Raw genomic sequence first — 144179 nt, forward strand, 5'->3', positions numbered from 1 at the left:
ATTTGAGTAGAAGAAAATGTCTTTTTTAAATTTCTTATGTGTAAAAAAATGAAGATCTCTTGTAAAAAAGTCATAAAACTAAAAAATATTTATAAAGGGCCAAAAATCCATTTCTCCCAGATTTTTTTTTTTTTTTTTTTTTTTAAGTGTTTTGGAATTACCTAGTCATATTGACATCTAGGGCTACAGAACACACTAAATCTAATCTACGTCCTTTGCTCCAAAATATAGCTCAATTGAATTAGTGAAGTCGTTGGAAGATCGAATCATGTATAGGAGGAGTTATATATGCAACTTGTGGAGCCGTTTCAGCTAGGGCTAGGCACAATTCGGTTCAAACTGAAAAAATCGACCGAACTGATTTTTTTTTTTTTTTTAATTCGGTTTCAATTTTTCGGTTTATTCGGTCGATTTCGATTTTAATTTTCAAAAATTCAATTATTCGTTTCGGTTTACGATTTTTGAATAATTTAATTCGGTTAACTGAAAAACCAAATTTATTAAGAAGTTCATTTTTCCCCGAAACATAATACATTGAGTTTGGGTTCTGCCAAATATCTAATCCCGCAGCCCACAAATACCTAAATAGGCCCAAAATAAAATAACCAAAATAATTACACCATTACGATGGACACAAGTCCACAACTCCCTACTCCAAAAATGATTACACCAGTCGCCTGCCAAATCTCTCTAGAAACTAGGGTTCTTCTTCAACATACACACTCTGCTTATGCTCTTTATCCTCATCTTCATTAATTCAAAGGCAGAGTGCAGTGATTCATGCTCATTAGAAGTGCTGGTTTCTTATAAAGAACCATCAGTGCTACTTTGTTTGAGTTTGAAATCTTAAATACACATGTTATGTCCAAGAGACAATGGAGCAGACTCTTCACTTCCCTATTTCTTTACTGGTGGTGGAGTGGATGGGCAGATTTGGCACTATGCTCATTCAAGTAGTTACAAACTTACAATATTTAAGAATTTAACATTGAGTGAAATAAGGTATTAAAGAATTTAATATTAAAGAATTTAACCAAACCAAAATAAGTCAAACCAAAATTGCAAAAATCGAACTGAACCGAATTTAATTCAGTTCAGTTTCGGTTACCATTATTACCAAACAGAAAAACCGAACCGAATGCCCAGCCCTTATATATCAGTACTTGTTCTTTCAATTGGCGTTCAATGAATTACGGTTTTCGATGTTGTATCCATGTTAAACATAAATGTATGTGCATTGATTTATGGAAAACATAATCCAGTCCAAATAGGAGGAACCTTGTACAGAGAATTTTAAGGGTAACTTTTTTGAGTTTTATGTTTTATGATATAAATAGAATATTTATACTGTCAAGTTTAAGTTGAACTACAACAACATACTCTTATATTAAGCATGATAAGACGACTTGCAAAGTAGTATTCTAAGGATATAGAGTTAAGAGTTTCCATTTGCTTCGTGAAATAGTTAAAATTGAATTAATTCGATGTTCCTTTATCCTTATAACTCTAATCACATTATACTAAATGTATGTCCATTGATTTATGGAAAACATAATCCAGTCCAGATAGGAGGAACCTTGAACAGAGAATTTTAAGGGTAATTTTAAGAGTTTTATGTTTTATGATATAAATAGAACATTTATACTATCAAGTTTAAGTTGAAACTCTTATATTAAGCATGATAAGACGACTTGTAAAGTAGTATAAGAGGACAACAAGGATATAGAGCTGCTGAAGCAAAGGCTTTTCCATTTGCATTTCATGAAATAGTTAAAAGTTTTATGATTAAGTTTAAAAAATATTGAATACTAGGATAAAATGATATACAAGCTCTTTCTGTTTTGTTTCAATGTTCAAGTAATCACACTTATTTATTCTATTCTCACATGAATAATCTTCTTTCTCTGATTTACTTTCTCATAATTTTTACTTTTCTTCTTCTTCTTCCTACTAAGCTATCTATTGTCTCAAAGAGTTTAAGTTTTTATACTAAATATTTTTTACCATAAAGACATCCAAAAGAATAGCTATAGATAAACCTGCTTAAAATATAGCAAATTGAAGTTACAAAAGTTTATTTTTATAAAAAGAAAAGGTAGCTTTTTTTTTTTTTTTTTTAATGAATGTTGTCTTTTAAATACTCCATAAGTGTATTCTTTTTTATTACATGCTAAAATTCGAATATAGCAACTAGAAAATACGAATCAAGTCACTCAAAACTCAAAAAAGAAGGATGCAAAAACTGAAATTTTTACAATCTCAAAAAGGAAAAATTCTCAAAAAGATTAAATGAATCGGTGATATTTTTAATTAGAAAAGAACTATTAGAGGAAACAGATTATTCAATATTATAATCGTTTTTCAAAAAAGTTAATTTAAGAAATGTCAACAAAAATCCATATATATCTAATATGGCTTTTAATAAGCCGCCCCTGAACAAGAATCCATATATATCTAATATGAAATTAATCATAAGTTACCCTGAATAGTAATTGTATCAGATGTCAAGGACTATGATAGACATTAAATTATTTTCTCATAAAACTTAGAAATACTCAAGCATAAGATCTTCTGCCTCTAGTTCTTTAGAAATTACTAAGTAGGAATGACTAACTCGCTCAAATAATACTATACAAAATAGTGTGATCAACTATCCTTTTAGCTCAACTTGACATTTATCATTAGAAAATAGAACTTGAAAATTGGATCACTTTGCAGCTAACAACCTTGTCAAAGTTTCTTCTTGGGGCTTGATATCTCCTTAAATGCCGATGGACAGAGTTCACTTACGGTGCATTTTGCACAGCGAGGTCTCAGGGGAGTACATATGGTCTGTCCAAAGCCTACCTGTAAAGGCCATAGCCACAAAACTGAAGCAAGAAATAACCAGAGGGGAGAGAAAATTCATCTTCAGTTGAGCTAAACTTACTTTGAGTAGTCCAATTTTGGAGTCAAAGTTAGTTTTGAAAATTTGTGGTAAAAGTAAGTCAAATGTACCTTTTTGATAAATGAATATTTGGAGAAACATTGAAGACGAGTAAAAATAGTTTCTATTCTGGAGAGTGGATATGATGATCAACTATGCTTCAGAGAAAGAATGATGGGAAAACATACCAAAAGCAAATTAATGGAAACCCATTCTTCTTTAGGAAGCCATTGCTGCAAGGAGACCCTAGTCTCTTCGGGGAATCTTGTTCCCTGACAGAGTAAAACAAGTAGGAACGGAGTGCTGTGAGTATTTTTTATAAGAAAATTATTGGTTTCAATCTAAACATATCGTTGTTATGCATTTCTCACATCTGACTAAGTGGGAACGGTGACATTTGAAATCAGAAGGAGCTGTTAAATGCTCCTTCTTTTTTTGTTATGAAGGGAATAATATTAACGAAGAGGAAACCGTACACCAAAATATTATCTTCTACAAAAGATACCCAATCTTCTATACAAATAGGGACATCATCAGTACACCAAAAGGCAAAATAGTCACAAAAGGCTATTTTTCAGCTTTACAAAGTGATAGTCAACCCCTTCAAATAGAATTAACATACCTGCTTTGTTCCAGGCCGTGAGACCCAACCAAGCCGATTGCTAACACGATGCACGTGGGTGTCTACACAAATCCCTTCAACTTTGTTCCATGCCATAATCATAACCTAAAGGAAGATGCTATTTTGAATAACTTAGAAATGTGCAGTGAAAGGAAAATGACAGAAGCATACTCCCTACCAAGTGAGCTATCTTCGGACCAACACCTGGAAGTAGAAGCAACTCATCCACTGAACTAGGAATGTCTCCATCATATTTAGAGATACATATCTTTGCAACTTGTTTTAGGTGCTTAGCCTTCCTTGTGTAAAATCCAACCTGACAATAAAAGTTGTTAAGTCATTCGGTGTGAGGGCAAATGACAAATCTTTTTGGGACTAAAGTGAATAAAGTAATATCATTAAACTGACATCATTGAGCACATACCGGGTATATCAAGCTCTTTATGGTGTCTTCATCAGCTTTATCCATTGCGCCAGCACTCAGCAAACCATTTTCGAGGAGCCGTTGAGTCGCTTCTGCAGATTCAGAGGACATCATTACATACCAATAGGAAGTCATAGAAGAATATCACAGCCTCAAAAAATTGCGGAACACTTTCAATGGAACAGATTAATGTCTGACTTCAAGTAATCATCTCCTCAAAAGATGGATGTGAGAGAGCTTCTTGAAATCATCTTTTTCTGCTAATCATATATTGGTATCCTCCTAGTCATCCCATTTTGATAAACTTGTTTTTTATGACAAGTTATTCTATGAGGATGCGGGCATAACGGAGTGGACAAGATTGGAGTGCCTCCGTAGTGGACAAGACAGGGAAGCGAGACTGAGATAGTTTGTGCATGTGAAGAGGCGAAGCATAGATGCCCCAGTGAGGAGGTGCAAGAGGTTGGCAGTGATAGGTCTACGGAGAGGTAGAGGTAGACCGAGGAGGAGCTGGGAAAGGTGATTAGACAAGACATGACACATCTTCCACTCACCCATCCTAACTAGGAAAGGATGGAGGTCAAGGATTAGGGTAGAAGCTTAGTAGGTAGTTGAGCAATTTCTCTCTTTTGGAAATCATGGTTCTAGCTTAGAGTAACTTATCTGCCGCCTCTTCTTCTTACCAATATTATTGGTATTATTATTTTATCATTATCTTATTCTTCAAATTTATTATTACTGTTGTTTCTTCTACTTTGGCTATCTTTACTATTTTTGTTGTCAATACTATCTTCTCTTTGATATTTTTATCATAGCTTTTTACCCTTATATTTCTCAAACTTCCTTTGAACAATGCTTTTCCTGAGGCGAGGGTCTATCAGAAACAACCTCTCTACCCTGTAAAGGTAGGGATAAGGTTGGGGTACAACCCACCCTCCCCAGACCCCACTTGTGGGATCACAGCGGGACGATGATGAGGGCGTAGCGGAACTGGGTGTATCAGACAGAAGTCGCTAGCAACAAAAGCAAGGAGTTTGCTATACTCGGTAAAAAGATCTCGGATGATGTATAAGATCAAGATGATTTTGATGACAAAAATAAATAGAATTTAGGTAGTAAGATGACAGAGATATCAGAGTAATCTCTAACATAGGAAGAGGAAAACATATCTGGATAGGTTACTAACAAGTTCCAAAGACACAACCTATCACAAAAAGAACATGAATGTAGTCCTATAAAGAGATAATCACATTATTAACAAGCATCATATAGCTGAAACTTCCAACACTAGTAATCTCAACACTTGCCATGTGTAACATGACCCTTGGTCTGGCTTGATAACAATGACCCAACCAGTTCAGCAAATCTTCTTTCCTGATGAGATTGTGAACAGAAAAAGTGAAGAAGAAAATAGTAATCAACATCAGCATCCACATCCTTGCAGCAACTACAAAATAACTAAGTTGTAAAGATAAAAAATGTATAACATCCTATCAGAAGTGTTAAATTATTATACGAGCTTACTCGTAAAAAAAGTAAAAGGACACTTTCGTTCTCAACTTATTTTTATATATGAGCACTCAGTTCTAGATTACATTTTAGATAAAAAAGGACACTTTCGTTCTCAACTTATTTTTGTATATGAGCACTCAGTTCTAGATTACATTTTAGATAACTTGCATCATTTAATTTTCAATTCCTCTCATTGGATGTTACATCTCATCTTTCCCTTATTTAGATGTTAAAAATGTCCTTCCCACAAGACCATAAGCCTAAGAGCAATAAGCTGAATTTGTTGCCAAAGAGGACTCCAGTGTCTTTAGATGCTAGAAAATCACCTCCTTGCTTGATAACTAGGGGTCGGTTGGTTGCTGGTTAGAGTTATGCAGGGTTTAATTATGCATGTATTAGTTACTCCATCTTCTATCATGCATAAAATAATACATAGATTTCCTTATAACTTATACATGTATTAGTTATGCGGGATTCTAAATCTCCAACCAAACACCGTATTTGGCGTGTTGAATTTTATACATAGCAAAAGAATGCTACCAAACATGGTACAAGTTATGCAGGTTTTCAATACATGTATAAATCAACCCCTAACCAGCAACCAAACGACCCCTAAATGTAGTTAACACCTTTTAGAGAAAACACAACACAGTCAAAGAAGACAACCACTAACCAAACGTCAAGTCTGCAAAGATGTATGCACCTTAGGTTGAAGAGAAGTCATCCCTTCATCCGTGTCAATGGAGTCCACAGGCGCATGTTCTGATGATCTCATTTTGCGTATCCCTTCAATGACCCTTTCCCAGTTGGCAGGAGGTTGAACTGCATCAAATTTGCCATATTTTAGTCTTACTATCCATAAAGTTTGTTAAACATGAGAACTATCCTCAATGATTAACAAAAAAAAAAAAAAGGCAGTTGCAAACAAATAAGAGAGCTAAGTCCTTTTTCTTTCAACAGCAGAATCTACATGGAGATATAGCTAACAAATAAATGTGCAACGTTCAATATCAATATGAAAACTAGAACAGCAGAAATATAAAAGATAAGGAAACAGAAATAGTCTTGGTACTCACTTGACCGAGAATAAATATTGTCACTTTTATTTGCAAAATCTTCAATGTCTGGATGCCTGAGAAACTGCAATAAGTTGAAAAAACACATGATTTGTTTTTACTCTTGCAACCTCAAGAACCAAGGATAGGATCTATAGTAACCGATATTTGAAATAGACTGTGAAGTACATAGACCACAGAAAAAAATTCTCTTTTGCGAAATGGTCTTTCCCGGTTTCTCTTTTTGAGAATACAACAAAATAATCTTAAAGTCAAACCTTGTAATAATTACTTCAATTTTAATAATGTGCTTGATCACTCTCATAGGTCATTCCAATCTTTCGGAAGCAAAGTTGGACAATCAAATTGGATCGAGTGTACAATTAAATGGTGCGAAGAAATGGAGCAAAAATTCATAATCCAGGAGCTCTTAAGAGCACCCCATGTTACATGGATTTGATAGAGTATTAGAACGGACATGCATAAGATACAGATAGGTTCACATTTTTTTCGTTTTTAATGTATCATGTAGGATCCATATAAAGTTCCCGTACCTACTTCAAAACCCTTTTTTTTTTTTTTTGTTTTTGAGAAAGGAGAAAAAAAAAAAAAAAAAAACCCCTAATAAACCCTTTCAACAGCCACATTTAATATGAATGTAAAGCTAGAATGATGAGATACCGGTATGTCAAGGAAAGATGAAGAGACCACATAATAAACCCTTTACTAGTTATCAGTAATGCTCGTTTTCTGTCTCTAACAACTTTTCGAATCGACCTATTTTTATCTTTATAGCATGCTGCTTTAATGTTTTAATCTATTCAGCGGGAAGTCCAGATGGATTGAGGTCACAAGGTGCTGCTAGTTCCGCTGAATAGTCAAAAGGAATATAACATTCTAAACTGACATAGGAAGCAATATGCAAACTTCTATAGCTACTTCCATCTAAACTCTTCCCTTTTTTTGCAAAGACAAAATAACATTTCACATATCGTTTTACATAGTTTAGATTCGGAAAATCCATATCCTTATTATTTGGCCTTCCATATCATCTTATGCAAGATCATTTTCTTAGTCGATCTTGAAAAACCTGAAGATTTCTGAAAAATCCATCAGTATTGACTACTGTCTAAACCACTACCATAAGCTTCTAATATACTGATAGTAGGACCGTATAGCAGAAACAAGATTTCAAGATGACAAAGGAGAGAATTGTCAGTCCTCCAGGAAAGTTACTTGGAGATATCATAACTTCTTTAGTTCTATAGTATACAGTGAATTCTATCACCGGAGATTATCATTAGAGTAATTAATCTTAAATAACCGCCCACCAAAAAGAATAGGTAGCAGATGTATAATAGTATGTATACAAGTGTGTAACCATGTATAATATGTGTATATCGGCTAGCGGCTATAAATATTTTTGCCCAAGTGGCCAAATGTGTAACTTTTCCTTACCGACATTCCCAGAATATTCTACAGTTACATTACACACTCAAAAGGTTTCCCCTCAAATTCACAACCCTTTTGAGGGAATGAAAATCTAGTCTTTCTATAATCCAACAAACTAATGCTCAATCAAGCCAGTAAGCCCCTCAGGTGAAAAATCAACTAAATTGTACTCATTTCAAGAATTCCCAAGGAGAGGGCCACTGTATGGTTAACTCACTTGATCCCAAGACAACATAATGCACTCACAGGAGTTGGTAGATGCAGAGGCGGATTTAATAGATAAGTTATGAGTTCATCCAAATCCAATATTTTGGCTCAAACCACGTATACGTGCAAAAATATTCGTACAAATAATAGATTTCGGACCAAGAAAGTCGAATGAATTGTGGTAAATTTGAGAAGTCGAATCAGTAATGTTCAGGTTTTGGATCCAACCTCTGTATGCATATTAGCTTGTCTATGTAACAACATTCTAACAAATATCGTTGATCTACTTCAGGGTGGCTCCCAATCAAGCTAAATTTTCTTTCACACAAATTTCATCAGAAACATGATAAGACCAAGCAGCATTACGAAATCAAACCTTTGCAAGATAAAAGAATGATCATAATCAAAAACAAATGGAATCTCCATTTTTTAGGAGAAGAAAGTACCATACTTTTTCATCCGGAGATTCTGTCTTAACCTCTTTGGCTATAATTTCCACTCTCCTTTTTCTCACTCTCTTCTTAGGAACAACGCCAACAACTTCAGAACCTAAAATTAACGATTTTTTTGATGACTACATAAACCCTTCATTCCAATAAGACATACCACAAAAGAAAAAAACAAAACTCTTCTTTACAAGGCAAAAAGAAACACATTCAAGCTGAAATTCTTCAAGGTTCAATACCAGAAACTAGTTATACTTTGACAATTAGCAAGAAAATGTCCACATTCAGGAAAAAGATTACACCTTTAAGCTGAATTTTAAGGACCCTTTTTTTTTGGGATAATTTTTCACTTTATTTTAAAATTAGTATTTGACCAAGAAAATTACAAATTCAACTTGAAGTTGGATTCCAAATTTGAAAACAACTTATAGCTTGTTTTCCAACTCTATCTTCATCGTTCCAAATAAAATGCTCTATTCTCTCCTTTGCAAAAAGTATAACCAAACACAACTCTGTTCGTCTTCAACTCCAACTTCAAAAATTTCAAATAAAGTGAAAAATATTTTCAAGGACCCGTTTGCCATGAGAATTATTCACTTTTATCTGGAATTCTTTTTCACTTTATTTGAAAATCAGCGTTTGGCCATGAAAATTCAAAATACATACCTGTTTTCAATTTTTCACTTTCGGTACATTTAAAGAACCAAATATATTTTTGCCAAAACTATAACCAAACAACTTCAAAAATTCTAAATAAAGTGAAAAATATTTGGTTTCTATGACTAAACGCCTACTTAATATTTAGCTTGAAAAAAACATCGACATTCAGGGAAAAAGATTGTTTAAGGTGAATTTTAAGGTTAAAACTTGAAATTAGATGTTAAAAGTTCAAGATATAAATAACAAAAAATAAAGGAGCATTACACAGACAAAACAACACATTCTTGCAAGAATTTTAAAAGCTATTTTTCATTTTTGGGCACCTGGGTTTTGAAGTACAGGATTTTGTCGTGCTTTTGGCATTGCTGTAAAGGAAATGAATCGAATTGGCAATGGAAATGAAGAGAGATATGCAGTGTGTCTAAGAAAAGAGAGTGACATTTTTGGAGGGACTGGCCTGAGTTTAAGCCACGTCTCTTATATTGAAAAGTTAGAAATTGCATTTCTTAATTCTGTTGGGACAGTTAGGCTCTACCTTGTTGGCATCATTTAAGTCGTAGAAAAATTATAAAACTATGCCGTTATATTTTGTGTATATCATTTAAAATAATTCTATATGTATAGTATATACAACTCGAGCAGTTTTAGTTCTTTACTAGTGAATTACATTATACTAGATTTAAGAAATGATAGTTTTATAAATTTAAGGGATAAGTTTACGTGAGTCCCTCAAATTTGGATTTGTAACACTAACCTGCCTCATAGTTTACGATACGGAAAAGGGTCAAATAACCCCTGTACTATCAGAAAAGGGTCAAATACCTGTAGTTATACTTTTGATCAAAATATACACTACCATTATACTTTCGGTCCAAATAATCCCCTCCATTATACTTTGCCACAAATTTGGCCTTCATTATGACGGAGGGATACATGTCAAGCTTAGAATAAAATGATCCAACCCCAATTTAAATACCCGATTTTTTTAAAAATCCACCTATTTAACCCGACCCATTTTCTTTTCTTTTCATCTTCTTCTCTCTTCAATACCTGAAGCTTCAAACCTTGCTCTTTCATGATAGTTTTATCAATTTAAAAAGGATAATTTTAGAGAAATCCCCCTAAGTTTGGATTCCTAATACCAATCTGCCTCATAGTTTATGATATTATGCTTACCTTCCTTGTTCTGATTTTTTTTGTAACCATTCTATTAACTTATTTATCATAATAAATATAAAAAAAACAAAAGTTGACGAATTTAAACTTTACTTATATGTACTCTTTTATTTAACAAATGCTTTAAGAAAGAAAATCTAAATAGACTCCTCGATCTTCAAAAGTTTCTCTTAATAGTACTTGACATAAAAAGACACCGTTAATCACCATTAATCCCCATCTGGTTAAATTAAAAGATCTTGAAGATAATTTTTACCAAATAATGAAGATGACAATGAAAAATGGGACAGATTTACTTCAATATCATAGCGGACGGGGTTAAACCATCTTACAGTAACTTGTTTTTACAACATAAAACTCGAGATAAACCTTATACAATAACACAGCACCATGCAGTAGATCTATTGTGCAAAAGTAAAACCATAAATAAGCATAGAGTTAGATAAGACAATTCACATGTTTGGAAATTTGTAGAAGGTGAGTTAATCATCTTCTTTCTCATCCTTCACTCGAAGATTTTTAAAGTTGATCATGGAGCTGGACGGGATGGGCTTCACATGGACCCCGATACTCTCAATGCCACAATGATTCTCAGTGCCATGAAAACCACCAAAAAGACGATGATTTCCTAACTGAAAGTCGAAGTCGATTTCATCATCAGTCGAAGGTCGGGCACACCCAAATGGTCCGTAGGAACCTTTGTTGGTTCCAAATCTTATACTTCCCAGATATGTATAATCGGCATTATCTGTATACTCTGTCAATGTTTTGAAATAACCGCTTATGGAAGTAAGAAATTCTGATGAATAATCAAAGACAACTGAAAAAATGTTTCCACGGCGTTGACTACCATGCTTGTCTGACCGGACTAAGTTGCCATTTTCACAAAACAGGAACTGAAGTGCAAAAACTCTGAGTTTGTTGTAGGTAACAACTATACCAGCTACTTGGTCTCGTCCCTTGTCATCCCAAATGGTTCCACCATATCCTCCCGCTGGCCCAACCTTGGTCATATTCATATTCTCTCTTGCTTCTAAAAACTAGTTGGAAGATCTGCTTATCTATTAAAAGCACAAATTCAAAGCAAAATGTTAATCATTTTACCCTTTCAAAATAGATTTCGCATTGGACAATAATCATTTAATTATTTTCCTAATTTTTAGAACTTTAAAAAAGGACAGCCCGGTGCACAAGGCATCCCGCATTAGCTTGGGCTTCAAAAAAGTGCCATTTAAAATGTGTTAGGGTAGGGAGAGCATTGAGCCCCACTGACAACAGAGTTTCTAGAATGGGCATTTCTATCCCATCTAAATGTGTAAGACTTCCTGAAAATGAAACTGTGGAGCATCTCTTTTATAGGGGTGAACTGGCACAACAAACTTGGAAGACTCTCTGTGGACCCTTTGGCATTCTTTGCATCAATACCTCCTACAGGCAAACAATGGTTAGTTGGTGGAAGCACAGAGGCCATAACCCTATCACTGCTTTCATTTCTAAATGTGTGACTATTATCACTTCTTGAGAATTATGGAGATCAAGATGTGGTACCAAGTATGGTAGTGAGAACAAACTTGAAAGAACTATATCCCTCATCTCTTCTACTATCTCCCTTTTGGTAAGAAATGAATTCAAGAATATCAAGGTGGGCACTAGCTAGAGGAGCATTACTCATATCCTGGATAGCTATTCTTTTCAAAAGGACTAGTTTATGAATTGGATAAAGCCACCAATGAATGTTTGAAGCTTAATTCAGATGGTAGCTGCAAACAGGATATTTGTGGTGGTGGTGGTGGTACGGTCAGGGACAACGTAGGTTGCTTCATTTTGCTTATAGCCTAGTCTTAGGGAAAGGGACTAGCAAGTGGGCTGAATCAGCAACCCTACTTTTTGGCATTCAATGGTGCTTAGATAATGGTTTGCATAATATAGAAGCTGAAAGTGATTCTAAGCTTCTAGTAGATTGTGTTAATGGCGACAACTCTACTTCTTGGAGACTGTGTGTTGAAGTGGAGGAGCTCAGGAAGAGAGGTGCAGTCAGGTTTCATTCTTAGTCATTGCTACAGAAAATGCAACAAGCTTGCAGACAGTCTGGCTTACGTGAGTCACTCACAGCCTGAGCCCTGAGACCAAATTGTATCATAATTTGTTGGATCTACCATCTTGTATCAAAGGTCTAGTGATTTGTGGGACTCGCATTATCAACATGAAAAAGTCAGAATTGGTGTTTGAGCCTCCATGATCAATGCAGACCAAGCTTCAGCATTATAGTTGTAGATTTGGTAGAAACTTTTGAAGGTACCCCACCTCTAGTATAGGTATCTCTTCATTTAGACTTTGGTTAGACTATGTTATTCTACCAGTAGCATTTCCTTCATCTTCTTGTATCATGATAGCTTAGCTATCTATCAAACTAGATCAGGGAGGCTTGTACATGTACAGCACCCTCAAATCTCATGTATTATCCTTTTGCGAGATGAATAAAATGCGCAGTTGGTAAAAAGAAATGCTTACAATTTATCTACTCGTTTTTAGTTGGTCTCTTGGTACAAATATTCACTCCTGATCACACGTGAGTTCTTCTCTGTATGTTTATGTACACACATTCATATGCCACATTGAATAGAATCATTATTCCTTTAAAAAATACCTAAAGACTTCACATAATGAACACGTAATTAATTTAGGATGTCATACACATTTTCAACAAAAAAATTCAATTAAGCTTGAAGAGTTAAGTTTAGAACATCAACAACAAGCACAAGCAAATATTAAAAACAAAAAGCTTATTTTGACTATGAAAGATCGTATCTAGCACATATTTGCACAAATATAATCATATCAGAGATTCAAGAGAACAATCTTCACAATAACAAAAGATTTAAAAAAGGGGAAAATTTTAATAATGTACAATCTAGCATACAAAATCACATTTGCTTAGCCATATTTCTTAATTACACCCGCATAGCCACTTTGTCAGGGTATACAACATTATACAACTTTATGCACTTGGAGTAGACAATGCATCAACCTTGTATAAAAGTGTATAATAACGTATAAGAGGTGTTTATCCACACTTTTACACTGGGTATACAAGATTATACAAATTTATACAAGTGCACTTTTACACTAGTATACAATATTATACAAATTTATACAAGAGGTGTTTATACACAAGAGGGATTTACACATAATGTATAAGAGGTGTCTATACACACTTCTACACAGCATAAAAGTGTATAATAATATATAAGACGTGTTTATACACATTTTATCGTTTTTTTTTTTTTTAGCAACCGCTAAGAAACTTAGTGGGATATTTATTAATAATAAACAAAAGCAAAAAACATAAGTTCAAAACAAATAAAGGAACAAAAAAGTCCAACAGTGCCGACACAACAAAAAAAACAGGTGAAAGCCTAAATTATGAAAGTAAAGACACTAGTGCTCGTCGGCTAAATTACGGCTAAGGCGCGTAAAAAATAAAAAGTGGGCTAAACCGGGTAATTATTTTATTCTAATTGTCATACAGTGTTATTTTCCCTAAAAAAGGGGAGAAAAATCAAATTTGAATTGAATAAAGGAAAATAATGGAGAATTTAAAAGGGGTACTATAATAAGACTATAATATACCTGCAGAAAACTTTGATCTTAAGAGAAACCCAAATACCAAAATGTGAAAAAAAAAAAAAAAAAAAAAAGCGAAAGTAATAGCAGCAGAAAATAAATAAGAGAGACTTACAGTTAAAAAAGGACTGAAGGTGAAATGTTGGCGATCGGAGGGTTTGGGGAAAAGAAAGGAACTTTGTTATTTAAAGTGGTCAAGCCAGAATCAATAATTGAATGTGGAAAAAACAAAAAAGTGAATCAACAAAGATAAAAGGTTAAAAGAATTGATAAAGAAACACAAAGAAAAGAAGAAGAGGAGAATATGTGAACTGTTTCGCTTTTTGAGAGTTAAAGTTCTTCTTAAAACATACGAACATTAAATTTTTAAAATTTATGAAATAAAATTTATATATTTAAAAACTATATAAAAAGTTTTATAAATCACTATAATTACTAATTTAAAAAATTTAAAAAACATAATAAAATTACGATCAAAGAACAACTAGTTTGACTTTTGAAAAAAAAAGTGTCAATCTTTTTGGAACGGAGAAAATAATATAATTATGATGTTTTTTCATGAGAGTCACAAACTATGTTTTCAAACAAAAAAATCATAAAACTTTTTTCTACCAACACAAAAGTCATTTTACTCTACATTATATTTTAGCCTTTTGTTTTATTTTGAGTGTTAAAAATAGAGACCCGATTAATGGAAGACTAACCTGATCCGATGGACTTAATTTTTGAAAAATATAGTGTATATATATTGGAAAGCGTTATACTTTCGAACTTTGTGGAGTATAGTTACTACAAGTAGTTAGTAATGCATCAGAAGGTTATTAATTTGTGAAGTAATAATTTTGTCGTAAATTCTTTCCAATTTATTGACTCCTTTAGTTGTTTTGATGGAGAAGTTGTTTTCTTGGACTATTTTCATGATACTCTGAGGAAATATATATATATATATATATATATATATATATATATATATATATATATATATATATATATATATATGGATAAGAAGATAGATACTCAGAATCAGAAAGCTTTGGAGACAATAATCACTATTAGTTTGGATGAAAATATTGAAATATGAATACAAGGAGAGAATTTGGACGGTGATTTTCAAAAGATGTGTAGGATAAGCCATTTATACATTTTGAGTTAGTAAGAAAATATTGATGGATTATCACTCATCGGAAGGATTAAAAATTGGATCGGGTCGGTCCTCTTGTAATTGATTCTATATTTATAAGATTAAATTTAAAAAAAGAGTTAAAATGCAGAGCAAAAATTTTTTACTCATCAAAAGGTGGAGTTCTCAGGCAATTGTAACTTTTTGGTTAGTTGGTGATAAAAGTTTTATGATTTTCTATTAGAAAACATTATTATGTGACTTTGATAAGAAAAAAACACAGTTACGTGATTCTTAATAAAATGTAAAAAACCATAGGGGTTTGAATTTCAAAATATATAGTTAAACAAATTTATCTAAACTTATTTTTCGCACATAAAAATAGACATCGACCCAAAACATCGAACTCTTCACAAGTGCAAATCAATCGTTAGATCCGCCACTATAAGCAACAGGAGACACACTAGCTATACTTAGGAAATTTTTATTTTGTGCCACACGTAACTGACAGGGACGGTGGAAGTAGCACTGAAAGTGGAGAGCGGGGAGGCTTTCTCTTTTATGGGAGGAGAGTATTTTGAGGAAAGGTTCAAAATACTGCCTTAAATATGCATTATATAATTTTGGGCCTTTATGTTTGTCAAAAGTTAACACTTTTATTCTTTGTTAAATATTTATGAACTTTGTTTTTTAGATTTAACGGGACTATACAAAATAATACTAATAGTGTGAACCACATTTAGAGGTACAATTTTGGTTGTTTATGTTATTATATATTTATTTTTAGAGTGTGATGCAGCTTTTTGGGCATAATTCATGGAGTATTTTTTTACGGAAAAGGGTAAAAAATGCCCTTTAAGTATCAAAAATGCTGAGAAGGCTTTGAAATGGTAAGAAGGCCAGGTTGATGGGTTATTGAAGAAGGAATGCTTTGGGTGGGGCTTGGTATCTCACATGCAACTCATGTGAATTACTTCATTCTGTTATTTTTGTGGCTTTTACTAACGAAATAATGGAACTTGTTAATTTTGAGAAATACACAAGAATGTATATTATTCACAATGATACTACAAGGATGTAGCTAAAGTTGTAGCTATCATCAAGGGATGTTTTTGGTTAATAACTCGAGTATTATTGTACCAATTCTTATGTGATCGGTCGATATTTTTCTGTATTGTTTATTGACGCAATAGAAGCTCTTTTATTTACACTAAGCCCCGGACAATATTTCTAAGGCAATGACGAGTATGCCAAACTCTCTTGGTCTGTACAGCTTTGCATTTGTTCTTTGTTTGTTCTGGTGATTAATCGTAAAGTTTATCATTCACCCAAAAAGGAAAAAAAAAAAAAAAAAAAACCTTGACGACTAAAGTGTACGCTGGCTAAAAAAACAGCGAGAGCTGACATTAGATTTAAATTATTTTAATCTTCTTAATAAAACACAAAATAATATGGCTTATGAGACACCAAACTGTTCTGTTCAAAAAAAAAAAAAAAAAAAAAAAACGCACGCACACAGAAGAAACTGTTGATCGCGGAATATACTGTAAAAGTTCGTTAGTAAATTAATATGGTCCAGCTTATATTGTTCGAAACATGAAGATGACATTTGCAATCAACAGTACATGTGACGTAACTTTGTTTTAATAAAAACTTGAAAGATAAATATCCTTACATAATTAATAACCAAACATCAATGAGTAGATCTATCATTCAAACGTAAAACCAAACATTCATATCTAGTAGACGAACTAGTATTTTGAGTTAATCTTCATCCTTAATTTGAAGATCTTTGAAATTGGTCATGGAGCTGAATGGGATGGAAAGCTTTACATAGATCCCAATACTCTCAATCGCATCGGGATTCGATATTACATAAAAAAAAAAAAACCAAATAAATTGTTTCTTCCTATGTGAAAGTTAAAAGTCTTGGCTATTAGCTGAAGTAGCAGTAGTACTCCCAAATGGCCCATAGGAACGCTTGTTGGTGCCAAAAAAATTAGGGGCGTACAAAGCAAATTGATAAATCGCACCAAATTGATTACTCAAATCAAATTGAGGAAAAAATTCGATTAATAGTTTGGTTTGACTTGATTTAATATTGAAAAAAATTCGACCATACTTGATTTAGTTTGATTTTAGCTTAAAAAAAGTCGAATCGAACTAAACCGATTCTACATTAGTGTATCATGAAAGTTAACATAAAATATGTCGTGTCACTAACAAAAGGGTGGCTCCACCACAACTGATTAGTTACTTTATAAAGTTTTCCATTGCTCTTTTGGCCATATTTTCTACTTGACAATAAATGATGTTGCAATTTTCTTTTCGTCTTACAAAGAATACGTATTAAAAAAATCGCTAATTCATGAGTGCTTTTTATAGTTTATCATAGTGTTTCAAATAGCATTGCGTTAACTAAGTTTGTTCACCATATGATGCAGGAATTATGTGTGTGCGCTATTAATCAACTATCTATAATGTCGTAGTCTATCATGAAAGTTAACATAAAATATGTCCTGTCACTGACAAAAGGGTGGCTCCACCACAACTGATTAATTACTTTATAAGGTTTTCCACTGCTTTTGTTTGCCTATATTTTCTACTTGACCAATAAATGATGTTGCACTTTTCTTCTCGTCTCGCGGACCATGTACGAAATGTATTGAGAACACATGTTAATATTATTTTAGGCCAACATCTTATCAGCTGGAAAAGTTAGTTAAGGAGTCACGGATGCTTTTTGAAACTTTGGTATGTCGATATCTTTATTTCTGTTCTTTTTCTCATAAAAAGGAGAGAAAATTTGGGTCCCTCTTTTACCGCTAGTGCAAAAGTAATTTAAATTACTTACTTTATTGTTGGAGGTTCTCAAATGTAATCATATGAGTGATTCAACACAACAATCTTCATCCTAATAAAAATAAGGAAAAATTTCATAAATATACAATTTACTCACTTACATTGCAAAAAAATAGCTCAAAACTTACATTGCAAAGCTTTAACCCACACCTATATACATATACACGTATATACACCCATATACAATATTATAACATATCTCCATATACACCCATATACAATATTATAACATATATCCATATACACCATATACAATCCTACACAATGTTATACAATATTATACACCCATAATATTATACAATATTATGCACCCATATACAATATTGTATGCCCATATAAAATATTATACATCCATATAAAACAACCACAACGTCGCCGCCCTTTGCTCCATCTCCAGCCAAACAACCTAGACCAAACACAACGTCGGCGGAATAGATCTAGGGTTTCGGTAGCGATAGGAGGCGGGGAGAGAGAGAGGCGAACTAGATCTAGGGTTTCGCGAGCATTTTTTGCCACCGCGCGAACTAGATCTAGGGTTTTTGGGAGGAGAGAGAGCGAGAGAGAAGGATTTCCATGGCGGCGGCTGCGATGTGTAGTGGCTACAGCCGCGAGATAGATTTAGGGTTTAGGGAGGAGAGAGAGCGAGAGAGAAGGACTTCTTCGGCGCCGCCGCCGACGGCGATGTGCAGTGGTGGGTGGTAGCACCGGAGGTAGAGAGAGGGGAGAAGAGAGAGAAGGCCGGGTCATTTTTTGACAAATAATTTTTGTTTAAACTGAAGATGGGCTACTGAGGGTAAGAAACTCAAATATGGGCTAAATTTGGTAGCATTGGTACCCTAATTGATACTGAGTGTAATTATCTCTAAAAATAAAGCATTAACTGTAAGAGATAGACTTACAAATACAGTGAAGGACTAAAGGTGAACTGTGGTGGAAGTAAGCTTGAAAGTGGAGCGCGTGCGCGGCGAGGCTTTCTCTTTTATGGGGGGAGAGACTATTTTGAGGAAAGGTTCAAAATACTCCCTTAAATATATGTATGCATTGAATAATTTTGGGCCTTTATGTTTGTCAAGAGTTAACACTTTTATTCCTTCTTAAATATTTATCGAACTTTGCTTGTTAGATTTGACGGGACTATATAAAAAATAATAATAGTGGAAATCTATATTTAGAAGTACAATTTTTGTAGTTTCTGCTATTTTATATTTATTTATCAATTGTGATCCAGCTTTTTGAGATGCAATTTTTGCTATTTCTTTTACGAAAAAGGACCAAAAATGTCCTTAACGCATTAGAAATGGTTAAAAAATATCCTTCTTCCACCTATTAGATCAGAATTCCCTTCCTTTCACCTATTAGGCTAAAAAAATACCCTCAACGTTAAATTTAATCCTAAAATTGCCCTTCCTTCCACCTATTTGGATAAAAAAATGCACCTGAACATTAAATTTAAGCCTAAAATTGCCTTCATTCCACCTATTTGGATAAAAAATGCACTCAACGTTAAAATCTAAGCCTAAAATTGCCCTTCCTTTTAACAAAAGCTATGTGGAATATATGAATTTTTTAATTAAATACGTAGCAATATTTTTATTGGTCCACATGTAATTAGACCCAAATTCATTCACAATTCAACCCATCAACCCAAACTTCATTTTTAAAAGACCCAACACTTCTTCCTCTTTCATTCAACATATGACCTACTTACTCAAACATCGGAAGAAACAAATGAAGAATTGACCTGCTTTCTTGTTTCAGCTATTATGGTCTATGATATCATTGTAATCTACGGATTGAAAACTTTTATACTGTGGTAGGGAAAATACATAAATATGTTTATATAATCGCCGGAGTAAAGCCCCATAAATTTTCATAAGAATAAAACGAGCTTAAGAGCCACATATTTAGAAATAATTTTTGGTTAATGAGTTGGATTGTGAATGAATTTGGGTATAACTGTATGTGGACCAATAAAAATAATGCCACATATTTAATTTAAAAAATCATATATTGCACATCAACTTTTGTTAAAAGGAGGGACAATTTTAGGCTTAAATTTAGACTTTAAGGGCATTTTTTATCCAAATAGGTGGAAGGAAGGACAAATTTATCCAATAGGTAGAAAGAGGACAATTTTAAACCATTTCTAATACATTAAGGGCATTTTTGACTCTTTTCCTTTTTTTATATCATTTTGGTATCTAGTGTACTTCTTTTATGTTGTATATCTTAGTATTTGATTGAACTTTCTTGATATTTATGATTAAAATCTTTTTTTCATTGTTTCTAAACTTTCTATTAAATCTAACAGAACACAAAATGGTTAAATATTTGGCAAAGACAACCCATTAACTTTTGACAAACTTAAAGGATCAAACTGTTAAAATTCCTGTAATGTGCCTCGTATATATGTGATTTCCTATTGGCTAAAATATTCCAAGTGTTGAACCAAATGTGTGGGCAAAAGAATTGAAGAGGGCTAAGTGACATCTTGTCGAGCAAACAAAAATAAACGACATGGTGAGAGTTAATTTCATTCGATTGAAAGTCAGAATTCGAGAGATTACCAGAACATTTTAAGACGAATAAGTTGCAATATATATATATATATATATGCACCCGCCCACTTACACTTTATGTGCGCATGAGTATGACGCCAAATCAAACAATGGGATTGAGTTTGTCCAACATATTACTTTCATCATATATATCTTACTTGGTTTGATTAACTTTATAACTCATATATACTTTATCATAGGAGATCATTTCTTTTTGACGTGGTGGATTAATTCTGAACATGCACAAGCTGTTAAAAGAGTTGGACCCAGTTAGCTGAGAAGGCTTTGAAATGGTAAGAAGGCCAGGTTGAGGGGTGATTGAAGAAGGAATGCTTTGGGTGAGGCTTGGTATCTCACATGCAACTCATGTGAATTACTTCATTCTGTTATTTTTGTGGCTTTTACTAACGAAAGCATGGAACTTGGTAATTTTGAGAAACAACAAAGATGTATATTATTCACAATGATAATACCTAGCTTAAGTTGTAGCTATCATCAAGGGATGTATTCTTATGTGATCGATCGATATTTTTCTGTATTGTGTTTTGACGCAATAGAAGCTCTTTTATTTACTTTAATTTCGCACCGGTCAATATTTCTAAGGCAATGAACACAAGTAAGCCAAACTCTGTTAGTTTGTACAGCTTTGCATTTGTTCTTTCTTTGTTTTGTTCTGGTGATTAATGGTAAAGCTTTTCATTCACCAAAAAAGATCTTGACGACTAAAGTGTACGCTGGCAAAAAAAAAAAAAAAAAAAAAACAGCGAGAGCTGATATATATTTAAATTAATTTATTCTTCTTAATAAAACTCAAAATAATAGAGCTTATGAGATACCAAACACCAAACTGTTCTGTTCCAAAAAAAAAAAAAAAAAGAGAGAGAGAGAAAAGAAAAGAGAAAACTGTTGATCGCAGAGTATAATGTAAAAGTTCATTAGTAAATTAATATGGTCCAGCGCATATTGTTCGAAACATGAAGTTGACATTTGCAATCAACATTACAGGTGACTTGATTTTGTTTTAATAAAAACTTGAAAGATAAATATCCTTACATAATTAATAACCAAACATCAATGAGTAGATCTATCATTCAAAAGTAAAACCAAACGGGCATATCTAGTACACGAACTAGTATTTTGAGTTAATCTTCATCCTTAATTTGAAGATCTTTGAAATTGGTGATGGAGCTGGATGGGATAGACATCTTCACATAGACCCCAATACTCTCAATGCAACTGACATTCGATGTTCCATGAAAACCCCCAAATAAATTTCTTCTTCCTATGTGAAAGTTAAAGTCTTGGTAACCAAATGAAGTAGCAATTCTCCCAAATGGCCCATAGGAACCCTTGTTGGTGCCAATTTTTATACTGCTCAAAACTGGACCTCCATGTGAACCACTTATAGAAGTAAGAAACTCTGACGGATAATCAAAGACAAGTGCAGCGATGCTTGCAGTTTCAGTTTTACTCGCGCCATATTTGTCCGACTTAACTAAGTTGCCATTCTCATAAAACAGGAACTGAAGTGCCACAACAAAGTCTCTGTTGTAGTAAACATAAATCCCAGCAACTTCTTCTCGTCCCTCTAAATCCCAAGCAGGTCCTACCACTGAGCCAACTTTGAGTAAGTCCATATTATATGCTCTCCTGATTCCTGAATTGTAGTTGGAAGATGAGTTATATATGGAAATGTCACACAAATACAACTTTTTCAAATGGTAATTAAAAAAAATTTATTAAAAAAATTACAACTACTTTAAAAAAATTACATAAATACAATTTATTCAAAATTTTAACTTTTTAATTACAAATATACAACTTTTTACATTCCTAAAATATCAATAATACTTAATTTTAGGAGTTACTACCATTAATGCATATCCATTTTTTTGTTTCTCTTTCTTTCAAAATCATCCTACCCTACCCCACCCCCAACCAAAAAAAAAACCATGAAAAGGGCATGAGTGATAATGTAATTTTCCAAATAAACAAAACATAATCAATTTCAAATCCCATGTTCCATCTACCGTTTTAATTTTTTTTTTTTTCCTTTCCTCCACTTTAAAAGTTTTTTTTTTCGTTTCCTCCTCTTTATTCTTTTTTTTTTTTTTTTTCACTTGATGACTGATGCAATTATTTTTTTGTGACTAAAAAAAATTATTTGAATATATTAATATTAATATTAAGAAAAGTACACGAAAAGATATGATATATTGCATAACAAAAGTACATTGAAATATACCTAAAAAAGTAGATGGTATATTCAAATTGGTAAATTAACTGAAAAGATGATAACAAAATATATGTGGATATAATAGTAGAAATTAGTATATTTAAATTTGTATATTATAGTATATAATATTACAATAGACTTAATATATGAATATATTACTCTACGTCCCAACCAATTGTACTCTACATTCTATAATAACATATATAGTAACAATATACGATATATAGATAGAATAATATATATATAACAAATACTACACTAATATACTTGTTGATGATTTTTTTTTTTTTTTTTTTTTGGGTTAAAATTCATGAATTAGCTTGCTAGTAGATTGTGCTGGAGCTTGTTTAGGTGAGCACTTATTGTTTTTATATGCATTTAATTATGTTATCACTAATATAGGGAATCTCCTTATTTTTAGATTTTTATTCATAGCAATAATCTCCTTATTTTTAGCTTTAAGTTGATCATATAATACTTAATAGGGGCAAATATGGAAAAATAAGGTTAATTCTTTCTTAATTTGCTAAGTTGACTCTTTTTTTGATCCAAGAAAAAAAGGTTAAGTGGATTCTTTTTTTGATCCGGAGGGAGTATTATTTTAGGCCTACATCTTATCAGCCGGAAAAGTTAGATAAGGAGTCACGAATGCTTTTTGAAACTTTGGTATGTCGATATCTTTATTTCAGTTCTTTTAAAAAATTTCTCATAAAAAGAAGAAAAAAAATTGGCTCCCTCTTTTACCCCTTGTGCAAAAGTAATTTAAATTACTTAATTTTATTGTTGGAGGTTCTCAAAACAAGATATTTCAACTATGTAGAGCAGGTGAGTCATTTTGATGATGTCGCAGCAAAAACCAAAGAAGTTTCTCAAAACAAGTGTACAATCCCCCTTTGTTTTTTTTTTTCCTGGTTATGTCCATTTATCCTTGGTGGTGAATTTATGTAATTGTTTCACTGTAGTTGCTTTATTGGAGATCAGTAATTTTCCTATGCTTAGACATATGGGTTTTATGTTGGAAAAATATGATTTGTTTGATAGAAGTTGGCATTAGATGTGTGGGTCTGTGCTTACAATTTATCTACTCTTTTTTAGACAGTCTCATCGTACAAATAGTCACTCCTTATACCCTGAACAACTTCAGTTTGCAAGTTCTTCTCTGTATGTTTATGCAAACATTTTCATGTACCACCTTGAATATATAGACTGGTTATTCATTAAAACTAGCAAAGTCTTCAAGTCAGGAACACACAATTAATATAGGATGCCATACAAATTTTCGGTAAAAATTTGAATTAAGCTTGAAGAGTTAAACCACCATCAACAATAACCACAAAGCATATACTCATTTTATTATATTTAGAAGAGTAAAGTAGGAAAGACATATTTAACTATTTCCAAAAGTAATAAGCTGATCTGAAGGAAATATCAGCCTTGAACGTTAGGAAAAATCACAACATTTGCTCACTATTCCTCAAAAATATAAGTTACTCCACATAAAATTAGTTTTGGGAAGAATTTAATAATGTTTTCCCTATTTTACCCTCTTAAATAATTAGTATAAAAAGAGATTTTTGTGGTTTGCAAGAAAATGAAGAGGTTTGGGTGTGTATTGTAAAAAAGAATAGAACCGAGTGCAAACTATAAAAGAATAATATGTTAGGCGTGCAAAATGCTAAGAACCCCAACTATAATCATATCAGTGATTCAAGAAAACAATCTTCACAGTAACACAAATAAAGCATTAATAGAAAAAAGAGAAAAAGAATCAAATATGAATTGAATAACAAGAAAATATAATAGAGAGAAACTTACAGTTACGGTGAAGGACTAAAAGTGAACTGTTGGCTATCAGTGGTGGAAGTAACAGGGGAGCCTTTCTGTGTTATGGGGAGAGAGAAGATTTTTGGGGAAGAAAGAAACTTTGTTATTTAATGGAGAAAATGACCAAAAGAGTTCCTTATATTGAGAGGAGGTTCAAAATAGTTCCTTAAGTTAAATTGAATAATTTTGATATTTTATGTTTGCTGAAAGTTAACACTTTTAGTCGTCGTCAAATATTTTCCAAACTCAGTTTGTTCGATTTGACGAGAATTATGGGGAAAAAAAAGTTAATGGGAACTCACATTTACAGGTACAATTTTTATAGTTTCTGCTACTTTATATTTATTTCCCGAGGTTGTTGCAACTTTTTAAGGCGTAATTTCTGTAAATTGTTTTTTTATATCTTTTTTGTATCTAGTGTTTTTATGTTGAATATTTTAGAATTTAATATGACTTTCTTGATATTCATTTTTCTACTGTTCCTATCAAATTTAACGAACTTAAATATTTTGCAGACTAAAAAGTATTAACTTTTGATAAAATTTTAAAAAATCTTTGTTCAATGCATACTTAGGAACTATTTTGCACCTACCTTCAAACATAAGGAATCACTTTTGTCATTTTCTCGGGAAGAATCAATAAAAGAATGTGACAAAAAAAGTATCAATAAAAGAAAACAAGTCAAAAAGAATTAATAAAGAAAAACAAAAGATTATAGTCTTGAGCTTGTCTAGTCTGGTTGCATATATGCCCATGAAATTCAACAAAATGAAGGAAAAAAAATCTGCGATATTAGAACACTTCCCCTTTCATCCTCTTATAGTTCACACAAATTTAGCCATTTTAGGAATACAAAAATCCAACAGTACAATACGGTATACGATTTGAAATTACACATTAAATAGGTGGGTTATCAACTAGATTAATTAATTTAGACCGAGGGTTTTAAAATATATACTCCCTCCGTCTCAAATTATTTGGCATGATTACTAAAAATAGTTATCTTAAATTATACTGTCGTTTTAGAAGTACAAGACACAAGTAATTATTTTTTCTCATTTTATCTTTAATAGAATTTTGTAATTAATGGAGATGACACATAAATAGAATGGACATTCAATGAAGAGAAATTATAACTTAGATATAAATAAGGATAAAGCGGACTTGTATAATAAAAAACGACAAGTAATTTGAGACGGAGAGAATATCTAACTCTATCTACACTTATTTTTATGCATAAAAATATAGAGTTTTATCAAAGGCGTCAAATAATTGTAGATCCGTCACTATTCAACAGGACATGCACTAGCTACTGATTCGACGCAGTGCATGAGAATGTTGTAAATTAAAAACAACTCAAACTAATTATAGGAAGGCTCTCCCATAGTGTTTGATCGCTAAATGGCTAAACCAGAGGGCTCACAATATAACAAAAGTCATCAAGAAATATGAATTTCTGGAATAAACTGTGACAAAATATATCGCATACTTTAGGTGTTGAGCAAATTACAAAAATATATAGAGAGAGGATCCTTACATATATGATAACCAAACACCAATCAGTTGATGTATTAGGTAAAAGTAAAACCAAATGAACAAATAATAAGAACAATAATACTATAGTTAATCTTTTTCTTCATTTTCCTTTTTAACCTTTACAGGAGAATCTTTCAACTTGATCACAGATGACCGGGATTTCCTTCACATAGACCCAATACTCACAATGCCATCAACATTTCCACCACAACTGATTAATTACTTTATAAGGTTTTCCACTGCTTTTGTTTGCCTATACTTTCTACGACAATAAATGGTGTTGCACTTTTCTTTTAGGCCAACATCTTATCAGCTGGAAAAGTTAGATGAGGAGTCATGAATGCTTTTTGAAACTTTGGTACGTCGATATCTTTATTTCTGTTCTTTGTCTCATAAAAAGGAGAGAAAAATTGGCTCCCTCTTTTACCCCTTGTGCAAAAGTAATTTAAATTAGTTACTTTATTGTTGGAGGTTCTCAAATATAATCAGATCAGTGATTCAACACAACAAGCTTCACCCTAATAAAAATAAAGCATTAACTGTTAGAGATAGACTTACAGTTACAGTGAAGGACTAAATGTGAACTGTGGTGGAAGTAAGCCTGAAAGTGGAGCGCGGCGAGGCTTTCACTTTTATGGGGTATGAGGGGAGACTGGAGAGAGTATTTTGAGGAAAGGTTCAAAATACTCCCTTAAATATGCATTGAATAATTTTGGGCCTTTATGTTTGTCAAGAGTTAACACTTTTAGGGGTCGTTTGGTTGCTAGTCGAAATAGTCGGATTATAATCAGGCAAACTAATTTATCTGCATATAATTGGGATTATTTTATACCTTATCTAAAAGATGGTATAAAATAATCGATATCTTAAAAAAAGGTATAAGGTGGTAGTGATTCAACACAACAAGATCCTAATTTTTTCAGAGATAGAGCCTCCTTACAGTTGGTAAACAAATAAATTTATTCCGGGATTATTTTATACCTTATATGAGGGGAACTGAGAGATAAAAATTAAAGGTTCGAAATACCCACCTTTATACATTGAATAAACAAACGACCACTTATTCTTTCTTAAATATTTATCGACCTTTCCTTGTTAGATTTGATGGGACTATATAAAAAATAATAATAGTGGAAATCTATATTTAGAAGTATAATTTTTATAGTTTCTGCTATTTTATATTTATTTATCGATTGTGATCCAACTTTTTGAGATGCAATTTCTATTTTTTTTTTTTAACGAAAAAGGGCCAAAAATGTCCTTAACGTATTAGAAATGGTTAAAAAAATGTCCTTTTTCCACCTATTGGATCAAAATGCTCTTCCTTCCATCTATTTGGATAAAAAAAATGCCTTCAACGTTAAATTTAAGCCCAAAATTGCTCTTTCTTCCACCTATTTGGATAAAAATTGCGCTCAACGTTAAATTTATACCTAAAATTGCCCTTCATTCCACCTATTTGGAACAAAAATGCCCTCAACGTTAAAATCTAAGCTTAAAATTGCCCTTCCTTTTAACAAAAGCGTATGTGGAATATATGAATTTTGTAATTAAATACGTAGCAATGTTTTTATTGGTCTACATGTAATTAGACCCAAATTCATTCACAATTCAACTCAAACTTCATTTTTAAAAGACCCAACACTTCTTCCTCTTTCATTCAACATATGACCTAATTACTCAAACATTGGAAGAAACAAATGAAGAACTGACCTGCTTTCTTGTTTCAGCTATTATGGTTTATGAATATCACTGTAATCTACGGATTGAAAACTTTAGTACTGTGTTAGGGAAAATACATAAATATGTTTTTATAAAGGGAAAACTACATATATATATATATATATATATATATACACACACACATGGTAAGGAGAAATATTTGAATTGTGACGATGAGTTTGGAGTATATTTACAAACCATAACGAAATATTATGAAACATGACGGATTTTAATATATTTTTCATTTTCCGTAAAATATATTATTTAAAAAAAAATTAATTTTTTTTTAAATTTGTTAATTTTTATTTTTATTTTTTGCTCAAAGGCTTAAAAAAATTACCTCAAATTTTTGTGTATGAAAAATTTTGAAAAATGTATGAAATGTGTATGTATGAGCGAAATTTTTAATATTTTTCATACACAAAATTTGAGCGAAAACTTTAAGCCTTGAATATTATATGAAAGTTGTTACAATGTTGTTGTAGTTATATTAATTTTCCGTAAACCTAATATAAACATTATATACGAAAAATGTGAATGAAATTAAAGTCTTGAAAATATACACATTTTATACCATTCTCATGTATAAAATTTTGAGTGAAATATTTAAGCCTTGATCAAGATATACACACTTCATACATTCTTCATACATAGAATTTGAGCAAACTTTTTAAGCCTTGAGTAAGATATACACATTTCATACACAAAAATTTGAGCGATTAGTTTAAGTCTTGAATGTTGTATCAAAGTTGTATACAATGGTGTTGTGGTTGTATTAATTTTCTAAACATAACATGAAGTTTATACACAAAAATGTGAGCGAAATTTTAAGACTTGGCTTTGATACAAATTTCATACTATTTTTCATACACAATTTTGAGCGGATTTTTAAAGCCTTGAATGAGATATACACATTTCATACATTTTTCATATCGTTTTCATACACTAAATTTTGAGCGAACTTTTTAAGCCTTGAGCAAGATATACACATTTCATACAACTTTCATACATAAAATTTTGAGCAAAAAAAATATATAAAAAAAATATTCAATTTTTTAAATAAAAAATAATTTTTAATTTTATTTTATTTTTAAAAAGCATGTTTTGTATAGGGTTTGTAATGTTATGTTTTGTAAATATAAAACTATCGTCACATTTCGTAAATATTTTTCCTTAAGATGTATATATACGTAGTTGTCCCTTTTATAAACGCCAGCGTAAAGCCCCACAAATTTTCATAAGAGTAAAACGAGCTTAAGGGCCACATATTTAAAAATAAATTTTGGTAAATGGGTTGGATTGTGAATGAATTTGGGTATAACTATATGTGGACCAATAAAAATAATGCCACATATTTAATTTTAAAAAATCATATATTGCACATCAACTTTTGTTAAAAGAAGGAATAATTTTAGGCTTAGATTTAGACTTTAAGGGCATTTTTTATCCAAATAGGTGGAAGGAAAGACAAAGTTATCCAATACGTATAAGAAAGGCAATTTTAAACCATTTCTAATACGTTAAGGGCATTTTTGACCTTTTTTTTATATCATTTTAGTAGCTAGTGTAATTCGTTTATGTTTTATATCTTAGAATTTGATTGGACTTTCTTGATATTTTTGATTAAAATCTTTTTTTCATCGTTTCTATCAAATCTAATAGAACAACAACAACAACAACAACAACAAAATGTTAATCTTTTTACTAACCCTTTAAAAATAGATTTCACATTGGACACATTGCCAAGACTTTTCTAATACATAAATTGTTAAATCTTTGGCAAAGACAACCTATTAACTTTTGAAACTTAAAGGATCAAACTGTTAATATTCCTGTAATGTGCCTTGTATATACGTGATTTCCTATATGCTAAAATATTCCAAGTGTTGAACCAAATGTGAGGGCAAAAGAATTGAAGAGGGCTGAGTGACATCTTGTCCAGCAAACAAAAATAAACGACATGGTGACAGTTAATTTCATTCGATTGAACAGAATTCGAGAGATTACCAGAACACTTTAAGATGAATAAGTTGCAATACATGCACCCGCCCACTTACACTTCATGTACGTATGAATATGACTCTCTAAATCAACCTTGTCCATCAGCATTTTGGTGAACATTTATCGAACAATGGGATTGAGTTTGTTCAACATATTACTTTCATCATATATAATCTTACTTGGTTTGACTAACTTTATAACTCATAAATACTTTATCATAGGAGATCATTTCTTTTTGAAGTGGTGGATTAATTCTGATCATGCACAAGTTGTTAAAAGAGTTGGACCCAGTTAGCTGAGAAGGCTTTGAAATGGTAAGAAGGCCTTGTTGAGGGGTGATTGAAGAAGGAATGTTTTGGATGAGGCTTGGTATCACATGCATGTTGCAACAAATGTGAAATTACTTCATTCTGCGGTTTTTGTGGCTATGACTAAAGGAATGATGAAACCTGTTAATTTTGAGAAATAACAATGATGTATATTGTTAGAATGATACTACAAGTTCAAGTTATATACTCCTATATATATTGATAGATAAGTTAATTTCAATTTCTGAGAAGTTTTTGAGTTATAGTATTAATTAGTAGCACTCGGACCTTTATCATTGCACATGCTGGTGTTGTTATTCTATCGATCTCGGGAATAGGAGTCTGAACTTAGTTTCTCTCTTTTAATTTAACTCTGGTGGTCATTGGACCAGTGTTTAATTTTCAGTAGCGCTGCTCATCTACATTGTCTAGGCTGACTCAAGTCCCGTGCCTCACAGTACCTCGACCTATTCCTCGACTGTCTCTGGTCACAGATGGGTATTCCTATCACTTTTTTGTTTTTTTGAGGTAATTTGGTAACCTCCCTTCAGGTTTCCTTCGTTACGCTAGCCTTTCTTGTGGTTAATAATATTATATTTATATCCTTTATTTTAATTTGGAGTAATTTTAGAAATCTCTCCGTGTTTATATTTATAACACTCACCTCTCTTGTGATTTGACTTATTACACTTACCTCCTAGGATGTCATACACATTTTAATAGAAATTTGAATTCAGCTTGAAGTGTTAAACTTAGAACACCATCAACAACAAGCATAAAGCAAATACTAAAAACAAAAAGCTTATTTTGACCATGAAAGAGCATATCTAGCACACATTTCCACAAAATATAAACACAAATAAAAAGAGTTTTTAGCATTTTTCATCCTTATGATGAAACTAGTAAACTTAAATCTTAAAGTGTCTAGATTCATATGTCTTTTAGTTATCCAAGGTGCATAATCTTTTGTATTATCTAGGTGACTTTTATGGTATCAATGTGGTTAGATTTAAGTATGTGTGTGTGACAGTATTAGGTGTTACACCCTCCGGATCAAAAAGAGCGTCCACTTAGCCTTTATTTTTTGGTTCAAAAAGAGTGTCCACTTATCAAATCAAGAAATAATTAACCTTACTTTTACGGTTTGCCCTTATTAAGTGTTAGATGACCAAAATCCAATACCTATTTAATTAGGGGCATTTTAGTCAAATTATCTATTTTTGCCTAAGAGTTAGTATTTTCTTAAGGGCTATAAAAATGACTAAGTGAACACTCTTTCTGATGCGGAGGGAGTATTCTAGAACTCTATTAGCACCTATATAAGCCTCTTTCTAAGGATATTATGTAAGAGTGGAGCTCTTAAGAATTGATATGATTGAGCTTTATGTTTATCTTCAGCTTCTATCCTCTTTGTACCCCATGATATTATCAAGGTTCTGCCTTATACATATATTCCAACAGCTTAATGGGTACAAATTTTTGTAGTTTGCAACCTATCCTTTTTATTTTTATTTTTTATTTTTTACAACATGCACCTTAATCTCTTCATTTTCTTACAAAACCATAAGTAATACATATGTTAGGGGTGCAAAATGCTAAGAACCCCAAATATAATCACATCAGTGATTCAAGAGAACAGTCTTCACACTAACACAATAAAGCATAAACAGAAAAAAGGGGAAAAGAATCAAATCTGAATTGAATAAAAGGAAAATATAAAGACTTCAGTTACAGTGAAGGACTAAAGATGAACTGGTGGCGATCGGTGGTGGAAGTAGCCTGAAAGTGGAGAGACAGGATTTTGGGGAAAGAAAGAAACTTCGTTCTTTAATGGAGAAAATGACCAAAATAGTCTCTTATATTTGGAGTTAATTCCTCAAATGTCCATCAAAGCAAAATCTCATTAAAGTAACTTATGATTTTATTTTTATAATGAGGTCATCAAACTATATATTAATTTTTAATAAAGTAATAACTAATAGAAAGTTAAAAAAATTAATGAGTGTTTACATCCAGTTTTCTAGGATCCAACTAGTTGACCCATTTTGACCTTTTTTAGCAACCGAAATAAAAATTGCCAAAACCCATTTGACTTATATAGTCTGTTCCATCAATTGGAAGAGAGACTAGCAACACATGCCCGTGTGATGTATGAGCTGAATATGTCTATTTATTTTAATTAGTCAGTCTTTAAGGTTTGTATTTTGAAAATAACTTTTAAAAATATTCTAATTGTTATTATATATACAAAATGTATTTTATGTACTATCACTTTAGTTGTAATTAAAGTCTTTGAGATGGAAAGAGTCGGACATCTTTTATCATTATCGACAATAGAAAGTTATTCATTGATGTAAAAGAAAATTAGAAAATAAATTTGTGTAGGAGAATTAAATTCAACTGCATATGTCTATTATGTTAAGAATGTAAAAAGCCAAAAGTGAACAAGTAAAAGTGCATGGAGGAAATAAATTTGTATAGAAGAATTAAAATTGAACTGCACATGTCTATACGTGAGAAGAAAATAAATATTCAGCTAGAAAATGAAAAGTTAAAAGTGAACAAGTAAAAGTGCACGGAGGAAACAAATATGCCGGAAAATTAAATTTGAAATGCATACGTCTAAACATGAGAAGAGAATAAATAGTTGGTTCTAAATTTTTTCTTTTAAATTCTTCAATATTTTATATGTATACCGACATGTTGATATCCATTTCAATTAAGTAGCTGTTCAGATCCAAACATAAGAACCATTTTGTTGTATATATTGGATTAAAATATTTTCATTAAATTAATTAAAAAATATATTAAAATTTTTTATATTCATTGTTACAAAGAAATCAAAATTAGAAAGATATATATTATATCATTAATCACCAAATTTTAATTCTAAAATGAAAATATAAAGTAATACATTTTATAAATGCAAAGAAACAACAATCAGAGACTGCAAAGGAGAGTAAATAAGTAAAGTATTGACAATGAAGGAAAACGGGGATAAATGTCACTCCCTCCCTTTACTTTTACTTGTCGACGTTAACATATCAAAGAAAAAAATCTTCTTATTATTTTACCTCTCACGTTAATTGTTCATTTTTAAATCATTTTCTGAGGCTATTGAGACTATATACCAATAAATAAGAATATTATGATAAAATATATACTTTATTTATTAATTTTCAAAGAACGCATTGAAAAAAAAGTGAACAAGTTATGTATAGGAGCATCAAAATAACTTTTGGTACAAATCTCATTGCTATTGTTCGTCCTCTCCTTCACATTTAAAGTAGATATATATTTTTAGTAATGTAGCAAGTAATAAGGACGAAGGAGTACTTCATATTTTTAGTAATGTAGCACAAGAATATGGACGAAAGAAGTATTTCATTTATTAATTCTTAAATAACGTGAAAAGTCAAAAGTCAAAAGTAAAAGTGTACGGAGAAAATAAATATGTGTTAGAGAATTAAAATAGAAGTGTACACGTGTATACATGAGAAGAGAGTAAATATTCAGTGCTATATCATATATTCACATGGGATTTATTAATTCTCAAAGACTGTGAAAAGTAAAAAATGAACAAATTAAAGTGCACGGAGGAAATAAATTTGTGCAGGAGAATTAAAATTGAACTGCATATGTCTATACATGAGAAGAGAATAAATATTCAACTAGAACACAAAAAATCTAAAGTGAATAAGTAAAAGTGCACGGAAGAAAACTATAGAGGAAGATATTCTTCGAAGGATGTTTGGAGATTTTAAAAACATTTTTATCTTTGAGGTTGATTTTAAAAACATTTTTATATTTGAGGTTAACTTTTCGGTTTATGAAAAATCTATTAGCAAAATAAAATATACAAAAAACATCTCAATTTATTCAGATAATTTACTAGATGAGATTAGCATTTGAGTTTTCTTTACTTTATACTGGCAAAGTCAAAAAAGAAATTTAAAGTGCAACATCACACAATTAAGATTTCAACAAGAACGGTATTGTCAAAGAAATCTTTGCTTAATACTCAAGGTTTTAGTGCAATCTTTCTTTGGAGGCAGAAGCAACAAGGACGGAAGCAACACTTAGATTTATTGATTTTTTGGGTTAATGTATATTAGGGTAAAAACTTATTAGTCCATTATATGTGATTAAATATATACTTCTGTTGTTTAATCATAAATAGCTAATTCATTTTATTTAATTAAATTACTTAATAATTGTAATTTAAAATAGTTTGATGTAAGCACCCTATATAATACAGATAAGTGTGTACCCCTGGGTTATAGGTGGTAAAACACTAAATATGAAAAATAAATAATATCATAGTGAGAATATGTATAAATGAATAGAAAGAATGTAGATGTGGCATGTTATAGAAAAATAGACTTATTAAAATTTGAGACAAGAAAGCTTTTTGAATTATAACGAGAAAAGACACACTATTATGAATAAGACCTCATAGTAGATGAAACCAAAAAAGAAACTTGGACGTAAAGAATTCCAGGCAACATACAAAACTTTAATTACATCTCTCATGCAGACAATTTAAATCATCAAAATTATAGCTCAAAATTTTAATTCTATTCAAAACAAAAGAGATAAAACATTTTGATTTCTTATGAAAAATATTACTCAATTACAAAAATATCGGTAGATTTTGTGATAAATAATAAATAACTTCTATGTCTTTTTTTTTTAATATCATTAATAATTTTTTAATTGAAAGATCAAAAGGATTGAATTTGAAAATATCATTAACACTAGAAACCCACGGCTGAAGAGTTCTAATTGATCTCTTACTATTGCATAAACTTATCCTTTCAAATCTTATAAAATATATTTGAATACATTTTTTCTAAAAAAAAAAAAATGAATGCATTGCCTTCTCTATTATTCTTTGATAAGGATGAAACTTGATAAGATCCAATTTTAAAATTTAAGGTTCTATTGAAGTGCTTCTATACGTGTGATTAACAAAACATACCGCTCTATAATATATTTTAAACATAAATCATGTGGTTAGCGAGTTAATAAGTGACAAAAATATTTTTAATAGGATATCAACAATACCCCCCACTAAATAGTCCCATGGGAATGATAAATGAAATTTTATCTACTAAAAGATAAAAGAGAATTCTAAAGACAAAGTTCTAAATTGAGGTATGAGTTATTTTTAACCGCTAAAGATAAAGAGGACAATAGTTTATAATGTATGAAGACGAGGACATTATAATGTAATTACGCCAAATGCTAAGCTATTAAAAGGCCACACGATAATTTTAAATGTGGGAAGGATATTATTATAGATATTAGTTTTAAATTGATAAATTTAAATTCAAAGATAAATATTTCAACTTAAAGAAAATATCATCTAAATTTGATTATGTGACCACAGAGATGAAACATTTCCATGCGATAGAGAAGGTTTACTTTAAACTCCAATTGCGAAAAATTGAATAAAAGTTAAGAATGAAAATTATTTTTGAACATTTTTCTTGATTATACTTATCTCCAAGAAGCTATTGGATATGTATGGTTCGGAAAATAAATTTGATACATTAATTACTGAAGTTAATGCTTGAAATTCAAGCAGTGGCTTTTTATCATCTTCCACGCTTTTCGTAAATTCAACACTAAATTCATCAGTTTTAGGAGAAGAAGACAAAGAAAAGGAGTTTGAAGGAAAAGTAAATTTAAAGTTTTGGGCAGGAAAAGCAAGGAATCATTATAAAAAGTAATTATACTTCCTCTCAAAGATATATGAGCAAAAAATGAGAGAACAAGTATTGAATAGTGAATATCGTAGGAGTAGAAGAAAAATTGCAGGTAATATATAAGGGAAAAATTAACACAGGGGGACAGAAATTTAATTTAAAGATGAATACATAATAACATCCATAATACTTTTCAAATTGAGTGTAGTTAAATCCTTTTTATTTAATTAAAAGATAAGAGATTCATTTTTAGTATGAAGAGGAAATAAAATAGGAGTAATAATTTGAAATATATACACACGCACATATGTTTAGGGTTTATTTTTCAAAGAATATCCCATATAAATTGGAATGAATAAATAATTGAAAATAATTTGTGAAAGAAAGATTATAAAAATTAAATTTTAAAGCTTCTTTTATTTTCCGATTTAAAATTTAACCTAAAGAATTACTTTAACAATTTTTAATTTATTTTTTGGTGTTGGTAGGATTTAAAATTGATTTACAAGGAGAAAATATATGGTCTCAGTAAAACTGACAATTTAAATGTTGAAGTAATTAGATTTCATGTCAAATTATAATTAAGATATGTGTACTAACTTGTAATTTCTTTTGATAACGACCGCGCATCGCGCGGGTATGAATACTAGTTAATAAAGAAAAACAGAGGATAATAGCATGTGCTTGTCTAGTCTGGTTCTTTTCCCATAATATTCAAAAATGGAAGAAGAAAACAATATGCGACAGTCCCTTTCATCGTTTTATAGTTCACACAAATTTTAGCCATTTTAGGAATTCAAAAATGTAACAGAACAATACGGTAAGATTTGAAATTACACATTAAGTAGGCTAGTCCTCAGCCAGTGACCAATCTAAGATTAATAACAATCTGGGTTTCAAAATATCTGACTTTATTTATGCGAGTTAATTTCTCAACTGTTCACTCACTTAACAATTTTTATGTCAAAAAGTCATTCAATATTTTCAATATATATTGCTGACGCGGAATTTCTATTAAGCCAAATTTCTAAAAAATAAAAAGTTGGTTAGTCAGCCGGTAGAGGAAAATGGAGTTTATCCTCCTCGGAGACTTAAGTCATGTAGCTTATTAAAGATATTAAGAAATGTATTAAGTTATTGTTGAGAAAATAATCATTTTAATATCTCAAAAAGAATTATTATTTCTTTAAAATATATATGTATTTACTATTTCAACGGACATTGAATTGCCTTAATGGCATCCATTATTAGAATATTTGGACCGTTTCTAATCAGTTTCTTTTCTTACAATTGAATTCTGATTTTGCTTTGCTAATGAGCATTATTGTCCTTAATGACCTTTGTTGTACTTTACTAGTCTTCAATTTTGAGACGTTCTTTTCTACTAGAACGTTAGTCTTCAGCTAATACATTTTGCCTATATGTTCTCTAAGTCCTTCCCTTTTGTTGGGATATAAGAAGAGCCAAACATTCTTCATCTTCTTATTTTCTTTTGTTGGGTTTTATAATGTTAAATAAATCTTTATTAGATTCTGACGGCTAATTTTGTACTAGAAGGGCTTGTTGAATCCTGGGGGATACACCCATACTGGGTGAAATATCTTTAAGGACAGTGTCTTAATTGACTGTCTCAAACTTTCAAGAATTTCCTGCAAGCTTCGTGATCAAGTATTTTCCGTAAAATTTCTAATAATTTTTTCAATGTATCAAAAAAATAGTGTTTTTTCACAGCTGAAGAGTTTGACTGGAAATACTGAAATCATGTACACTGAGGGGAATCTCAAAGTTAAATGCATAGAAATAGGGGAGTATCCTGATTACTTCTTGTCCTTCAATTAGGGTGTGTTTGGTATGGAGGAAAATGTTTTCCTGAAAAATGTGTTTTTGGAAAATAAGTGAATTTCTACTTATTTTTTTATGTTCGGTTGGGTAATGAAAAATAAGTGAATTTGTTACTTATTTTCTACGTGTTGATTGGTTAGTACAAATTTTTCAAAAAATACCACTCATGCCCCACCAACCCCACCCTAACCCCCACCACCCCATACCACACCTACCCTCACACCCACCCCACCACCCACGCACCCTCCACCACCCACCCTACCCACCCCCAACCAAATACCACCCCTACCCAACCACCACCCTCCAACCACTTCATCTTCACACCCCCTACCCCACACCATACCACCACTCTATCCAACCCTCCCACCCCCTCCTAAATTTTCTATTTCATATATTTTATTTAATTTTTATAAAAAATAAGAATTTTTTCTTATCCACCCCACCACCACGCACTCCACACCAAATTTAACCACGCAAACTTTCGATTTTTATAAAAGTAAAATTAAATATGAAGTAGAAAATTCGGAGGCGGTAAGGCGTAAGGGAGTGAAAAACTTTTTTTTTTTTTTTTTTAAATTACTTTTTTTGGAGGGGGTGGTGGGGGTGTTGGGTGCGTGTCGTAGAAAACCAAAATAAAACACTTTTCAAAACTTTTTCTTTTAAAAAAACTATGTTTTTTGGAGGGTGTTGGGGGTGGGGCGGCGGGGGGACGTGGGTGGGTGGGTCAGAAAACCAAAATAAAAAGGAAAAACTTTTCAATTTTTTTTAATTAAAAAAAAATGGAGGGTTTTTTTTTTTGTTTGGGGGGGGGATGGGTGATGTAGAAAACTCAAAAAAAAAAAAAATCAAAAAACTTTAAAAAAAAAATTCTTGGGGTGGGGAGGAGGGGTGGGGTGGGCGTGGTGGGTGGGGTTGTGGGAGTTGTTGGGGTTTGGTGGTTGGGGGGTGAGTTGGGTCATGGCAGGGTGGTTAGTGAAATTATTTTCAAGAACTTGGCCACTTTCCCTTTTGCACGCCCTTTAAAAAATTATAAATAAAACATGTATTTTACTAACTTATCCCTATTTCTTTCCAATAAGTACATTCTAATCAATATTAACTATTTTTAAGAAATTTAATACTAAGGGTAAAATGGAAAAAATTTAATTAATTTTATCTTGGTTTTTTAAATGAACAAATAATTTGGGACATATATTTTTAATAATATGGTCAAGTAATATGGGACGGAGAGAGTATTTAATTTTGGCGTTCTTTCAATGAATTTCAGTTTTCAATATTTAGTTTTTACTTTGATAAATCAAAATCAGCATGTACCCCCATTTGAGTTGATTGAGGAAACGAATGAACCTACATAAAATTTACGATGAGTAAATAAGAGAAATGACTTTGAAATATCCTTTGTACTATTTTCAGATTTTTTTAATTTTCGTATGTTATATGTTAAAAAAAGAAGAAGATCTCTTGTGAAAAATATAAATTAAAATAAAATTCTAAAGGCCTACAAAACAAATAAAAACATTGTCTAGTCCACTTAAAAATTATTCATTTATTATCTTTGATGGTGTAATAGTTTTTTAAAAAACTTTTATAGTGTATGTTAAGTTGATCTACAACAACACATGAATTTCCCTATTTGCGGACACAGCTAGATGTTTTGGGTGCTCAAGCAGAGTAAGACTTATCAGCGCCATGTGTTTACAAATCAAGTAAATTTACTATAGGTAAGTGATCTAATGAGGTGAGTATGTATATTAGTTAGCTATGATTAAATGCTAAGGGGTCGTTTGGTTGGAAATAAGTTATCCCAGGATAACTTATTCTGGGATTAGTTATCCAAGGATTAGTTATTTCACTCTCTTATACGGATAAAATAACACTATAATCTCGGGATAACTAATTTTGGAATTAGTTATACCACGATTTTATCCCAACTAAACATGGGATAAAGTCATCTCACATATTATCCCGGGATTATTTATCCTTATCTCTCGTACCAAACGCTCCCTAAGAGTACAAAACATATACTCCCTCCGGATCAAAAAAAGAGTCCACTTAGCCTTTTTTCTTGGATAAAAAAAAAAAAAAGTCCACTTAGCAAATCAAGAAGGTAGTTTAGTCAAATTACCTATTTTTATCTAGGAGTTAGTATTTTTTAGGGGTGTGTAAATGAAAGCAAAAAAAGCCGATTTCTTTTTTTGATCCTATGAAAAATATGCATTTATTGACTTGGTGCAAACATCAAATACAGAGTATGTTTTTTTACCTATTGTTCCCTTTTCCGAAATTTGGTACACTATGGCCATCCGGGCTAATATACGGCAAAAATATCACAACTTCCTATTATTTTGCACAGTTCATTAAAAAGTGGCAATTTTCCAAATAGCAAGTTGTAGTTAAGCGTGAGAACACCGACCGAGAACTTGAGTTCTTCGGGTCCAAAATTGGAGTATTTATTTGATTTTGGGCTCGAGTACGTACTCGTATACGAGTCATAACCAACTTTAATTTTTCATTTAATAAAAACTCAAAACAATAAACCGAGCTTAGAAGATAACCAAGCACCAACCTGTTTATACTTATTAGTATAAAACCAAATAAGCATAGAGTAAAATAATACGAACTGCTATTATATCATTAAGAAATTTGTAGATGCATATTCTTGAATCAATCTTCTTCCTTTTCAGATTTGACTCTAGGAACTTTCAAATTGATGATGGAGGATGTGTTGGTCTTCACATAGACCCCAATACTCTCAACGCCATAGCCATTTTGGGTGCCATGAAAAACACCAAAAAGATGACGATTTCCTATCCGAAAGTTGAAGTGTTTGGCATCCATTGGAAGGGTCCCAAATGGTCCATATGAACCTTTGTTGGTAACAAATTTTATAGTTTTCAGAACTACCGTAGGGTTGTTGTACTGGCTCAGTTTTCCTGAGGAACCGCTTATGCAAGTAATAAACTCCGATGGATAATCAAAGGCAATAAAACAAAAGTCCTCACATTCATTAAAACCATGTTTTTCTGACAGAAGTAACTCGCCATTCTCATAATACATGAATTGAAGTGAAAACACTACGTTTTGGCTGTAGTAAACAAGAATGCCACCTACTTGGTCTCGTCCCTTGTCATCCCAAACGGATGTAAATATACTACTTCCTCCCACTGGCCCAATTTTGATCATATCCATGTTATAATCTCGAGGAGATGAATAGAATTGTAAAGATTCTTATTGTCAGTAATAGTTAATATAATTGGGGTAAGAGAGCCTTAGATTTATAAGAGAAGAAAACCTTGTTCAGCGAGAAAAGAAGTGCTATTTTTTCGGAAAAGAAATCAAGCTACAATACAATCTCTCTCTTTCTAAGAAATTACCTTTGTTAGATTTAACCATGTAAGGAATGCGTATCCGTAGATCTGTACAATATTTATAACATTGAAGTAATTATATTGAAAGATCGAGTAATATATTTATAGAAGATAGTTTTAACTCATTAAGAAGTCTATGAGTCGTATTAAGCACTATTACTCGGAGCCTTTTCATACTATCACGAGTTTGTGTTTGTTCTTATAGCTTGAACATAGGAGTCGGGCCTTCATTCTCGCTTTCCATTTAATTCTGGATAAATTTACTATTAATGGTCACTAAACTATCTTTATTTTTATCAATGTCACATAACTTTGTTATGTCACACAAAAAACACATAACTTTCACCAATATAACAGAAAAGTCAAAATTGGTTGAATATGTAACCTTATAATGTACTGACATTTTTTTTTTGTGGGTTTAAATTGCCACATTAGCACTTCCTAATTAAAATCTTTTGCGTTATTAAATGGTATAGAAACCAATTTGGGATAAATTGAATGATTTTGAAGACAGCTTTTCGGAAACATGAAGATGACATCTTGGAATCAAGATTGTAGCAACTGATTTACCTCTCAACCTTTTCATTGTCACATGCATGCATGCTGGTATTTGTTATTCTATCGATCTCGAAAGTAGGAGTCTGGCGCTTAGTTTCTTTCCTTCAAGTAATTATAGCTTGGCGTTCAATGAATGAGTTTTAATTATTGTACTAATTACTTCTTCTAATAATTAATCGATGTGTATCCCATTGTTGATTTAGGGCCCGTTTGGAAAGTCATCCATGTAATTGGAATTGGGTGTAATTTTAGGTGTAATTACACAGTTTTAATATGTTTGTCATTGTAGTTACAAGGTTACTTCTTAATTTCTTTCATTTTTATTTTAAATTTATTTTTTACTTTTTAAATTGTTTTTATTTTTAAAAATATATTTTTCTTCGTACATTATTTATCTTTCATTTTATTTCTTATCATTTTTCAACCTTTAGTTCTTATAATTCATTTAATTGCTCGTATTTTTTATTATTTATTTGTATTTCATTATTTTTTAATTTAGTGTAACTACATTATTATTCTAGTTTTTGAAGCCACACCAACAAGAAGAAAGTTGAGGTAGCCCAAAGCCCAGCTTCATTAAGATCCCTATTTTGTAAATTGTAGTTACAAGGTTACTTCTTAATTTCTTTCATTTTTATTTCTATTTTTTTTTTTTTACTCTTTAAAGTGTTTTTCTTTTAAAAAAAATATTTTTCTTCGTACATTATTTATCTTTCATTTTATTTCTATCATTTTTCAATCTTTACTTCTTATAATTTATGTAATTGCTCGTATTTTTTATTATTTATTTATATTTCATTATTTTTTAATTTAGTGTAACTACATTATTATTCTAGTTTTTGAAGCCACACCTCTAATATTAGAAAAATTGAGTCATTAACAACTTGGCATATAACAAGTGATGACATTAAATTAGAATTTCGTTGTTAAAATGAGGTTATGGACTTATGTTTTTCTTTTCTTAAATTAAAGAAAAATAATTTGACGATGTTATATTTTCAGTTCCAATTTATTTGTTTTAATAATATTGACTTATTATTTCACATTGCACGACCTTTTTTTTTTCAATTAGAATTTATAGATAGTTTTTTTGGTCAAATATTTGAATAATGTTTTGACATTAAATTATGGGAGTTTATGTTGTGTACATTGAAATGAAAAGATTGTTTATAGTATCGAGTTAAATTGACCTCCAATAATCGATAACTCTCAACCTCACATAACACGATAATTTTGAGAATAGAGTATCGGTATATACAACTTAAAACTCTTTACCTAAAGATCAAAATCAGGAACCGGAATGTTGCTGTTACATTTGCAATTTACACTGCGTTCTATTAGTATAGTTTACGAGCAAAAGTGTTCAATTCGTATAGATTATAAGCAATTCTGGCCCTTCTCAGTTCTCTCATCCTACACTTCTCCTTTTTTTTTTTTTTTTTTTTAAAATTTCCTTTGGTTTTCCTTTCTATTTCTTCTTTGAAATCTTTTTTTTTTTTTTTTTAAGGTTATTTTAATATATTGTTTCATGCAGTAGGTGACTGACATCCTTATATTGAAGGTGAAAAGCAAAATACTAATATAAGTAACTGCCAATACAGGTTAAAGTAAGAATCTATATATATATATATAATTGTAGGACATAGACCCAGTGACGTGGCATGCCTCATTGCTCATGAACACTATCTATCTTTTTCCCTATTTTTTTTTTGCCTTTTTCCCTCATTAATTAATTCATTATTATCTACTCAATTCAACCGATTTTCTACCCGTTCCCTAACAGTCACTTCTTTTCTTTTCCCGTTCTCAACAATTGCTTGTTCTGATAATTACCCTTGCACACTTTGTTTTCCACATTTCTCTCTCTCTCTCTCTCTATTCATGGATCTGTTGGGAATAAAATAGACCCGCAAAAATAATATTCACGGTATTAGTGATAAACGCGGAACACTAACTTATGGTTAAATTAGCAAGAATAAAATGCGGCAATAATGACACAAGATTTTACGTGGAAACCCTTCGAATAAGGGAAAAACCACGACGAAGGCAATGATATCACTATAGCAAGGAATTTTACTTTGTGTAGTAACGAGTATAAATACTCCTAAGACACTACACCCTCAAAAGAAATAACACTCTTTTGATTTTCCCACCTCACTACAATATCACTCACACTCTATTTTTCTTAAGACTATTTTCTTACGACTTTATGGAATACCTCACTTTGCTCTCGCTCGGATGTATTGTCGAGATTTTGGTGTGTCTAGCAAATGATTTTGGTGTGTCTTCAAATGATAGAAGACTTCCTATTTATAGGGATGAAATGAACCTATTGATGTCATTAGTGACTCAAGCAAGCACTTGACAATTTGCCAAATACAAGGAAGATATTTTCTTCCTTAAAAACAAGAAATGTTTTCTTCCTTAAAATGAGGGAGATGTTTCCTTCCTCAAATTATGGATGGACTGACAAATCTCCTAATCCCATCTTGAAGGAATGGCTTTTAATTTGAGTGCCGACAAGTTCTTTGCACAATTCGAACTTGTCTCGGTACCACTTGGTTCGACATATCTGCAGGATTTTCATTCGTGTGAATCTTCTTGACTTGGAACAATTCGCTTTCCAATTGTTCACGAATCCAATGATATCTAACATCGATATGTTTTGTTCTCGCATGGTACATGGAGTTCTTGCTCAAGTCTATTGCACTCTGACTGTCACAATAGACAACATACTCCATTTGCTACAATCCAAGTTCTTGAAGGAATCTCTTGAGCCATATCGTCTCTTTCTTGATAGCCGCAATATACTCATAGAGTTGTGACACGCAACTTCCATTTTGCCATGATATAGCTCCCCGAAAAAGTAAACAAATATCCAGAGTGGATTTTACTAAACCTTATCAAGGTCTGCCATATCGGAATCTCTGTATAGCCCTTCAAGATTGGATTTGATCCTCCAAAACACAAGCATTCATACGGCGTCCTCTTAGATACCGAGTATCCTTGGACTCTTCCCAATGCTCCCCGGATTTTCGAGAAATCGCTAACAACATTGCGTAAAGCAATATCTCGTCGAAGTGCATACTATTGCATACATTAAACTTCCGACAATTTGAGGAATAAGGAATCTTGGCCATTCTTTCTTTTTCCTCTCGTTGTTGTAGGACACATCTTTTTTTCTCGATTTCGGATGACCGGGAAGAGGTGTGCTAACCTTCTTAGCATTCTTCATGTTGAAGCGCTCCGATTACACGTTCTATGTACTTTTACGTGACAAATAAAGCTTCTTTTCATCTCTTGAACGAGTAATATTCATGCCCAAAATGCGCTTAGCATGACCCAAGTCTTTCATGGCAAAAGACTTATTCAACTGTTTCTTCAACTCGTCAATCCTGGAAGCATTCTTGCCTACAATCAACATATCATCCACATATAGCAGAAGGATGATAAAGTCATCATCAGAAAATCTTTGTACAAACACACAGTGACAATAAGTCTTCTTGTAGCCTTGCTCCCACCAAGACTCAAACTTCTTGTAGTTGTCAGAGCTTTTGATCCATATAGACTCTTCTAAGTTTTGCGTACAAGATTTTCTTTACCTTTTGCCTTAAAGCCCTCGGTTGTTCCATATAAATCTCCTCTTCTAAGTCACCGTGAAGAAAAACGGTCTTCACATCCATTTGCTCAATCTCAAATCAAGACTAACGACGACCAAAAAGAAGCATCCGAATGGAGGACATTTTCACGACGGAGAAAATATTTCGTCAAAGTCAATACCTTTCCTTTGACCAAATCCCTTAACAACCAACCTAGCTTTGGATGCGGGCTTCCAGCTGTATTCTTCCTTTAACTTTGAACACCCATTTGTTCTTCAAAGCTCTCATGCCCTTAGACAATTTCACCAACTCATAAGTATGGTTCTCATACAGAGATTTCATCTCATCTTGCATGGCTTCGATCCGATTGATCCTTGTGCTCATCTTCCATGGCCTCCTCATAACATTCGGGTTCTCCCCATCGGTGGAGTAATACATACTCATTAGGTGAATAACGGGAAGAAGGAACATCTTGTCTAGTAGACCTTCTAAGTGGAATATATCATCCACGACTTCGAGAGTAGAAGCATCTACCTCGTCAATGGAAAGTATTATTATCATCATCAATTCTCGAACATCATTCCGGGCATCATCGTCATCGAGCCCACCGACTTCATGACATTTGTTTGAGGAACTTGATCAAGATTAACTAAGCCCAGAACTTGAAGATTTTATCTTCTCCGCTTTGTTAATATCTTGATAGGTTTGATCCTCCGTGAAGATAACATCGCGACTTCTTATGACCTTCTTCTCAATTGGATCATATAGCTTTTAACCAAACTCATCAAGGCCATAACCGATGAAGATACCTTTGCCTTGTCTTGCGATTAATTTGACCTCTCATCTTTAGGCACATGTACAAAAGCTTTGCAACCAAACACTTTAAGTGGTCATAGAAACATCCTTGCCATACCAAACTCGTTTGGAACATCTTTGCAAAGCAACCGCAGGGGATAGATTAATAACATGTGCGGCGGTCAACAATGCCTCACCAAAGGTCGACAACTTTGCTTCGGAAAGCAAACATCTAACTCTTTCCATCAAGGTCCTGTTCATCCTCTCGCTAAACCACTAAGCCGAGGAGTCTTAGGAGAGAATCTTGGTGTCCGATACCCTGTTGCTTGTGATTTCAAACGGTCCACAATATTCACCACCGTTATGTGGAATACACTTGACTTCTTTCCGAGTTTCTCTTTCAATCGAGGCACGAAGCTTAAAGACACCCAACACTTGGTCTTTAGTCTTTAAGACGTAGACCCAAAGTTTCAGCAATCATCGATAAAGGTAGCGAGTAAAATTGCACCACCCAAAGTCCTTGTCTTCATTAGACCCATAAATCAATGCACCAACTCAAGCAACTCGCTTCTGTCTTTCTTGAAGGAGGATGAGACTTGAAAGAAACTCTATTTTGTTTTCAAGCATCATAGTGCACACTTTTCTAATTTAGCACTTTCGAAATTTGACAATAATTTCTTTTTGGCTAGAACATTTAGTCCTTTCTCACTAATGTGGCTAAGCCTCTTATGCCGTAATGTTGAAGAGCTATTGCTCTCAATTGCATTCACTATATCAACACGGTAAGGTAGTCATTATAGACCACGACGCTTTTGCCGAGTCACAATCATGGAACCCTTAGTGAGCTTAAACTTTCCAAATCCTTGGTGCTTGACATATCCTCATCATCCAAAACACCAACGGAGATCAAGTGCAAACGAACATCGGTGCATGCTTTACATTGTTTAAAACTAGTTTAGTTCCAATACTAGTTTCCAAACAAATCGTTCCAACACCGACCATAGATACGGTCTCATTACCCGTACTCGAAGTTCCCAAAGTCACCGGAGTATAGGATGAGAAAAATTCCTTCCTTGATGTCACATGAGATGCGGCCCTTTTGTCTAACCCGACTTGACTCGTCACAAGCAATATTTATTAGATCCGCATCAAGGACAAGAATAAGATCTTTAAATAGACGGCAACACGATTGCCATCTTCTTTCTTTTCCTCATATCTCTATTCTCCTTTTTCAAAATCAACTTTCTTTGTGTGCCCTTTTTTATGATGATAGCTAGAAATATCTTTATGTCTACTTTGAAATATGATGTTCTCTATTTTGAGAACTACGATTCTTGCCTCTCCCTGAGTGTCGGTCCAAGACATCGATGAGGAGGAACCTTGAGATTTTCTTCTCATCTCTTCATTTTAAAAGCCCTTTCTTGGCAAGATCCGTAGAGATCACACCATTCGGATCAATTTGATAATGAAGTTCTAATAATTTCCCAAGAATCGGTAGGGAACCAGTAGAAACAAGCCTTGAATTTCTTCATCAAAGTTAATGCCCATGAAACAATCGGTTCATGATCCTCGAAAAATATTGATGATGATGTCATTGCGGAACCATCATGGTATTTTAAACCCGGCATTTGCTTTATCAAGAACATCTTGTTGTTACCAGCTTTTCCGAGCATACAAACTTTCAAGATGCTCCCGTAGGAGTCCATGTGTCTCCCCGAAATATGGTTCAACACGTTATCGTCAACCCGGCTGTCTAATAAAGCCGCAAACCTCGCCGATGCAACAAATTCCACTCTTGGTCGATTTATTATCGGCTTTTTATTTGCAAAAGGAGTTCATGAAAATTCTTGACATAGAGCAAATCTTCCATTTTGCCCTTCCAAATGGCATAATTTACGCCACTCAAAGTAATCATTCTACTAGTGTGGCTTCTTTTATCACAAATACAAATACTATTTTATTCGAAGACCAAAGTAATTCTTTTCGATGTGGAAGTCATGACCACGTCTTGCAACCGTAGCATACTCACCACCTTGGCTCGATACCACTGTTGGAATAAAATAGACCGCAAAAATAATATTCACGGTATTAGTGATAAACGCGGAACACTAACTTATGGTTAAATTAGCAAGAAACAAATGCGATAAATAATGACACCAAGATTTTACGTGGAAACCCTTCGAATAAGGGAAAAACCATTCATGAGATTTTGATATCACTATAGCAAGGAATTTTACATCTGCTTTGTGTATAACGAGTATAAATACTCTAAGACCACTACAAACCCTCAAAAGAAATAACACTCTTTTGATTTTCCCACCTCACTACAATATCACTCACACTCTATTTTTCTTGAGCAATATTTTCTTCTTAAATTTATGGAATACCTCACTTTGCTCTCACTCGTGATGTATTGTTTGAGATTTTGGTGTGTCTAGCAAATGATTTTGGTGTGTCTTCAAATGATAGAAGACTTCCCTACTTATAGGGATGAAATGAACCTATTGATGTCATTAGTGACTCAAGCAAGCACTTGACAATTTGCCAAATACAAGGAAGATATTTTCTTCCTTAAAACAAGGGAAATGTTTTCTTCCTTAAAATGAGGGAGATGTTTCCTTCCTCAAATTATGGGATGGACCCAACAGGATCAAGCACCATCACTCGACCAAAATGAATGTATTCATCTTCAATTGCCAATTTATTTAAATTCAACCTCAATTTAAAGTTCCTCTGTTCTTCACTCATAGATTTCTTTACTGTTCCTCAAAATCGAAAAAATGGCTAAGGCTACGATTCTCGCAGGAGAAGAAAGTTTCAATCAGGATTGCACCGACGATGAGACAATCGAGGCGATCCGCCATTTTTTAATCCAGAGCGATTCTAGAAAAGTTTCAATAAGGATTGCTCTGATTATGATACCTTTTCATATTACTATGAAAATCCTCTTCAAAGAGCGAAAATATACGGAGGATAAGTCCGAAGGGATTACATCGATGAGGCGTGGAGATAAGCAACGTGAAGGTATATCTTTTGTACGTTCGGTTACCTATGTGTCTCACTGCTCGTATGGATAATGTTGGAAATAATAATTCAAAATTGTAGGAAACCAAAATTGGTTAAGATTTGATATTTTAATCCATGTCCAATTAGGATTTATAGTCAAATTAGTATAAGAATAGGTTTTTCTGTTTTGAGTTAAAGTAGGTTTTATATTATTATATATAGAGTACCGCTGTTGGGGTGTACAAGCTTAGGGTTGGTTCGGATTTTTTAAACACCAAACCAAACCAATTATGTCGGGTTTTTAAATTTATACACCAAAACAAACCAATAAAATTCGGGTTTTTCAACCTCGGGTTGTCTCGGGTTATTCGGTTTTCTCGGGTTATTCGGGTTTTTTTCCGGAGTAGTCTTGATACAAAACATATAACTTTTACTTCAAATATTTCTTTAGTCATAGTAAGAACAACTATGTAATTAAGGTGTTTAATAAGAAAATAACACAAAATGTGAGAAGAGTGATGATATTGTATTAAAATATTCAACAAAAGATAATAAAATCGGTTAAAATAAATATTGCTAATTAATAAGCCATAAAGAAAATGACCATAATCTAAAACTACTAAGTCATGCTAAAATAAGTACGGCTAATTAGTATTATTTACATGACAAGAAAAAAAACTTAAGTTATGCATTTTCACTCTCTAAACCAATTATGCAAAATTAAAGAATAGATATCCAACATTATTGTCATTCCTAGTGATAAATTGAATTTCTTTTGTTAGTAGTAGTGTTGAGTTGGTTTTGATTTGGACTTTATATGAGTTGCTAACATCCATAGGATATAAAACTTATTCGCATTCAAAATTCTAAGTTCAAGCTCGAATAATATGATAATAGATTAAAAACTACGAAAAAAATTTAAGAAATATTTATAAATTACATTACAAATAAATATTTTTATGTATAAAATATTTTAAAAATTGAATACACGTAATGTCGGGTTGGTTTGGTTCGGTTTGACTTTTTTTTAACTAAAACCAAACCAAACCAAACCAATTATGATCGGTTTTTTTTTCAACACCAAACAAGTCAAACCAAACCTTTGGTCGGGTTTTTTTCTCGGTTTGACTCGGTTTATCGGTTTGGTGCGGTTTGTCGGTTTACTTTGTACACCCCTCGTCGCTATTTATTTTATATTGAGGAGATTGTAGAGAGCATTCAGAGATTCATAGAATTTATCAATAGAATATTCTCCTTCAAATTGGTATCAGAGCTTCTACGATCCTGGTAGAAAATCAAAGAGCTTCCGCTGCTGGCGGGCGGCTATGACTCATATATGCCGCCCGTCTGGCCAATGATGATGATGTTGGCAAACGTCGGGCTAATGATATGCATGAAAAGCAATCATGCTGAGAAGGACTAACAAATTGTTGCAAGTTTAAAGAGATGCAAGAAAATATGCACAAGAGGAACAAACTGTCTTCTCTAGAAGTCGGAGAAGTGGGTTTAAAAAAAATTGGGTGTTGATGAGAAAGTGCATCAAGAAGTTGAAATGTTGGAGAGAAAGTGCTCCAACGATTGTGAAAGTTGAAGAGAAAGTGCTTCAATAATTGAAGGTTGGTGAGAAAGTGCATCAACAAAATTGGAATGTTGGAGAGAAAGTGCTCCAACGATTATGAAGGTTGAAGAGAAAGTGCTTTAACAATTGAAGGTTGGTGAGAAAGTGCATTAACAAAATTGGAATGTTGAAGAGAAAGTGCTTCAACATTCAAAGGTTGGTGAGAAAGTGCATCAACAAATTGGAATGTTGGAGAGAAAGTGCTCCAACGATTATGAAGGTTGAAGAGAAAGTGCTCCAACGATTATGAAGGTTGAAGAGAAAGTGCTTCAACAATTGAAGGTTGGTGAGAAAGTGCATCAACAAATTGGAATGTTGGAGAGAAAGTGCTCCAACGATTGTGAAGGTTGAAGAGAAAGTGCTCCAACGATTGTGACGGTTGAAAAGAAAGTGCCTCAACAAATTGGAAGATAGTGAGTGACGGTTGAAGAGAAAGTGCTTCAACGATTGATGGGTTGGAAACAAGTGCCTCGGCAATTTGAAGATTGCGACAAGTGGATCAAGAATTAGATATACAATTTTGAATTACGGGAGAATGTCGGAAATAATAATTCAAAATTGTAGGAAACCAAAATTGGTTAGGATTTGATATTTTAATCCAGTGAATACTTTAATCTGCTCATTATTGATTTAACTTACATTCATCCATGAATTTAACTGATGTCTCATATTTATATTCATCCGTGATTTCAACTGATGTTTCATCGGTTTTTTCAAGTTTATTCATGATTTTTGGCCAGTCATATAGGCACAATTATCCTTGCTAACTAATGAAAAAAAAAAAAAAAAAGTCATGTGCTCTTTTCAAGGCTTTGCGTTCCGAGTTATCATTGCTTCTTGACAACATTCTTACTTTCACAAGGAATAAAGGTTTTTGCTTTTGTGCTCTACTGAGTATGCAATAAAACGAGTTTGGGGTTTATCTTTAAAATTTTTTGGCTGCTTTCACTGACAATTTAATTCATGTGTAGTGAATCATGTAATGTATTTTTAATTATCAAAAATATCTGCAAAGTTGATACAATTACATTTCATACGGGCGAACTTCTAACTAGAAGTTGGAAACGTTGACGTGGCCAATTAACTTCCTCAAATTTCTGCTCTTCTGGTCTTGATTAATTGCTTTTGTAGGTGTATTGTATTTTTGGGTATATGCTTTGGTCTTCTTGATTATTGTTGTTAATGTTTGTGTGTGACTATTATGAGAACAAATTTTTTATACTAATTAAAAGATGAGAAATGTCAGTAGCAGTGGAATTCATTTTTCTCAGCCGCCTCTACAACTGCCTATGTCTACTTGTGCTCAATATACACAATTGCTTCTTCATGTTGTTTCTAACTAACCATGTCCATTTTGTCATTTAGTTTTAAAGTTGGATTATTGGAATGAAATATGCTTGTAAGGAGGATTTAGAGAAACATCAAAGCCAATCAATCTTTTGACAAAGAAGACTAGGACTGACACCACCACTCTATTTCCTTGATATCTGGCAATAAGGTGATGAAAAACCTCATGAACAGTGCATCATTGTGGGAGTTCGATCGGTTTAACTATAGTTGTAAATACCTCTGCTTGAATTCTGGTAAGCACTGGAATTTTTTCCATTCCGGGGCAGTTGGGCCGTGAAAGATTTTTCTTACTTTCCTGTGTACTTAAATTATAATGAAGAGAGTTCAAATGATTCAAGGCTAGCTTGGTAGGAGTTTCATCTGTCATTTAATTATATCTCTCCAATATTCTACGACTTGGACACAGTAAAAGCATTAATTGCTACTTTTGTTGATTCTCATGTAATAACGAATTAGACACGTATCATTTTTGCATATATGAGGTGCCATATGCTTGATTCCTGCTATGTGTAGTTTTAATTTGCTAAAAATGTTGTTGCTATAGCTTTATTATTGATTAGATTTTGCAATAGATGTTCATTTCTGTAGTTGGTTCTTATTGAATATCGTCTGGCTGTTTGGTACTTCAAGCTGTCCAAAGTCATCTGCATTGAAAAATATTGTTTTTGATGATGGTATTAACAACCAGAACATTTATACTATGCTCAGCATGCTGTTTTCCTCTATAAACAAATGGTTTATTTCACTAATACTTGCATAAAGAGTATACTTCATATCATACTAATATAACCCATTTGCATAAACAAAAGTCTATTGGAGCAGAATCCAATTTGAAGTAAAACAAAACTCTATTGCAGCCAATTCTAGTTTGATTGTTAGTAGAAAATCTTTGACATATAAGTAACAGTTACTGGTAACCATGCTCTACATGGAAAACTTACCTTCACAATATTTATCCCGGACCATTTTTACGATAAATTTTCAGTTTGGGCACTGCGTGCATCAGGGAGATAGGGATAAAATTGATCAAGGGTCACTACTCAACAATATTAGTTTTTGCAGAATCCACCTTTTGAGTTATTTTTAATAGTTACGGTTTAGGAAAAGATCATTTGGTAAATTTAAATGAGGTATTTCAAGACCGCGCAAAGCGTGGTTATATTTACTAGTATAGGTATAAATATACACTTCTCCGATAGCAAAATACTAGTAATCAAAATGAAGATGACATTTGGGAATCAAAATGGCAGATGACTCACATCACCTCACTAGAGGAAACGGGGCTTCACCATTAACTTCATTAGGTAATGAAGAAACTCAAAAGATAATCCTCAAATTACATAATAATAACCAAGCATCAATCAGTAGATCGATTGTGCACACGTAATTAAAACCATAAATAAGCATAGAGTACTATAATACGAACTACATAATTTGAAAATGTGTAGAAAGCGAGTTAGACCTCATTTGTTTGCACTTAATGGAGGTCTGAATCTGAATGGTTCAGCTCTAAGCCCATTAAGTGCATTTGTTTTTTTACCAAATCTAACCACCGAATACGTTCTAAAACATCGACCGAATCAGATCTTGTACCGTAAGCGGAAACCATTCAGACAATTGCTCTTTTATTTTCTTTAATGTTAAATCTAATTATTATAAACTTCTTTTCTTCTCCGATAATCACCCTACAGAACCACTACATCTACTACTAATAACCTCCATCTTCATTTCACGTCTACCTCTTCATCAAATTGGTGGAAGCAATGATTTATATTAACTTCCATTAGTTACTATTTCCTCTTCCTAATCATCACACTACCATTGGCCAGAAAAATATATAAGCGAAATCCATTGACAAGAAAATCAAGCCGATGAGTCAATGTCTCAATGCTAGATTGATTATAATTACTGATCATCCGATGGAAACAATCATGAACAAGATCTAGAAAACCTTTGAACTTCTCCGGAAAACGCATTGATGATAATCGTTTCACCCAGTATTGATACCACCCACCACCACCTTGACGGTGGTGTTTCTTGTTCGATTACGATGGCAAAAATTGTGGGTTCCTAATAAAGTCAAAGGCAAGGGGTGGATTTTGAGGATTTGGAAAAATAAATGGGTTAAAAATTGGATGCGTTTTCTTTTTCTTTGAAATTTGAGTTTTGGAGCTCAAGATTGATTTCAATGGAGGTCAAAGTTCGCTATCCTGGTGGATGTACAAGACTACGGCAATGAGATCTATATGTCGTGTCCGACACTAGTTAAGAGTTGATATTTTCCCTCTTTTGATTATGTTTATTAATTTAAAAATAAAATAAAATTATATTCATTCCGATGTTAAAAAACAAACGGTCTCAATTATTTAATATTCAGATGTATGGATAACATCTTAATAATTCAGATCTGTATTCAGATTCAGACGTCTTATTTAATCTTAAACGGTCTCAATTATTTAATCTTCTTCCTTTTCATCCTTCACTTTAGGATCTTTCAAATTGATCATGGAGGATGTGATGTTCTTCATATAGACCCCAATACTCTCAATGCCAAAACCATTTGCTCTGCCGTAAAACCCGCCAAATAAACCCCTTATTCCAATGTGAAGGTTAAAGTATCCATCATCTCCTGACGGGGTCCCAAATGGTCCATAGGAACCCTTGTTTGGTACCAAATTTTATAGTGCTCATATATTGAATGTTCACAGAACCACTTACCGAAGCAACATTCTCTGACGGATAATCAAAGATAACTGCAGCGTAGCTGTAAGCAGTTTCAGAAAGACCATGCCTGTTTGACTTAACTAAGTTGCCATTTTCATAGAAAAGAAACTGAGGTGCAATAACTGTGTGGTTGTTGTAGTAAACATAAATCCCAACAGCTTGGTCTCGTCCCTTTTCATCTCAATTGTATCCACCACTTGCTACATTCTCTGCCCCAACTTTAGTCATATCCATATTATATTCTCTTGTTTATGAATAATTGGAGTGTTGGAAAATCTAGTTATATATAGAGGAGTTAATTCCAACTTCTAAACAACTTTTTTGGTCATATAGATTAGCACTCGGATCGAAGCCTGTTCACTATAACACGTCGATACGTTTCTTTTTCTATCTCGAAACTAGGAGCCACGCTTGTTTTCTCTGTTTCAATTTAATATTCGTGGTCATTAATTGAATCAGTTTTCTATACTGTGTTCCTATTACTGTTTTTCTTTTTTTGGATAAATCGAAATATATCCCTGTTGATTAAGTGAAAGCATTATGTATAGTGCAAGATAAGCTCGAGAGTTTTAAGGCTAATTTAACTTGCGACCGAAATCAAGATAGGCTCGGATGAGATGGCTCTTTACATATAGAGATCTCTCATCTTAATAAAAATTCATATTTCCTTACAAAACTGCATTTACACTTTTATAAATGGAAATTAACGGATGAGATGGCTCTTTACATCTTACTCCCTCGTCTCAAATTATATATCGTGGTTATTTAAAAATGGTTGTCTAAAATTATTTATCGTTTTAAGAGTTAAAGCAAAACTAATAACTGGTATTTTTTTCTCATTTGACCCTTAATAGAATTTTTCTTGAAAACTACAGACCCTTTTGATTATGGGGTGTTATTATTCTTATTCAAGTACAAACAGGAGGTCAGCCTTGTTAATATCATTGGCAATTGCATATACTCCACCGAATGCATTTACAAACTCCACAGATTTGCATTTACATAGTACTAATGTCAATAATGGGATGACACATAGTTTGAGTAAACATTTAGTGGCGAGAGTTAACGTAAAATCTCCTCTGTCGTAAACTCACTAAATATCACAAGCAAAAGGTGACACTGAAACAAAAATCTAATATTCTCTATCACTCGATCTGATAGTCCCTCCCATTTACGCATTCCGCAACAAAATAGTCAGTTTAACTAATTTAAGGACATAAATTAAGATTAGACTAACTCAACATTTGGAACTAAAATTAGATAACTGAAAATATGAAACGTACTAATTGCAATTCCTGTTATATCAATATGGTGAAAAAATATTAAGATATTGGTAGTATAGTTGTTTGACTGGAGTAATAATATTTAGAGTTCAGGGCACACCAGATGGAGTGAGTATACTTCTCATTTGACTGGGGCGGTTGAGGACAATTTTGTATTTTACAAGACTTTCGGTGCAAAAGTTGACAACTTTTAAAGTACAATTGCTGATGTTATAAATGGTGGCGTTCCACCTAAGACTTTAAGACTTGCGATCGTTCGTCAAATTAAGTTTGGGCCTTTTAGCCATGTATTACAGTATAGAAAAAGTGACGTTTATTATTTTGCAACAAACTAAGGAAGTTAGTGTGCAAATCATTAAATTATACCCTTCTCCGAAAGCACAATGCTAGTAAAGAAGGTGACATTTGGGAATAAAAATTGCAGATGATTTAATTACCTCACTATATATATCATAGAAGAAACGGGGCTTCACTATTAACTTCTTAATAATATAAATCTCAAAGATAATCCTTACATAATTTGGAAATTTGTAATAGGTGAGTTAATCTTCTTCTTCTTTTTCGTTTTTAACCTTCACTTAGTCATGCCGGATGTGATGTTCAGCTTCATATAGACCCCAATACTCTCAATGCCATCGCGCTTCGTGCTGCCATAAAAACCCCCGAATAAACCTCGTCCTATCGGAAAGTTGAAGTGTTTGTACTCAGTTGAAAGTGTCCCAAATGGTCCATAGGAACCCTTGTTGGTAACAAATGTTATTGAGCTCAAATCTGGCATCCAGGGGCTCACAGAACCAATTATCGAAGTAAGATACTCTGACGGATAATCAAAGATAACTGCAGCGTAGTTTTCACGTTTATCAAAAACACCATGTCTGTTTGACTTAACAACGTTGCCATTTTCATAGAACACGAACTGAAGTGCAACAACTTTTTCTTCGTTGTAGAAAACATAAATTCCAGCAACTTGGTCCCGTCCCTTTTCATCCCAACTTGTTCCACCATGTCCTCCCGCTGGGTCAACTTTCATCATATGCATATTATATCCTCTTGTTTATTAATTGGAGTAGTTGGGAAATCTAGTTATATACTATACATAGAGGAGTTAATTTCAACTTTAAAACAAGTTTCTGAGTCATATTAATTAGCAGTTGGAGCCTTTATATTGTCACACGTCGGTACGTTTCTTCTTCTATCTCGAAACTAGTAGGTGTCGAGCTTAGTTTCTCTCTTTCATTTTAATTTTGGTGGCTCATTGAATTAAAGTTTATAATACCGTATTCCTATTATTGATTTAGTTTTTCCTTTTCGTAGTGCAAGAAATGAGGAACCTTGAAGAGAGTTAAGGCTAATCGACTAAAATCAAGATCTCCAGTGGCGTTACAGATTAAAGAAATTGCACTTCAAAAAATAGGAAATGATCTCTTTAATTTTTGCCCTTCAAATGGGCTGGTTTTAACTTTTTCCCTTCAACAATCGAAATAATGCCATGAGTCATAAATTTTTTAGTCATGAGGAGCATAACTTATAGGACATTATAAGGGGCTAAAACTAAAAACCAGCACAAAGGGCCGTCATTGCCAATGACCCTTACAGATTTGCAAAATGGTATGTATCCTCAGGTCTCAAATTTTAGTCGTTTTGCCAATCCAAATTTGTTACAAATTCTTTTATTTTTTATAACAAGAGATCATTGAGTACTCTTTTTAAGTTTGCCAAACCAAATTTGTTTAATTTTTATTTTTATTTTTTATGTTTCAATTAGTATTATTTTAACTAAGTTTACCACATGATACAGGAAATACGCATTGTGTGCTATTAAGCCACTATCTATAATGCGAATTTATCATGAAAAGTTAGCGGAAATATTGGATGTCGTTAATTAGCTCTATAATTAAACCAAAATTAAGGAAAATGTAAAAGCAAAAACATTGAATTGTACGACGGTCTCTCTTCTCTCAACCTTGTCTATTCAGCTTTTTTAAGCAAGCACAGAAGCCTTTTTTACCACCAAAAATAAAAAAAATGGAACCCAAAAGTCTTTTTTCACTCTAAATTCAAAATAAGGTTTTCTTGAATTCTCTAAATATCGCAAGCAAACGTACATACATTATTGATGTATAACTTCTCAATTGAAAAATAGAATTAGAGCAGTTAATTTTCAACAAGAAAAGAGGCACCACTTTGGGAACACATGAACTGAGAATATATCCTCAATCTTATCACTCTCATTTATTCTTCTCCTTTGACTTGATTAGCAGTATTCAATTTAGAGTTTACGATCGGCATGCCAAACACTCTTACAGTAATTTTTCCCATCTATAGTTTAGTCTTTTGTATTTTGTATTGGGTTCTTCTATTCAATCTTAAGTAACAATTAATATCAAAGCAGATTGATCAATTTGACGCTGCAACTCAAATTAAAAAGAACATTGACAATGAATTTATAGATTGAATGAACTCTTCCATTTAATAGGTTAACTGTTTTTGCTAGGCCTTGTGTTAAGTCAATAACATAAGGGTTCCACTGTTTTTTTGTTTGCCTGCTATTTTCTTCTTTGACAATAAATGATGTTGCACTTTTCTTTTCGTCTCATCTTATGGTACCAATCATAATGAAAATAATAGTACAGGGCAATTGGTCGAAGATTTTTCCTCATTGGATAAGCACATGGTTCGGAAAGTTTTTGTTAGTCGCCTATGGTGTCTGTACATAGTTTAACAAAACTAGACAAAATCAAAACTTTGAGTAGTAGATTACAATTAGTAGCCAAAAATAATAATTTGACCGACTAAATTTAGTGTATACATCTCCAACGGTATGCACCGTTGTTTTCTTTGTTCTTAATTAATTGTGACAGCCAATTTAGGCCAAGTGGTCTCAGCATTTACATTTCCAGCAAATTTTCGAGTCCTTCGAGTTTTCAGACTTGGCCCAGCTGATTTCCAACTTGCCTACCATCTTTCATATTCATATTTCCATAGCAACATTTATTAGTAGGTGTTTGGACCATTGAAGAAGTCAGAAATTTTGTCAAGAAGATTTGAAATATATCCATATACAATATACTATAGTTTTCCGGCAAAAGATATTCAACTGACTACTCTTCGCCGGATGTAGTCTTGCCCCTTGTTTGGACTATATTTGGTTGGATTAGGAAAATGATTGACATTAAAGAAGAGTGTTTGCAAATTGTTTTTTTTTTTTTTTTTTTTTTTTTGAATATGACTTCACTTGAAAATAAAATAAAATTGGCGAAATAGAAAATTTGTGAGTAGAAACCATTATTTAACTTGAAATATTCTCCAAACAAGTATTTTGAAAATTTTAAATATCGAAGTTTAGGTTTTTGTATTATTGGCCAAACCAATATCAAGCTGTTCAATTAATATTTGTAGTACTGAAATAACAAATGACCCAAATTAAATGGGCGCTTAAATACTTCTGAGAGTCCGAAACCAAAATGACCCATTAAAAGAGGGGTTGAACCAAAATACCAAAAAAAAAAAAGTGTAAAAAAAGTACCTTTAACGCAATATTTTACTGCGTTAAAGGACTTAACCGTAACAACGCGGTTAAGTCCTTTAGCCCAATAAAGAGATGTAGTCCTGCCCCTTGTTTGGACTATATTGGGTTGGATTAGGAAAATGAAATATTTGAAATTGACATTAAAGAAGAGTGTTTGCAAATTGTATTTTTTTTTTTTTTTTGGATATGACTTCACTTGAAAAAATAGAAGTTGGCGAAATAGAAAATTTTTTAGTAGAAACCATTATTTAACTTGAAATATTCTCCAAACAAGTATTTTGAAAATTTTAAATATCAAAGTTTAGGTTTTTGTATTATTGGCCAAACCAATGTCAAGTTGTTCAATTAATATTTGTAGTACTGAAATAACAAATGACCCAAATTAAATGGGCGCTTAAGTACTTCTGAGAGTCCGGAACCAAAATGACCCATTAAAAGAGGGGTTGAACCAAAATACCCCAGAAAAAAAAAGTGTGACAAAAGTAAATACTGCGTTAAAGGACTTAACCGTAACGGCGCGGGTAAGTCCTTTAGCACAGTAAAATACTGAGTTAAAGGAGCTCTTCCTTTTTTTTTTTTTTTTTTTTTTCTTTTGGTTAAACTCCTTTTTCTTTTACATTTTCACACCTTTTTACGTATTTTAGTCATAAATTAATCATGCTTCGAGACTCCGAAATTTGAATATTTTATATAGAACCCTGCTTATTTTTGTGCGATTAATAAGGTAGGCTCAATACATCAAGGATAAGCAAAACTTCGGATTGTCGTTTTAGTGGTTGAAAAGTGCTCGAAGTCCATTTTTGTTTGAAGACTTGTTGTCATTAGCTTTAAGTTATTTATGTTTTAGGGTTTAGATTTAAGCGTATTAGTTTATAGTCAAAATTGCATCATTCATACCAATCCGAAAATAATTAAATTGCATCATTCATAACAATATGAAAATACTTAAACTTGTTCATTAATAACAAACCCAAACTTATTAAAATACAATCATCAAAGAAAGAAAAAACTTAAAATACATTGATCAATTCAAGCCCTTGAGTTGATCTTCCGCCACCACCGCGAGATGTGCCGCCACCACGAAAGTTTCCTCCGCCGCAAAAGGTACTTCCACTGCGAGATGTATTTTGAACACCATGCCGTAAGGGACATTTACGCTTATCATGACCAACATAATTACAAAATGAGCATTTTTTAGTGTATCTCCCTGGTGGAACATCCATTTCATTAGGAATACGGGAGTATGCTTTCTTTTTGAATTTACGGATAAATGCTTTATTTGCAACCATGGAAAATGGCTCCGGTGGCCAATAACTCTCACTACCAAGTGGGTAGAACCTTCCAGCATACGTTTTTGCATAATTTTCAAGTGTATATTCCTTAGCCATGTACATGGAGGCGTTCTTTCCCACTGTGATAAAACACTTGAAGGCATGAGAACATGGCATGTGATATGTTTGCCACTTGCCACATGTGCATGTTCTTGGAGATCAAATTGTGTGGACGCTACCTCCTTTACGATGGTGCACACTTGTTGTGAGTTCAAATATGCGCTCTGCATAGTTGTACTCCATCCGGTCATGTTGCTGAGCCTTAAATTTGTGATACTCGAACAATTGTGACGGTTTTGGCATCCATTTTAGACCGTCTGCCGCAAGTCCTTTAGCCTCTTTTGATCTGACGAACCGCTTCACAACCTGCTTAAAAATCATTCTCACTATTGCGGTGACGGGTAGTCCCCATGCATATTTCAACAAGCCATTGAATGACTCAGAGTTGTTTATTTTCAGCATCCCCCATCGCCTATCTACATCCTGGTGTAATGTCCATTTGTCTTTATTAATTGTATTCAACTAGCGGAAGGCTTCCTCATCCGCCCGCCTAATAATCTTCATCTGCGCAGTGAAACTTCTTCTCCTGGTGCTCTGTTGCAGCCGCCCACATCCAATTCCAAAGTGCTGGGCTTCGATATGCCTTTTGGAAGTTTGCCTTCAAATGCCTTAAACAAAAACGATGGTAGGCAAAGGGCGGCTGCCACCCATGCAAATGAAACATATTGCTCAATATGCCAGCATTTCTGTCTGATATAACACATATGCCCATACGATCCTTAATAACGTGTTGCCTCAAGTAGTTCAAAAACAGACCCCACGTCTTTGTGCTCTCATAAGCTGTAATTGCAAAAGCTAGAGGGAATATAGATCCATTTGCATCCATTCCAACTGCAATTAGCAGCTTTATGTCGTATACTTCGTATATATGTGTTCCATATATTGATATTACTGGCCGACAATGAGCAAAACCATCAATGTATGGTTTGAATGTCCAAAACACAAACTCAAAAATATTACGGTCACACAAGGCTTCGATTTGAGCTTCCATTCAACAACAGTTCCAGAATTGAAGTGTTGTAGAGCCGCCATGTATCTCGGCAACGTCTTGAAAGAGCCCTCCTAATTGCCATAGACTATCTCATGTGCACGCCCACGCTCAAGATACGCCTTCCACCTACTAATGGTTTTGCTATATACTTTCAGGACGGCTGTAATACATTCTTTAATTTTGTACCCGGAGAAGTTGAAATATCAGCAGATAGCAACAACGAACATCGTATTAACATCAAAATTAAAATAAACTTAGGCGAAGGGGATAATCCGTCAAAGAATCATCGTCTACAATATGCCACTGTCCATAACTAACTACACCTTGCGGTGTAAATGATATTGGATATCTTCCAATTATAGTTTAATCAAAATCTCCCCTACTCACTTTTAGTTTACTATATAAGGCTTGGAGTAGTTTTGAGTATTTTAAATTAAGTGGAAACTTAACACAATATTTTGGGAGAGAGTCATAACGCAAACTATTATCCTCGAATATAATTTCTCCGTCCCAGAATAAAGAAACCCTAATAATTGGAACATCTTCCATTTTTGTCTAATTTAGGAGTACAAAATGTAGAATTTGGATGAAACTTAGAAATTGTGTTTTCCTTTCATCCAAAATCCGTATTATATAAGGTTTGAATACGTTTGTATCATATAACGCATGCAATTAGTGTGTCCTGCAGTGTTACGTCAAGTCAAATCAAGTACGAATTGTGTTGCCAATCAGTGCAATGTTCAATCGGAGTTGTGCGTTTTATATATATATATATATATATACATATATATATATATATATATATGTGTGTTATACACCAACATGATTGACAACACAATGCACAAGTGTTTGATGCTAGGGAGTGTTATATAATGTAATTGACGAATAACTACCAACTGCACAAAATTGAGTTATTATGTCTTTTTTTTTAAAACTAATTTGGAGATATTAGTCATATTACAACGTTCTTTCCAAGAGACATATTCGAAGCAATGGGTAGGACATGAGAATTGGGTGAAGATTTTGAATACTCGAATAACCCAAATGAGAGATACAATCAACGTTACAACAATATGATGACAGATGAGTGGAATTGGCGTGTTAGGGAGGTTGCAGCACTGGAATTAAACTTTAGTAATTAGGGCTTAAACGCCCAAAAAAATCGTGCTATGTTAATGCCTCGTGGCACTCCACAAGAGTTGAATTTTGCTCTTAACCGTTTTCGTGAAGAGAACAATCGGATGAAAATATGTTGCCTCAGGGTAGAATATGGTCAACATGGTTACGTCAGATTCAGATCCAAGTGGGATTCGGACTGTAGATGTCCGATAACGATGATTCCCCATGATATTATTAATAGTTGTGCTGTATTAAATAAAGTTGGTGGGGTCATAGTCATGATCCCACAACCTATTGAGTTTGATACCTATCTATATAAGTAGCCTTTTGCTACTTAGTATCTACTTAAAATTCAATGTCGAATAGTAGAAATGTAGATTGGTAGGTATTTCTTCCAAAGGATTCGAATAGCAATGGTGATGACAACTCAAATCAAAGCAATTATTCCGGTGATTCCTCAACCCATAACAGTGACTTCGTGCTAGACGATTTCAAGCCCCACCTTTTAATAGAGTGTAATGACGATTTTCGCGAGCTGAAATATTAGAGAACTAACATCTACAGAAAGAAGATCTGTCTTAAGAAACCCAACATATTTATCTGAGGACGATATTGAAGACTTCAATTCTGATGATAATTAAGAATATTGTGATTTTAGTTATATGTTTAATTTATGATGATGTTGTTAATTTGAAGAATATTAGTATGTTTAGTTTTGCATTGAGTCAAGGGCATGAATTAATGAATGTATTTTAAGTTTTTTCTTTCTTTGATGATTGATAACAAGTTTGGGTTTGTTATTAATGAACAATTAAGTTTAAATATTTTTATATTGTTATGAATGATGCAACTTTGACTAAAAAATAACGCGCTTAAATCTAAACCCTAAAACATAAATAACTTAAAGCTAATGACAACAAGTCTTCAAACAAAAATGGACTTCGAGCGCTTTTCAACCACTAAAACGACAATACGAAGTTTTGCGTATCCTTGATGTATTGAGCCTATCTTATTAATCGCACTAAAATAAGTAGGGTTCTATATAAAATATTGAAGTTCCGGAGTCTCGAAGCATGATTAATCTATGGCTAAAGTACGTAAAAAAGTGTGAAATGTAAAACAAAGAGAGTTTAGCAAAAAAAAAAAAAAAGGGAGCTCCTTTAACACAGTAAAATACTGCGCTAAAGGTACTTTTGTACCGCTTTTTTTTCTGGGATATTTTGGTTCAAGTCTTTTTTTTTCGAGTCATTTTGATTCCGGACTCTACTTCCGACTCAAGAGAATATTAGCGTATATTACTATTCGAGTCAAACAATTTTTTTAATCAGAATTTTAGATATTGTTGACTATAAAAAGTTATGATTCATAGCAGTACTTTTATGTGATTTGTAAGTTCCAAATTTGAAAAGTGAGATGCTTTTTACTCTTGGACCATAACCTCGTTATTTTTCCTTTGTGTACGTTCTGGAAGCTCATATGTAATAAATTAACAATATGACATTAAATGAGGTAAAGTATTTGACTTATATATATGGTTTACAATCATGATCAACATGCATGTAACAATGTAACTCATCAAAAATAGAAGTAATTGTATTGCTTTCATAACCAAAGTACATATCCACCTAGTAGCTAGTAATAATAACAAAGGTAATATTACAATGATCACATAATTTATTTCTTCCCCTTTTTTGGGGTTGAAAATAATTAATTCTTCAAGAATCATTAATAGTTACAATTCTAGGCACTTGAACTGGGAATTCATTAATTTCATCCATCCAAGGATTCTTTTCCTTAGAAGGATTAATAGTCCTTAGTGCACGCCACACAGCACTGTTACACTTAAATCCTGAACCAAATGCAATTTGCCATGTCCTATCTCCTTTCTTGATCCTCCCTTTAGCTTCAGTATATGCCAATTCATACCACAATGAACTACTCGAAGTATTACCAAATCTATAAAGTGTCATTCTTGACGGCTCCATATGCCATTGACTTAGTTCAAGATTCTTCTCTAACTCATCCAACACTGCCCTTCCACCAGCATGAATGCAAAAATGCTCGAACGCCAACTTAAAATCAGGAATATACGGTTTAATTTTCATCTTGAACACTTTCCTCGCGACTAATGTGATGAAAAATAGCAGTTGTTCGGACATTGGGAGTACTATTGGTCCGAGAGTCGTGATGTTGGTTTTTAAGGCCTCCCCTGCTACAGCCATTAGGTCTTTGGACAACGAAACACCGACTTTTTTGTTGTCGTCTTCTTCTTGGAACACACAGCCGTAGCTCTTGTCATCTGCACCCTTGTGTGTGCGTACTGTGTGGACGAGTTGGTACTTTGAACGGCGACGATCGGATGATTTATTCGATAGTAAAATTGCAGCACCTCCCATTCGGAAGATGCAATTTGAGACGAGCATTGATCTGTTGTTGCCAAAATACCAATTGAGTGTTATGTTCTCCATGCTGACTACTAGTGCATAAGAGTTGGGGTTCACCTGTTACGACGTGTGACATAACATATGAAAAGTTAGTAGTGACAAATTATTAATTACTAGAAATATTTTATAATGTAACTATTTTTAGAAAGGAATTTAAAGCACAATAGAAAGCTGATCAGTTCGGGTTCCCACATGGGAGGAAGTTAATATGGAAGACCTTTTTGAGTACAGCATTAAAAGCTAGCAGTTAGTAGATATTCGACATTAAATTGGGCATGTCTACTTGAACCTTTAGTTATGATAGGTTAATTCTTTAATACTGAATTCAGCAAAATCATGTCAGATTCATCGTTATGTCGATGATGGTCGAAAGCAAGCTAATTAATCAACTACGTCGATATCTCAAATTAGTTGGAATCAGATATATGAATTCTTTGTATCATTTCACTATATTCAAGTCCATTTTTTTCTCTTTAATTAAAGCAAATCAGAATTCTTTAAACTACAAGTTCTCTACATATCATACTACAAGTCTTTAACCAAAAATTAAAAGGATAAAAAAAGAACAAGAAAAGACGAGGTTTGATCGGATAATACCAAAACACACTCAAAAGTAACTTAATACTCTTGCAAAGGGGTAAAAAAGAGTTTACATTATATACAGTGCAAACATTTTTTACACTATCAATATAATTAATGTATTATAATTAGTTATTTACTTTATTATTCGAGTTTTCAAAGCATGTCTGTTATAAACAGTTACCCCGTTATGGCAGGTAACTTGATGATGCAAAAATGTTTACACTACTACCGAACTTAGAAAAGGTGTCTTCCAAGGGAACAAACCTGTAGCATCTGCTTGGCAAGGTCAATTGAAATTAATCCAGCACTACAGCCCATACCACCAAGATTGTAACTCATAATATTGCCTCTTAGCTTATAGTGATTAACAATCATGGCAGAAAGTGATGGAGTTGGATTAAACAAACTGCAATTCACCACAAGAATCCCAATATCCTTAGCCTTCACACCAGTTTTCTCCAATAATTCATCAATTGCACCAAACATAACCATCTCAGCTTCTTTTCTTGCCTCAGCCATGTTAGGATTTGGTGGCAATCTCAAAAGTGCCTCCGGAAAATACGTCTTTTGACCTAAACCAGACCTCTCCAGTATTTTCTTTTGGAAGGCCAAATTCTCCTCAGTGAAAATCTCGGCTTGTTTTGACCTATCCATGAATAACTCCTTAGGACACATAACATCAGGTTTAGGCTTGTAACACGAAAAATCGACTAGGTACACTTTTCGTGGCCTAGTCATAAAATAAAGTGTAGCCAAGAAAACCATTAGGGCTGAGCACAAAATAACTGTGACAAGATTGAATTTGAGTTGGTCCCATAATTGGACCACGTCTTCCACAGTTATTGTAGAAAGATGAACAGGTACAGCAAACAAAATTGGAACGAGGCACAAATACATAGCATGGCTAATCAAATAATGGTAGCCAAGTTTCACATATTTGAGCTTAACTGATAGGAGAAAATTTGGAAGTTTGTTACTACTTGTTTGTTCATGAGCATCAATTGAAACTCTTCCAGTTGACTCATCTCCCATTGTAAAATTTATTCACAAGAATGGAACCAACCCCACAAATCAATGAACTATAACTAGAGAAATAAGTGACTTTCTTGGATTTTTTCAAATGAAAACAAGAAGTACTCAAAGTGAGAAAAATAATGAGTTTTTAGCTTAAAGAGAATAAGACGACTAAGGAAGAAAGGTAGATGGAAAGAGAGGTGTGGAGAAAGAAAAAAGGGTTGTACGAGAATTTAAAGAGTTTATGGAGAATTAGGGGGGAGGGGTAGGGGTAGGGGTGGGTGGTGCAACTACCCCAATGAACTTTTAATTGTACTAGCGTAACATTCAATTTGCCAGAAGGAAAACTAGAGGCATTTTCCTGTATATGATTTTATATTTGGAATTTGACCCACACTCACCAACTATAATTTCTTCTTGGCCACCCTAAAATTTGTAGCCATAACTTGCACTTGCCTTGTCACATAAATTAAATCCCATGCTCAGTCAATTTATGTGAATTTATTTTATTGAACACGAAGTTAAATTAAGAAAAAAGAAAAAAACGTTTAGAACTCGTGGTCTTAAACATGTCATAATATTTGCGTTTTGATAGTTGTGATTTTAAACATGTCATAACATTTGTGTGTTAATAATCACTTCTCATTAATGGTAAAATGAGAGTTTAAATTAAATTATTTTAAAATCTGAAAAAAGAAATTAAATTATTTTAAAATCTGAAAAAAGACTATGTATTCTTTTTGAAACAGAACTAGCCAATATAACTTGATCATCCGAGCAATTAATTAGGCGACATTACCAAAGTATAGCATTTTTTAAGAGACTAGATTGGTCCTTTTGAGTGTCCCACCTTTTGTGTATCTAGGTTCTAATTAAATGTTGAAGTAACGGCAAGCCTCAGCTCTTGTTTTAATTACTCCCAACACCCTTTTGGTAAATGGAATTAAAATATTAATCCATGAGTATTATTCTGATTTTGCAAGATTCACACTGATGGGTAAAAAATATCTACATCAAATCACTTATATTATTTTCAATTATTTGAATATGTATTAAAAATCAAACAAGGTCAGAGTGTAATGTCAGTTTTTTTTTTTTTCAGCAAAAGGTTTTCTATGTGACTAAATTTGGAGTTCTTTGATTGCAAATACTCTTGACACTTAGGCTCGTTTGGTATGATGAATAAGCAAAAATAGTACTGGGATAAAAATTAATGCCGCCTTATCCTACGTTTGGTTGGAAAAAAACTCGGATAACTAATTCCGGGATTATAGTGTTTTTTTATTCCAACTTGAGGGTGGAATAACTAATCCCGGGATAAGTTGTTTCCAACCAAACGAGCCCTTAGTGGTCGTTTGGTACGTAGAAAGAATTATCCCATGATTATAATCCTGGGACTAATTTATCTCATATCTTGGGACTAATTTATCCCATCTAGGAGATGAGATAAAATAATCTCAGGATTAATGGAATAAGATGGGATATCCCATCTTTAAGTTTGTGATGCACTTTATACTTTGTTTGGTACAAGATATAAATTTATTCTGGATAAATTTATACCTTCTACCAAACATAACACAAAATTAATCAGTGCTGGATTGAAATAAGCAAGGCAAGCGAAGAACTTTTGATCCAAGTATAGGACATGTGAAAATAATAATACCACGAATTGACGTTCGAGACATTGAAGTTATGCACCCTTTCCAAATTAGGCACTTGCGACAAATCTTTTATATGTAATTAGCACGGTGTTTTTCTTCTTTTCATTAGGTCTTTTTTACCCCTTCCTAGGAGTTACCTATATATCATTTTGTTTTCTTAGTTATTCAAACTCACAATCTTAAAGGTGGAGGATGTTTACCATCCGAGCAACCCGCTCTTGTTCTTTTAATTAGGTGGGATCAGAAGTTTTGTATTGACTTAATTGCAGATTCGAACTACTGATATCCTTTGCAGGCAGAGGTGAATCTAGGATTAATTCTAAAACATGGATTCACCACTTAAAAAAAAAAAAAAAGATAAATGTATTACTCCCTCCGTTCGCTTTTACTTGTCCACTATTCCCTTTATAGATTTTCATTTTTACTTGTCAATTTTCACATATCAAGAAGAGACAAAAAAAAAAAACTTGTTTTACCCCTAGCATTTATTACTCAATTCAAATAATTTTCCCAACTCCAATACAATTATACATCATTTAATAGGGGTTTTGTGGTAAAATACCTATCTTAATCATTGTTTCTTAAATAGCGTGAAAAGTCAAAACGTGACAAGTAAAAGTGAACGGAGGGAGTAAGTGAGAATTGATCCCTAGTCCTCCAAGTATATAACTCAACCTGCAACCAAGTCACACATTTAAATTTTCAGAACATGTGTTCCAAAGAGCATAGCTTAATATTATATCAATTTTTACCTACTTTCACCTAGGCATCATGTTCACGTGACTCAAAATGACTACATAAAATCGACCCTGGTTGCGGGGTAAACCACCGCTTCTCGGTGGTCCAACTTGAAAACCAAACAATTTAGAGTGAGATTACCTAGACCGCACAGGTCGGAATTTGTTTCCAAACCAATGTCCAATTTGTGATAATCTCTGTACACCAAACTTCCTAATTCCAAAACTACAACAGCATCAATGTTTTTTGGTAGCTCACCCATATGGCTACATATATATAAATCTCTCTACATATATATTCACATTTTCCTTCAATATTACTACACTTAGTCTTCTTTCAAAAGTGACACTTTAATATATCTTTAAAATTATCCCCATTCACAGAGTTAAACATAATCCACTCATGTCACTAGACTTGAACCATACATAAATTGGATTCATTTTCAATACCTCTTTCACCAGTAGCATTTTGGTTATAGCTAAAGCCAAACTTAGCCAATTAACCCTAGTCATTGATTGTTCTACTACTCCTCCTATACAAAACCTTAAAACACTCGATGGACCATTAAGGGATATGAAATAGATTAGATTTTCTCCATTTTAAACTAGAAATCTTGAGTTCGTGCCATGTGGATGATACATAGTATTATAGTGCTGATAAAAAATTAATGACTAGATTATAAAAGAAGTGTCATTTTATCACATTGTTTATAAGTCAATTAAAAACTGATTTGATAACCTACAAAACCTGATACTATATCACATGTCACAATAAGTTGAACAGCAGAACTATAGTGTCGTATAAAAATCGTATATATACACTGTTACTTTATATTTCCTCCGTCTCATAATAAGTGTCACCTTAGCCAATAAATTTTATCTCATAATAAATGTCACCTGTGAAACTAAGACATAAAAATTGACTAATTTTTTCTAATTCTATCTTTAGATAAAAACTGACAAGTTAAAGTAGCATTTAAATGGTAATTGAAGAAATCATATAGTAATCGATGATATTGTTGGATTCTTAATATCAAAAGAATTACTAGTACATGCTCTAATTAAAAGAAAATATAATTTAAATCATATTTCTGATAGCACAAGCGATTATTACTGGAGAAGCCGAGCTTAATAACGGTAGAGTGTGAAATTCAACTTGTAGTCCTGCAGCTGGCAGCCTTTGACTAGAAAATTTCAAAGAAGTAAACATATTTTGAATTATCCTCTCTCTCCCCCACCCCAACCCCAAGTTGATAAGTTAAAGTTCATTTATATTTCATTCATACACTTGTCAGCTTGTTATAGCTTTTTGTAAGCGTCACAAGAAAGGTGCGTCAACTGCAAATCCTTTCTTTCTATTGTTTTTTATTATTATTATTATATTTTTCTTTTTCTTTCTTTAGGGGTTTAAAATTACCGAACCGCGAGTTTTCTTTTTTGTTTTCCGCTGAGTGTCTGATACCCGCTTTAGTTAGAAGCGGATCCAAAATTTGATCTTTATGTGTTTAACTTTTAAGATTGTTAGCATTGAACCTATATAATTCTAAAATCATGAGTTTGCTATTTATTGCAATATTAGTAATTTTTCCAATATAAATTTATACTCCGCATCAAAAATACTGACTTCGGATGAATCGATATTATAAGGCTGCATCCACAACAACTGACTAATCCAGATTTTGTGCCAAGTAAGCTCAATTAAAAGGAAAAATACACTCTATTAGATTATTATTTTTCAATTATTTCAAAGACCTCTTCCCATATTTTGATCCATACCCCGTAGAGGGTCTATGAATTATCCCCTTTTTTCATTCTCAATTAGGATCGAACCCGAAACCTCTTATTAAGGCTAAAAATTTCTATCCACCCACCACGATCCTCGATTTGTGATAAATAGGGGAAAAGTTGACAGATATAACACGCTGGGTTCACACGCTGCTTTAAATGCTTATAGAAAAGCCTCAAACAATAAAAATCACTCAACTGGCTATTCAAGTTTGGCTTCTTAATTAAAGTTGACTATGAGCTATGTACAGAGAGTATGGGGATAGCATTAATTGATTGGGAATATTACTTATCATTTTGCAGTTGGGAGTAGGAAGATGGAATGGTAATAAATTGTGCTACACTTTGGTGAGGCCCGAAACCTAAAACGATAAGACTTCATGGATTATCTAGTTTTTGTTTGGAAAGGTAGAGAAGAAATTAAGATCCACACGGAATCTTTTTCTTTTTTGGGTAAGAATTTACTATTCATTTGTTATAGTATTCTTATATCATTATTTATTATTTATCATGTATGTTAAGGAAGACCATTGCATATATATTTGTCAAGTAAGACCGGAGAGGAGTCCGGAACCAAAGTGACCCAAAAAAAAAAAAAATTGAACCAAAATACCCCAACAAAAAAAAAGATTACAAAAATATTTTTAATAAGCAAGATTAAAGACTTAACCGTAACGGCCTTATTAGCCGCTTTTAGCGCAAGATTTTATCGCTAAAGGAATTTTTTTCTCACCTATAACAGAAAATCGCGTTATAGTGACCTAAACATAAATCCCGTGGGGTTCTACCACTGGTCCCTCCAGTGGCAAAAAAAATTGAAAAACGCCATTGGAGGCGATACCAAGGTGGTCCCCACATTCAAAAACATCGTTTTCTATTAAATTTCATTTAGAAAGTTTAGATTCTCGGTATATTCAAGTCAAGGAGCAAGATTCTAAGCCCGAATTTTGGGAAAAAGTGGCGTACAACTCGATTAAAATAACTCTATAAAAAATCTTCGATTAAGGTTTTCTACTATGAACTTTTGTTATTATTTTATTATATAGATTATATTCTAAGCATGTTTAACATTTAATCCTTGCTATTTTTCAAAAAAAAAAAATCAATTTTTTTGTTTGTTCTTGTTAGGACTGGGCAGTGTCTTTTGCCACTATTCCGATTTTTTTTTTTTGTTTAATTCATTATTTGTTAAATGTTTAAGAATTGTTAATTTGTTAAATGCTTATGAATTGTTAATTTGTTATATGTTTATGAGTTGTTAATTTTTTAATTGTTTATGAATTGTTAATGAATTATTATTTTGTTAATTGATTATTTGTTAAATATTGATTATGAATTAATTAGTTGTTAAATATTGTTTATGAATTGAAAGAAGTTGATGGGTAATGAATTATTATTTTGTTAACACTTTGTTTGGAAGATTGTCATGTATTGTTTCATAATGTATCGTATTGTATAGGACCAAATCAGTGGTTATATAAAATAGGACCTTTCGTCGTTACATAACGATGGATTTAACGATACAATACAATAAAATTAAAGTAACAATCAAAACAAACATTGTATTTAAACTAACAACATAATACAATACAATAGGTAACAACCATCCAAACAAGTTGTAAATAATTATGAATTGTTAATCTATATTATTTTAAAAGCATGAATATATATGTTAAATAAAAAAAGATTATCTAAAAAAGAATAGTTAAAGTTCTTTTTTTCATAAATACATAAGTTAACGAAAAAAAAATGTAAAGTTTGTAGGAAAATATGTGGTCGACGAATATACTCTTTTAGTCTAATTTTATCGTAATTGTGTTGGTTATTTGGTCAATTAAAAATATATCACATATTCAAAATAGAGTTCTAAAAAAATACTACTGCTGAATTTCGATTCCCAAACTAATTAACTTAAAAAAATTTGCCATCACATAATTCAAAAGTAATTAACTTAAAAGTCTTTGCCATCACATATGTGTCCTTACTATCACATATTAAATTTACTGCATATCCCATGTTAATTATTCACAAGATATAATACTACATAATTCACATATTCGCTACAAATTATTAATTAGTTAATATAATTTATCTTTCATTTCAAGAATAATGACTAATTTAATTTTACGTAGATCGACTCTTTCATGGATCCGAATGTTCCCCCGGGCTCGATGATCACCCGGCCCGTCGATAGCATTGTCTTTGCAAGGAAATCATAGGTCGAGTTACATGGGCTACGGGCAGACTATGGGATATCTACTAGGCTCCGCCCCCGTAGGCCAGTAAAGCACGGACTCTTTTACGCGAGCACCCCCCACGCCCTCGCGCCTTGGGAGATATTGTTTCGCGCATCTACCGTTGCGTGTCCGTAGCTCGGCACAACATGATCGGGCGCTCATCACGGCCATGGTTGAGCGGTGGGCCACGGACACGTACCTTCCATCTTCGGTGACCGGTAAGGCCACGATTACACTTCGTGACGTGGAGGTTCTCTTTGGATTGCGGGTAGACGGGAGAGCCACTATACACTCGCACGGCCTCCTCCGGTCGACGCGGGCGACAAAAGTCGACTAGGCTCACCCACTCGTGCCGATGCCGCGGCCCGTGTTGGGACGCAGTCGGGTTCCCGCCCAGCGCACTCGCACATATTGGAGGAGGGTCCGGATCCGGTCGGACTCGCACACCGCAGACGATGTTAATCGCCATGCCCGTTTGTACCGCTTTTTATTATATTTTGGGGCATCTTGTTCCAAACTCGACGGTGCCTTTGTCGGGGTTTACGTTAGTAGGTTTTCTTGGAGCATACGGACCGCAGAGACTACTCGGGGGCGGTGCTGTTTTGGCGTATTCTGCATGCCTATGTCGACCATTTATTGGTGTTGTCGAGAGATGTGTGGATTTTTTTCTCTCCGGTAATATTTTTAAGTGTGCGTTCCTTTAACGTAGACAAACTTTCTGAAACGACGATTTAAAAATCGTATTTTGTAATATCGCTTACGCTACGGGCGTAGAGCAGGATGCGCCTTTTCACTCGCACCTAGGCATCACCTCGAGATTGACATGCCTTATGCGAGGAGGCGGACAACGAGTTTTGACCGGGATGTGGATACGCGCACGCATTCTTCCATTCCAGGGACCGACTGATCACATGACGTACGACGCGGTAAAACTATTTAACTTTACATTATTAATTTAATTAAACGTCTTTTCTACTTGGTGAAATGTTATGCAGATAATTATACGGACGTCGTTTTGCTATATTAGATGGTTTTGTCGGCTTCACAGGGGTGTCGTGGGGTTTGGAGGTCGCGATGTCCATTGATACACACGGACATCGTAGAGGACCACATGCCCGAAGATGTCTTACTATTGGGCACATACACGAGCATACCCCCCGACGTCCTTCATGAGCTCGACACTACCGCGGGGACGACGCCGTCGATGATGATTTTCTAGCTTTCATGGATGTCCGGCCTCCACCGTTGGGAGAACAAAGTCGGGCACTTTAGCGCGTGGTCGGCCATTTGACTCCTATCGAGGATTACACGCGCCGGTATCATCGTATCACACGCCGATCGGATCGGCAACCCAGCCTTGCATCCCCCTGGTGACGTAGGATACCCCGCACTCGCGGGGGCGACGAGGCATTGGTAAGTTTATCGTATTTAGATTTATTTAATTGCATTAATTGTTACGTTTTAAAAAATAACTTTTTTTTTTTTTTACTGTTGAACACAAATGCAGCTGGTGGCCGTACAGCGTTTACGCATCTTGGGGTTAGAGCATATGCCTTACCCTGGGCTTGCGGGGCTTGCGTCGGAGATGGTACGGATATCCGAGGATGGTATCCGGCAGGCAGGAGAGATTAGGCGCATGGAGAGGAGCCCTGTTCCTCGAGGTCGAGTACCAGGCCGCCAGAGGAGGACCGAGTGCTCCCGTATGGGAGGCCGTCGGGCAGAGGACGCCGTGCCGCCGGGAGGACGCCATGCACGCAGGAAGCGTGCCGCCGCCAGAGGACCCGGTGGTGGAGGAAACCATCCGGTTGACGAGGCCGATCCCATTCCGCAGGGCGTTCCCCGATCTAGTCCATCCGCAGCTGCTCTGTGCCCGTGGCGCACACCGGGGACTCACCTACGTTACGCCGACGCTCTTACTTGCCGAGACGCCCGAGTCTTCATCATAGCCGAGCGTAATGCATACACGGAGTGAGCGTGATAACGTTGATCGGGCGGCGTTACGCGCTTCATTAGCCGAATGTCGCCGCGAGGAATTTCAGAGGATTTTCGTGATTCTTGACTTCGATGAGTTTTTGATCCCGGTTAGTATTTAAAATACTTATTTGTTCATTTAAATTATTTATTTTAAATATATATGTTACTCATTATTTAGTAATATTTTATATTTTAGGATTCGGGGCCGCCGCGGGTCCACCGTAGCCACCCACTCGTGCGTTTTCTCCGGGTCCGCCGAGCTGCCAGTTGTCTTCCCATGTGACTGTCGAGCCACAAGTAAGCTTTTTATTAAAATTTATTTTATTCAATATAAGGTCAATATTTAATATACATATTTGATTATTTAAAGTACTTATTTTAAATATGTATGTTACTTATTATTTCGTTTTTTTCATATTTTAGGATTCAGCGCCAGTGGGTCCACAAGAGTGACCCATTCAGGAGCATTCTCATCAGCCTGCCGAGACAGAGGTGTCTTCTCATGAGACTACCGAGGTGCATGTAAGATTTTTACTTAAAATTAATTTTATTCAATATAAAGTAAATATTTATTTAATTTTTATAACCTTTACCTTGACTTTGAACAGCATCTCGTCCAGGAGACTACCTCATATTCACCACCAGACCCATCTCAGGAGCCTACAAACCCATCTCAGGAGCCTACTCAGGCGCCCGTTGACACACAGGTTTGATTATTCAACAAACGTTAATGTATTCAATATAAATAAGAAATGGTATTAATATTTATATACTTTTCAGGTTCATCCTTCGGCGCTTGCGGTGGCGACTCCTAACGAGGAAGAGTCCGAGTGTCCAGATCCAGGTCATGATGAGGTTCTGTCCGTGCTAGCGGGACCGGCATCCCGAAAGAACAAGCACACATTCTAGTCAGGCGGGCGCACGGCCGTGGAAGATGAAATGATCATGACTGAGCGCCCGGTTAGGTAAGAGAGAGGGACGATGGCAAGGGCGGTGGGGATGGTATGAGCCTTAGGCCTAGGGATAGTCTCCGGCATACTACATGTGGGACCCATCCTTGATAGTGTATATACATTAGTGTTGTACATTTTTATCGTAAATATTATATATATTTTTTGCATATTTATAAATATTATCTTAGTCTTTATTATTGTTTATAGTTTCACATCCTAAATTGATAATAAAAAAAACGTAACACATTCGAAATAAAGTTAAGCATTAATTTAAAAATAAGAGACTATAAGTCTTCAAACGAAAAAGGACTTCGAGCACTTTTCAACCACTAAAACGACAATCCAAAGTTTTGCGTATTCTTGATGTATTGAGCCTATCTTATTAATTGTACAAATATAAGTAGGGTTTTATATAAAATATTGAAGTTCCGGAGTCTCAAAGCATGATTAATATACGGCTAAACTATGTAAAAAGGAGTGAAAATGTAATAAGCGGCTGTTTTTGGAAAATGGTGGTGTCCTATAGCGCAGTATTTTACTGCGCTATAGGTAAGAGAAAAATTCCTTTAGCGCATTAAAATACTGCGCTAAAGCACTTAACGGGGCTATTACGGTTAAGTGCTTTAGCGCAGTATTTTACTGCGCTAAAGGTACTTTTGTAACCTTTTTTTTTGTTGGGTATTTTGGTTCAAAATGTTTTTTTTTGGGGTCACTTTGGTTCCGGACTCGACCGGAGAATACTATGTGAGTTTCTTGGCAGCTTCAAGAAAGTTCTAGAGGTTTTCGTTTCTTTTCCAATAATGGTAAAAAAAAAATAAAAAAAAATACACCTAGGCTATCACTTTTTCGCAAGTTTCACACCTCAACGACAATTTTTATTTTTTACTCGAATACATTACTATCTACAACATTAAAACACACAATTTAATTGATGGTGATAGTTAAATAAAAAAGGAATAGCTGATAGTTGGCTCAATCAGCTTTGAGGCTTGCGTTTAATCATAGATGCGTGATAGTTCATGCAAGAAAAGAACATCACGGATGTTACAGGTAATAAATAACAAGCAATTACGGTGTGTAAAGCTACGCTAAAAATGATAATTCATATGTGTTTTTGACAAATTATTATTTCCAAAAAGTACAAACTCATCCTTTTTGTAGCGATGATATTATTTTGTCTTCTTATTATTACTGTCAAATTTACAATCTATACAGCGTTCTTAATTTCTCGTCCATTTTAACAAGGTTTTTGAGGTTTTATATCCATCTTTGGTCAATCGTCATGAGTTATGCATTTAATTTGTCTAATGATTTACATATTTTAATACTTTACTAATGAATATGCATCATGAATATTAGTAAGCGAAATTATTTTTATCTATTTTTAATATTTGTCATAGTATGACTTAGCTGGTTGAGGTCTTGAGGACCAGTATACGATACTAGCTAGTTATTAAGTTATAGATTTTTGTTTTCTTTAAATTTATTTCATATATACTAGTAAGGTGTAGGAAGTAATATGGACTCCTTAGGCTATTTTTTCGATTTTAGGGATAATTGCCATTCTTTGAAACTAACGAGGTAGTTTAAATGTTTTTATACTCCATTAACAACTCAATTGCTTACAATTTGAAGTCAAATTGATAAACTAATTTGTCGGAGATTCTGAAACTGCCAAAGTCAATAGCCCGTAAATTTGATATAGATCATACGACTTTCGAGGACTTGGAAAAATATATAAATATGTTCTAAAATTAAAGTTAGTAAACCTAGCACTTCACCGCCACCAAAATTTTGGACATTTTCAGTTTACACTACATTTTCTTGTATCATTGTTTAGATGACAATATTTTGCTCACTCCATCTTCAGAAAAAGGCTACCTAACCAACTATCCTTAAATAAGAAGGTATTGAAAATAATGCATGTTTTGATAACCCTAAGATCATTAAATTTACAACCTTTTAATATGGCATGGAAAGTTTCATTGCATAAGAGTTGTCCGTGGATACCAACTGTAAATAAGAAGATTATTGAGATTTTATAGCATTAGACCATATGCACGAGTGTCTTCAAAATAACTATCTCTCTACGAAAAAGAAAAAAACATTAGCTATGGAATTCGTTTCAAATATGTCACTAAATAGTCCATAGTTAAAAGGATTTTTTGATAATTTATCTTTAATTTGTTGTTAAATAGGATTAACGATAAATTATAGCGATAAAAATTGTTAGTCGCTGATTTTTTTTTTTTTTTGGAAGCATATACAAAATGTAACTTTTCACACAACACTTTCTAGATGAAAGACTTGCTTAGACTTTTGTAAAACATGTGATTGGAAAAGCCTTAAAAGAGTACTCCCTTCCTTCCATAATAATTGATTTTTTGGGGTGTGACTCACCCATTAAGAAATACAATTAATGACCTTAACTCAATGGTCATTTGACTAAACTATTCTACGGCTTTTCCTAAACTTTTCTTAGGGCCTATTTGGAAAGTCACCCAGTTAATTGAAATTGGATATAATTACACAGTTTGGCCTGTTTGTTTGATCAAGTAATTACGATTAGGTAGGAATTGAGTGTAATTGAGAGGTTGTAATTACTAATTAAACTAATTAAATACTCCTTCCGGATCAAATAGAGTGTCCACTTAGCCTTTTTTTCTTAGGTCAAAAAGAGTGTCCACTTATCAAATCAATAAAGAATTAACCTTATCTTTTCAGATTTTCCCCTATTAAGTGTTATGTGATCAAATCTCAATAGTTATTAAATTAGGAGTAATTTAGTCAAATAACCTATTTTTATCTAGGTTTTAGTATTTTCATAATGGGTGCGCAAATGACTAAATGAACACTCTTTTTTATCCGAAGGGATTATACACAAATTTCCTTTGGGCCCGAAAAAGAAAAGAAAAGAAAGAGCACAATATTGCGGGGCCACAAAATTTACTTACAGGTTTTGACACAAGTATCCATCCCTCTCCGTGTGCACAAGTAGGTAACTAGTGACACACTTGCACTCGTTATTTATTACATGTATCCTTGGCCAATTTGTTACACAGCCCATTTCTAAATATAATTAGACTTACATTTGATGGTCATATATGCTCCTCTGTCCCATAATGTGGCAAATTTTCATTAGGTTCATATTGTGATAGGGAACTCTAGAAATAAATGAGAAATTAATTTTTTTTTTTTTTTTTTACAAAATTCTATCCTAAACTACTTAGGCGTAGATTTCCTATTTCACAAAGGTCCTTCCATCTTTTATCGGTCCTCCTATCTTCTATCTTCTTCCACTCTAATATAGACATGTTCTGTCTATCCTAAAATTAAATTAAAAAAAAAGGGAGGGGGTGGGGGGGAAAGAATACCTAGGATAAGTCATATTTGATTGTGATATTAACTTGTTTTGCCAAGCATTCATTATTGGATCTGGAAATAGGCAGTCATCCAGGACTAATTAGTTTTATTTAAGCTAGAAAAATGGGTGGCTTGATCATGTTGTTGCAAATTAAATCACGATAGTGTAACATCACGAAGTTCAACATAGTCAATATGTGAATGCATATATTACTTTCACAAGGCAAAAACAGCAAGGAAATTAATATCATCTCCTTAGCTAAAGCAACCTTTACCTACTGCTAGCATTAATAAACTAATTGATTTACAACTAATTTTTTAAGAAATTTGTTCAAATTGATAAGTCATATACCGCACAGATTGTAGTGATTGAGCAGACAGGTACTTGTTCCCTATGCCTATGAGTTAATTAATTGCAGATCAGCTGAAATTTCTATTTCAGTTTCACACTCAATTTATAAGTTATAACCAAAAAATGTGCTTCTTGTACCTTTTTTCCCCGGATTGATCAACACGACGAATCGTGCCATCATAACGAAATAGAACTAGTCTTCCTTAGCTTGATCGACTACAAGCCTTAGTGGTGTATGAAGAACTTTTTGTAAGCAGTATCGACATTTAAAAAATAAATACATAATAGATCACACTAACAAGATCATCTTTTTCATGGAAAAAACAAGTACATTACTATAACTCCATTTTGTGGACGTTGTTCGATTAATGGGCCTTTCTTCCAAGTTAGATAAACTTTGAGATGTTGAGGTTGGTGTGCAGAGACACCTACTTCTGGAGGTTTTGCAGTGAGCGATCTAAAAGAGTATATGAAGCAAAAAAGAGCAAATTATACTTAAAATGGTTCTCATGTCTTGAATATTCAAGACGAATATACCTCTATCATAGGTCTCACCTTATGAATTCCTTCCATACATACCACACAAAAACATAATTACATATGCTAATTGGTAAAGAGAAAATCAAGAAAATTCACTACAACATATTAAGCCTTAAAGCACACCAGATAAGTGTAGCCTAAACTATCAGAAAACATGGCATTTTGATTGAAGGGCACACTTTTTGACTTAAGGCAATTCTCTTCAACCAGATATTCCTGCAACAAGAGATCTAGATGATCTAGATTGGCGTTCGATAAGTAACAAGACTCTAGCAGCTTTTCTTTGTAGATGTCCGTCTTCATAAATTCTACCTCCTGTTAAACGAGCGAGATGTAGCCTAGCTGTTAGCCCATACAAATCCACCATTTCCCTTGACATAAACACTTTCTCCAGGAGTCCTAAAGTTTCTCCCTTTAAAGCTTCTGATCCCCAGTTTAGAACTTCTATTATTGGTGAAATCGCATCATCCTTGTGCAGCACATTGGCTCCTCTATGAGGCGAATCTTCACGAACCAAAGTTGAGAGTGCTTGAATCGCCTCATAAGACGTGGCATGTATCTTTTCTCTTAAGAGTTTAACCAAATCAGGCAATGCATTTGCCTCCAATAGACAAAATGTTTTGCTCACGCTGCATGCGCCCCCATGTGCAGGACATATAGGGGCACGTGCTCGGCCAATAAAGAAACAAGAAGCTTTCCTGGATAATGCACTGAGTTCATGACTTCGCATTGATAGATCCGTCAATAGTGCAGCTGCTCTTGCTTGTGCAGTTATTGAATCAGCTTTGAGAAAATTTACCAGTATAGGATATGCTCCAAGTTCAACCACGTTGCGTTGGGACTCGAGATTTGTTGGATCTGTGAACCTGAAGAAGGCACTAAGAGCATTTTCCTTAGCTTCCATGGTTCCAGATTTTAAGATGTTAATGATTGCCTTTAGTCCACCTAATTCTATGAGTTTCTCTCTGAGTGAAGTTTCTGATTTAGGAAGGTTAGCTAGTAAACCGGCTGCAGCCATTTGCACATCACCTTTGTTGTCATTCTCAAGAAACCCAACTAAAGCCTCCAGCCTTCTTGGCTTAAGAAGATACTCAACCACACCTTCTGGCTCGTGCTGTGAGAAGAGGAAAAGAAGATTTATTGCTGATTCTCTTATTTCCTGGTTCGGATCATCAAGAAGGGGTAAGACCACTGAAACACCTCCAGCAGAGAGAACTGCTGATTTGATAAGATCAGCTTGAGATTGACAGATTCCTAACAATGCACGTAAAGCATGCCTACGAACAATGTCCGAGGATGTGAGATTCTGTTGAAAAGCTAGCAAGTACGCGATTACTGGCTCTAGTACAAGTTGGTTTCCGGTTTCATCAATCAAGAACTTAACTCCATCACCATTGCCAGAAAGATTAGCGAGAATTTCACAGCACTTAGCAATGATAACTGAACGTACATGGGATGAAATCATTAGCTTTAATACGATAGAAACCCCTCCAGCCGCAGCTATAAGTATCTTATTGTCATAAAAACTTGATAGCTTCACAAGTGCAGATAATGATAGTTCTTTTGATTCAATACTTCCAGATGTCATCTCAAGAAGAGGAGGGATAACCGCTTTCTCCCCGAGGAGCTTCATATCTTCATCCCTGAGTTCCAAACTCAGAATTGCTCTAACAATTGACATTCTTGAAGATGCTGATCCTGAAAATATTGAATGATATAACTAAACCTAGAACTCAAACAAGAAATAACTCAAATGCTTCAATTACACACTACCAACATAACAATATATCTATTCGTTGTGTGCATGAAGGTAAAGGGTTTCAAGTATGTGCTTGACGGACTCCTTTCCCGTACCTTTGCATTTTAGCAGAACTATTTGTGTTTTGAGACCTAAATCCCAGAAAGACACTGGAATTCTATCAAATATGCCAGATTCATCAAATGAATCAGCGCGAGTGTTTGCCAACTCTCATACAGTAAGCACAAGTTTATGCATTGGTGATTATATGTAAGAAAATTCTCTCATTGTGCCTCAATTACTTGAAAGGCATCCGGTTTCTGTTTATACATTTCATTTGGCGTCTCTTACTTTTTACCCTTTTCTAGGATATTTTGTATATGGTCAGAGGACTGACATCTCTTTTAAGAATATATCATGAAAAGCAATAGAAGAACCAAAAAGCAATCATTTGGTTAAGTCGAAAAAAAAATTAACAACGCATGTATATACATAGGCTGATAAAAGAATTCAATATAGAAGAATGGGTTAATGTATCAAGATTTATCAAGATGACTACAGTCTGACCTCTATAACAACATTTCACTATAACAGCCGTGTTTCTTGTGGAACTGATCTTTTATGTTATGTTATATTATATATTCTCTATAACAACATTTCATTGTAGTAGCCAAAAAATATCAATTAACAAACGATGTTGTTAGAGAGAGGTTTGACTGTATCTATATCATGTGCAACTGTAACATATAAGAATGTTGCAGCTAGGCTTACCATTGTGCAGCCTATCGATAAGTGGTCCATACCATCCCTCTCGAGCAGCCTTAACAATGTTCTCCTCTTCCTCATCACAAAGCTTAGCCAGGATTCCTTCTGCTTTCTCAGCTGATGGACTGATCTGACTTTTGAGAAAGGAGACGAGAAGCAAGATTGAGTTGGACTGCTGCAAAAACTTCTGACAATAAGGCAAATTCCAACCAGGCTGATCTTGGAGAACCTCATATATCAGCTCAATTGCAGCGGTTGAAATGGTATAGTCTTTTCCAAAGCATGCTACAACATTTTCAAGCCCCTGGTTCTCAACAAATACGTCCTGTAAATTATATGGAAAAACAGTTTGTTTAGAAATAAATCAAATCAGGATTTTGCATGTCTAAAAAGACTTGGATGCATATTTGCTCATATTGCCTGATCCTAGGCCTGGGCATAGTCAGAGCTAGGTTACCGGTGGGGGATTCATCCGAATCTCCTTCATCGGAAAATCACACTACATACATGGTTAAAATTAACTTTTTTATGTATATATAGTAGATGTTGAATCTCCTTGGCTTCTTCATATGTTTGTTTCTTTATATTTTGAATCCCGTACTGAAAACCTAGTTCCGCCACTGGCCCCGGGCTTAATGAAAGAGGCATATTCATGAAAACTAGAAAGATATTGTAGTTCTTTTTTTTTTTTTTTTTTTTTTGGGACACGTGACTCAAATACTTAAACAACTTTGAGAAAACAAGATTCTAACGATATATAAGTTCTACATAGTTCTACATCATTAAGTCAATAACATTTAACTCATGTTAGCCCAATATCAGATGGACATGAAATGATCTACATGATAAGCCAAATATTATCCCACCCCTTGGCGTCCTGATCTTGACTATCCTGGTGTCATATACTTGAAACAACTAAGCATGGAAAATAAGACCAAGCATATATTAGTAACAACAAGCAACAACGAAGGCACGACACAATGTGTAAACTAATTAACAGTTCTGGAGTGGAAACAGTAAAATGAGAAAATAAACGAAATGCACACTGTTCATTTCTTCGGATAGAATACTAAAGTCCAGTATGAAATATACATTTGATACAGCTATAGGATTCTAGGTGAAAGTAGAATTACTTGAATAAGTAAATTCAGGAGTAAGCAATTTCTGAGTATCTACACTAATTACTTTCACATTTACTTGTTTCATACTTAAAAGAAGTCCACTCACCTTGTTTCTAGCATGCCCTTCTACAACATCCTTCAACGTAATCATCACTTTACCTTGCAGATATCCGCTATGTAAGCTGCCAAGCTTGGAGGTGACAATTTCAGTGAGTCCCCCAATTGTCACCCATTCTTTATTTATCGAATTTACTTTCATAAGTTCTTGCATTTGTGCAAGAGCTTCCTCAATTAATGTATCCATTTCAGAAAGCAATTTCCCCTTGCAAGCTCTAATTATGATGCAATAATTGAGCTCTTTCCACTCCTGGATTAACTGTCTTAATTGGAGATTTGGCCTGAACGATAAATCCTGCAGCTCTTCGCCTGTCTCGGGATCCGTTTTCTCCCCCGAATCGAACCAAGCTTGGAGAGAAGCTCTCTCACAGGCAGTACCGGTGCAAAGGCTAACAGGATCTACCATTATAGTTCCGGTTATACAACAAATAAAAGCTTTAAATGGCTGAATGTATTCTTCTCTAGGGTCGTATCCCTCGATAATACTAACCCTCTGAAAATATTGACTTCTGACTTCCTCATAATCTCTTGCAGCATCCGCTCGTGAGAGCAGCTCAATAACTTGATTCAGAAACAAGACTTCAGCTCTCTCTTTCCGGTAAGCAGCATCTTCTTTCTCTTTTTTGAAATTGTTTAGCTCTTTCAGTATCTCTGCAGGCTCCTCTGGGACACCAGCAGCCCTTGCTATTTCCTTGAGGATATTGTTAGCAAATTCCTGGTCGTGTATCTGATCCGATAGACCTTGGTTTAACTTGTTAACAATTTGGAGGCGAGACTGAGATGCCTCGAAGTTGGCTCTTTGCATCTCATTCTGCAGCCTATTTACCTCTTCTGAAATCCCCGACAAGACTTCAATGTTGACAAGGGAAAGTGCGGCTAAAGATTTTCCAATATCCCTAGTGACTTCCTGTACCTCCTTGACAATGTTCCTACACCTGACCAGTAAGTAAAAACGGGCTCGGTTTTTGTACTTCTCAACCAAGTTATTAGCCTTCTTTAAATCAGCTTCAAGGGATTCCAAAGCTTGCCTTGCAGCCGGGGAATCGTTTAACTTCTGTAGCTGTAATTCTTTCAAGACAGGCTCAATGTCCAAGAGATAGTTCCCAAGAACCTTAAAACTCTCCTTCTCAAATAATACATCATTGGCAGCAAGAGCTGTTTTCATTACTTGACTACTAATCACAGCCAAAATAGTCCCTATTGGAACTAACTCCGCCATTACAATAAAACTATCAAATTTTAATGGAACTTGTTCTCCACTTCTCCTGCCTTGATCACTAATCTGTAAAAGCTAAGCAAGTTATTTTTCAATCAACATATTGTCTCTACTCCAATCTATTCGCTATTTCAGATTTCGACAAATTCTTGGAAGACTGAATTCTATGCTCAGCCTAATTAAGCAGTTTTCCCTAACTGAGATTCAACATAAACCAACAAAGATGTCTGGAGGTGAATATTCTAGCCGTTTGTCCATAGATTTTATTTTAAAAAATTGAAATAATTTTTGGAGATTATTTCAAATAAGTGTTTGTTTATCAAATTGGCCCGTTATTTCAACTTCAAACTTGAAATATGGAATTTGAAGTTTGAAAAACAGCTTTTAGTAGTTTTTAAAGTTTTCACTCACGAAACTTCAACTATGTTTTCATGTCCAAACACTACTTCAACTTCAAATATTACTTTTTCTTTTTTTCAAATATCAACCAATTCATGTCCGAACGCCAACTATTCCTCATGAAAGTTTGAGAGTTGAATATAAGAAAGAAGAGAAGGAGTTTGAGAGTCGAATATGAGAAAGAAGAGAAGGAAGCAAAAAAGCCAATTTTTTTTGTAAAATGTGTATAAAATTCCATTATACCTGAAAAAAATGGATTTTTATTCTTTCAAGAAGAGCTAAGAGCTGAGTGATTGCAAATTATACACTTTGAAGATGATTAATAATCTTTCAAATAAAGCTAATGAAGCAAAGCTGTAACAATTCTGTATGAAGCTAAGATGATTAATAATCTTTCAAGAATCTTGGACTCAAGCAAGTAAATACAAAAACAAGAGGAAATGCACCTCTTTTAATTGTTGATAGCTAGAATGAAGAATCCCATTGCTGATTAAGGTATGAGTTTACCAGAAACTTATCACTTGAGCATTAAAACATTTTGCAGATCAATTTATCCTAAAGATTCTCAAAAATTCAGTGTAATAGAAGCAAGAAATAAAAGATAGAAGCAGAAGTTACCTGCCTTTTCTGCTACTCCAAGCTTCAAGGAAATTCTTATGTTGACCAGAATTTCCATTTGTTCAGAAAAGACTCATTATTTTAAGTATAATAGAAAGACCCATTGACTCATGCAAGTCAATGGTTACCATGAAAATTAGACACCAAATTAAATTATTCATCTCATTTTCTTGGAAGAAGCATGCCATAATATGTTGACAGTTTAATTTTACGACTTCAAGTTATTATAATTGAAATTGTTTCCTTGTGGATGCTTTTTCCACCGCTCTTTTTTTCTTGTCAATACAATTCTTGTAAATTAAGTATTGAGTAGAGTTCAAATTCCGACCAAAAAAAAAAAAAATCTAAATCATTTCTTTATGTTTGTTTTAAGTCTCGGAGTGTTGCTTTTATCAGATTTTGCGTGAACGCAAGATGCTTTGTGTATGAAGCTATCCTTTTCTTGCTTAGCCCCGGTGCAATGTCCAATATCGTGAAAGGTGCCCCGAACCGATCCGAACACTATCATCATTGAAAGAAAAAGGCTCAAATATGCCATCGAATTATCAAAAATGACTCATTTATGCCACTCGTCAATAGTTTGGCTCATATATGCCATTGAACTTTCGAAAATGGCTCATTTATGTCACTCATCAATATGCATTCGCCGTTACCAAAATGACTCATCCACGCCATTTTTCATTAACGCTGCTTTTACAATACCAGATATGATATGTGACCTCCAACTAGATGGTTGTGGGTGGGTCGGGTGTATGGGTCAAACCTTTTATTAATTTGGGATTTAAAATTGGGCTGATTTAATTAAATGACGTAGACCTCTAATTGGAGGCCACGTGTCATATGTGGTATTGCAAATATATAACAAAATTAAGAGGTTCAACACATAGTATATATGCATAAAAAAAGTTCTTTTGACTCCGCCACTGGTAACGGCGATGACATAAATGAGCTAAACTATTAATCAGTGGCATAAATGAACCATTTCCGATAGTTCGATGGCATAAATGAGCCAAACTATTGATGAGTGGTATAAATGAATCATTTTCGATAATTCGATGGCATATTTGAGCCTTTTCCGCTGAAAAAATCCACTGAAAACTTCCTCCTTCACCGCCCACCATGCCCTTTCATATTTAACAACTTAAAAAGTTGGAAATTTTCAAGTTCGCACTTTGATTCTTCTATATGCTAATGTGTATGGACACAGCTCTTTACACCTTTTTAGGAGTTAAAAGGGTCTTGAAAAAGGAAGAGTTAAAGTGTAACATGAGTTTTTCCACACATTTGTTACAATTCGCAAATTTTACTTTCTGGAGGCGAAGGGATAAGGACAAATATTTTGGGATGAAAAGACAAAAAGGAGGCTCTAAATGGGAAAGAGTTAGCTGAAATTTCCACTTGTGGAACCCATGCATCTAATTATGTAATAATGCACAATATAGATCTTGACTTGAATCATGCCTAGTCAATATTAAAGAAGGGTCTGCCCCTTGAAGAGGGACAAGAGAATATTGCCCTTTTGCACCTGAACATACACTGGGCCTTTTAATTTGTCTTCTATACCTGCAAAAATAATTATCGTATTCAAAGTATGAGGATTAACACATCTAAAGTGTGAATTCAGACATCGATCACTCAATTTTTTGAAACCAAATTTATGTATTTGAAAACTACATAAGAAATATTTAAAATGTTTGAAGAACGTATAATCAAAGAAAAAACTGTTTGATTTTGATTTCCACACACAGTAAAAGTGTTTGACTGCTATAAGGATCTAGAAGGAAGATACATCAAGCACAGAAATGACAGTATAGAGTCCCTGGCTTTGCCACACTGTTTTATTCTTACACTCACTTATTGGTGAACAGACAAGTAGTAAGCACACATCCATCTCTTGGCTGATAAAAAAGGACATCTGGCTGTTCCTTTCTGCAAGCATTACTTACAGACCTACAAATTCTTCTACGCTTCTTTGTTTCTTGGGTTGCGAGTCATTCTTGTTCCAGTTTCCTCAGTTCCTCATTGCTTGGTCCCGCTCTCTCTTTCGAGCTATTTCCTTTGCCATCTCCCTCAGTTCCTCGGGCGTTTGGGGCGTTACTGCTTCTGCAGGATAAACTACATATTCACGCTTCACAAGCAAAAAAACATGGAAGGTTTAGATGGATTATATCATTTTGTAAGCCAAAGATATCTATTGGAACCATGTTGCAAAAAGTTATAAAAAATCAGTCACGGTATGAATTCATTCAGATATGATGACCATTAAGGGAATGAATTAATATGATCTGCACTGAAATTGAACTGGACTTGAAATTGAACATGTAGGCAATAAGACAAAGTTCAGAAAAATGTATACTATCTGTTGCAAGGAGATATTAGAAAAACTAAGGACTACAATAAAAGCTTTCTATTGCGAAAAAACTTATCCACCAAACTATCTTCTTCTTCATTTCTTTTCTTTCCCCTTTTTTTTTAGTTTTTTTTTTTTTTTTTTTTTTTTTTGTGTGTGTGTGAGAAAGAGAGAGAGACTAGGGAGGGGGGGTTAAGTCATCAATCAAATTTCAAATGGTTTTGATATTTAAAAGACATCATAACCCTTATGGCATCTGAACTATCCCCATCATCCCATGGATCTAGTCAAGACCACAAGAATAGCTTTGCTTGTAGAACATAACTAGGTCTCTTATGAACATCATTTTCCTCTCTTCCTCTTTTTTCCCTTTAAATAAAATGCTCAGAGAGTTGTTTTCTATCAGCTCCTAAATTTTCAGTTCTGGTAACTATGACTAAAATATGCAGGAAGCTGATAGAATGTGGAAAGGGATAGTAAATTCATTAATCTATTTAAGGAATTCATTGTAAGCTTTCCAGAATATAGGAGGTATAATAGGTTTTTGTCAGTTTAGGAACTCATTATTAGTCGAGTAGTTTCCCTATTTAACTCAAAGGCTTACTCAAGGTTTCCCAGTTTTTAAACAACTTACGATTAGCTTAGAATTAGACCAGAGACAGAGGAGGAATAGAGAGAGACAAACTTCGACAGTCAATTTGCCACCACTCGTCAAACCGATTGCAGTGAAGAATTGATCTAAAACGAAGCACTTTGTCTATCAACAACAGGGTGTTTGTACTGTTGTATTCCTTTAGAAGCCATTGCAATGTCAAAACATCATCCAATGCGGGACCAAAACCACCAAAGCAGTTGAAACTACTTCGCTCACATGACTTGGGGAATTACACGGGCTTATAATAACTATTAACTTCAAGGAAATACAACAACAACAACATACCCAGTGAAATCCCACAATGTGGGGTCTGGGAAAACAAATTAATCCTGAAAGAGAAGCTACTGATGCCTAAGGGAAAACATTTGTGATTACAACCCTGACGAACATACCCAGAGAAAATTTCAGATATCATAGGCTAACCTATAAGCCAACCGACAAAAAAAATGCAAAATGTTTAAGAACGCATCAGCAGTTTGGAAGAAAATATTCCAAAATTCGGAAGTTTGGAAGCACTAAAGATGGGCTGCATCATCAGTTTGACACCAGAAACATACTTCTGAATGCATATCTTCATAGTGCTATACGGCTTAGACAAATTAGCTTATATTTTCAACACAAAGAAATAGTTGATCTTAGCGCATAGATGATCCAACTATACTGCCCACCAAAAATAGAAGATAAATCTTATTCATTATGATCGCCTTTAAGCCTCATAACTCCGGGTATCTTAACATCTTGTAACATATTTGGCCTGGACTTATTTCGCATTTGAGGATCAGGCAAGTTGCATGCTTAGTATCCTTAGCAAAGCCACACTTCTAGTGGCCTCTTTAGAGGTTTTTAATGTTTTCATGGAAAAGAAAGGAATGGGAAGGTAAGATAATTCATTTCAGTTAAATTAAATGATCTGGCTTACTATTTCCTGTGTATTCCTTTCCTTTCCATTTAACCAGCGGAGACCTAAAGAAAAACATTCAAGTAAACTTTTTACCCCGGAATCTCAGACATACATCTCACGTGTCAAACTGTATAGAGATGCTAATACATGTAGAGATCTTCTATGAGCCTTTAGTCTATCCAAATCAAAAACATAAGAAAGATCTAAGCTGTAGTTATATCCAGAAAATCTATGTCAGAAGGGCCAATCCTCTATGGAGCAACAACTCTCTCTTTGCCACAATTCTAGTCATCTTCTTTGCTATCTTATTGCTATTTTAATTTTAGCAGCATAGCACATTCTCTCCTCTTTGTTCTGCTCTTTCACACTGTTCTATTCCCTTCGTACCATTTTATATGTTAGTGTTTGATTGACACGTAGTTTAAGAAAGAACGAAAGACTTTGAAACTTGCGGTTAAAACAAGTCATAGATATTCGTGTAGCTATAAATCATCTCATTATTGGTAACATAAGAAGTTTAAAGTTAAATTGTTTCTAACTACAAAAGGTATCATTCTTTTTAGGAAAAATTACGATATCATATTTTCTGCGACAGACTGAAAAAGGAAGTGGCATCACATAAATTTGGACAGAGGAAGTATATCCTTCCTAGTCTCTTTCACAGTTTCTTCATCGCTCAATTCTGCATTATATACTCTTGTACAATGCGAAGGGGAGCCTTGGCGTAACTGGTAAAGTTGTTGCCATGTGACCAGGAGGTCACGGGTTCAGGCCGTGAAAACAGCCTCTTGTAGAAATGCAAGGTAAGGCCGCGTACAATAGACCCTTGTGGTCCGGCCCTTCCCCGGACCCCGCGCCTAGCGGGAGCTTAGTGCACCGGGCTGTCCTTTTTTTTTTTTTTTTTTTTTATACTCTTGTACAATGCCTGTTCCCCGTTTGCGATGCCCAAGCACTAGCTTAGTGCTTGGTTTTCTAAATCTGAACAATGCATAAATTACCCATCAATTCTGCATTATACACTCCTGAATCCAGGGTACTCATCCACCTTTTTCCACATTTTGTGCAAGCGCTTTGCCTCACATCTATAAGATTACTAAATGCGGATCATGCAAAACATTCCACTTTATGTAATCTTCAACTGTCAACAAAGATCAAATTTTTTACCTTACTTAACTGATACATGAACAATAACCCCCGCCCCCAAAAAAAACCCAACCCCCACCAATCCTTCTTTTGAAAAAACCTAGAAAGCAGAAATACCTACCCCCTCCGTTTCAATTTATGTGAACCTATTTGACTAGACGGAGTTTAAGAAAAAAGATAAAGACTTTTGAACTTATGGTGTAAAATGAGGAACATATATTTTGTGTGGTTATAAATCATTACATAAAGGTAAATTGTCTCCAAACATGAAAAAAAGTTATTCATTTTGGCACGGACTAAAAAGGAAATAGGTTCACATCAATCGAAACGGAGGGAGTATTTCATAGCACATTTCCATATCACCCTCAGATTCTATTCAATTAATCAGCTCAGCCTCAATCTCAAACTAGTTCGGATCGGTAATATAAATCATATGTATCTATTCAGAACCATTTCATTCAAATAATCAAAAATCCCTCATATTATCTCTATAAAAAAAAGAAAAATAAATAAAAGGGGTCGAATTTTTAAGCTTCAATATATACATTTTGACAAAGCAGACCACAAATCTTGAATTTTGAAAAATGTACATATAAGCAATTTGACTTAAGCTGAAAAATAAACACCAAGAAAACTAAAAACCCATAAAAATATAAGCATAAAGAAACAAACTTTACAATTTAAATGAAAAAAAAAAAAAAAAAAAAAAAAGAGAGAGAGAGAGAGAGGAGAAAAATTACATGTCCCATAATTTTCTGAAGATTCTTGTTGTTGTTAGCGAAGACATACATGAGACCAATTGGAACTGATACGTATACTCCAAATTTTACTATTTCTAATACACCCTTTGATGTTCCAATAGACGACATCTTTTTATACTGAAATTCTGCTAACTTCAATTTGCTTTATTGATGCCAAAAAGAAACCCCTTTTGATTTGCAGAGATAAACAAAAGGATGAGAATTTAGCTACGTGGAACTTTGGGGTAGTATTTGTTTACCATTGTATATTGGACTAAATGGGCTTTTAAAAATGTGATACTTTTGTTGTGGGAAGCCCAATATAAGGGGTAATTTGCACTCTTGTTCGTATTTTGTGCTGATATTTAATTTTTGTCCTCATAACAAACAAATTTTTCGCGAGGCATTAGCTTATATTTTCGCATCATAATATCTCACAAGTTATACCTACATGACTTCATTTTGTAAAAGAATTTGTGCCCACTAGACATAAGTTCTGTTGCGAGGAGCAAAAATTAAAGACAAACTCACTTGAAGGGAAAAATTTAAAAACCGTACAGCTTCTTCCAATATGGGTTTTCTATCGGGTCATTAACACGAATGTCCCTATCTTGGGTGGTCTTTAATTTTTGCCCTCACTTTAATTTTTTTCCTTAGACATAACAAAAAAAGTTCTGAAAAATTCCCCGACATCATCAAAAAAATGAAAAAGAAAATAAAAAATGGGTCTATCCACCTAATTTGGCAAGCTATCCATTTGAAGGCATAAGTTTATAAAAATTAAAACCAAACTACACAACTTATGTCCGAAAATTTAGTTACAAAAAAATTCTTCCAATATGGGTTTTCTATCGGGTCATTAACATAGTAAACTAAAATGGTCACAACATATCTTGGGGTGGTCTTTAATTTTTTGGCCCTTAATCACTGGTCTTTAATTTTATCTTCAACTTTGCAAAACTAGACATTTTTAAGTAGTAACTTTCAAAAATAAAGTGGTAAGAAAATATCCGCTTTTTTCAAAATATTACTTGCGAAAAGTACTATCAAAAAAAATGCAAAAAGAAAAAAAAATTAGTCACTTTTAGAAAATAGCCACTTTGTGAAAGTAATTTGGTCACTTTTGGAAAGTAGCATAAGTTTATAGAAACTTTTTTTGCTTTGCAAAAGTAGCCATTTTTTAAAATAGCATCTTTGTGAAAGTATTAAATAACCATTTTCGAAATGGCCATTTCCAAGAAGTGGTCAATTTTTGTGTAGTAACTGGCCATTTTTTGAAAAATGACAAAAAGGTTGCTTATTTTTGCACGTTTTCAAGAAATAAATTTTGCAAAAATAACCATTTTTATGTCACTTTATAAAAATGGTCAATTTACAAAAATAGCCATTTTTGTCACTTTTCCCACAAATGTTGAAAAGGTTCGAAGTTCTACTTTTCCCACACAAATGTTGAGGTGCAACTATGCACTAGGGATGGATTTGTGGACAAAATGGTAAATTAATCTTTCCATATTCTATAGCCAACATCTTTGAAGTAGCTTTGGATAATTTGGATAATATGGTTCTAACCCATTTTTTAACCGTGTTAAATATGGGCGGGTCGAGATAAACGATCCGTTTTTTGTCAACCCATTTTCGACCCGACCCATAATTTTATTTTGGATAATTTAATTCCTATGGAACTTATGTTGAACAAAGCAAAGGTTCTCTAAACTTATGCCTTGTGAATTTTATTTTATTTTTGGTAAGGAAACAGCGAATTCATCGCCTCTGCTGGGGATCGAACCCAGATCTCTGATTTTGTAGACCAGCGAATAAGAATATTTTAGCTCACAAACTTTCATTACATAAGAAGCAGCAGCAAAAATTAAAGACCATCGCTTTGAGGGACAAAAATTAAAGACCAGTCTGTATGAAGCACACTCCACGCCAAAAAGAAAAAGTTTTCTATAGGCAGTCCAAGCCCGGCCCAAAAATAGTCAAGTTTTTCTACTTTTTGGGCACTGGAAAATTATAGGTCATATTAACGTCAAAAAATATAATCCAAAAATTAACTTAACCTAAAGTTTTTCCTGTCCTCTCTCACTTGAAAATAATTATCATGAGAATTATAAATGACAAGCATATTGTCATCATTTGTCTCCTTATGATCACCATATCAATAGTTGCAGTTTGTTACTCCTCTTTTAAACTAGGGGAAGATTATGAAATTGATGAAGGGATCAAACGACGATGCGCACGACTTGGATATGGACTCAAGTCCTTTGTATTTTGTAGATCATCTAGAACGCCAACACAAATTCTTGGTACGCATGCTAAAGCTCAAATCTGAGTAGGTTAAAATTCATGTATTAATGTAGATCATCTATAACGCCAACATAAATTCTTGGTACGTCTAGTAAAGCTCAAGTGTGAGGAGCTTGAAATTTCTCCCGAAACGCCAACATAAATTCTTTGATTTCTCCATAGATAGTGGTCGTTTATGTTTGGATTATTGTCTCTTTATTTTTTATGGTGTTTAGTCCATACTAAGAATAATGATAATTTTTATATGATCGTGTTATCTTTTTACTTTCTTATTAGTTGTATCATTATACTGAGTATCGTGTCTAACGTACGCTGATGAGAATCCATTTAAAACAAACTACGTCTAATTTTTCTTTTCTCCATAGAATAAAAGGAAGTTTTGAATTTACTTGTTTATCAAACAATGGGGATTAGTTTGCCTTACTTTTCTGGATTTAGCTGGGAATACGAGACATTTAATTCACAATTCTATCGTTCTCCTTCTGGGAATAGGAATCCAGACAAGAGAACATGTTTCCTATACATAAAAAGACAGGAAAAAAGTTTAAAATAATTATGAAAAATAAGGGAAACTATTAGCTTAAAAAAGAGCGAAAGAAGCAGGTGTATGATAGCACAATATCTTTTAGCATTTCCTCCCGCGTTAACCTATGAAGTTTATATGAATGACATGCTTAGGAACTACTTTTGTTCGAAATTTTCGAATTGTCCTAATCCTTTTGTTAGCTACAAATCCGATGCTAACAAAATTTTGTGATAATCTGTCGCTACAGAGGATTAGTGGCCGGTTTTTGTGTTTAGCTATAAAATTAATTGTTTGTCGCTAATTCATGTTGTTTTTGGTAGTTATCTTGCCTTTTCTTATGATCTATAATTCTCATATATAATTGTAGTATATATTATGCATGGATTCTGCCCAAAAAACAAGTCATATTCAGAGGCGAATTGATGCATTATTAAGTTGAATGACCATGCTTATTCTTGATTAGTTAATGTCCGAATATCAACGATTAGAAGCCTTTTTGAGATTGTGGGATGAAAGAGGCAATATATTACAACTGTATATGGTGTTAAATACTAAATAGGGCACAAGTGAGCTCCATTTTTCTTCTTCTTTTTCCAACCATTTATAATTTCTCCTCACTCTCTGATCTTTAATTTGTTTATTTATCCTTGAAAATATATAGAATAATTGTGAAAATTAAAGGTGTTTGTCAACAAATATAAATACTCCCTCTGTTTCTATTTGTTAGTCTTACTTTTTGTTTTAGTCTATTTCAAAAAAATGTTTCTTTCCTAATTTGATAACTCCTTAATTTCTACATCTCATAGGACAAGTTTAATAACACAAGATTTTTATCTTTAATTTCGGACACAAGATTCAAAACACTCATTTCAAAAAAATGTTTCTTTCCTAATTTGATAACTCCTTAAAATTGAAATGGAAGGAATACTAGCTAGTAGTAGTGCTACTATTTTAGAAAGTGAGAAAAGTACAAAAGCATAGTAAAACAAAAGGATATAAATATTTTAATAACACAAGATCAAAAGGCACTTTATGTGGCACAAATTATAAAAATAATTGAAAAATAGGCGCGTATTAATTAAAATTTATTTATTATTTTCTTTTTTTAATTACAAAATACATATTTTTATTATGGAATAGCTATTGTTAAACCCAACCAAATACACCTCGATCCTCAACCAAACAACCCAAAATTTCTTTAATTTCGTCGATTCGGATCTTTTGAGATATTACCCATTTAAATAGGAGTTCGTTTGTGGCAATCCGAAAATTCGAACTCGAAGCTTTGAGCTTTTTGTTTTTCTTTGAGCTTTCTCAACCTTAGATTCAATGGTTTACATAAATATCCTTCTCCTAAAAAAGCAACTAATCACGAATTAGCTTCAACAATTTTTAGCAAACCCAATTGACTTTCGAAGCTCCATTAATGGCGGACGATGATGTTCCAATGGGATGATCGAATTAGCTTCAACAATTTTTAGCAAACCAAATTGAATTGTTCAAAAACCCAAAAAAAAAAATCCAAATATATATGTAGCAAATTACTAATAGTTTCAGCTATGGTTCTTTTTGACATGCTCAAAGGACACTATCTAGTCAAGTGAAGATTATCAAATCCAAGTGGTCGGTGTGGTTTGGTTATGGTGGATTGATTTTAGAAGCAATTGGGATGATGGATTTTTTTTTAAAAAAATGATATAGTATATGACAAATGAGCGATGATATAGTAAAACAAATTTTTGTGTTAGGGTGGATTTTAAATGTTTACTTGCATGTATAGTTTTATATATTTTGATTATTTTGCCTATATTTTTTAACTAGCTGTTACTTAAATCAGAAATATGAACATGCATGTATGACCCTGGGACCATATTTTTTGTCCTTGGTGAATGTTGATCCCTGTGTTGGCAAAGATCTCGCTCCCTATAGGCATGCACCAAAATAGTATTTAAGAAAATTCGGCAAAGCTTGTTCCCAGCTAGTGCCTAATCTTTTGTGTCCTTTCATTGATAGCAAGGGGCATACAAATTCAAAGTACCCTACATTGCACTTTGCACCCATAAATACCTCCATGTATATTTTTAGTTGATATCAAATTATTCATCTATTTGTAAACAGTTAATTATATTAAATAATGTAACTCAGTCATAGATATATTTTATTGTATTATAAAAATAAACAGTTGTATGATGAAAATCTTACACAAATGTTAGTTTGTTTAATAGTTTCATTTTAGCTGTGTCAACCATCGGGAGTCCACAATGTGATAAAACTCTTAACCACATGAACAAATATATGCATGTTTATGATAGTAGGTACAAACATACTCCTTGTTTTCAACTCCAAATGAATACATAATTAAAACTTTATATGTATATATTTTTATAGTAAGTTCACACTTACATAAAGTAAAAACAACAACATATCTAAAGTGTAATCCATGGTAACTTGCAGGGAGGTATGGACTCGGAAAGACTTTATCCCTTCCTTGGGAGATAGAGATCTAGTTTGTTTCTGATAGGCCTTTGGCTCAAAGAAAAACAAACAAAAACAATCCGAAAAAAGAAATAACAAAAGTAAATTATCATAATAAGTGTATTGGTACATTATAGTCATGTCTTCAAAATTTTGAATTCATCTCATCATCTCAGAATAACCAAAGAATTGTCTGTTTGCTCTCACTTTGTCCTTTAGCACTAAGATAAGGACGAAGTTACTTTGAGATTAACATCTCAAAATATCTGAAATAGCACTTAATGCAGTGTATAGTTTTGTTACTGATGAAAAGGAAAAAGATAAAGGGAATGACATGAAAGAAAGATTTTTGATCTTTGATGCTTTTCTTGTGGTGATAATATATAGTCCCAATCCAATAATGTCATACTATTGCTCAACCTTATCGATTATTGTTTAGTGGTTTTTAGAAGGGCTAAGCAACAATGGTTTTTAGAAGGGCTAAGCAACAAGTAATAGTGAATGTTTCACTTTAAAAGAGTTGATTTTGACTAGCACTGGTCACTTATCCCCTTCATCTCAATCACTTTATCTTTTATAGGGATAATCGATTTGATTGCAAGAAGTTTTATTTTCTTTTCATGTAAGATACATGATTGAATCACAAATGACACATATATTATCAAAAATTTCTATCTTTGCTAGCTTTCTTATTCTTATTAACTAGAAATGAACCTTTACGAGTTGAGTAAACGCACCTATATCTCATCTTACTTCTTCAATGCAAAATAGCAATTCATTTAGCCGTCTTCCGATGGCCTCTCTCTTCTATGTTCATATATGTTCAATCTACTTCTTACGTTTAAGAAATTGATGATTTCACTTAGCCATCATGAAAAAATATTCAAATCTTAAGATCAAATTTAAATACTTTTGAAAATTCTATAAGGCGCTCTAAAATTGAATATGATTTTGTTTGCCTGTCTCCACTTGAATTTATGATTTTCGATCCATTTCAAAAAGTATCTAATGATTGTCCAAATTTTACACAATTTTTCTGGCTAGGCCATACATAAGATCTCTCTAAGGCATAATAATATTCAAAATTAAGCTACAAATTATCACTGTCCAAAATTGTTGACATGGAAGGAGCTGTTAGTATTGAAATATAATGCAAATCTTTAACTCTTCTATTAAGTACTCTCAAATCTTGTTAAATCCAATAATGGAAGGCTATATATAATATATGGACCTACATTGATATGCCAACAACCAATTATATTCTATATTTCTCTTCGAGACTGTGACATGGACTATAGCTAAACTATAACATGCAAAACCAAACTATATACAGTAATAATTTTAACTTTTAACTACCCCCTTCATATATATATATATTTGTCCAAGAACTATTAATCTGTCTGAGCCATTAAGTTGGCTTTTAGTGAAAATAGAATTGACATTCGATGACAACAATAGTAATATTCTTCTTTGTCTTTAATTGCTTGGTTCTTAGCCTTTCATTTCTAAATTTTGAATTTTACAACTCATATTGACCAACAAGTGAGATAATTACTTTAATTTCACTGTGAAAAGAACTTCCCAATTACTTAATTGGTACGATTAATTATAAATAAGGATACCAAAATTAACCCATGTTCATGTAACTTCTAATGGAAATTTTGACAGGTCCGTTTGAGTGGTATTCCAATTCCAATCTGATCGAATTGATAAATAAGAGGGGTGATAACAGGCCAAACTTGGTTGTGTATTTATTTATTTATTAGTGTATATGTTAACTCATGGCATGATATATCGCTGGATAATTTAGGAAAAGGTTTTTTGCAGAAACGTTTTTGCCAAAGAAAAACTTGTTTTAATAGTAGCATTGCGAGTAGACTAAACTCAGAAAACTTCTTCATCCAAAATAGGTTTTTTTTTGTTTTTTCGGTGGGGTTGTGGAGCGGGGGGGGGGTGTGGGGGTTGATAACAATTAAAACTTTGTTTTGTTGTAAAACATCAATTTTCGGCAGAGCATTTTTAACTGCTTTTTCAATGACCACTACTGAAGAAACCATAGTTATACAGATGTAGTAATAATCTTTGTCTCCACTTTCGTTGTTATATTCACCAATCACACCAAACTGTGATTAAAAGACCTTGAAATTGGCATGAAAATCAAATTATGTCTGTTTATTAGCCCAACTGGCCCCTCCACCTTGCTGCACTTGTTTCAAGAAGAAATTAGTGTTTCTTGTTTATTACTCAACCACTGGGGGCCACTAGCTACTATTACTAAACCTCCATCACTAATAATTATTTGTTGTATAATGATACCATAAATACAAAAAAAAAAAAAATGTGGTTGGTTAATTAGATATTCCTTCTATCGCAATTTATGTGGCAACGTTGGATTTGAAGGGTCAAACTTTTTAATTCTGACTGTAAATTCGGATATGATATCTTTAATTTTTTTTTAAATAAAATTTATATATTTTAAAACTACGTAAAAATTACTATAAGTAACAATACTTGATAATCTAAAATACTTAAAAGACATATAAAAAGATCATGATCAAAGAAAAACTCATTTGACTTTTGAAATCCAAAAGTGGCCGCATAAATTGACGGGGCAGTAATAGTTTTACTGTTGGCTCTGTAGAATAATGAAAATATACTTGAGATATACACGGATATACAGGAAATATAGAAAAGCAGTTAAGAAACTTGACTGCACTACCTAGAGTTAGTTAGTTAGTTAGTTATTTCCCACCAAAAGTTAGTTAGGATGTTAAGAGAAGTTAATAGATTAGCATCCTGTATATATAGTGTACAAGAAAAATGGTCAATAGCAAAGGGAAAATTTCATGGTCCTTGATCATAAAGTGAGTTAGCTAAGTTCTGTCCCTATCGAAAAAGAACAAATGGAGTCAATAATCTACAAGAAAAATGGTCAATAGCAAAGGGAAAATGTGTCCCTCTTGATAGCGACCAACCTCTGACCTCGCCGCTAAATGTCATTAACGACGAGATTGAATAGCTGGTCCCTAAATGGTTTTGTTCATGACTGGACCCTCAAAGGTTATTAGGAACCATTTTTCTGGTAACTGATTGGATATTTAGGGACTAAATTTCCAGTCGTTAAATCATTTTATGACCACTATATAGCTGGCCGGTAAACAGTTTCGACCAGTGTAAAGCTGGTCTTTAAATTGTTTCGGTGACCAGCCCTGCTATCCAAGAACTACATATATAGCGACTAGATTTCTTCTACTAAAAGATATTTTAAGGACTAATAATCTTGTCCCTAATAAACAAGTCACAACTCCCTCAATCACATTCAATTTGCAATTAGAGAATCTAATAATTAATCCCAAGATGATGTTGAAATTACAAAAAATGATCAACATCAGTTACTAGCACCGTACATCAATGATCTAAGCTAGTCACAGTATTTTGTACATGCATAAACCCTTAGAAAAATCCTATATAGCTAATATCCCTAGACTATAATAAAGTTTCTCCACATTCCGAGCAAAATGATAGTCAATCTGTTTGTCCTCAAAAAATTGCTTCTCGTAAACTTCAATTTCCATAACCTGTGAAAATATTTAAAAAAATCCATTTAGAAAAGACTACAAAAATCAACTGGAATATTGGTTAAATAACAAACAAAATTCATCAAGTATATTACTATGCACACTTGAAAGAGTAATAACTGATGTTGCTAAGTTTTTTCAGCTATTGAATTGATGATGAAGCTGCAGGAAAGTATTCTGGTGATGTTGCACAAATATTAACCCAAAGAAATCTGTTACGGGGCACATAACCTTCACTTTTGGTTTGAACAATGAAGCACAAGAATTTTACCAAATTCAACATCTTATATTGTTGATGTTATTTTATATGCCTCCACCGCAATTAACAAAAAAATACAAAAGAATGATTAGAGCTTTAATTTCAGAGGAACTACAGATACATCATACACATGTGAAGCCAAAAATAGATTGAAAGAGGGCAGAAAAAAAGCAACATCGAGAAGGCTGCATATGTTTCAGTCTAGATACATAAAATCCTACAAGAAATTGCAGATAGTTTATTTCCACCAAAAACTAGTTTATTTCCACCAAAAACCATCTTGAAACAAGTTTTCTTCTTTTTCCTAATCATAAGTTTAGAATATAGTGTTGAATATCGAAGCAGTAAAGTGATAACACATACGACAACATACAACCAACTTAGAGAGCTGATAGCTTTACTTGACAAAATTGACGTGCCAATCTTACTATAAGCATAAAAAAAACTACACTAACCAAATGCAATTTACTTAATATGCTTCCCTGCGCTAAAAATTGCAAAAAAGTTGCATAAAATATTAGGAAATCCCACCACGTTGTATATCATCAAGTAACTGTGATAAATTCACCTAAAACTGATCTATTTTCATAATATAAATAGCTACTCAATTACAAATATTAGTCCACCATGAGGTAAGTCAGAAAGCCTTGGAATCACAAAGTAAACTAGCTATGAGAATTCTAATATGTGGACATTTCGACCTTTATTTCAGTTCAACTATATATACGTTGGTGAGCTCTATTTTATCATTTCTTCTACGCACAACCAGCATATTCATAACCAAGAGAAAATATAAATTCCCCAAATAATATATAAGAACATACACTTAAATCAACAAAATAAATTGATGTTTCGATTAAGTTGTAACTCACTTGCTATCATCAAGGATCCGAATAGTCATTCTCTTGAACTGGAGGCTGGAAATTAGCATGTTGCGCAAAAAAAAGTTCTTTCAATTGCCTCAGTTCTTTCATTTCATTTTCGAAATTAGACAAACGATCCTTCAAAGACTGGTTTTCATTTTGAGTTGAACGTAGCTTAGCCAATAATTCAGCTTTTGAGGAAGTCTCACCTTTCAAATCTTTCGCCTTTACTCCACCCCCAAATCCAAATACATGACTACGACTTTGAGGTCCAAAGCATTTTTCTACAATCTCTATGCTAGGAAGTGACGGTTCGGACTGCACCAATTCTTCGATTTGAGCCTACAAAATATGTAGAGAGATTTTTGTCAGATCCCATAATAACTAAAAGTAGAGAACATGTTCAATTAACCAAACTCACATGTTTCTCGATTGCTTCAGGATCAACAAGTGTGTTATTCTTCTTGCGAGTCTCAAAGAAAACAGTTGCCAAATTTGGTGGTTTGCCATCTTTTCCGCCCTTTGCATAAAAGTAAACATGTCAAATAATGTTTGGTCAATATTTTAAAAAAATATAGATTTGATGATAAAACCTTTTGATAGATAATCTCTCTAATTGGCTTGCTACCAATGCGAGGAAGCATCTTCAACTTAGCTCTATTTGCTATGTTCCTGTTGCTTCTTGCCTATATTTGAGTAACAACATTAAATTTAAATGTTATAGATAAATTATAAATTAAACGATCATAGTACGACATGAAATTACATAACTAGGTATTATGTCAAACCTGAAAACTTTCTGTAAAAAAATGTTCCTTAACCAACCACTCCCATTGTTTCTTGTCTACCCCCTTGGGCACATTCTTAAGAGCCTCTTGGATTGGCTTACCCTTCACATACGTTTCATGCAATTTTCCTCTCCATTTGTTCCATAACTCTTTCATCCATCTCAAAATATGGTCGCGATGAATATCCATGTCATCACTCTCAAACTTATCCTGCAATAAAACAAGCATATAGGTTGACATCCGATACGCGATTAAAAGTACCTGTTCGGAGAAAAAGGAAAATCTGTTTGAAGTGAAGTGCAATTATCTTAAAAGGGGCCAAAATAAAACTTGGACAAAGCTGAATGAAAAAATAAATTAAAAAAGCTGAATGAAAAAATAAATTTAAAAAGCTGGATGAAAAACTTTTGTAAAACTGAAATGGAAATACGGCTGTTACAATCTAATTAACAAACAAAAATGACAAATTCAATTAATTAAACTCTAACAAACAGTTTAGAAAAGACACAGAAACCAAATCAGCCAGAAGGAAACAGACAGAGGAAACTCCAGAAAATAGTCCAGTGAAACAGAGGAAACAGTCATGCGACTCCAACGACGGTGAAAAAGAATTGAAAAGAAGCATATTTTATCCAGTTACCGCAACAGCTGCGCACATGTGATTTAACTTTTCTTCCTTAATGTCATCCCACGCTGATACTCCCAACGGACACATATTACGGTCACGAACTATTTTTCCCAAATGCCTCAAAAATAGATTGCTATTCTTTCCAACTGTTCGATTATTGTAAAATGTTACTTTTAACTTCTGTCCAACTTCAATTGATGCAACTTCTTTGCACTTGTTACTTCCTCGAACCTTTTTTACCTTTTCAGTAGTACATGAACCTACATGCATAATTTTAAAATGGCATAAAACATTGTACAAATGATAAATTTGTGATCAAATAGATTTGAGAAACCATACTTGTTTCAACTGTTTGAGTGGACTGCATAACTTGATCAGTGGGAGAAATTGGAATTTCTGTTTGCATATGCTCTTTCTCATGAACTGAATTTTTTTTATTCATTGATCTCAATCCTTGGGAGGCAGGCATGAAATCTAATCTTGTAATCTTAGAAGGTCTTGACATATTTTGACTTACATAATGAGTATTCTGATGGAAGGATCCGTCCTCACCCTTAGACTCTTCAAAGAAGCACATAGATTTAAGCCCTCGTCTCTTCCCAAGAACACCTAGTGCAAGAAATCATATCAATAAGAGCTTTGGCATTAAATCAAATTCAAGTCTAAAAAAGAGTAGATTTGAGAAACCATACTTGTTTCAACTGTTTGGGGGGACTGCATAACTTCATTAGTAGAAGGAGAAAATGGAATATCAGTTTTCATATGCTCTTTCTCATGGACTAAAGGATTTTATTTGTTTTTAGCAATCCTTGAGCGGCAAACATGGTAGAATCTGATTTTGTACTCTTAGAAGGTCTTGACATACTTTGACTATCATAATGAGCATCTTGATGGAAGGATTCCTCCTCATCTTCAGACTCTTCAAAGGAGAAGATAGATCTAAGCCCTTGCTCCTTCCCTAGAGCACCTAGTGCAAGAAATCATCAGTAAAAAAAAATTAGCATTAAATTAAATCCAATTCCAAAAAACAATAGATTTTAGAACCATACTTATTGAATTTGCTTGGATGTATTTCATAACTTCATCAGTAGATGAGAAAGATGGAACATTAGGTTGCATATGCCCTTTCTCACGAACTAAGTGGTTTTTGTTCGTTGTTCGCATTCCTTGAGCAGTAGACATAGATTTAAGCCCTCGACCTCGTCCCTTCACTATAGCACCTGGTATAACGACATCATAGTAGTAAAAAATTTAGCATTAAAATTCAGTTGTACAAATTGATAACACAATAAATTTGAAAAATCATACTCGTTTCAACAATTTGGTTGTACTGCATAACTTGATTAGTAGATGGAGAAAAGGGAATATTAGCTCTAGACATCCGTAAAGAGCCCATAGGTTTGAGCCCTCTTCCTCGTCCCTTCCCTATAGCACCTGGTGCAACAAACACATATTTGGTAGTAGCTTTCATATTGGATGCCATCTCATTTTCATTCTCTGATGGTTTCATATTAAACCTACAAACAAAATTAAGACATTATAAAAACAATGTACTAATAAAAAAATTAAGACATTATAAAGGAATTGTACTAACCAAAAAGAAATTAAGACATCATAAAGACAACCAACGTCTCCAAATATGTCAACTCATCTTAATGATTAAAATTTCTTAAGATGTCACAAGAATGATATAAGCTAAAAAATGACAGGCCAAACATATAACACACAATTGCTCAAGTAAATGTAAAAGTCGATAGCCTTGGTCCCTGCTTAATCAAAAATCTTAAAAACTAACAGAACACTACAAACTATGGGTTAATATTAATGGGAGCTATAGTTCGGTTATTTATCCAAGTGAACAAATGACCTTTTTGATGTTTCACAAAGCTATACCTATCAGCCATCACGCCCTTCTCCAAAAACAAAATAAAAAGCTTCACCAAATTGCACGAGCAGCCGAACAACTTCAGTTAAAGACTCTAGCAGCTAACTAAAAACAGCAACCACAAAATACCTTTAGCTGAAGCAACAATGACAAACAACAGCAGATGCCCCAGCAGCTTAAGATACCAAAATGCACCACGAAGAGTAACTTTAGAGAAAAAAAAATGCAGTAGCAGTTGTAGAAAGAAAAACACATAACAATTAAAATGCTGCTTAAACACCAAACTGAAAGCAACTACAATGGAGTACATATGTTATATGCAACACATACTTCTAAAAGTTTTTGGAATCATCTAACTTTAATCTAATAAAGAACATACTGAATTGATCTAAACTAAGTAGAAAGAAACTTTAAAAGCAAGCGCGATTCAAAAATCTTCAATTTTCTTTTGTAGAAATAGAACAAAAAATAAGGCAAGCAAATCAGGGAAGATAGTGTTTTTCAGATTCTCATACGGAGCAGCAACAATAAAAAGGATGTCTTAAGTCCCGTGGAATACATAATGGACCAAAATACATCTAGCAGCATACTTAAGGGACTATTTTGGTTTTCTCCTCGAACTGTCCACAAGTAATGTTCTTATTATTTTAAGTGCTTTTGTATGCGTCACTGGTATCGAATTCTCTAGTCCAACAAGCAGGTATGTCGTTTTATTTGTAACTTGCTGCTTTCCATCTTATAATGTAATATCAACTATCTCCTCAAATGCAAAACACAGTTAAAAAAGTAAGGAGTTTCACCGCTACACAATCACAAGAATATGAAATCTTATAATTATTCACCATACACAAAAATCATTAGAATGAGCTTTGTTAAAATGTTCTATTAAAGTTCAACTCACCTTATTTTTATTTTGATAACTTCAGCTCACCAGAGTATTATATTTATCCTAAAAAGCCAAGACTATTACCAGCCACCGAGTTCCTTAAAATGATTCTTTTTTTTTCGGAACTGTGGTCTCCTTCTAAATCGTGTTAAACATTCTAATTAAAGAGGTTACGCAAATGAATGTATTTTTATTTATGAAGGAGTAGTTTCGACAGAATAAATGCAAATATTGACAATAAACAGCTTCGACGAGCGAGTCCCAACTAGAGTGATACCCAATAAATAGATCTAGCAGAGCTCACTGGAATCCTTGTGCTACTGAATAAACAGATCAAGAAATCTCTTTGAGATGCTTTACGAAGCCAATTTACATCGTCGTCTCTTTCTCATCTGATTTATTTTTCATATCAAATTAGACTTACGAAATTGAGTAAGGTGGTTATACAATTAAAAAAAAAAAACTATAAAAGTTCAAAGTAAAGGAACTGAAATTACAGACTCAAAAATCCAACAAAATCATCACATCAAAGGAAAAACCCCACATTGACAACCCTACCAAAATTTCACCCAACCCTAACAAAGAAATTCTACAATGGACTCTCAAATATCTCCATCTTGACCTCCAAGACCTAGATTTAGAGACAAGACTATCACTTTTATCCCATATATAACAAGAATCAGTATCTTTATAATCCAATCACAGAATATTCAATCAGCAAGTAAGAAAGAAAGAATTTTTTTTTTAATCGAAAAAGAAGAAGAAGAAGAACCAGATAAGCGAGGAATAAACTTACTCTTGATGCAGCCGAGAAGTTTTGCTGATGGGTTTTTGAAGAAGAAACTAACTCTTGATAATGCCTTCAACCTTTCACTGATGGGTTTAGGGATTTTAGCGTAGTGTTTTAGAGAGAGAGAGAAACTTCTAGAGTGCCTCTTTTAATGTTTTATTTTCGATTCCCGCCTCTACGCTATTCCTCTTTTTAATGTTTTATTTTCTTGTGTGAACTATGGGCGCTAATTCCTTTGATATTCACTCGCAGTTACAATCACACCGATTAGCCTAATCTCCTTCGAACCTCCGATCGTCATAGTACTCGTAGTCATAATGATGGCCCCTAATCGTAAATGCGTAGTGAATTTTTTTTTCTAAAACAACATACAATACGTCTTTCAAATCAACATAACTTGCGACCGTACAAAATCGTAATATCATATATAACAATACAACGGCTTATAGAGCTCACTCTCGAAATCTGTATACACGACTCGTACGCAAAGTCTCTAGCATAGCCGGATACGCATAACCCACGTATACCCCCGACTCTAAGAAGACTCGGAGAAGAATGGAGCTCGCCAATCCTCGCTGAACACCCTCGCTAATGTCTTGACTCGCACTGGGTGTATCGCGGCATGAACGCGGCCAGAAGAATAATTACGAATAGTGTCACAGTATGTAAGGCATGGATAGTAATATGCGAAAAAACATGAATCAAGTATAACGACATAAAGGAGTTACAACGTACGTATCCGGGATAGAAACATAATTGTACATATAAGTGCCCCCGGCCGACGCCGTGCTTTCTTAGCTTTCCTTACTCGTATATATATATATACATATATACATAAAAATAGAATATATTATATTTGCCGAGGCGTCGGCGGCCGATCCATTTCACCATAAATATGCACATCCGCGTCGGGCATCCCGCGTCCGGACGATATCAAATCGGTAATATAACCGATCGGTGGATATGCGTATATAACGCTCTCGCTATTATATCCATTTTCCCGTAAATATATGAAAATTCCATGTATAATATATCGGCGTCTATAGCGCGCGGCTCTTTCATTATATACATATGCTCATATCGTATATATATATCGAGCGTCATACCCTTCTTTGTCACGTACGCGTGCTTATATCATATATCTATTTACCCGGCGTCTATAGCGCTACGATTAACGCTATCATATACATATACTTCTATCGGTTCATTTAAGCGCGTATATAGCGCTACCGATTCCGTTATCATTATCGTGAACATTCTCATTAAAGTAGTTACATCACTTATCGTTTAATAATCAGAGCACTAAAGAAAATCGGAACCGTGGGCCCACCTCGAGTCAAATGAGGTGGCGTACACATCTTACATATAATACGTGTCATAGCTGACGTTACTTATGAAGATCTTGGGGTAATCGGGTCTCATCCTTGCAAGTTCTAGGATATGTAGACATTTCTTTCACGGCACTTTTGGTTCAATCTTTACCGAATGAATAGTAACTATTTTCAATCGCGGATTTCTAGAGTTAGGAAAGTCCCGAGGCGCGAAATCAAGCCTATACGTCTAAGACATGCCAAGAAAGAAAGTGAGGCCTTACATAGCTTCTCGCACTTCTCCAAATTCACGCTCCCAAATTCGCCAAAATCTACATTTTGGTCACATTTACCAAAGTTAATTAGTGCGTTTAGAGATTGAATCTTAAGGTACTACTTGTCTACCGAAATTTGACAAAGACTTGTACATATACCATCCCCAAAATTTAACTTAGCCAATTTCAATCAATAACAATCAGAATTCAACCCACCAATCTATCAACAACAATGCCAACAATCATAATAACAATATCGATAAGCAATTCAAGATGTTCACCAACATCCAATCTTCCCCGAAACCTTCCAACTTAACAAGAACAATAACAACTTAATTCTTTCTTTCAAATTCACAAACTCTATCAACAATCACATATGCTAACAACTTCATTTTCCATAATTTCAAGGACTATATTAAAATCACACAAATCTTCCAAAACTTGACCAGCAACACTACAACTTCAACATGAATCATTAAACCCATTTTCGTCATAAATTCATAACGACGACGACCAAAATACTAGATAACATTGACTCATAAGCCAATCCCCCATTCACGGCTTACACATCAACATTATCCTTTCATGAAGTTTATTCATTTTCTACACATTACAACAACACACAAACATGTTGAATACAATTAGTTCTTGATCCTACAACAACACACACGCACTTTACACGTACCGCCCCTTCATCTACTATATTTCCATGAATTCCATCTATTTTTACCTACTATAACATGCACGACCATCCATAGCACATAAAACAAGATTGAATCATACCTTCCTCTCTTGTTCTCCGATTCGGCTAGGCCTTTGTTTTGCGGAAAGTGTTTTATGCTCCAACAACCATCCCGTGGTGTAGAGGACCTTTGATTGATATGAAAACTAGGAGAAACAATTTTTTTCCATGATCAATATCATGGGTTGGTTCGCCAAACCCCTTAATGTTTTTTCTCTTTCTTTTTCTCCATCTCTTTCTTTTCTTGAAGTTTCTAGGAGGCGAATGATAAGGATGATTTTTATCATCATCCTAGCCCCTTAAGTAATTACAACATGTGGCCATGGCCCACATCACCATGTGGCCCCACCTCCCTCCACTTTCTCTTTTTTTTTTAAATTTTAAGTCTCCAAATCTTCACTTTTGGCCCCAAGTTTTCATGAAGTGTTCGACCTTCCATAATTCATTTTTAGTCCCATATTTCATGAAATACTAATTTCATAATTCCACTTTTAACTCCAAATTTTTACTAATACTTCCATCCCATAAAATCATAAGTGACTTATGCCTTAACACAAAGTCGGAAAAAAATAGCCTTGTTCTTAACTCGTCGCAACCACTTAGAATATTCGAGCGTACCAAAATGTAGTGTAACAATTAGGTAGAAATAAGATGGGATTGGTAGATAGTTCATGTAAGAAGGAAAGATATCCAGAAACTCTGTGATATCAATGGAAAAGAGTGAATGCAATGATGCTTTCTTGGTTGATGAATGCAATGGACAAGAATTTGCTAGGAGGAATTGCACTTGCATCGGGAAGCTGCAATGAAGGCGGCATCTTAAAGAAAGATTTAATAGGGTAGATAGTTCTAGGACTTTTAGTCTTCATAGAAAGATTGCTTTGTTGAATCGAGGAACTATGGGATGATTTTGAACTACTGGTTCCTTCACCAGGTTGCAACTATGAAAAGTCAAGAGGTTTTGTAGCTTTCTTGCAGAGATTAAAGTTGTTTCAGTTCCTTATGGGGCTTAATGACTCTTACTTACAAGTAAGAAGTCAAATCTTACTTATGACCCCTCTTCCTACCATTAACCAAGCCTATGCCATGGTAGTAGGTGATGAGGGGAAAAAGGCTTCCTTTGCAAATACTGGAGCCTTAAGCATGAATATAAGTCAGTCTAATAATAGTCTTGAGTCTATTGCAATGTACTCAAATGATGCAGGTTCAACTGGAAGTGGTTCAAGATTCAACAACAAGAAAAGACCTTATAATCCTAACTACAATATTGTTGTGTGTGAGTTCTGCAAGTATAAGGGGCATACCAAAGAGAATTGCTATAAGATTGTGGGATATCCACCTGACTCTAAGTCCAAGAAGAGGCCTTATGTGCATCAGAATAGTGGTAACAATAGTCATAACAGTGGTGCTACTTACAATGTGTTTGAAGTTAACACTAGTACACCTCAAGATACAAATTTCAACTTTGACATGAATAAAAATGTGCCAAGTACTAGTGCAAATGTTGGAGCACAAGGGCAGAATAACAAAAATATAGCTGCATTACTGAGAAACTATGCTTTCAATAAGGACCAATATGAGTAGATCTTATCTTTGCTAGGACACAATTCAACTCAAACCGATGCAGTCTCAGCAAATGCAGTCAACATGGAAGAAACTTTACACTGGAAAGGTGAAGGAGATTGGTAAAAACAAGGAGGTTTATACCTACTGCTAAACAAGTTAACTGAAAAGTCGGAAAGAAGCACCTCTCTGAATGTGCAAAATTTGTCAAATCAACAAGGAAGTTTAAATTCAGCAAATATAGAGTTGTGGCATCAAATATTAGGCCATGTATCATCTATAGTTCTAAAGAAAGTACTATCAGCAAGCTTACAACAGATTACTACTCATATAGATCAATGTATAGTCTGTCTTCATGCTAAAAAGACTAGAGTTAAATTTCCTACATAGGAGTGTTGCATGCTTCGATTTGATTCATGTAGACCTATCGGGTCCTTACAAAACACCTACTATTGATGGTAATAGATATTTTATTGCTATAGTAGATGATTTCAGTAGAATATGTTGGATCTTCTTATTGAAACAAAAATCTTATGTATGTGTTGCTTTGCAACAGTTCATTACATTTGTGAAAACACAGTTTGATAAAACTGTGTGAATTATCAGATCAGACAATGGCACAGAGTTTGTCAATTCAGTGTGTGATTCTTTATTCAAACAAATAAGCATTATGCACCAAAGATCTTGTCTTTATACACCCCAACAAAATGGGGGTTGCAGAAAGAAAACATAGACATATTTTGGAAGTGACTAGAGCAATCAGATTTCAAGCACAGATTCCTATCAAATTCTGGGGATTTTGTGTCTTAGCTGCTGTGTATTTGATCAACAGAATGCCTAGTTCTGTACTTAATGATCAAATACCATATGAAAGATTGTATAAAAGAAAGTCTATGTTAACTCATCTAAGAGTAATAGGCTGTTTGTGTTTTGCAAAATCACTGATAGAAACTGATAAACTAAAACCAAGAGCAAAAATGTATGTGTTACTTGGATACTTAGAAACTCAAAAAGGTTATGTGCTATATGATCTAAATCAAAGGACAGTATTTGTAAGTAGAGATGCTACTTTTAAGGAGAATGTATTTCCATTCTCACTGCTGAAATCCAAGAAAGACTCTATCTTCCTAGATCTTTTAGCTGATACTGAATTAAGAAATATGATATATCAGCAACTATAGGAAAACCGTCAATTTAGATCAGGACCACCGATGCAATCTACAACTGACCCCTCTTTGATTAATCAGGCTTAGACTGATGCACAAACTCAACTGAGACCACACTTATAGATATAGAGCATCATGAGCATGATCATGCTTAAAGTGAGCATAACGTTCTTGATATACCAGAAACTATAGAGAATCCAACGCAGACTTTAGTTCAACAAGAAATTCCACATGTACAAGAACCAAGGAAATCTAGTAGGGGAAAGCAACCACCTGTGTGGATAAAAGACTTCATATCCTTGAATGTGCATAAAGATGTACTATATCCTATAGCTAATTATATCAGTTATTCATATATCCCTTACCTATCAAATATATATAACTGTCACTTCATGTCTAATAAAACCAGTAAGTTTTGGTAAAGAAAGCAAAGATCCTAAATGGATGGATGCAATGAAAGTTGAAATAGATACTTTAGAAAAGAACAACACTTGGGAAGTATTCACACTACCACAAGGGAAAAATAAATTAGTTGCAAATGGATTTATAAAATTAAATATAAAGCATCAGGAGAAGTTGAAAGATTTAAGGCTAGCTTAGTAGCTAAAGGGTATAGCTAAAAGGAAGAAATAGATTACAAAGAAACTTTCTCTAGTAGTGAAAATGGTCATTGTAAGATCCATCCTAACACTGGATGCTTCTAAACTATGGCATATACATCAAATGGATGTATATAATGCCTTCTTACAAGGTGATTTACATGATGAAATTTACATGACTATGCCTCAGGGATTTGCTAGTCAAAGGGAGAAAGTATGTAGACTAACCAAATCCCTGTATGGCTTAAAACAAGGTCTTAGAGAATGGAATGCTAAACTCTCAGAAGCACTGATCAAACTACAGTTTCATCAAAGCTAATATGACTACTCCTTATTCATCAGGAAAACTAATCAAGGAATAACCATAATATTAGTGTACGTTGATGATATGTTAATCACGGGAAGTAGCCTTGATCTGATCAAGGAAACCAAACAAGAATTACAAAAGGCTTTCAAGATGAAAGACTTGGGAGAATTGAAATATCTCGGGGATAGAGTTTGCCAGATCAAGTAAAGGAATCACTATGCATCAAAGAAAGTATGCATTAGAACTAATCTCAGAAGCAGGATTAGCAGCAGCCAAACCAGCTAAAACACTTGTTGACATCAATGTGAAACTAACCTCAAAACAGTATGATGATCACATTCTTGCAGAAAACCAAACCTTTGATGATCCTCTAACTGATCAAACACAATATCAAAGGCTAATAGGCAAGTTACTTTACCTAGCTATGACTAGACCAAATATTGCCTTTGTAGTTCAGACATTAAGCCAATTTTTACAACAACCTAAAGCATCTCATCTAGAAGCAGCTCTAAGAATCGTAAGATATGTGAAATCTTAACTAGAGCAAGGTATCTTACTACTATGCATATCGAGATACAATTGATTTCGGCATATTGTGATCTTTGACGGGGAACACTCGTCCTCTAACTAGAAAATCAGTAACAGGATTTATTGTGAAGATTGGTGACTCCTTAGTGTCTTGGAAAGCTAAGAAACAAACAACTGTCTCAAAAAGCTCAGCTGAAGCTGAGTACAGAAGTATGGCCACAAGAGTGTCTGAACTAGTTTGGCTCATTGGATTGCTTAAAGAAGTAAACACAAAAGTTACATTGCCTATAAAAATCTATACTGACAGCAAAGTAGCAATTCAAATTGCTGCAAATCTTGTCTACCATGAAAGGACAAAACATATAGAAATCGATTGTCATTTTGTGAGAGAAAAACTACAACTAGGATTGATCACAACTCAGTACTTGCCTACAAAAGACCAGCCTGCAGATATTCTAACTAAAGGACTCAGTAGACTACAACATGAGTACTTAATGTCCAAACTAGGTGTATTGAATATCTTCCCTCCACCTAGATTGGGGAGGAGTGTAGAATAATGAAAATATACCTGAGATATACACAGATATACAGGAAATATACAAAAGCAGTTAAGAGACTTGGCTACACTTCCTAGAGTGAGTTAGTTAGTTATTTCCCTCCAAAAGTTAGTTAGGCAGATAAGAGACGTTAGTAGATTAGCATCTTGTATATATAGTGTATTCTTCATCATTGAATTCAATACAATCTAATAAGAAATATTCTCTCTACAATTCTTCTCCTCACCTTCTCTTTTTGCCTCAGTTAATGCACTCTATGTGTGTGTGTTATGTACTGATTTTCTTACTTCGTTTGATTCATACACCATTAACTTCAGGCTCCATGCGACCAACTTGCCTTCTACTAAATGATTTTACGCAATGATAAATGTTTATTATTCCGTCGGTCATATTCTTTTTTAACCGTAATAGTTAAGAGTTTAGTTTGATATATAACAATAAATTTGAATTTAAGAAAACCTATTGAAAATAACATTAGTCTGAAATCACTGTCAAGTATTTTGGATCGTGTCAAAAATAAAAAGAGTACATATTATAGAAGTTACAACGAAAGGAGAACTGCCAAGGAACCTCAAATTGTTCAAATAATCAATTTTATCTAGATAAAATTTTGACTTTTATATATACGAATACAGTGTGTGTGAGAGAGAATTAAAGCACTTCAATTATCAGAGTCACTCAGGTCTTCAATAATATCGGCAAACACTCTTGACTCTTGAGCTTAACAGTTCCATTTCTTTTTAAATACTACTACCACTAAATATAATTAGTGCTATACACAAATAGTACTATTGAAGTTGTTGGAATAATTGAAGTTGGCTCTCACATCAATCGTAGTGTCAATGTATAACCACTTATAAACTTGCGGACCAAAACACCTCTCAACAATATATAATTAAAGTTCCACTATCCATAAAGACATTGATACATACGGATACGGTTAGTAGATCTGCTACAATGCAGACCACACAATAATATGACTGAAGTTAATCAATAATCATACACTATGGCCTTAACAAAATGACAAAAGGGACTATTTTTAAATATTTATGATCAGTTCTTTAACTTATCTCGTGTCAAATATTAAGTCAATTGAATCATAACCCGTTCATCAATTCAACTTATTGTGACGGTGCAAACTTGGTCCTTCTTTCTTTCATTTTTTCTGATTCTATTTGCTGAGTTGTCAACAATCTATCATATATTTAGGTGTTAACATCAAGGGTATTTCATAGGAAACCTAAAAGAAAGCCGATATAACAATCAGGTTCTTCGATCAACCGAAGCAAATAATTAAATTCCAGCTACAAAATGGGAGAAAAACATGTACAACACCATTCAATTATTCAACATAATAATTATGAGTCAGAGACGATGGCTTTTCTCAGTTTCTATATTCTTGAAAATTTTAGCACACTTGCTATTTCCTACTTTCTTCCCCTTCTCCGAATCGTGGATTACACCTCCTTCACAAAAACAAACAAAAAAAAATAAAAATACTCATATAATATTAGATATGTTGATCGAGTATATAACTTATCAACATAACGGATTAAGCAGAATTAACTGACTTGAATCGCCACAATGGTGCAATGAAATATTAACTCCGGCTCTCCAAGTACTATTTTAATGAAAGACGAATCTAAAATTTAAACTTGATGAGTTCAATTTTAAAATTATTAGCACTAAACATATTGTATTTATGGAATTATGAATTCGAACATTATAGCGCCATATAACATCCGCTCTCATTATTAGATAAATCATTTTTTAAACTTAATTTTGCTAAAAAAAAATTATAGGAGAGGAAAGAGAAAAAAAAAAGAAATTAGACTCAATTTACATTAATTAATTGGATCCTAAATCATTAGACCTTTGGAGGAGCCAATGGTTGTAGTATGCTTTCAATAATTTAATTAAAACGTGCAAATCTTTTTTTCTTTTTAAAATGGAGTATGAACATATACGCTAAGCTTTTTTTTTTCTTAATTCCATTTATTTATTTACTAGTTGCAATTGTATAAGTTATAAGCTTTCATCAGATTTTTAATTCCTACAAGCTACAGAGATTAGTGCATGGGGCGGCTGAGATTTTACTTGCTCCTTAGTCCTTATAATGCAGATTTGTGGGTATGGTACGACGAATATATATATATATATTTGTTTTTTAGAATATTTTCAAGTGGTATGGTTGAGTATAAAAATATGTGCCATAAAATTTCCATGAGGATTAGTATTGAAAATAAGGATTACACTGTTTTGGTGATACGAACATTTTAATTTATCGATCCTCTTAGAGTTCATTACGATCGATCGTCCTCATCAAGAAAAGAATGATCACTGAAAGCTTAAGGGTTTTGTCTTATAATTCTTTCTTTTAACTTAATTAGGTATATAGATTTTATTTTATATTTAAATTTTGCAGCTGCACACAGATTATAACTAACAGACAAGCTTTCTTTCAATTTTAAAGAGAAGTCCAAGAAAAACAAATACTTTACTAGATCGATGATAAAAAGCACTTCTTATTACTTTAGTCTTCCAAAGATTTGGTTTCACAATCACTAACGAATGTCACAATAGTGCTGCATTTATTTTCCTTAGCTGGCTTGTAACTAAAAGAACAGTTGGACAACAAACATCCATCTCGTTCAAGCATTGGATACCTGTATCACTATCGAAGGCTATTAAGTGCTCACTGATTTCTGGAAATTAGGAGGCGTTTACGAAGAAATTATATTGTTGGAATTATCTTTTCATTTCTATCTAGTCCCAATAGGCTTGATGTTAAGAAAGAATCTCTTATAGGAAGGTTAGCTAGAGATTTCTTGTGTAGAAACACTGGTTATGCTGAGTTCATAATGAGAATATTTTCATAGTTAAACGTTTTTTGATTCTATGTATTATTAATCTTATTATGCACATAAATGTAGTAGTCGTATGAGATAAAAAATTTATATACAGTTTTGAAACCGAGATTTTTTTTAATTGATCGTGACATATGTTTGCTCGATCCGAAAATTATGCGAATTTTGGAATTATTATAAAGTTATACAACAACAACAACAACAACAACAACAACATACCCAGTGAATCCCACTTCGTGGGGTCTGGGGAGGGTAGAGTGTACGCAAACCTTACCCCTACCTTATAATTGTTATAAAGTTAATTATTATAAAGTTATGCGACTGGAAATTAATCCCTATATATGATGGAGTTCATATATATATAGAAAAAAATACCATGGTACGCATCTGGTCATGATCGAAAAAAAGTTTATCACCCCAGGAAACAGACACGGAGCTAATCTCCTAATCCCAAAAAGCAACAGCTCCTCCTTATAAAGACATTTGAACCTATTAATTAAAAATATCAATTTGCACTGATGGAAATTAATATGAAAAGCCCTAATCGTTTAGTGCTTCAGAAAAATATCTTCTAGTATCATGCAAAGGTGTTGCTTTGCAATTGCATATATTCTTATCTGTCACCAACTTTCCATCAATGCTTTTACATATGGTGTGTGACAATAAGAAAACAACAGTTAAATTCATCATAATAACACGTGAAAATGACATGTTCTTAAAAAATTCTTGGAAGAATACCTACCGTTAGACTTTCCATAATTATTTTATAGATTATAGTATAAGTGGAGGACATATTTATGCAACTATAGTTCTAGTTTAGTTTGTCAATTTTTGGAAAATGCAGTGTGTACATTCTTGCTAAAATATTATCAGATATGAAACAAAAAGTTATGAAGAGATATGATTGGAATTTATTCATGAGTCCTTTTATTATATTACTAAAATAATTGGTCAGTGCTTTTTCTCAAACGATGTAAATGATTTTGACATTTGAAAAGACTAGAAACATTGAAGATAATTACGTAATTCGATAAGCTTCGCGGGGTTTTGGCATATGTTCGTCAATTTCATTCATGAAGCAACGGTTCATATCACTTCATACAGTCACAAAATAGGAAAATTTTCAAGATAATCTTACTAATTAGTAATGTAGCTTATATGATCATAATTTTTTTATTGACGTGCTCTACAGCTTATTGATAGAGCAAGCCTGCAAAAATTCAGCTTTAATTTGAGTTTAATAAAGAGATCATGTATGACGTTGTTTTTAATTTGTAAATCATGATTTTAATTCTTATACGAATTTCTCCCCTTAAGACTTTTCGATTTAAAATATTGATCAAAATTATTTTGATGCGCTAAGTATATACTCGTAGATATTATATGAAGAAAAAAAGTTGAACTTGTGATCACACATGGTGGTGCATCTCGATTAATTTGGATGCCCTCTTTTTTGTATGTGTGCATGCCATGAATGTCAGAATGTGTTGTTGTAGTTGTGTTTTTTCGTTTTCGTTCTAAAAAACTAGATGATTTTTGTTTTAAATTAGATAATTTTACTATATCGGAGGATCAGCCTCTCTATCGGATACAACATCTCTATTCCAAAGATAGAGGTAAGGTTTACGTACATCTTACCCTCCGCAGACCCCACTTGTGAGATTACACTGGGTATGTTGTTGTTGGAGGATCAGGAAAGGAAGAAATAAATATCAAGAACTACGACTCTAGCTAGAACTAAAATTTTAGATGAATTTTGAAAATCAACCTCTTTTTTTTTCTTTTCTCTTGTAGTGATTTTAATTTCCATTCAAAATATAACAAGCGTTGCAACTTTGCTGGGTCATGCAAAGATCACTTGATCATAGTATCATTTCTTTTTGTTTCTCAGTCAATATTTAATACCTTTCGAGGGCCCGATAATTTGAATTCGCATCGTGTAAAACCCTTTTAAGGGAGAAGTGTTTTCAATCTGGGAGTTCGAATCCGAAACTTCTTATTAGGAGCAGAAAATTACACCCAATGACCTTGCAAATGGATGATCTTGAACTTTTGAAACTTGCTTGCCCCTTGAGTCCGTGACAAACCTTCAAGTTCAGAAGTCAAAGTGTCGCCCATATGGGGTATGCAAAAACCAAGACTATCCATCTCCAAATAAAATCACTCGATTAAGTCAAAGTGTCGCCCATATGGGTATCATTCAAATACTAAGCTAGAAACCATCATTGTAAAAAGTCCCTAACATTATTGAGCAGAGAAGATGATGTTAATATGTAATAGTGTAAATGTTGAACTCTTCCACTTAGGGGTGTACAAAGTAAACCGACAAACCGCACAAACCGATAAATCGAAAACCGAAAAAAAACCCATTAGTGGTTTGGTTTTAATGTTTGGTGTGGAAAAAAAACCCGATCATAATTGGTTTGGTTTGGTTTGGTTTTAACTAAAAAAAGTCAAACCGAACCAAACCAACCGACATTACATGTATTCAATTTTAAAATATTTTATACATAAAATATTTATTTGGTAATTTATAAATATTTCTTAAATTTTTTAGTAATTTTTTATCTATTATCATATTATTCAAATACTAATTTTGAATGTCAATAAGTTTTATATCATAGATGTTGTCAAATAAAGTCCAAACCAAAACTAACTCAACGCTAATCCTAGCAAAAGAAATTCAATCTTAGGAATGACAATAAGATATCTATTCTTTAGTTTTGCATAATTGATTTAGAGAGTAAAAATACATAACTTAAGTTTTTTTTCTTTGTCATGTAATAATACTTATTTTAGCATGATTTAGTATTTTTAGATTATGGTCATTTTCTTTTTATGGCTTGTTAATTAGCAATATTTATTTTAACCGATTATATTAGCTTTTATTGAATATTTTAATACAATGTCATTACTCTTCTCACATTTTGTGTTATTTTCTTAAGAAACACCTTAATTATATAATTATATTTTACTAGGACTAAAGAAATATTTGAAGTAAAAGTTATATGTTTTGTATCAAGACTATTCCGAAAAAAACCCGAAAAACCTAAGAAAATCGAAAACCCGAAAAACCCGAGAAAACCGAACAACCCGAGAAAATCCGAGGTTGAAAAATCCGAATTTTATTAGTTTGGTTTGGTGTATAAATTTTAAAACCCGACGCAATTGGTTTGATTTGGTGTTTAAAAAATCCGAACCAACCCGGTCCATGTACACCCCTACTTCCACTATTAAGTACTCTCGATCTCTCAATGAAACCAATAACGTAATATTATGAGCCTACATGATATTCCAATTTTCTCTCTCTTGTAACAGTGACATGGACTATAGTTAAACTATAACAAGTAAATTAATTCATTCTTGTAAGTATGCATAGAAAATAACTTAATAAGGAGTATATTTTTAGCTACCCCTTCATATCTGTTTACAAAGTAAACTAACAAGTCCAACAACTATTAGGTTGAACCGACGTACATCCCAATTGTCTTTTACTGATAATAACATTAAAACATTCGACATATTAGAGGTTATTCGGATATTGAAATGGTGTTTGTCCATTAATCCCTTGGTTTCTAGTGCCTTTCTTTTTCCATTTTCTTGAACTTGTAACTTAATATTTGACCAACAAATAATTACATTTCCATGGCTAGCTAATTCTTGAGAAGAAACTTCATTCTAAACTCAGGGAGTTACCAATTAAAACTTGGTTATGATTAGTTACATATATGGATGTCAAATTAGCATGAGTTAATAGTGATTTGTCATCGTTTTATGTCCGTACTTTAACAGGTTGATTGAGTTATATAATTTGGATCAACACTTGACTCGACTTATGGATTCCACCCAATTAACCCGTCAAAGTTTTGGGTTGGAATTTTGACCCGTCTAATCTTCGACAATTTGCTCATTTGACACTCTTTGGTAATAAGGCAAATGATTTAGCTGATACTACCTTAATTTTAATCTTTGCTATGTACTTATTTGTTAATATAAATTAACCTATGGCATGGAGGATCCGACTTCCCTCCATTACCCTTTCTCTCCATTTCGTCAAGTACATATTTAGATGAGAGACATGTGTCCTATTTAATTTTTAAAGGTCAAGATTTTATTACACTAACAAGTATATTAACCATAGTTAAGTGAATAATTTTGGAAAAGTACCCTCCAATTTTGAAAAGAAAAAGATATTCCTCACAATTTTTGGTACCCATTAATATCATTAATCACATCTTATATAACAATATTTAAATATGAAAATTGTAGAACATGAACGTAATAACGTGTTTGTTTAGCCTGATAACAGTAGTCTTCAAAAACATTTTGGGTTTTGAACAATATTTTATTTTATTTCACGAAACAAGAAAAAGTTTAAAGAACATTCTTAAAAGATTTCTTCTTTTTTTTTCCTTCAAACACACGCAGTAGGCTGATGACCTCTGGCCTCTTTTTTTTTTTTTTTTTTTTTTTTTAAATTTCTGTTTTTTATTTTGTGGTTTTTTTTTTCAATAATGAAATTTTGTCCTTTATTGTTTCTCAACATAATATTTTAAAAATTAATTTACTGGCATAAAAGTCGTACAGTTAACATTTAAATATTGTTATATAAGATGTAATTAATGATATTAATGGGTACCAAAAATTGTGGGGAATATCTTTTGCTTTCCAAAGTTGGAGAGTGCTTTTTCAAAATTATTCATTTAACTATAGTTAATATACTTCCCCCATTCACTTCTACTTGTCCACTATTTCAAAAATATATTTTCATTTTTACCTGTCATTTTTCACATATCAAGATAAGACAATTTTCCTTTTCCTGTTTTACCCTTAATTTATTTACCAAAACTTCTACAAATTGTAATGGTCAATTTTACTTACCCAATGGATAGCATTGGGAATGACTCAAACCTCTTCGTTTAATGTTTGGCTCCAAAGAATTTGAAGCACTAAAGAGATGGATGAGTTGTAAAGTGCTAGTATCTATAAAAGCTTAATGTTGAACCGTGGAACTTCATATTACTCTTATAATTACGTATGGAATTTGAGTTTCAATTATTGAGATTGAGTATTAGTTAATAGGGGTATTGTGATAAAATATTTATCTTAATCATCGTTTCTTAAATAGCGTGAAAAATTAAAAGTGGACAAGTAAAAGTGAACGGAGGGTATATTTGTTAGTGTAATAAAATCTTGGCCTTTAAAAATTAAATAGGATACATGTTTTTTATCCAGTGTAAGATTCAACGGACATTCAAGTGTACGATTCAACGGGTATACAGGTATTTGTTTAAATGATTTTCTTAAGTACCGTTTAAGAAACTATTGTTAGAGGAGTAATTATGTCTCTGTCACCACTTAGGTTGTTACATTCACCAAATGCACCTGCGGAGCTACCACTACATCTTTTTTTTTTTTTTTTTTTTTTTGGAATAAAGGACCTTGACACTGACATGTAAATCTAATTCCGTCTCTGTATTGACCTAGATGGTCCCTCCACTTTCATGAATTTTCTTTTTCCTTCCTTTTTGTGTTTCAAGAAAGAACCCTTCACAGTCTTTTCTTATTTGGTACTTGTCCTCTGGGGACCACTACTAGGCTGAAGGTCGACCAGTCATATTAGAGTATGCTAGTGTCGTTTGGCCCGGGTTAATGTTAAAAATTGAATTTATAGATATTCTTTTTATTTTTAATATTTTCACTGTTTTGTTTTTGTAACGTCAATTTGAAATTTTTTAAGAATTTTTAAAATATTAAAGTACAAAAAAGTAACTGAAAATTTAAGAAGAACATTTTTCTTGATTTATATATTAGACTTAAAAAGAAACAAATGCATGCACGAAAGCTCTTCCATCTTACTGAATTTTTTTGAGATAGTCTCCGACGATCCAAATTGAGCTTTATCATATGTAAAATTAATTTCATTTGTTTTCCCGAATTGAACCCATTGACTAATTTATTTTTTTTGTAAAAGATACATAGTATTGAACTAATGTCAAAAATATTTAATAGTATAACATTGTTGTATGATGAAATCAATAAATCTAATTTATAAATAAATATAAACGATTAAACGGATTTGTGTTGAATGAAATTAAATTGTTCTTACTTTAAGCTTCCTTTTTCTTCCAAAAATGAATGTTAAGAAATAACATTTTTTTCTTTTTTCTTATTTAATGAACCTTTTTATATGGTCTACATTGTAATAACCTTTTCATGTTGAACTTAACTATTTCATCAATTATCCTGTATTTTACAAAACATTTAATATTTAAAAACGTAAAAAATACACTTTTTGGAATTGTTTAGTGTTATTACTATTTGAAGTTAAATTGAATTTTCTTTAACTATAGTTTTTTCTCGAACATTTTCAGAATATATACAAATATAATGCTTTCCAGTTCCTCTTTTAATATAGTCATTTGTTAGGTAAATTTTATGTTAAAAGTGTACATGAGTAAAATTAGATTAATTAACTATTATTATGAAATTCATTTTTTGATTGAGACGGAAGAACAAATTTACATGTTGGATACCTTTTTAAAGTATTCAACAATGATTTAAGTTATATGTGTTTATTCTTTCAATTTAAAACTTAATCCTACCTTAAGTGACATATTTGTTAATTATTTATGTTTGCTAGCATGTACAACATAAAATTACAGGAGTAAAGAAAAAACATAAACTTTTAGTTGAATATCTTTCAATTATGGAAGAAATATGATTCTTGATACTCATCTTTCCTCGCCCATAATCTAACGAATAAAAGTTTAAAATAGCAAATGATAAATAGCATCAATAAATAATGAATAATATTTTAAGAAAATTTTAATTCGATAATTAAATCTATATTGAGATAGAAATTGAACGGCGTAATAATTATTTACGTGTCTATAATAAATTCTTAAGGAAAAATATAACTTGAAATAAATTAATAAAATTTCCACATAAAAAAGAGAATCAAATATGTATAAGTGCGCTTTGTGGGGTCCACTACTATTTTTTCCATGACATCATCACTTTTAATGTCATGTAAAAAGTCCTCAAAAGTTCTTAACACCAAAATATATGAAGACATACAAAGTCATAAAAACTTTAATTAGAGATAAAAAGAGAAAAGAAAGTTCATGTGAGGACTACAAAGAATGAGTATTCTCCCTTATATTATATACTAGTTACATGAGGCCCGGGCTCAATATATAAAAATCGCAATATTTTAATTAAAAAGTATTATTTGTGTCATATTTCCGTTCTGTATAATTAATATAATCCATTGGCACATTAAACATCTATTGTTGGTAACTTTTTATAATTATTAAATATTTTTTTATTTATGAGGAAAAAGATTTGCTGGAGAATTAGCAAATACCAAAGGGACACAAGTGATTTGACATTATGTAAAGTAAATTATAGTATAAAATAACAACTTCGGTGAAAACAGATCATTTCCTTATTCATAAATAAACAGATCATTTTGTAATATGTTAAGTTTTAATTCATTACGATATTTTATGTGGCAAGAGTACATGCTAGTTAACTGTGGCAATTTAAGCTTTGTTTTAGACAAAATTAAGACAAATATAAATTCATTACATGAACCTCAAAAATCAATTTAGTTTCTTATATATGGTAATAATTAAAAATATTCTCAGTTAAAATTACAATGTACAATATTTTTTGCATAGCTTTTAAGTATTTACATTTTAATTTAAATTACTAAGTTGATCTTATTTAATATAGCTTCAAAGTTTAGTCAAAATAACTTTAAAAAATGAAAAGTGGCAGATAAATTAAAACAGAGGGGAGTAATTAGTAAGATCTAATAAAGGGAAAATTTCATAAATGACTACATTTTAAGGGTTAAAAATCTGGCATAGCAACATTTTGCTTATTTACAGCTCGTAGCTACTTTTTTGTTTGCTGTATTCATTTTTTTCGTCTGTATTCAATTTTTGTTTTCGCTGTATTCATGACTAAAATAATTTTTTTCCCATTGTATTCATGAAATAATTATCTGTATTCATAAACTGACTTATTTTATTCATGAATACAACAAGTAAAAAACTGAATGCATATACACCAATAATTACACAAATGCATTATATTTTTCGATATATATACAACAGATACAAGCGAAAAAAAAATGTATACAACATAGATACACCAAAAAATTAACAAAAACAACCGAAAAACATTGTACACACAGTAAATATACAACAAATACAACGAAAAAATTAATGAATACAATGAAAGGTATGCTAAAAAATTAATGAATACACTGAAAAATAAACGTGATTTTTCAGATCTGGTGTATATCCGGTCAGATCCGGCCAAGATCTGACCGGATCTGATCGTAAAAGCTCGCTGTGGTCGGAGAAAGTCGTGGTGGTCGGCGACATCTTGGCCAGATCTTGGTGGTCGGCGACAGAGATCATATTAATAATCATCTGAATCAATGTTCCGCTTTTCGAAAAAAAAAAGAAAAAGGGAAAGAACAGGAATAATCTGATTTATGTTTTCCAATTGTCTTTCCAGGCGATCGAAGTGGCAGATACCTCATTATATTGACTTGATATATTCGTATCTAAGAGTTGATAGCGTTGGTGTGCTTCTCATTAGTTGAGAGATCAGCGACAGAGCAGATCTTGGCCAGATCTTGGTGATCGGCGACAGAGCTTGGGTGGGGGGGAGGGGGGAGAGAGAGATGAGAGGATTGGGTTGGAAGTGAATAATGTGATGATGGGGTATTTTACTTTGTATATATATATAACTATAAGATGTATTTAACATATAATTATTAGTTATGGAATGTAATTATTTTAAACTATAGCTACTAAATATAAATATGTAGTAATGTTAGTTATGCTATGTAGTAATCCCTCTAATAAATGTCCTATTCAAAACAAAAATGTGGCTCCAAAGTTGCCTAAATTTTACCAAAATACCACCAAAAGATGTGGTGCAGTGGATGGGGCTGCTCTTCCCTTAACCAGAGGTCTCGGGTTCGAGCCCTGAGTGTGAAAAAAACCTTGGCAGAGAGCGCTTCCTCCTGAATGGGGCCTTACGCGGCGCGAATCCGAATACAATCGGGCTCCAATGCAGGTACTGAACACCGGGTGGGAAACCCTTTTTTTTTTTTTTTTACCAAAATGTTTAATGACAAATAATGTAAAGAATAATCTAATACTTCATCCAATTCATATTATATGGTGTTTTTAGGCACGCTACACTCCTTAAGATCATCTCAAATTATTTGTCATTTTTTTGTTTTTTTTTACACGCTCCTTAAGAAATATTAATTATAAAGAGTATTTGACTATTTTACCCTTATTTGTGTCTAAGATACAATCTCTCTCCATTAAACACTATTCATGTGTCCAACTTATTAATGATAAAATTTTACTAAGGATAAAATGAGAGAGAAAACATAATTAATTATGCTTGAACTTATAAAACGATAAATAATTTGAGACAACTAATTTTACTAATCATAATAAATAATTTGAGACAGAATATACACCATTTATAGAGGTCCACATAGAAATGAACTTTGAACAAAAAATGAGTGCCAAAATAAAATTAGGGAAAGAAAAATGCAGCAACGTGTGGCATCAGGAAATCATAGGCAAAGAAAAGCCAGCCACGTGTAGCATCATGATAGTATTTCAATGCTTTGTGAGGATGACAAATTTTTAAGATCTTTGTTTATATATGGTACTAATATAGTTGTAGTGTAAAGTAATATAATGGAACCATACATACAATAAAAAAAAATTCTTTCTTAAGAACAAGTAAATTAAATAGCATTAGGGTGCGTTTGGTATATTAATTCTGGAAAGTAAGTGTTCTTTTTGTACTTATTTTTTGTGTTCATTAAGTAATTGAAAAACATCATCACAAAAACATTTTTATAATCGTGCGGATTGGGGTGCTATGGACAGAGGCGAATGTATGATTTTTAGAATATGGGTTTACCACTAAAAAAGAAGGAAAAAATGTATTAAGAGGGAATTGATCCCGAGTCCTCTAGGTAAATAACTCAACATTCAACCAAGTGCACCATTCAGCCTTTCTGTAACATGAGTTCCATAAGATAGTATTATACTAATTTTAGAAAATATATAGATAAAATACCTAGTAGGCGTTTGGACATGCGATTTCATCTCATGAGATGAAATCAGCGTTTGGACATGCGATTTCATCTCATGAGATGAAATTCCAAATCATTCAAAAAGGCATAATTTGGGATTTTAAATCATGATTTCAAAAATTTTAAATGTAAAACTTGACCCATAAGTTTATATTTTGTAAAAAAAGACTCATAAGTTGGTACATATATTTACCAACCATTTATATCAAATATTAATCTGCAAGTTGGTAGGATATTATAATAATTACTTCCACCAACTATTAAAGAGTAGTTAAATTACTATTCATGTTAAATTTTCCTTTTTATTAAACTAAAATTTGATCAATTGATATTGTATTTTTTAGAAAGGCCTTCTAGCAGCGTATTAATTTTGTTATGAACTATGACTTGCTCATTTGGTAAGATTATATAAGAATTGGGAAAGCTTTGATGGTTTCCACAACTTGTGGGGTTTTTATGTCTATAAGAAAAAAAATATAACTTAAGAAATTCAAATTGCATGTCCAAACATGATTTCATCTCATGTCGAAATGGCTCCCTAGTTTTACGGAGAGACCATGTGTTCACATGCTTCAAATTTAGCACCTAAAATTGCCCCCGGCTATGGAGATGGGGTGGGAGTAAGAATTGTATCCGAGGGTTGGAAGAAGACATTACTTAGGGTGTGTTCGCCTGTTCGGTATGGAGGAAAACATTTTTCGTGGAGAACATTTTCCTCCATACCGAACACAGCCTTAGTGTGAAATATCTTTTTTGGAACTTGTTTTCCTTATTTTTATTATCGAAGTTATTTTTCTCACTTTTAAGAGATTTTATTTTTCTCACTTTAAAGAGATTTATTTTTCTAAACTTAGACAAAAAAAAAAAAAAATTAAAAAAAATTGAAAAGTATTTTCCTCCTTACCAAACACACCCTTAGCGCTGGCTCCCTGGAACCAACCATTTTTCCATATAATAGTACAAGAAACTTGTATTCTATGAATGACTTTAGCCAACAATGAATATTAGTCTTTCACTTCACTTTCAGACACATTTTATTTAATATGTTTTCATCAAATTTCAACTAGTGCTGTCTACAATTGAGCTTGATGGAATAATTGGAGTTGCCTCTCTGATCAATTATATGTGCAATGTACAACCGCTTATAAACTTGAGGACCAAACACATCTAATAAATACTAATAAATTAAATGTATGTTAGCCCAAAAAAAGGACATACTTCCTAGGATTATACTTGTGAAATTCCAACCACACAATATCAATACGATAGCGATGAAACATATGCTCCCTTTGAGACTCTACTTCAGAGACAATTTCATTAATTTTTTATTTTGCTGGTTATAACTCTAATCCCCTACGAAGACAAATGAGAGCTGAGAACTGATCAAGAATTTTATGATTTATGAAGGGGGGTTGCAAACTTTAAGGGAGTAAGTATATATAATTTGTCTAATAACTCATCAAGTTTGGATTTGACGAGTTGGATTTGAACCTATTCTTTTTTCCCCATTTTAATTAAGCAAACTTTTGATTAAGTTGTGTCATCTCGGGCCTTTTGTTACCTCAATCTATTTGAACCCATCAATATTTTCTGATATCGTAGCGTTCAACTTGGACGCACCTCAATTAATTTTACATGATACCTCCATGGCCGTCTCAACGATATTTGTGGCCTAAAGCCAAACTCTAATGCGGGGCTTTTAGCTTAAATCAACTATATATATGATTGTTTGAAATTTATTTTTCTATCTTTTTTAGATGTTATTAACAATTTTATTATAATATCTTTTTTTATGCCAACAAATTTTGACTTTTTCTTTGAAATTACCTAGGATGAAGAAAAACTAACACAAAAACATACTAGTAAAAGAAAAAATTGGGGCCCCATGAGTAACTATCAGTCAACTTAAAGTAAAGGAAATGTTGTCGTTCCTTTTTCTATACAAAAAAAAAAAAACTTGGATGTTTTCTTTAAAAATACTTAAATAAAAAAGAGAAACACATAACTGAAATAATTAATAACAAAAGTGGGGCCCTCATAATTATGGGGCCTAAGGCGTATGCCTTAGTGGCCTTTCATTGGAGCCACCCTAGATACATGCTACTTCTTACACCTCCCTTGCTCTCGTGCCTGCCCTCCACGCTGACTCTTCGATAATATTTTGATATACTTACTAAACACTAAAAAAAAATAAAAAAATGAAACCACTGAATTTTCAGAAAAACATACCAAACACGATTACTTATAGCTATATATTTTTCCTACACTCTGATTTTATGCCCAATTGTAAACTATCTAAGCATATTCAACGCGCTAAGGTCCTGGGAAGTTTCATAGAAACGTCAATTGACCAAATAAAAAGAAAGCCAAAACACCACTTGAGTTCCTCAACATATGCAAATTATTAATATCCAGCTACAAAAAGTAGAAGAGAAAACATGTAGCACACCTTTTAATTAATGTATTCAACATGATGAGTCAATACATTGGCTTTGGAAGGTGGCTTTACGTACTGGCTAATTAATTCTTGAGATTTTTAAGTATGGTTGCTTGATATATCATTCCTATTTCCTAAAAAAGATGGAATTATTCAATCGAAGTATGATCTTTCCCTTCTTCTTCCTTTCCCTTTATTCTATTCACGTGCACACTTCCTTCCAAAAACAATACTCCCTCCGGTCCATTTTACTTCTCGCCCCTACTAATAATAAATGGTCCAAAATAATTATAACTTTACGCTTACTCAATAATTGTGGAGATAGATTAATGTGGTGTAAAAGGAAGTAGTATTAATTTGAGATAAAAAAAACTAAATAAGAATAATATAGTCAAATTACTTTTTAATTAATGTTTCTTAAGGGACATGCCAAAAAAAATCATGACAAGTGAAATGGACCGAATGGAGTATTAACAAAAAAATAAAACAAAAGAGGATATATCACTTTGTGAAATGTTAAATAATGATGATAGAAAACGCCTTAATATCACTTTAAATTTACATATATTCTATCTTGAACTTGATACCTTTTATTAGGTACGCACTCAAACTATCGTTAGTACTAAATACCTCCTAACGTTGGTATTATGGAAGACATGACTTTATTAGGGGATATTTAGGACCAATAATAGTTTGAGTGTGCACCTGATAAAGGTGTCAAATTCACAAGGATCCCCAAAAATTATCTCAAATGTAAAGTATGAAGTTTAATTATTTTCAAATTTAGAAGTGCTATTTTTTTTAATAAACTAGAAAGCGAAGTATATTGAAACAGGAAGAGTTAGTATAAAATGTTTTCAGAGTAACTAGAATTTTGATCGCAATAAAGTTTAATTTTGAATCTAACTTTGCCATTGGTTAAGTTATGATAGCCATTTTTTTCGTCAAAGCATGATGATATCCAACAACTAGCCTGTTGAAACAGCTGCAAGTACATACTTGTTGTGCAATGAGCTGGACGGCAACATGTTTATTTTGGTTGAATCTTTTTTAGTTGAAAAACAAAAATTACTTTATTCCTAATATGTGGAAGAACCCTGAAGCTGCTGAGGCCTGAGGGTCATCGTGCCTGCTTGTTGATGAGGGGTAATTTTGACATTTCGGAATTTTTTTGGTTAAAAGACATTGTATTTAGGTGTTACATTTTCCTTCTTGAACCATAAAGTGCATAAGTTACTTTATTAAAAGATGAGTCCACACTAGAATTTCTATGCTAGAGGCTGCATTTGCAGCCTTTTCAAATGACTCATAAAAAACGTGGGCCCCTCTAAAACTTTGGTGTGAAAGTCTCTTATTGCAGGTTTTACTTGTCCATCTATCAACAGCTTTTTTAATAAAAAATAGCCTACACATCAGCCTTTATCAAAATTACTTTTTTCACTAAGTAACGTCACTTAGCCTAATATGATTGCAATGTTTAATGTTCAAAAAAGAAATAAAGATAAATATCTACTATATTAAGTTTCTAATTATGAAGCATCAAAATAGCCAAAATAATTTATTAGTAAATACATAATTATGATAGTTCAAGTAAAAATAAAGGATAGAAGGAGTATTTTATATCACATTTCCCATGTTAGATGACACCATAGACTCATATAATTACCCTATATATGAGACATTGATTTATAATAAATACCTAGAGTTTGAACTGCATAATTCAAATTTTGTAAATAATTTTTGGAGTATGAACCGTGTTAATATTGTTTCCACGAATATTTTATGTAGTCCATGTATTTCAAGTTATGCATATATGTGAAGTTTAAAGATTTTCACATTTTAATCTAGGAGTATGATCGTTCAAATGACGTTTTCGGATTTAAAAAAAGTAATTAAAGTTCAATTAGTTTTGAAATGTCAGTTAAGGTTTGATTAGCAGTTTCAAAAATGATTATTAACATATTTGTTTCAAAATATAAGAATAAGGTTACATTACTTGAAACAAATTGTTAAATCTCTGCTCCCAAAATTATAAAATATTATTAACATATGTTGGGCCGGTATATCTAGTGTGTATATATGCACCCAATGGCATATTCAGTATTTTTGCCTTGGCATCTTACCTTAGTGGAACTATACTGTGGGTGACCAGAGAAATTTTTACTGCTGTGATGGCACTCAGTGGCAGCCATGAGTTTTCTGTCTATTGTCATTTCTTGCTGCATTACTGAAAAATTATTATTTTCTATTAAAATTTCTCATTAAAAAATATTCAATGACTATTCTCATTGAATGACGGTGAATTTTTTTTAACTAGTAGTGTTTTTATATGAAAAAATTAAAAATCATCACAGCATTTCATTAAATACCTGTTTATCAGCATGCGATTTTCAATGATCTTATTTGTTGGAAATAAATTGAGAAAATTATATTTTATAACACACAAAGTTTCCACCGAACGACGGTGGAAAACCTCTGTGTCTAATAGTGTGCTAACTTGCCTAATTTTGCAGTTATGTTTTAGTCTAACTAATAGTTGACAGAATCTGAAACAGGGAAAACACTGGGAAACTCAACAAGTTGTAGTGCTTTGTTTTAATTTTACTATCTTCTGATCGCTGAAAACTTGTAAATCAAACTGAATTGGAGTAGTATTCAAATGATTAAATATATGTGTAACTAAACTTAGAAAATGCTTCCCATATACAGAAATCAAAAAAGACTAACAAGAACTAAACAGCTGAGTGCCGCCTAATTACTGAACTAAACATCCTGGAAGAAGTATCAAATTATCCCCTTCAAGATACATCATTGTACCATGAAACAACTATATCTTTCAACCTAGATTTCAGTTCTTTCCATTGACAATCCTCAAATTCTGATCCTCCATTTACAACCTTAAACTCCACTAACCATAACTCCTTTGCCACCTCCAAAATCTCCATCAACAAAACAACTCTACCTTTAACCAATCCAATTCCCCCTTTCTTCCTTCTTTCCACTCTATACCCTTCATCTTTCCCAATCTTCATCACTTTCTCTTCAACCTTCATTACTTCTACATTCGTCGTAAATCTCATTTCCTTCTTATTCAAACCCGCTTCAAATAAACCCGATAAATCCAACCCTGAAGACATTGAAATAATATCAAAAGCATTCATTCTCTCCATGTGTTTACTTTCCTTCTCTAAAATCCCTTCACCAAAAAACTTCTTCCTACTTTGTTCTTCTTGTTTCATCGACGATGATTTCTTAAACCACGTAGTATTCATCAGTTCCTCAATACTATACCTCGTATCAGGGTTAGGATCAAGAAGCCTGTTTATTATTCTCCGAGCTGGCTTGGAAACCCAATCAGGAAACTGAAATTCACGACGATGTATAGCTTTATACATATTAGGCAAATTGGAATCATCGAACGGTAAACTTCCAGCAAGAAAAACATAGAGTATAACCCCACATGACCAAGCATCCGCTTTAGCTCCGTTATATCCTTTTCTATACACTACTTCAGGTGCACTATAAGCCGGTGTACCACACGCTGTATGAAGAAGACCGTTCTGTAACTGCTCAGGCAAAGCAGAGAGACCAAAATCGGAGATTTTAAGGTGACCATCTTTGTCCAGGAGCATGTTTTGAGGTTTAATATCGCGATGCGCGACACCATTTTGATGACAGAAGTGTAAGGCAGAGACAAGCTGATGGAAATAAAACCGGGCAGTTGATTCAGAAAACCGGCCACCACGTCGGTTTAATTTCGTAAAAAGCTCACCACCGTGTGCGAGTTCCATAACGAAGTATATTTTGGTTTTAGTAGCCATGACTTCGTGGAGTTTAAGGATGTTTGGGTGGTGATTAAGACGTTTCATAGCGGAGACTTCTCGGATTATACGAGGTTCCATTGAAGCATCAATGGTAGTAATGGTTTTATTGATAACTTTAACGGCAAATTCTTTGTTGTCGTCTAAACAACGAGCATGGTATACTTTAGCAAAGCTACCACGGCCTAAAAGGCGTGTAAGTTGGTATTTATTGAGGATTATTGACCCGGATCCGGCATTGTCGGAGCTGGTAGTTCTTTTAATTTTGACGGAGGAAGGCGGTGGGGGTTGGGGTTGTTTTACATCCATGCCGGTGACGGCCAATGGAGGAGGAAAAAACGAGGAGGAAATGGCAAGGGATTGAAGGGACAGGACAAAGAAGAAAGAAGAGGTGAAGTTGGTTTTATACCAAGATTATTAGTTGGCTGTATCTGATCTGTCATTGCTCTATTTTTGGATTCTTTCTAGTGCGCGGGCATAAGTCGGCATTTGGACATGAAAACAAAAAATTATTCACTTTATTTGAAATTTTGAAGTTGGAGCTGAAGATGAAGTTATATTTGATTTAAATTTTTGTAAAATATATTTGATTGTTTGAATGTAATGAAAGTGAAAATAAAATTTTTAGTATTTTCCAAATTTCAAATATAAATTGGCAAATTTCAAATACAACTCCAAGTTGTATTTAAAAATTTTATGGCCAAACACTGATTTTTAAATAAAGTGAAAAAAAATTCGGGAAAAAAGTAAAAAATTCTCCTAGCCAAACAGGCCCTAAATATTTTAACTCGCTAATTTTTGTGATAATAAGTTGGATTTTAGGCGGACAAAGAATCAGGTTGATTTGAAGTTGAAATTTTATTTGGACATGCAATTTGAATTTCTTAAGTTGTATTTTTTCTCATAAACATGAAAAATCTCATAATTTTTAAAAACTGTCACAACTTATTCAATTTTTATACAATCTTATCAAATAAGCAAATTTATAAGAAAGGTGTCAGAATATCCTGAGGCGCTACAATACATATCTCCATATTTCTTTTATACAATAAATGCTCGTGATTACATATTATTGCAGACTTTCAAAAAAATCAACAATAGTACTAGTTACTAGTTATTCTTTAATATAAGCATTCCATATGGTACGACTAATCTCTTCATGTCAAGCATGAATCTTTTTTTTCACAAAATATGTAAAATGGTGGGTCCTTTTTATAAAATATAAATTTATGAGTCAAATTTTACCTGTAAAAAAAAATTAAAAAAAATTGAAATCATAATTTGGAGTCCCAAATCATACTTTTTTTTGGGAATTTGGAAGTTAAAATCATTATATGAAGTTAAAGTTTAAATTTTGTGTAAATTTTTTGTGTAAATTTTGTAAACAAACACTAATTGGAAATTAAAATATAAAATTATAATTCCAAATCGCATGTCCAAATGCCTACTTACTATAAATATATGAAATAACTATAAAAACAGAATAAGAAATGTCCTGACCGAAAAGTAGAGAATCTTATGATTAGGGATCTCACAGAAAAATGTCGGTATTAAGCTTAGGAACAACACATATTAATGAGGCACAAATCCCACCCGAAGAAGTACAAAATTACTTAGGTGAGCTATATAAATGGATACATGGAAATATCTATAAAGCTTCGTGGAATATTTAAAAGCTGAATATAGAAGGCAGCCAATATAGAAATACTAACGGGCAGTCATCAATTATTTGTGTACATCCATTCATAGTGTGCCCTCTCAGAATATGCCTACCTCATTAAAACCTTAGAAAATATCCAATGGAAAAATCACAAGGAACGAAAAGGAGTCATTTTGACTTAAAGCTTAGCTCTACTTTAGAATCATTGACGATTGCAGTGCTAGCTCGAACACCATCTTCGCACGCATTGTTGTCGATAAAGATTTCATTATTTCTGCAAGACCTCAAAATATAAATTGGGGTCTTAGAACTAAAATATGGATTGGATTGTTACACTAATAAAATTAAATTTTGTTAATTGTGATAGGCTGCGGACTAGAACTCATATTATCTAAATCTTGAATCCCTCCTCCGAAACTCTATGATGTGCAATACCTCCATATATAAATATAACTAGATGATGAAAGCCCGTGCTAGGACGGGCTGAACACAAAAAATAGCGTCACACTTTTTTTTTAATCTATCTTAAAAAGAATGATATATTTTTATGTTTAGAAATTATTTAACTTGAAATGATTTAAATCCACACAAATATTTATGACTTGTTTTAGACCACAAGTTTCGAAGATCTTTCCTTTTTTTAAAAAAAAATTCGTGTCTAGTCAAACTATGTCACATAAATTAGGACAAAGTGAGTACCTTTTAATAATATAATTATAGAATTTTTTATTATAGAAATTGTTATAATTCAATTAATTCAAAATATCAATAAATTATTTTACTTTATCCGCTTCTCCCATATATGACTTTCCTAATTTGGTTATCCAATTGAAAGATTTGAAATACACCTTCTCCTACTGAGTTTCATGCCATCATCTCTTTCTACTCAACAACACTGAAAAGCTCTTTCATATGTTAACATTTGTTGTAGTCTTAAATTTTTAAGTATAGACCAACTTCATCATTTTAAGAAAATATGTGTATAAGTTTCATGATTGTTTATTTCGCCTTCTTGATGTTATTCCTCATTATTTGTGTGAGACATATGTGTCTAAACTTATACCCAAAGGTATAAGTTTTAAATCTTTTGGTTTTATGACTTTTTTAACGGTTTTAGTGTTCAATTTAAACCGTTATTTCTTTTTTCATGAATTTCTCATCTTTAAATTTTCTCTAAGCGTACCTTTACCATTTTCTGAACTTATTATCATTATTTAAATGTCCTATTTTTCTATTTTCTTTTTTACAATTGTCTTTTACTTTTTCACGTGGATCCCACCTTAATTTTTTTTTTTTTTACAATTGTCTCTTAATTGTTCACGTGAATCCACATTAATTTATTTTTATTTTATCTATATTAGAAGAGTGGGTGAACGATGATCCAATCAACCCTTCTAATATAATAAAAATTTGTTGGAGGTCGAATTTTATGTCATTATTTGAATCAAATAATATACCTCGTCATCTCCGTAACCAACAAGATCTAGACTAGATTTGTTAAGAACGAAACAAACTCATCATTGCACATATGTTAGTAGTACTATCTTTCCAAGTGTACGATCAAGTGTGTCGATTTGCATCGGTTAGCAAATATTATGAATACTTTAAACAAAAATGAGTTACTCCGTACTGTATTTTTGTCCAATTTTGGGTTTTTCCAAATTTTGAGACATCCACTACTGCAGCCAGCTGCTACTAGCACGAGCACGTGTCTGAAACTCTAAATTGCTGATGAAAGCGCACAAGTCAAATCAAATAGAATTTGATTTCCTTCTTTTCCCTTTTTGTTTTAATTACATGTAAGATTAACTGATAACCTGATGTCATCTTTTTGTAATAAGTACTGCTGTCTGATATTCGTTATTCTTAAGGTCATTTTAGACATTGCAAATCGTGTCATGTGAAGTAGCCTATTTACCTTGAACGTAACTCATTAATTTACCTAAACTTTACCTGTCACGAGGCGTCTTACGTTGTCAATTAATTTCGTTTTTCTTACTTACCCAGTTACCCCGACAATGATTACGCTAGCTGCAACTTGTTATATATGGTGAGCTGTAGACATGTTTTCTTTTTATTCTTCTACTATTTATTTTTTTCTTTCTGAAAATGAAGAAAGAAGAGGGAAAGTCTTTGTTTAATATAAAAAGTTCTACTACCAACCAAAGCCAACTAATTACCAGGTTGAATAAGTTGACGTGTGCTAAATGTTATCGTTCTACTTCGTAGTTGGTACTCCTATGACTTTTAAAATTGTTTGGGGCACTTGATTGGCATATATGGATATCTTTTTCTTCTTATTTTTCTTTCTCTCCTTTCATTTATGGGGTTTGAGGTTTCTGTGAAACTACCCCTGAGCCTGATGTCAAACGCCTGGAATATATGCTAAATTAATTGTTGACAACTCTGCAAAGAATATAATAAAAGAAAGGAATAGAATAAGTTGACTAGGCCTTTTAAGAGTAGCTATTGAATTGTGCTAATATTTTCAAAACAAAAGTTTGTCTATTATTTGTTTAAATTATATACAGCATCAATATTTAAAAAAATGCAAATCTGGTTGATTTTCGTTTCTAAAATTTAGCACTATTTCATTTATAGAAGGAAAGTTGGTCGTTTGGAGACAACCCAAAAACTATTCACTAAGGGGAATTAAGTTTTCTTATTGCATGTATGGTTCCATTATTATTACTAGATATGGACAATAGATAATTATCAGTGATCAAGATTTAGCAGGAGTAGTCGTCAGTGGCGAAATCAGGATTTTTAATAAGAAAATTCAAAATATGAAGAAGTAAATACAAGAAGAAGTTAGAGAGATTCAACATCTACTATATATACATACAAAAAAAAAATTAACTTTATATATACAACGTAATTTTTCGCAGAAGGGGGCTCGAATGAACCCCATCGCTTCTACCTGGCTCCACCCCTGATAGTGGCCTCTAGCTAGGCATAAGTAAGTAACAAAAAAGAAAAGACATTGAGGGGTCGTTTGGCACATGGCATAAGCTGGGATATCCTAGCACTAATTTTGGTATTAATTTTGTACCCTGTTTGGTAGAAGGTACCTTCTACCAAGCAAAGTATAAAATGAAGCACAATCTTAAGGTGGGATATCTCACCTTATCCCATTAACCTTGAGATTATTTTATCTCATCTCCCAGATAGGATAAATTAATCCTGAAATTATAATCCCGAAATAATTTAATCCGCGTATCAAACGATCCCCGGAGGTTTCTTCTTGAAACACTAATTATAGGGAATTATTATTGAAGGTGAAGGGGCCAGTTGAAACAATAAACAACAAGAATTAGATTTCAATGTCCTTTATTCCTGCAAAAAAAAGAACCGAAAAAAAAAAGGTGCAGCAGTAGGCTATTTTAGATAGTAAAATAGGAAGATGGAATTGAAGAAGAAAGGCTTTGACGTGATAGCATTGTTCTTAAAGAGATATTGCAGATATATTCTTTAAGGATTTACAAGTAATTCCCTTTAAAATTCAACAAAGTCCTAGTATATTGCAGATTTTTCTTACACTATTTTAGGAGACTCGTTATATTTATAGAATTAGAGAAATGGCTTTTCAAAATAGTCATGCTCTTTCACGAATTGATGTACTTGTTCAATTTAAGACCTCCTAATATTACAAATTAATTCTACAAATTTAACTAGCAGCTCCCAAGTAATTCACTACACCAAAAGAGGCTTTTAGTGGTAATATATTTTCCTTTTAGCGGTAATAGTTATTGCCACAAAAATATTAACCAGCAATTGGTTAATGCCATTAGATCCAAGATCGCTAAAGCCTTTAGCGGCATTTATTGTTAGGACTAAAGTTTGGTATTGCCGGTAATAATTAATTCTAGAATATAATTAGTGGCAATTAAGTTATTGCCGCAAATTAATTATCACTAAAAGCATATTTTATTGTAGCCTAGATAATACAAACTTCAGACGACTCTCTCAACGCCAATCATAACTTTAGAGTGTTGATTAATATTGCAGTTTGCCATCAGGATATTCTAATTTAAAACAAAAAGAAGAAAAAGAAAAGAAAGTAATTACTCCACTTCTATATGCTTTTAGTATACGGCTCCCACATAATTGGACCGTGAAGAAGGGCCAATATATAGTTATGATGTGTTTTTGTTTTTACAGAAATATTTACCCATTGTCCATTTTTTTAAATAATTGCTAATTGCTCCCTCCTGTTCAGAGAACATTAACTCTTATATTTAGTTCAAAATAATTTTTATATAATGGAGAATTAAGCTATTAATTTTTATTTTCTAAATTTACCTTGTTTAGATAAGTGAATTTTTATATAACCAAAAAATTATACTCCCTGCGGTTCAAATTAGTGTCCACAGCTTAGCCTTTTTATTTTGGTTCAAAATAAGTACATAATCAAGCAGGAATTAATTTTTTTTCCAGATTTGCTTCTATTTACTCAAGGCAATAAATAGGAAAGAGCCTTATTAATTAAGGGTAGTTTAATCAAAAATACCTATATTCTTTTTAAGGAATTAGTGTTTTTTTAAGAGGCGTGAAAAAAGGCTAAATGGACACTTGTTTTGAACCGGAGAGAATATTTATAGTAGGTACTATCTAACTAAAGTTAATTTAGTGAAAATACCTCTTACTTTCTAGGGATGAGCGAATTTCTTAAAGGGTGAGGTCAAGCAAAAAACACCATATAATATGGATCGGAGGGAGTAATAATTCTCCATTTATTTTTCTTTTGTAATTTATGTATATTTAGATCATGATTTAACGATCCATATTAAGCAAAAAAATAATAATATTAGACCACGATCTAAAATATTATAGACGTTAGATGGCAAAGTCTACTACGGAAATCGAATTTACATTCATTTTATGACACAATTATGCATGAATCCGTTATGTTAAAGACAGAGAAAAATGGTGATCAATTTGTGTCTTAGCAGCCCCGCACAATAAAAATTAACGTTAAAGGGTTTTATTTTTCAATGTTGATGACAATTGATCAACGCCTAATTAAACAAGATATACTCCTTTTTTTTTTTTTTTTTTTTTTAAAGAAAAAAAAATCCAAGAAAGAGACCCCCACTAAACCCGTGATAATTAAGTAGGTACACACTTGATAGCTTCCGTTCGTTTTCGTAAGACAAAATTATTCTTTGGCTTCTTTTCACACTCTATAAAATATCACAAATAGTTGTAACTAGAATATGCATCTGCAAAATATATGCGATGCATCTTGTAGAAAGTACAAGTTATCGTCAAATTAAATGATACACAAAGGGATGTTCTACTAATTTCCAAAAGCAACAGCTCCTCTTTTAATGCTCTTTGACCATAACTCGAAAGCAATCTGGACTAATTAAAAGTGGAGCTATTTTGAAGAAAGCTAATGTTAGCACACTTAATTATCGGGGAAGGTTTTGAACGACTAGATCTTGGGATATCAGTAGTGAAAGTGCATATATGAGTAACTAAAAATATTGTGAAAAACATGATACCGAACGAGGTTTCTGTTGGTAAAACTGTGTTCAGAACCTGTAGGAAACAACAACCAGAAACTGTAAAAACCAGAAAGTAGGAAAACCAGAAACTGTGTAAAGTTGGAAAAAATTTCAGAAACTAAGAGATATCCGAGATCACAGAATTCATTGTGTGTCCTTAAGGAATTTAATCCCCTCACTGTACCCGAGGTTATGGATTATTTTCTCCTAGGATAAAACGGATATACCTGTCCCAGGAGTGGCGGTACCTCAAAGGCCTACGACTTCGACGACCTCAAATATGGCAACGAACCACACACAGACTCGATAGTTTTATTTCAGGAAAAAGAATGCAGAATTTGCTATGCAGAAAATTATTTCAGTAGTTGAAAAATCAGGCATTGCCTCAGTTTATATAGCCTCGAAAATGCCTATTCAGAATAGGCTTGGTGGCTGTTCGGAAAGGCCTTGCCTTTTCCGAAAAAATAAGAACCTTGGGAACGTTGGGATTTAAATTTAATTAATTACCAATTAACCAATTAATATTTTCCCGCGGAAATAAAAAATAATTTCAGGAAATGAAGATTGAAGTTAAATAAATTTGGTCCAAAAAGATTATCAATCAATTAGACCAAATCCGAAGCCGTCTTTGACGACGACGACGGCGCGAGTGAGTCCTCTTCTCAACCCTTTAAGAGAAAAGTGCTTTAATATAAGCACATCACTTTCCCTTTCTACCACCAATGTGGTACAAAGCTCCTTTTCAAAGGAACTTTGCTTTAAACTTCATTTTCCTTCCATCGTCTTTTTTCCCTCCATTTCTCATTCATACCAACTTAGCTAGCTTCAATCATTAACTAGCTTTAACAATCCCCCATATGAATGGGGAATGGCTATATGATGAAAAACATGCATGACAAAAAACTGTGTGATTCGTAACCAAGGATTAATCGCATCTGGATAAGTAGATTTTTCTTTGAACTTTCCGTAGTAAACATATGTCGGATATACTCGGTCAATCCGTAGATTTGGTATCTTTAAACTGTCGAGATTTGGTGTATACCTAGACAACCACATGTCACACAATTAACCCTTTAACTATCTTTGGTTCTCATTATTTTGTTCGTTTCAGCCATGAACACTGCTTGGTTCATAAGTGCGTAGAGAATTGGCCTTACAGAATTCTCCTTGAAGCGGCTTACACTTCACACTTACATAGGTGATTCCTAAATGTGTCATCCCGTAGATACACTATTTGATATAACTTAGAAACCATTAAAAAGCCTTAATGATTTATCCCGCATTGAACATTGTCTCATCACGAGAATGGATCAAAAAAGTTTATTTTGACAATGTTGAACCGTCATCAATGACTTTGTTTGATCTCTTTGAACCTAGATCTCGGGATCTCCAGTCTTCCAGGTAGAGTTACCGCCACGATGACTTGTCCTCGGCCATAGTCCCATTCCCTCCGATGATCTTTCAACCACCTCTAGTTAGGCCTTTAGTTAGTGGATCCGACATATTATCTCTTGACTTAACATAGTCAATTGTGATAATTCCACTAGAGAGTAGTTGTCTAACGGTATTATGTCTTCGTCGTATGTGACGAGACTTTCCGTTGTACATAACACTTCCGGCTCTTCCTATAGTCGCTTGGCTATCGCAATGTATGCATATAGGAGCTGACGGTTCGGGCCAAAATGGAATATCTTCTAAGAAATTCTGGAGCCATTCAGCTTCTTCATCGGCTTTGTCTAGAGCTATGAACTCGGATTCCATTGTAAAGCGGGCGATACATGTCTATTTGGATGACTTCAAGACATCGCTCCTCCATGTTTTATGGTAAAAACGTATCCTTGTGGATTTAGTTTGATTGAACCGGTGATCCAATTTGCATCATTGTATCCTTCAATAAGCTGCAGGATACTGTTATAATGCAAAGCAAAGTTTTGAGTATGTTTCAAATACCCCAAAACTCGTTTCGTTTCATTGACAATGATTTTGGTTCGGATTACTAGTGTAGCGACTTAGTTTACTTATAGCACACGCAATATCAGTTCGCGTACAGTTCATGATATACATCAAACTTCCCAACACTCTGGCATAATCCAATTGAGAATGACTTTCACCTTTATTCTTTGCAAGAGCAAGGTTCATATCAATTAGCGTCTTTACAACTTTAAAGTCCAAATACTTGAACTTTTCAAGTACCTTTTCAATATAATGAGATTGAGACAATGCTAGACCTTGAGGAGTCTTATGGATTTTAATTCCCAGAATTAAATCGGCAACTCCTAAGTCTTTCATATCAAACTTACTAGCAAGCATGCGCTTAGTAGCATTTATGTTAGCAATGTCGTTACTCATTATCAACATATCATCCACGTACAAACAAACAATGACGACGTGATTTGGAGTGTTCTTAATGTAAACACATTTATCACACTCATTTATCTTGAATCCATTTGACAGCATCGTATGGTCAAATTTTGCATGCCACTGTTTGGGTGCTTGTTGTAGTTCGTAAAGAGACTTAACAAGTCGACACACCTTCTTCTCTTTCACGGAACTATAAACCCGCCGGGTTGTTCCATGTAAATTTCTTCCTCCAAATCTCCATTTAAGAATGCTATTTTTTCACATCCATTTGATGGATTTCAAGCAGAGTACACGGCGGTTAACGCTACTAACACCCGAATAGATGTAATCCTCGTTATCGGCAAGTATGTATCAAAGTAATCAAGACCTTCTCGTTGTCTAAACCCTTTAACAACTAGTCTTGCCTTATATTTATCAATAGTACCATCGCTCTCATTTTCGCTGAAAATCCATTTGGAACCTAAAGGTTTGTTCCTGGAGGAAGATCAACCAATTCCCAAGTATGGTCGTTCAATATGGATTCTATCTCACTATTGATTGCCTTTTTCCAAAATTGAGCTTCCGATGAAGACATAGCTTCGTTGAAAGTTCGAGGCTCATTTTCCAACAAAATTGTTAGAAATTCTGGTCCAAAGGAAGTAGACGTCCTTTGACGTTTGCTGCGTCTTGGATTTTCCTCATTAGGAACATTTTCCTTTGTTTCTTCCCGAGGTCGTTTAGATTCTTTGCTAGACTAATCACATTCCTTTTTATACGGATATATGGTTTCAAAAAAGTCGAC

General features: G+C 33.2%; 9 protein-coding genes across 15 annotated transcripts; all 9 read right to left on the reverse strand.

The window, feature by feature from the left end:
- Positions 1 to 2492: 2492 nt before the first annotated feature.
- Positions 2493 to 9806, reverse strand: LOC132062395 (endonuclease III homolog 1, chloroplastic-like). Of its 2 annotated transcripts, none has more exons than XM_059454991.1 (10): positions 9628 to 9806; positions 8650 to 8747; positions 6561 to 6624; positions 6188 to 6306; positions 5280 to 5346; positions 3973 to 4064; positions 3727 to 3864; positions 3549 to 3653; positions 3115 to 3198; positions 2493 to 2847 (listed from the first exon to the last, which is right to left on the reverse strand). In XM_059454991.1, exons 1-10 carry the CDS (start codon positions 9743 to 9745, stop codon positions 2731 to 2733), a joined length of 1002 nt encoding a protein of 333 aa, XP_059310974.1. In that variant the 5' UTR covers positions 9746 to 9806; the 3' UTR covers positions 2493 to 2730. The 2 variants fall into 2 exon arrangements, with proteins under 2 accessions (XP_059310974.1, XP_059311007.1); XM_059455024.1 differs by lacking the exon at positions 9628 to 9806 and adding an exon at positions 8427 to 8507 and having other exon boundaries at positions 8650 to 8739.
- A 943-nt stretch (positions 9807 to 10749) lies between these two features.
- LOC132062513 (inactive protein RESTRICTED TEV MOVEMENT 1-like) lies at positions 10750 to 25490 on the reverse strand. Of its 4 annotated transcripts, XM_059455256.1 has the most exons (3): positions 14220 to 14367; positions 11331 to 11541; positions 10750 to 11237 (listed from the first exon to the last, which is right to left on the reverse strand). In XM_059455256.1, the coding sequence occupies exons 2-3, from the start codon at positions 11497 to 11499 to the stop codon at positions 10963 to 10965; spliced, it is 444 nt and encodes a 147-aa protein (XP_059311239.1). In that variant the 5' UTR covers positions 11500 to 11541; positions 14220 to 14367; the 3' UTR covers positions 10750 to 10962. The 4 variants fall into 4 exon arrangements, with proteins under 4 accessions (XP_059311239.1, XP_059311130.1, XP_059311081.1 ...); XM_059455147.1 differs by lacking the exon at positions 14220 to 14367 and adding an exon at positions 24696 to 25490 and having other exon boundaries at positions 10750 to 11541; XM_059455098.1 differs by having other exon boundaries at positions 10750 to 11541; positions 14220 to 14366.
- A 14998-nt stretch (positions 25491 to 40488) lies between these two features.
- Positions 40489 to 41013, reverse strand: LOC132061198 (inactive protein RESTRICTED TEV MOVEMENT 1-like). Its single transcript, XM_059454056.1, has one exon. It carries the CDS (start codon positions 41011 to 41013, stop codon positions 40489 to 40491), a length of 525 nt encoding a protein of 174 aa, XP_059310039.1.
- A 15389-nt stretch (positions 41014 to 56402) lies between these two features.
- Positions 56403 to 57325, reverse strand: LOC132067949 (inactive protein RESTRICTED TEV MOVEMENT 1-like). Its single transcript, XM_059461378.1, has one exon. It carries the CDS (start codon positions 57162 to 57164, stop codon positions 56700 to 56702), a length of 465 nt encoding a protein of 154 aa, XP_059317361.1. The 5' UTR covers positions 57165 to 57325; the 3' UTR covers positions 56403 to 56699.
- Positions 57326 to 64733: 7408 nt separating this feature from the next.
- Positions 64734 to 67403, reverse strand: LOC132062919 (3-ketoacyl-CoA synthase 20-like). The gene is made up of 2 exons (XM_059455414.1): positions 66446 to 67403; positions 64734 to 65656 (listed from the first exon to the last, which is right to left on the reverse strand). The coding sequence occupies exons 1-2, from the start codon at positions 67211 to 67213 to the stop codon at positions 64871 to 64873; spliced, it is 1554 nt and encodes a 517-aa protein (XP_059311397.1). The 5' UTR covers positions 67214 to 67403; the 3' UTR covers positions 64734 to 64870.
- A 13324-nt stretch (positions 67404 to 80727) lies between these two features.
- On the reverse strand, positions 80728 to 87102 carry LOC132063019 (U-box domain-containing protein 24-like). 2 transcript variants are annotated; one of them, XM_059455536.1, is made up of 4 exons: positions 86772 to 87102; positions 84528 to 85947; positions 83307 to 83625; positions 80728 to 82495 (listed from the first exon to the last, which is right to left on the reverse strand). In XM_059455536.1, the coding sequence occupies exons 2-4, from the start codon at positions 85755 to 85757 to the stop codon at positions 81000 to 81002; spliced, it is 3045 nt and encodes a 1014-aa protein (XP_059311519.1). In that variant the 5' UTR covers positions 85758 to 85947; positions 86772 to 87102; the 3' UTR covers positions 80728 to 80999. The 2 variants fall into 2 exon arrangements, with proteins under 2 accessions (XP_059311519.1, XP_059311471.1); XM_059455488.1 differs by having other exon boundaries at positions 84528 to 85951.
- Positions 87103 to 88477: 1375 nt separating this feature from the next.
- Positions 88478 to 92807, reverse strand: LOC132063163 (uncharacterized). The gene is made up of 2 exons (XM_059455649.1): positions 92561 to 92807; positions 88478 to 88899 (listed from the first exon to the last, which is right to left on the reverse strand). Exons 1-2 carry the CDS (start codon positions 92687 to 92689, stop codon positions 88783 to 88785), a joined length of 246 nt encoding a protein of 81 aa, XP_059311632.1. The 5' UTR covers positions 92690 to 92807; the 3' UTR covers positions 88478 to 88782.
- Positions 92808 to 101160: 8353 nt separating this feature from the next.
- LOC132063250 (uncharacterized) lies at positions 101161 to 104448 on the reverse strand. 2 transcript variants are annotated; one of them, XM_059455752.1, is made up of 7 exons: positions 104324 to 104448; positions 103997 to 104244; positions 103357 to 103566; positions 103162 to 103254; positions 102990 to 103088; positions 102578 to 102910; positions 101161 to 101446 (listed from the first exon to the last, which is right to left on the reverse strand). In XM_059455752.1, the coding sequence occupies exons 1-6, from the start codon at positions 104424 to 104426 to the stop codon at positions 102587 to 102589; spliced, it is 1077 nt and encodes a 358-aa protein (XP_059311735.1). In that variant the 5' UTR covers positions 104427 to 104448; the 3' UTR covers positions 101161 to 101446; positions 102578 to 102586. The 2 variants fall into 2 exon arrangements, with proteins under 2 accessions (XP_059311735.1, XP_059311812.1); XM_059455829.1 differs by lacking the exon at positions 102990 to 103088.
- A 28241-nt stretch (positions 104449 to 132689) lies between these two features.
- Positions 132690 to 134263, reverse strand: LOC132063382 (CBL-interacting serine/threonine-protein kinase 7-like). Its single transcript, XM_059455937.1, has one exon. It carries the CDS (start codon positions 134174 to 134176, stop codon positions 132845 to 132847), a length of 1332 nt encoding a protein of 443 aa, XP_059311920.1. The 5' UTR covers positions 134177 to 134263; the 3' UTR covers positions 132690 to 132844.
- Positions 134264 to 144179: the final 9916 nt, after the last annotated feature.

The sequence above is a fragment of the Lycium ferocissimum genome, chromosome 1, assembly GCF_029784015.1.
Source record: "Lycium ferocissimum isolate CSIRO_LF1 chromosome 1, AGI_CSIRO_Lferr_CH_V1, whole genome shotgun sequence".
In the NCBI taxonomy this organism is placed as follows: domain Eukaryota; kingdom Viridiplantae; phylum Streptophyta; class Magnoliopsida; order Solanales; family Solanaceae; genus Lycium; species Lycium ferocissimum.

Excerpts from the sequence above, each read along its gene's own strand:
- LOC132063019 (XM_059455536.1), bottom strand. The coding sequence starts at position 85,757 with ATGGCGGAGTTAGTTCCAATAGGGACTATTTTGGCTGTGATTAGTAGT. Across the intron at positions 83,626-84,527 it reads AAGGGCATGCTAGAAACAAG|GACGTATTTGTTGAGAACCA; the intron begins GTGAGTGGACTT and ends TATAATTTACAG. Across the intron at positions 82,496-83,306 it reads TATCGATAGGCTGCACAATG|GATCAGCATCTTCAAGAATG; the intron begins GTAAGCCTAGCT and ends CAATATTTTCAG.
- LOC132061198 (XM_059454056.1), bottom strand. The coding sequence starts at position 41,013 with ATGGATATGATCAAAATTGGGCCAGTGGGAGGAAGTAGTATATTTACA.
- LOC132062919 (XM_059455414.1), bottom strand. The coding sequence starts at position 67,213 with ATGGGAGATGAGTCAACTGGAAGAGTTTCAATTGATGCTCATGAACAA. Across the intron at positions 65,657-66,445 it reads TTGCCAAGCAGATGCTACAG|GTGAACCCCAACTCTTATGC; the intron begins GTTTGTTCCCTT and ends ACGTCGTAACAG.
- LOC132063250 (XM_059455752.1), bottom strand. The coding sequence starts at position 104,426 with ATGAATAAAAAAAATTCAGTTCATGAGAAAGAGCATATGCAAACAGAA. Across the intron at positions 104,245-104,323 it reads CACTCAAACAGTTGAAACAA|GTTCATGTACTACTGAAAAG; the intron begins GTATGGTTTCTC and ends TTATGCATGTAG. Across the intron at positions 103,089-103,161 it reads GAGAGATTATCTATCAAAAG|GGCGGAAAAGATGGCAAACC; the intron begins GTTTTATCATCA and ends TTTTATGCAAAG.
- LOC132063163 (XM_059455649.1), bottom strand. The coding sequence starts at position 92,689 with ATGTCGTCTATTGGAACATCAAAGGGTGTATTAGAAATAGTAAAATTT. Across the intron at positions 88,900-92,560 it reads TTCAGAAAATTATGGGACAT|CGTGAATATGTAGTTTATCC; the intron begins GTAATTTTTCTC and ends TTGCTTGTGAAG.
- LOC132062513 (XM_059455147.1), bottom strand. The coding sequence starts at position 11,499 with ATGAATATGACCAAGGTTGGGCCAGCGGGAGGATATGGTGGAACCATT.
- LOC132067949 (XM_059461378.1), bottom strand. The coding sequence starts at position 57,164 with ATGCATATGATGAAAGTTGACCCAGCGGGAGGACATGGTGGAACAAGT.
- LOC132062395 (XM_059454991.1), bottom strand. The coding sequence starts at position 9,745 with ATGTCACTCTCTTTTCTTAGACACACTGCATATCTCTCTTCATTTCCA. Across the intron at positions 6,625-8,649 it reads CAGAATCTCCGGATGAAAAA|TTTCTCAGGCATCCAGACAT; the intron begins GTATGGTACTTT and ends AACTTATTGCAG. Across the intron at positions 3,654-3,726 it reads GTCCGAAGATAGCTCACTTG|GTTATGATTATGGCATGGAA; the intron begins GTAGGGAGTATG and ends ATCTTCCTTTAG.
- LOC132063382 (XM_059455937.1), bottom strand. The coding sequence starts at position 134,176 with ATGGATGTAAAACAACCCCAACCCCCACCGCCTTCCTCCGTCAAAATT.